General features: G+C 54.8%; 2 protein-coding genes across 2 annotated transcripts; both read left to right on the top strand.

Moving 5' to 3' along the window:
• Positions 1-19774: 19774 nt before the first annotated feature.
• Positions 19775-25468, top strand: SCRT1 (scratch family transcriptional repressor 1). Its single transcript, XM_058811615.1, has 2 exons — positions 19775-19886; positions 24708-25468. Exons 1-2 carry the CDS (start codon positions 19775-19777, stop codon positions 25466-25468), a joined length of 873 nt encoding a protein of 290 aa, XP_058667598.1.
• A 39830-nt stretch (positions 25469-65298) lies between these two features.
• DGAT1 (diacylglycerol O-acyltransferase 1) lies at positions 65299-122059 on the top strand. The gene is made up of 17 exons (XM_058824728.1): positions 65299-65471; positions 70024-70111; positions 72962-73002; positions 76537-76622; positions 79957-80009; positions 84075-84180; positions 84260-84412; positions 84508-84573; positions 96641-96744; positions 97404-97442; positions 99278-99319; positions 105417-105461; positions 107883-107995; positions 112949-113014; positions 113968-114055; positions 115992-116054; positions 120739-122059. Exons 1-17 carry the CDS (start codon positions 65299-65301, stop codon positions 120877-120879), a joined length of 1467 nt encoding a protein of 488 aa, XP_058680711.1. The 3' UTR covers positions 120880-122059.
• The last annotated feature ends 20714 nt before the right edge of the window (positions 122060-142773 follow it).

The raw sequence follows: 142773 nt of genomic DNA, 5'->3' as shown, positions 1-142773 counted from the left end.
TCATACCTGGGCACACCTGGGTGAGGTCACACCTGGGACACACCTGGACACACCTGGGGTCACACCTGGGGTCACACCTGGGACACTGGGACACACCTGGGACACACCTGGGCACACCTGGGCACACACCTGGGACACACCTGAGTGAGGTCCCACCTGGCTCAGGTGTCACACCTGGAGCTCTCCCCTCCCCCCAGGCCCTGAGCAAGTTCTGTCCCCACCTGCGGCACCTGGAGCTGCGGCGCTGCCAGGTGACACCAACGGGCACCTGCGGGGTCCTGGGGACACCTGGGCGGGTTTGGGGACACCTGGGGGGGTCCCGGGGACACCTGGGGGGGTCCTGGGCACACCTGGGCAGGTTTTGTTACCTGGGGGGGTCCCGGGGACACCTGGGCGGGTTTTGGTGACACCTGGGGGGGTCCTGGGGACACCTGAGGGGACACCTGGTGACACCTGGGACGTTTTGGGGACACTCGAGGGCACCTGGTGGGGGTCCCGGTCACACCTGGTGACATTTGGGGACACCTGGGGGACACCTGGAGACATTTGGTGACACCTGAGCAGGTCAGGGGACACCTGAGGACGTTTCGGAGGCACCTGGGGGGCTCCAGGTGGCACCTGTTGGGTTTTGGGGACGCCCTGGGGGGGATTTGGTGACACCTGGGCAGGTTTGGGGACACCTGGGGGACGCCTGGAGGGTTTTGGGGACACCTGGGGACACCTGGGGGGGGTTTGGTGACTCCTGAGGAGATTTGGGGACAACTGGAGGATCCCAGTGACACCTGGGCAGGTTTGGGGACACCTGAGGCCATTTTGGGGACACCTGTCGGGTTTTTGGGGACACCTGGTGACACCTGTGTTGGTTTTTGGGGTCCCTGGTGACACCTGAGGGACACCTGGGGGGTTTTGGTGACACCTGGGAGGTTTTGGTGACACCTGTCGGGTTTTGGTGACACCTGGGCAGGTTTGGAGACACCTGGGGGGTTTGGGTGACACCTGGGGGGTTTGGGTGACACCTGGACAGGTTTGGTGACACCTGTCAGGTTTGGGTGACACCTGTCGGGTTTTGGGGACACCTGGGCAGGTTTGGGTGACACCTGGACAGGTTTGGTGACACCTGTCAGGTTTGGGTGACACCTGTCGGGTTTGGGTGACACCTGGGCAGGTTTGGTGACACCTGTCAGGTTTGGGTGACACCTGTCGGGTTTGGGGACACCTGGGCAGGTTTGGGGACACCTGTCGGGTTTGGGTGACACCTGGGGGGTTTGGGTGACACCTGTCGGGGTTTTTGGGGTCCCCAGGTGGAGCCGTCGGCGCTGGGGGCGTTCCTGGCCGCCCCTCCCCCCCTGCAGCACCTGCACCTCACCTGTCCCCGCCTGCGGCCGGTGCTGCCCGCCCTGGCCGTGAGTGCCCGCGATGTCCCAAAATGTCCCAAAAACGTCCCAAAATGTCCCAGAAGTATCCCCTAAAATAACCCAAAAATACCGCCCGAAATACCCAAAATATCCCCCCAAAAATACCCACCAAAATATCCCAAAAATATCCCCAAAAAACACCCCAAAAATACCCCCCAAAATACCCAAAATATCCCAAAAATTACCCAAAATTACCCCAAAATATCCCAAAAATATCCACTAACATAACCCAAAAATACCCCCCAAAATACCCAAAAATATCCCAAAAAAACACCCCAAAAATACCCAAAATATCCCCAAAATAACCTAAAAATATCCCCTAAAATTACCCAAAAACACCCCCCAAAATACCCAAAATATCCCCGCAAAAATACCCCCAAAATATCCCAAAAATGTCCCAAAAAACACCCCAAAAGTTACCCAAAATTACCCAAAACTATCCCCTAAAATAACCCAAAAATACCCCCCAAAATACCCAAAATATCCCAAAAAACCACCCCAAAATATCCCAAAAATATCCCCCAAAATACCCAAAATATCCCCCAAAAATACCCCCCAAATACCCAAAAATATCCAAAAATTGACCCAAAATATCCCAAAAAACATCCCAAAAAATTACCCAAAATTACCCAAAAATATCCCAAAAATACTCCCTAAAATAACCCAAAAATACCCCTCAAAATACCCAAAATATCCCCCCAAAAATACCCCCCAAAATATCCCAAAAATATCCCCAAAAAACACCCCAAAAGTTACCCAAAATTACCCAAAACTATCCCCTAAAATAACCCAAAAATACCCCCCAAAATACCCAAAATATCCCAAAAAACCACCCCAAAATATCCCAAAAATACCCTCAAAAATAACCCCCAAAATACCCAAAAATATCCAAAAATTGACCCAAAGTATCCCAAAAAACACCCCAAAAATTACCCAAAATTACCCAAAATTACCCAAAAATATCCCCTAAAATATCCCAAAAATACCCCCAAAATACCCAAAATATCCCGAAACAACACCCCAAAATATCCTAAAAATATCCCCCAAAATATCCCTAAAATCATCCCCCAAAATATCCCAAAAATGACCCAAAATAGCCCAAAAATGACCCCAAATTAACCCAAAATGTGCCAAAGTGCCTCCCAAAAATCCCCCAAAAAATCCCTCAAAATTCCCCTAAATCCCCACCAAAAAACTCCAAATCCCCCAAAATCCCCAAAATCCCCCAAAATCCCCCAAAATCCCAAAAAAAGTCCCCAAAAAATCCCCAAGCGTGCAAAAAAAAGGCAAAAAAATCTCCAAAATGCTGCAATAAAACCCCTAAAATCCCAAAAAGAGTCCCCAAAATCCCCCCGAAATCTCCCTAAAATCTCCCCCAAATCCTCCCCAAAAAACCCCAAATCCCCAAAAATTCCCCCCAAAAATCCCACAAACTCCCACAATCCAAAAAATCCCCCAAAAATCCCCCAAAAATCCCAAATGCCCCAAAATCCCCCCGAAAAATCCCCCAAATCCCACCGAAATCCCCCAAAATTAAAAAACGCGCAAAAATCCCCCAAAATCTCCCAAATCCCCCCGAAAAATCCCCAAAAAATCCCCCTAAAATCCCTCAAAATCCCCCCAAAATCCCAAAAGTGCCCCCAAAAATCCCCCAAAAAATTCAAAAAAATCTCTAAATCTCCCCCAAAAAAACGAACCCCCCCAAAAATCCCCCAAATCCCCCTAAATCCCAACAAAATCCAAAAAAAACCTCAAAAAATCCCCCCAGATTCCTCCAAAATATCTCAAATCCCCCAAAAATCCCCTCCAAATCACCCTAAAATCCCCAAAAAATTCCTAAAAATCCAAAAATCCCCAAAAACTCCCCCCAAAAAATCCCCAAAAAATCCAAAAAAATGCCCAAAAAAAACCCCCAAAATCCTAAAACGCTCCCCAAACCCCCTAAAATGTTCGAAATCCCAAAAAATCCTCTCCAAAAAACCCCAAATCCCCCCAAAACCGCCCCAAATCCACCCCAAAAAAAATCCCCAAAAGTTCCCCAAAAATGGCAAAAAAAGTATAAAAAAAGTTTTAAAAATCCAAAAAAATCCCTAAAAAATCCCCAAAAAACCCTAAATGCCCCAAATGCCCCCAAAATCCCACAAATGTCCCCAAAAATCCCTCCAAATCCCCCCAAAATTCCCCCAAATCCTCCCAAAAAATCCCAAAAAAGTCCCCCCCAAAAAAGCCCAAAAATGCCAAAAAAATCACCAAAAAAAAAAAAAAGTCCTCAAAGAATCCCAAAAAACCCCCAAAATTCCCCTTGAACCCCAAAAACTCCCTGAACCCCAAAACTCCCCTGAACCCCAAAAACTCCCTGAACCCCAAAAATTCCCAAAAAAAACCCCAAAAATTCCCCTGAACCCCAAAACCCCTCTGAACCCCAAAACCCCCCCTGAACCCCAAAAATTCCCCCTGAACCCCAAACCCCCCCTGAACCCCAAACCGCCCCTGAACCCCCAAAATTCTCCCTGAACCCCAAACCCCCCCTGAACCCCAAAACTCCCCCTGAACCCCAAAAATTCCCCCTGAACCCCAAAACTCGCCCTGAACCCCAAAATTCCACCCTGAACCCTAAAATTCCCCCTGAACCCCAAAATTCCCCCTGAACCCCAAACCCCCCCTGAACCCCAAAACTCCCCTGAACCCCAAAAATTCCCCCTGAACCCCAAACCCCTCCCTGAACCCCAAACCGCCCCTGAACCCCAAAATTCTCCCTGAACCCCAAACCCCCCCTGAACCCCAAAACTCCCCCTGAACCCCAAAATTCCCCCTGAACCCCAAAAATTCCCCCCTGAACCCCAAAACTCCCCTGAACCCCAAAAATTCCCCCTGAACCCCAAACCCCCCCTGAACCCCAAAACTCCCCCTGAGCCCCAAAATTCCGCCTGAACCCCAAAACTCGCCCTGAACCCCAAAATTCCGCCCTGAACCCCAAAATTCCCCCTGAACCCCAAAATTCCCCCTGAACCCCAAACCCCCCCTGAACCCCAAAACTCCCCCTGAACCCCAAAATTCCCCCTGAACCCCAAAAATTCCCCCCTGAACCCCAAAACTCCCCTGAACCCCAAAAATTCCCCCTGAACCCCAAACCCCCCCTGAACCCCAAAACTCCCCCTGAACCCCAAACCCCTCCCTGAACCCCAAACCGCCCCTGAACCCCCAAAATTCTCCCTGAACCCCAAACCCCCCCTGAACCCCAAAACTCCCCCTGAACCCCAAAATTCCCCCTGAACCCCAAAAATTCCCCCCTGAACCCCAAAACTCCCCTGAACCCCAAAAATTCCCCCTGAACCCCAAACCCCCCCTGAACCCCAAAACTCCCCCTGAGCCCCAAAATTCCGCCTGAACCCCAAAACTCGCCCTGAACCCCAAAATTCCGCCTGAACCCCAAAATTCCCCCTGAACCCCAAACCCCCCCTGAACCCCAAAACTCCCCCTGAACCCCAAAATTCCCCCTGAACCCCAAAAATTCCCCCCTGAACCCCAAAACTCCCCTGAACCCCAAAAATTCCCCCTGAACCCCAAACCCCCCCTGAACCCCAAAACTCCCCCTGAACCCCAAACCCCTCCCTGAACCCCAAACCGCCCCTGAACCCCCAAAATTCTCCCTGAACCCCAAACCCCCCCTGAACCCCAAAACTCCCCCTGAACCCCAAAATTCCCCCTGAACCCCAAAAATTCCCCCCTGAACCCCAAAACTCCCCTGAACCCCAAAAATTCCCCCTGAACCCCAAACCCCCCCTGAACCCCAAAACTCCCCCTGAGCCCCAAAATTCCGCCTGAACCCCAAAACTCGCCCTGAACCCCAAAATTCCGCCTGAACCCCAAAATTCCCCCTGAACCCCAAACCCCCCCTGAACCCCAAAACTCCCCCTGAACCCCAAAATTCCCCCTGAACCCCAAAAATTCCCCCCTGAACCCCAAAACTCCCCTGAACCCCAAAAATTCCCCCTGAACCCCAAACCCCCCCTGAACCCCAAAACTCCCCCTGAGCCCCAAAATTCCGCCCTGAACCCCAAAAATTCCACCCTGAACCCCAAAATTCCCCCTGAACCCCAAAACTCCCCCTGAACCCCAAAACCCCCCTTGAACCCCAAACCCCTCCCTGAACCCCAAACCCCTCCCTGAACCCCAAACCGCCCCTGAACCCCCAAAACTCCCCTGAACCCCAGAAATTCCCCCTGAACCCCAAAACTCCCCCTGAACCCCAAAACCCCCCTTGAAACCCAAAACCCCCCTGAACCCCAAAAATTCCCCCTGAACCCCAAACCCCCCCTGAACCCCAAAACTCCCCCTGAACCCCAAAAATTCCGCCCTGAACCCCAAAAATTCTCCCCTGAACCCCAAACTCCCCGTCCAGGCCGGGCGCTGCCCGGGGCTGCGGCTGCTGGAGCTGGAGCAGAGCCCGGGGGGGCCGGGACCCCCAAATCCGCTGCCCCTGGAGCGGCTGCAGGCGGCGCTGCCCCTCCCCCGCCCTGCCCCGCGCCGCCCCTCCCCCCTCGTTCCCCCGGCTCCGCCAATTGGCGCTGGGGGCGGGGCCGGGGGCGGGGCCGGCGCAGGTGGGGGAGGGGCTCCTGCGGCGCCTCCTGCGCGGGACCCCCGGGCTGAGGGCCCTGAGCGTGGGGGGGGGGCACCAGGTGAGCCCCCGGGAGCTGCTGGAGCTGCCGTGCGCAGGTGAGGGGAGGGGACACACCTGGGGACATTGGGGACACACCTGGGACACACCTGGGGACACACCTGGGACATGGGGACACAGCTGGGACACACCTGGGGACACACCTGGGACACACCTGGGACACACCTGGGACATGGGGACACACCTGGGACACACCTGGGACACACCTGGGGACAGCTGGGGACATTGGGGACACCTGGGACACAGCTGGGACACACCTGGGACACTCCTGGGGACACCTGGGGACAGCTGGGGACATGGGGACACACCTGGGACATGGGGACACACCTGGGACACACCTGGGACACACCTGGGGACACACCTGGGGACACCTGGGGACACCTGGGGACATGGGGACACACCTGGGGACATTGGGGACACACTTGGCACATGGGGACGCACCTGGGACACACCTGGGGACATGGGGACACCTGGGGGGACGGGGGTGGCTCACGGGGGTGGCTCAGGTGTCGTGAGCTGTCGTGGCGTGTCCCCTGTGCTGCTGTCACCCCGTGTCACCCCGTGTGTGTCCCCTTGTCACCGTGTCGGTGGCGCTGTCACCCCCTGTGCCCTGTCCCCGCTGTCACTCTGGTGTCCCCTGTCCCTGTCGCTGCCCCCAGCGCTGGAGGTGCTGTCGCTGCCCGTGTCCCCGGGCTGTCCCCATTGTCACACACTGCCACTGTCACTGTCCCCATTGTCACACACTGCCACTGTCACTGTCCCCATTGTCACACACTGTCATTGTCCCCAGAGCTGGAGGTGCTGTCCCTGCCCCTGTCCCCGGGCTGTCGCTCAGTGTCACTGTCCCCATTGTCCCACACTGTCACTGTCACTGTCCCCACTGTCACTCTGTGTCCCCAGAGCTGGAGGTGCTGTCGCTGCCCGTGTCCCCGGGCTGTCCCCGGGCTGTCCCCATTGTCACTCTGTGTCACACACTGCCTGTGTCCCCAGCGCTGGAGGTGCTGTCCCTGCCTGTGTCCCCGGGCTGTCCCCATTGTCACACACTGCCATTGTCACTCTGTGTCACACACTGTCACTGTCACTGTCCCCATTGTCGCTCTGTGTCACACACTGTGTCACTGTCCCCACTGTCACTCTGTGTCACATGCTGTCACTGTCACTGTTCCCATTGTCACTCTGTGTCACACACTGTCACTGTCCCCACTGTCACTCTGTGTCACACGCTGTCACTGTCACTGTTCCCATTGTCACTCTGTGTCACACACTGTCACTGTCCCCACTGTCACTCTGTGTCACACACTGTCACTCTGTGTCCCCACTGTCACTCTGTGTCACACACTGTCACTGTCCCCACTGTCACTCTGTGTCACACACTGTCACTCTGTGTCACACACTGTCACTCTGTGTCCCCAGAGCTGGAGGTGCTGTCGCTGCCCGTGTCCCCGGGCTGTCCCCATTGTCACACACTGTGTCACTGTCTCCATTGTCACACACTGTCACTGTCACTGTCACTGTCCCCATTGTCACTCTGTGTCCCCAGCGCTGGAGGTGCTGTCGCTGCCCGTGTCCCCGGGCTGTCCCCATTGTCACACACTGTGTCACTGTCCCCATTGTCACTCTGTGTCCCACACTGTCACTGTCCCCATTGTCCCACACTGTCACTGTCCCCAGAGCTGGAGGTGCTGTCGCTGCCCGTGTCCCCGGGCTGTCCCTCGCTGTCCCCGCGCGCGGGGGGCGTGGCCTGGCCGCAGGTGACCCGCAGGTGGCACCGGACGCTGCTGGAGCTGGACCTGAGCGGGCGCCGCGACCCCGCCCTGGGGGCGGCCCTGGCCGAGTTCGGGCCCCGCGACCCCCTGAGGGTGCTGAGGGTGGCGGGGACAGCGGTGACAGCGCCGGAGCTCAGGTGGGGACACTGGGGACAGTGGGGACACTGGGGACATTGGGGACACTGGGGACACTGGGGACATTGGAGGGCATTGGGGACATTGGGGACATTGGAGGGCATTGGGGGGATTGGGGACACTGTGACCCCCTGAGGGTGCTGAGGGTGGCGGGGACAGCGGTGACAGCACGGGAGCTCAGGTGGGGACATTGGGGACACTAGGGACACTGGGGGCATTGGGGACATTGGGGACACTGGGGACATTGGGGACACTGGGGGGACAGTGGGGACACTGGGGGGACATTGGGGAGATTGGGAACACTGTGACCCCCTGAGGGTGCTGAGGGTGGCGGGGACAGCGGTGACAGCGCCGGAGCTCAGGTGTGGGACACTGAGGGGACACTGGGGACACTGGGAGGCATTGGGGACATTGGGGGGACATTGGGGACATCGGGGACATTGGGGACATTGGGGACACTGTGACCCCCTGAGGGCGCTGCGGGTGGCGGGGACAGCGGTGACAGCCCGGGACCTCAGGTGGGGACACTGGGGACACTGGGGACATTGGGGACATTGGGGGGCATTGGGGGGCATTGGGGGGATTGGGGACACTGGGGGGACATCGGGGACATTGGGGACATTGTGACCCCCTGAGGGCGCTGCAGGTGGCGGGGACAGTGGTGACAGCGCCGGAGCTCAGGTGGGGACACTGGGGACACTGAGGGGACACTGAGGGGACATTGAGGACATTGGGGACACTGTGACCCCCTGAGGGCACTGCGGGTGGCGGGGACAGCGGTGACAGCGCCAGAGCTCAGGTGGGGACACTGGGGACATTGGGGACACTGGGGGCATTGGGGGGCATTGGGGACATTGGGGACACTGGGGGGATTGGGGACATTGGGGGGACATTGGGGACATTGGGGACACTGTGACCCCCTGAGGGCACTGCGGGTGGCGGGGACAGCGGTGACAGCGCCAGAGCTCAGGTGGGGACACTGGGGACAGTGGGGACACTGAGGGGACAGTGGGGACACTGGGGGGACATTGGGGGGATTGGGGACATTGTGACCCCCTGAGGGTGCTGAGGGTGGCGGGGACAGCGGTGACAGCACGGGAGCTCAGGTGGGGACACTGAGGGGACACTGAGGGGACACTGAGGGGACACTGGGGGGACACTGGGGGCTCAGGTGGGGACACTGAGGGGACATTGGGGGGCATTGGGGACATTGTGACCCCCTGAGGGCGCTGCAGCTGGCAGGGACAGCGGTGACAGCGCCAGAGCTCAGGTTGGGGACACTGAGGGGACACTGAGGGGACCCTGGGGGGACACTGGGGACATTGGGGACACTGGGGACATTGTGACCCCCTGAGGGCGCTGCGGCTGGCAGGGACAGCGGTGACAGCGCGGGACCTCAGGTGTGGGGACAGCGGGGACAGCGGGGGGACATTGGGGACATTGGGGGTATTGGGGACATTGAGAGGATTAGGGGGATTGGGGACAGTGGGGACATTGGGGACACTGAGGGGACATTGGGGGGACATCGGGGGCATCGGGGACACTCTGGGGATCAGCGGACATTGAGGGGACACTGGGGGGGGGTGACAGGTGCCCCTCAGGTGTCCCCCCCCCCCTTGTCCCCGCGTCCCCGGGCCGCTGCTGCGCCGTCCCCACCTTGTCCCCGCGTTGCTGGGGGGGCCCAGGGGACCCTCGGGGTCACGCAGGTGGCGCTCGGTGACGCTCGCGCTCCGTGTCCCCAGGCCGCTGCTGCGCTGTCCCCACCTGTCGCACCTGGACGTGTCCTCGTGCCGCCGCCTGCCCCGCGGCACCAAGCGGCCGCACCGGGGCCGGGGGGCGGTGCTGGCGCTGCTGCGCGCGCTGGGGGCGGGGGGCGACACCCGGGGGGCGCCCCCGGAATTGGGGACACCCCCCGAGATGGGAACGCCCCCGGAAATGGGGGCACCCCCCAGTGTCACACCCCCGGAATTGGGGACACCCCCCGAGATGGGGACGCCCCCGGAAATGGGGGCACCCCCCAGTGTCACACCCCCGGAATTGGGGACACCCCCCGAGATGGGGACACCCCCGGAAATGGGGACACCCCCCGAGATGGGGACACCCCCGGAAATGGGGACACCCCCCAGTGTCACACCCCCGGAATTGGGGACACTCGCGGATGAGGGGAGACCCCCGGAATTGGGGACACCCCCCGAGATGGGGACACCCCCGGAAATGGGGACACCCCCCGAGATGGGGACACCCCCGGAAATGGGGACACCCCCCAGTGTCACACCCCCGGAATTGGGGACACCCCCCGAGATGGGGACACCCCCGGATGTGACACCCACCGAATTGGGGACACCCCCGGATGAGGGGAGACCCCCGGAGATGGGGAGACCCCCCAGTGTGACACCCCCGGAATTGGGGACACCCCCCAATGTGACACCCACCGAATTGGGGACACCCCCGGAATTGGGGACACCCCCGGATGAGGGGACACCCCCCGAATGGGGGAGACCCCCGGAATTGGGGACACCCCCCAATGTGACACCCCCCGAATTGGGGACACCCCCGGGACTGGGGACCCCCCAAAAGAGGAAAACCCCCCATGAGGAGCCCCCCCCCACAAAGAGGAGACGCCCCCCCAATGTGACACCCCCAAATCAGGGGACCCCCCCCCCAAAAGTGGAGATCCCCCCCCGAGGTGACCCCCCCCCAAATTCTGAGACCCCCCCAAATTCTGAGACCCCCCCCCAATTCTGAGACCCCCCCCAATTCTGAGACCCCCCCCAGTTATGAGACCCTCCACCCAATTCAGACCCCCCCCAAATTTGAGACCCCCCCCCAATTATTAGACCCCCCCCCAAATTTCAGACTCCCCCCAATTCTGAGAGCCCCCCAAATCCCCAGCCCCCCCCCCCCCAATTCTGAGACCCCTCCCCAAAATTCTGACACCCCCCCCCAATTCCGAGCCCCCCCAATTATGAGACCCCCCCCCCCCAAATCAAGGACCCTCCCTCAGCCAGGGACCCCCCAAACTTTAACGACCCCCCCGGATCCCCTCCCCCCCAGGCTTTTTGATGGCCCCTCCCCCTTTTTTATAGCCCCTCCCCCAATTTTTTTAAAAGCCCCGCCCCCAATTTTATAGCCCCTCCCCCAATTTTGTAGCCCCTCCCCTATTTTATAGCCCCAATTTTTTGTAGCCCCTCCCCCAAATTTTCTCCCCTTTTTTTTGTAGCCCCTCCCCCAATTCTGTAGCCCCTCCCCCAAATTTTCCCCCCTTTTTTTTTTACAGCCTCCCCCCCCTCCCCAATTTCGGACCCCTCCCCCAATTTTGTAAGCCCCTCCCCCAATTTTTGTAAACCCCCCCCAAAATTTGGACCCCGCCCCCAATTTTTGTGAACGCCCCCTCCCCCCCCCCTTTTTGGGGGTCTCGCACCCCCCAAAATAAAAGCGCTCTGCCCCACCCCCACCCCCCCCATCGGGGCTCGTCACGAACCTCATTTGCATATTAATGAGGTTTTAATGAGGCAACGGGAGGCCACGCCCACAGGCTGGGCACCTCAGAGCTCACCTGGGCACCCTCAGGGCTCACCTGGGCACCTCAGAGCTCACCTGGGCACTGCCAGAGCTCACCTGGGCACTGCCAGGGCTCACCTGGGCACCCTCAGGGCTCACCTGGGCACTGCCAGGGCTCACCTGGGCACTGCCAGAGCTCACCTGGGCACCTCAGGGCTCACCTGGGCACTGCCAGAGCTCACCTGGGCAACCTCAGAGCTCACCTGGGCACCTCAGAGCTCACCTGGGCACCCTCAGGGCTCACCTGGGCACCTCAGGGCTCACCTGGGCAGTGCCAGAGCTCACCTGGGCACCCTCAGGGCTCACCTGGGCAGTGCCAGAGCTCACCTGGGCACCTCAGGGCTCACCTGGGCACTGCCAGAGCTCACCTGGGCACCCTCAGGGCTCACCTGGGCACCTCAGAGCTCACCTGGGCAACCTCAGAGCTCACCTGGGCACCTCAGAGCTCACCTGGGCAACCTCAGAGCCCAACTGGGCACCTCAGCGTAATCTGGGCAACCCCAACTCCCACCTGGGCAACACCACAGTGTTACCTGGGCAACCCAGAGCCCACCTGGGCAACCCTAGGATCCACCTGGGCAACCCCAACTCCCACCTGGGCAATGCCAGCATTATCTGGGCAACCTCAGAACCCACCTGGGCAGTGCCAACATCCACCTGGGCATCCCCAGGATCCACCTGGGCAACCTCAGCATCACCTGGGCAACCTTAGAACCCCCTGGGCGACGTCACAACTCACCCGGGCAACCTTGGAACGCACCTGGGCAAGCTCAGAACCACCTGGGCAGTGCCAACATCCACCTGGGCAGTGCCAACATCCACCTGGGCACCTTCAGCACCACCTGGGCCACCTCAGCATCACCTGGGCAGCCTCAGCGCCACCTGGGCAGCCTCAGCACCACCTGGGCAATGCCAGCACCACCTGGGTAACTTCAGAACCTCCTGGGCAACCTCGGAACCTGCCTGGGCAACGTCACCTGGGCAACATCAGAAGCACCTGGGCAGCCTCAGCACCAGCCGGGCAGTGCCAACATCCACCTGGGCACCTTCAGCACCACCTGGGCACCTTCAGCACCACCTGGGCAGCCCCAGAGCACACCTGGGCACCTTCAGCACCACCTGGGCACCTTCAGCACCACCTGGGCAGCCCCAGAACACACCTGGGCACCTTCAGCACCACCTGGGCACCTTCAGCACCACCTGGGCAGCCCCAGAGCGCACCTGGGCACCTTCAGCACCACCTGGGCAGCCCCAGAACACACCTGGGCACCTTCAGCACCACCTGGGCAGCCTCAGAACACACCTGGGCAGCCGCAGAGCGCACCTGAGCCATGCCAGGGTCCACCAGGCGACCCTCAACTCCCACCTGGGCGATGTCGGCGACCGCCGGGCATCCTCAGCTCCCGCCCGGGCAACCCCAGCGCCACCTGGGCAACCTGAGGATCTACCTGGGCAACCTGAGCTCGCACCTGGGCAACCTCCGGACCAACCTGGGCAACCTCAACTTGCACCTGGACAACCCCAGGAGCCACCTGAGCGAGATCAGGGCCGACCTGGGCAACCTGGGCGCGCTGCTGGGCAACCTGAGCGCCCACCTGGACAACCTGAGCACCCTCCTGGACAACCTGAGCGCCCACCTGGGCAACCTGAGCGCCCACCTGGGCAGCATCAGGGCCAGCATGGGCGACGGCGGCGTGCCCTGGGCGGGCTCGGTGCCACCGGGGCAAGGGCAGCGCCCGCCTGGGCGGCCTGAGAGCCCACCTGGGCAAGCTGAGCGCCCGCCCGGGCAACGTCAGAACCCACCTGGGCATCTTCAGCGCCCACCTGGGCATCTTCAGGATCCACCCGGGCAACCGCAGAACCAACCTGGGCAACCCCAGCTCCTACCTGGGCATCCCCAGTACCCACCTGGGCAAGCCGAACACCCTGGGCAACCTCGGTACCCACCTGGGCATCCTCAGAACACACCTGGGCAAGCTCAGAGCCCACCTGGGCACACCCAGAACGCAGCTGGGCATCCTCAGATCGCACCTGGGCACCCTCAGAACGCACCTGGGCACACCCAGCGCCCACCTGGGCACCCCCAGAACGCACCTGGGCACCCCCAGAACGCACCTGGGCACCCCCAGCGCCCACCTGGGCACCCCCAGCGCCCACCTGGGCAAGCGGCGCCCCCTGGCGGCCCAGGCGGGCATGGCAGCCCCTCCTCCAGCAGCAACGAGCCGTTTAATTAAATGCTAATGAGATGGTAATTAGATGGTGATGCGATGTTAATGAGATGCAAATGAGCGTCCCTGATTGCCCGCAGACTGTCGGGGTGGGGGAGGGGAATTGAGCCCTTCCCCCGATTTACGATTGTTGGGATTTTACCCCCAAAAATTTGGGATTTTGGGCTATGAAAGTTCCGAGATTTTCCCCCCAAAAAATTTGGATTTTGTGCTCCCAAAATTCTGGGATTTTTCTGGATGTCTCCCCAAAAATTTGGGGGTTTGGGGCTTCCAAAATGTTGGGATTTTCCAGGATTTTCCCTAAAAATATTTGGGATTCTCCCCCCAAAAAATTGGGATTTTGGGCTCCCAAAATTCTGGGGTTTCTTCAGATTTCCCCTAAAAAAAAGTTGATATTTTGGGCTCCACAATTTCTGGGGATTCCGCCCCTCCAAAATTTGGGATTTTGGGCTCCCAAAATTCCGGGATTTCCCAGGATTTCCACCCAAAAATTTGGGGTTTTAGGCTTCCAAAATTCTGGAATTGTTCTGGATTTTCCCAAAAACAATTGGGATTTTGGGCTCCCCCAATTCCAGGATTTTCCTGGATCTGCCCCCCAAAAAATTGGGGTTTCAAGCTACCAAAATTCTGGGATTTTTCACTATTTCCCCTAAAAAACTTTGGGGTTTTGGGCTCCCCGATATTCTGGGATTTTCCCAGATTTCTGCTAAAAAAAATTTGGGATTTTTCTGCTTCCCAGAATTCTGGGATTTTTCTGGATATCCTCAAAAACAATTGGGATTTTGGTCTCCCCAAATTCCAGGATTTTCCTGGATTTCTCCCCCCCAAATTTGGGAATTTGGGCTCCCGAAATTCTGATTTTTTTTTTTTTTTTATGTTTTCCCCTAAAAAATTTGGGATTTTCTGGGGGTTTTGAGCCTCCCAAAATTCCGGGATTCCCCCAGATCCGAGCGTTGCCCAATTTCCCCCTGACCCCAAAATTTTGAGATTCCCCCTGAATTCTTTGTGTCCCCAACCCCAAAATTTTTGGATTTTCCCAGATCCCAGCGCTCCCCATTCCCATTTCCCCATTTTCCTCATTCCCATCCCCATTTATTCCAATCCCATTCCCCTTCTCATTATTCCCATTTTCCCCATTCCCATTTTCCCCATTTTTCCCATTTTCCCCATTCCCATTTTTCCATTTTCCCCATTTTCTCCATTACCATTTTCCCATTCTCATTATTCCCATTTTCCCATTTCCCCCAGTTTTCCCATTTTCTCCATTATAATTTTTCCCATTTTCCCATTTTCCCTATTATTTCCATTTCCCCCATTTCAAATCCCATTCCCGTTTTTCCAGTTGTCCCCAATCTCATTTTCCCCATCCCCATTATTCCCATTTTCCCCGTTAGCTTTTCCCATTTTCCTCACTTTTCCCATTATCCCATTTTCCCCATTTCCAATCCCAATCCCATTCTCATTATTTCCATTTTCCCCATTCCCATTTTTCCCATTTTCCCCCATTTTCCCCATTCCCAGTATTCCTATTCCTATTTTCTCCATTTTTCCCATTCTTCCAATTTTTCCCAATCCCATTTTCCCCATTCCCATTGTTACTATTTATCCTGTTATTCCCATTATTCCCCCATTATTCCCATTCCTATTTTCCCCATTTTCCCATTTCTCCCATCCCCATTATTCCCATCCCCATTATTCCCATTATTCCCATTTTCCCCATTCCCATTTTTCCCAATCCCATTCCCCCACAATTTTTCCAATTTTCCCATTTCCCCCATTTTCCCCTTTTTTTTTCATTCCCATTTTCCTCAGTCCCTTTTTTTCCCTTTTTTTCCCATTTTTTCCTTTTATCCCATTTCCCCCATTTCCCCCATTATTCACATTATCCCCATTCCCATTATTCCCATTTATCCCATTTATCCCATTCCCGTTTTTCCCATTTTTCCCATTTTTCTCGTTCCCATTTTCCCCATTCCCATTTCCTTTTTCCCCTGATTCCCATTTATCCCATTCCCATTTTTCCCATTTTTCCCATTATTCCCATTTTTCCCATTTTCCCCATTCCGATTTATCCCGTTCTCATTTTCCCCATTTCTCCCATTCCCATTTTTCCCATTATTCCCATCACTCCCACTTTTCCCATTTTCCCCATTCTCATTATTCCCATTGTTGTCATTATTTCCCATTATTCCGATTTCCCCATTCCCATTTATCCCATTTTCCCATTCCCATTCCCTATTTCCATTTTCTCATTTTTCCCATTTTCCCCATTTCCCCATTCCCAATCCCAATCCCATTTCCCCATTCCCATTATTCCCATTCCCCTTTTTCCCATTTTTCTCATTCCCATTTTCCTCATTCCTATTCCTGTTTCCATTTTTCAAATTATTCCCGTTTTTCCCATTCCCATTTTCCCCATTTTCCCATTCCCATTCCCATAATTCTCATTATTGCCATTTTTCCCTTTTTAACCCCAAATCTGGCTCTCCCTCCTCTCCCAAAGTTCCCAAATTCTCCCAAAATTCAGTTTTGGGATTCTCCCAGGTGCCAGATTTCCCAATTTCCGCAAAATTAAATTCTGATATTTACAATTTCCCAAATTTCCCCAAAATTAAATTTTAGGATTCCCCCAGGTCCCAGAGATCCCAATTCCCCCAAAATTCAGTTTTGGGATTCTCAATTTCCCAAATTCACAAATTCTCCCAAAATTCAGTTTTGGGATTCTCCCAGGTCCCAGATTTCCCAAATTTCCCCAAAATTCAGTTTTGGGATTCTCGCGGCTCCTAAATCTCCTCATTTTCCACCCCGGCCTCTCCGGATCCCAGCGCTCGCTCCTCCCTCAATTCCGGGATTCTCCGGGTCCTAAAGCTCCCAAATCCCCCAAATTCCACCCAAAATTCCGGGATTCTCCCGGGTCCTAAAGCTCCCAATTCCCCCAAATTCCACCCAAAATTTCGGGATTCTCCCGGGTCCTAAAACTCCTCTTTTCCCCAAAAAATTCCGGGATTCTCCTGGGTCCTAAAGTTCCCAATTCCCCCCAAATTCCGGGATTCTTCAGGGTCCTGAAGCTCCCAAATCCCCCAAATTCTACCCAAAATTTCGGGATTCTCCTGTGTCCTAAAGCTGCTCTTTTCCCCAAATTCCTCCCTCAATTCTGGGATTCTCCGGGTCCTAAATCTCCCAATTCACCCAAATTCCACCCAAAATTCCGGGATTCTCCTGGGTCCTAAAGCTCCTCTTTTCCCCAAATTCCACCCAAAATTTCGGGATTCTCCAGGGTCCCAATTCCCCCAAATTCCACCCCAAACTCCGGGACTGTCCCGGTTCCAATCGCTCCCCAAATCCCCCCAAATTCCGGGATTCTCACGGCTTCTAGAAGTTCCAATTCCCTCCCAAATTCCGGGATTGTCCTGGGTCCTAAAGCTCCCAAATCCCCCAAATTCCACCCAAAATTCCGGGATTCTCCCGGGTCCTAAAGCTCCTCTTTTCCCCAATTTCCACCCAAAATTCCGGGATTCTCCCGGGTCCTAAAGCTCCTCTTTTCCCCAATTTCCACCCAAAATTCCGGGATTCTCCCGGGTCCTAAAGCTCCCAATTCACCCAAATTCCACCCAAAATTTCGGGATTCTCCTGGGTCCTAAAGCTCCTTTTTCCCCCAAAAATTCCGGGATTCTGCCGGGTCCTGAAGCTCCCAAACCCCCCAAATTCCTCCCTCAATTCCGGGATTCTCCTGGGTCCTAAAGCTCCTCTTTTCCCCAAATTCCACCCAAAATTTCGGGATTCCCCTGGGTCCTAAAGCTCCCAAATCCCCCAAATTCCACCCAAAATTTCGGGATTCTCCGGGTCCTAAAGCTCCCAAATGCCCCAAATGCAACCCAAAATTCCGGGATTCTCCGGGTCCTAAAGCTCCCAATTCACCCAAATTCCACCCAAAAATTCGGGATTCTCCCGGGTCCTAAAGCTCCCAACTCCCGACCAAATTCCACCCAAAATTTCGGGATTCCCCTGGGTCCTAAAGCTCCTCTTTTCCCCAAAAAATTCCGGGATTCTGCCGGGTCCTAAAGTTCCCAATTCCCCCCAAATTCTACCCAAAATTTCGGGATTCTCCTGTGTCCTAAAGCTGCTCTTTTCCCCAAATTCCTCCCTCAATTCCGGGATTCTCCGGGTCCTAAATCTCCCAATTCACCCAAATTCCACCCAAAATTTCGGGATTCCCCTAGGTCCTAAAGCTCCCAATTCCCCCAAATTCCTCCCAAAATTTCGGGATTCTCCGGGTCCTGAAGCTCCCAATTCACCCAAATTCCTCCCTCAATTCCGGGATTCTCCTCGGTCCTAAAGCTCCCAAATCCCGCCCAAATTCCTCCCAAAATTTCGGGATTCTCCGGGTCCTAAAGCTCCCAAATCCCGCCCAAATTCCACCCAAAATTCCGGGATTCTCCTGGGTCCTAAAGCTCCCAATTCCCCAAATTCCACCCAAAATTCCGGGATTCCCCTGGGTCCTAAAGCTCCTCTTTTCCCCAAATTCCGGGATTCTGCCGGGTCCTGAAGCTCCCAAAATCCCCAAATTCCACACAAAATTTCGGGATTCTCCTGGGTCCTAAAGCTCCTCTTTTCCCCAAATTCCACCCAAAATTTCGGGATTCCCCTGGGTCCTAAAGTTCCCAATTCCCCCCAAATTCCGGGATTCTCCCGGGTCCTACCGCTCCCAATTCTCTCCAAATCCCGGGATTCTCCCGACTCCAATCCCTCCCAAAATCCCGGGATTCTCCGAGCTCCAATCCCTCCCCATTCCCCCAGCAAATCCCGGGATTCTCCCGGGCCCTGAATCTCCCTATTCCCCCAGCAAATCCCGGGATTCTCCCGGGTGCAATCGCTCCCCAAATCCCGGGATTCTCCCGGGTCCTAAATCTCCCCATTCCCCCAGCAAATCCCGGGATTCTCCCGGGTGCAATCGCTCCCCAAATCCCGGGATTCTCCCGGGTCCTAAATCTCCCCATTCCCCCAGCAAATCCCGGGATTCTCTCGGCTCCAATCGCTCCCCAAATCCCGGGATTCTCCCGGGCCCCAAATCTCCCCATTCCCCCAGCAAATCCCGGGATTCTCCTGGGTGCAATCGCTCCCCAAATCCCGGGATTCTCCCGGCTCCTACCGCTCCCAAATCCCGGGATTCTCCCGGGTCCTACGGCTCCCAAATCCCGGGATTCTCCCGGCTCCTGCCGCTCCCAAATCCCGGGATTCTCCCGGGCCCCAAATCTCCCCATTCCCCCAGCAAATCCCGGGATTCTCCCGGGTCCTACCGCCCTCCCTCCCTTCCCCATCCCCTCCCCCCCATGGTGGGCGGGGGTCTCCGTTCCCCCTCCCCCCTCCCCGCCCCGGGGGCGTTCCCCTCCCGCCCCCTCCCCCCCCGGTCCCGTCCCCCCCCCCCCCCCCCCCCCGCGCTCCGTTCCCCGCGCCCCCCCCGGCCCCGTTATAAGCGCGGGGCCGGTGCCGAGCGCGGCTCACACGCTCCGGGCCCCGCGCCCCCATCGCGCAGCCCCGCATCCATCCCTCCATCCTCCATCCTCCCTCCCTCCCTCCCTCCCTCCCTCCATCCATCCATCCCCGCTCCCGCCGCCGCCGCCGCCGCCGCTGTCCGCGGTGCTGAACGGGCGCCGCTCACCGTGCCGCACCGGGACCCCCCTCCCGCTTCCCGGAGGGGCTCCGCCGCCCCCCCGCGCCGGTGCCGACCCCGCCGGTCCATGCCCGATCGCGGGGGGGGTCCGGGAGCCGCCGGGCGCGGCCTCACCGACACCGACACGGCGGCGGCTGCGGCGGCGGCGGCGGCGGCGGCGGCTGCGGGCGGCCCCGGCCCGGAGCTGGGCGGCCGCGCCCGCCGCACAAAGCAGCCGTAGCTCCGTTCGGCGACCCCCGCCCGGCCGTGCCCCCCCCCCCCGCCGCCCCGGGGGGGGGCCCTTTGTGGCGGCGGGGCCGGGCCCGGTCCCCGGTGGAACCATGCCCAGGTCGTTCCTGGTGAAGAAGGTGAAGCTCGATGACTTCCCCGCCGGCCTCGACGCCCCGTACGGCCGCGCCCGGGCGGATTTCGGCTCCCGGTTGCACGAGAAGGGTAAATACCGAGAAATAACACCGGGAAATACCGAGCGCCGGGCCCCCCTCCCCTCTCCCCGCGGCCCGGCCGGGAACCGCCGCATTCCGCCGCGCTGCCGCCGCCGGGCACGGCGGGACCGGGCCGGAACGAGCGGGGCGGAACCGGGGCAGAACCGGAGCGCGGAGCGGGCGCTGCCGCTGCCCTTTGTCTGCGGGAGCCAAGTTCAAGGGCAGCGGCGGCCCCGCTGCTGTCCCCGTTGTTGTCCCCGCTGCTGTCCCCGCTGCTGTCCCCGTTGTTGTCCCCGCTGTTGTCGCCGCTGTTGTCGCCGTTGTCCCCGTGCTGCTGCCGGCGGCCTTTGTGCGGAGCGCGGCCCCGGCCGGGCCCGGTGCGGCGGCGGCGGCGGCGGCTGCGGCGCGTTGCGTAACCGGGAGCGGCGGAACCGCCGCAGCCGCCGCCGCACCGGGCCCGGCCCGGCCCCGCCGTGACCTTGAGCGGGGCCGGGGCAGCGGCGGCGGGCGGGGAATGCGGGAACGGAGCGGGACAGAGGGGACAGGGGAAGGGACAGCGGGGACAGCGGAAGGGAAGGGACAGCGACAGGGGACAGAGGGGACAAGGGAAGGGACACCGGGAATGCGGGAACCGGGGATGGCGGCGGGGCCGGGAATGCGGGAACGGAGCGGGACAGGGACCGCAAAGGAGGGAAGGGACAGCGGGGACAGCGACAAGGGACAGCGGGGACAGGGGAAGGGACAGAGGGGACAGGGGAAGGGACAGCGGGGACAGGGGAAGGGAAGGGACAGCGACAGGGGACAGAGGGGACAAGGGAAGGGACACCGGGAATGCGGGAACCGGGGGTGGCGGCGGGCGGGGAATGCGGGAACGGAGCGGGACAGCGGGGACAGGGGAAGGGACGGAGGGGACAGCGACAAGGGACAGCGGGGACAGCGACAAGGGACAGCGGGGACAGGGGAAGGGACAGCGGGGACAGGGGAAGGGACAGCGGGGACAGCGACAAGGGACAGCGGGGACAGGGGAAGGGACAGAGGAGTGAGGGCAGCGATGGGGACAGGGGACAGCGACAAGGGAAGGGACAGCGACAAGGGAAGGGACAGCCGGGTGAAGGCAGGGACACGGGGACAGGGGATGCCGGCAGCGACGGGGACAGAGGGGACAAGGGAAGGGACAGCGGGATGCGGGAGGCACGGACCGGGAATGCGGGAACGACGGCGACAAGGGAAGGGACAGAGCGACAGGGGACAGGGCAGGCTGGTGCAGGGTCGGGGACAGTGACAAGGGAAGGGACAGAGCGGTGGGGACAGGGACAGGGGACAGGGGAAGGGACAGAGGGCTGACGACAGGGACCAGGAATGCGGGAACGGAAGGGGACAGCGACAAGGGACAGGGGAGGCTGGCACAGGGACAAGGGAAGGAACAGAGCGGTGAGGACAGCGATGGGGACAGTGACAAGGGAAGGGACAGGGGAGGCTGGCACAGGGACAGCGACAAGGGAAGGGACACCGGGGTGAGGGCAGCGATGCGGGATGGAGGAAGGAGGGACGGGGACAGGGGACAGGGGACGGGGACAAGGGACAGAGCAGGGATGCGGGCAGCGATGGGGACAGGGACTGCGGGGACAGGGACAGTGGCCGGGACTGCAGGGACAGAGACTGCGGAGACGGGGACAGAGGACAGGGCAGGAGGATGCGGACAGGGACAAGGGACAAGGGACAGGGCACAAGGACAGGGACAGGGACAAGGGACAGGGCAAGGGACAGGAACTGCGGGGACAGGGACAGGGGACAGAGATGCGGCCATGGATGGGGACAGGAATGCGGGGACAGGGACAAGGGAAGGGACGAGAGCCAATGGCAGGGACAGGGACAGGGACAGGGGACAGTGTCAGGAGCCAACGGCAGCGACAATGGCAGGGACACACGGACAGGGATGGGGACAGGGGCTGCGGGAAGGGACAGGGGACAAGGACAGGGACAGGGACATGGGATGGGGACAGCGACAGGGACAGGGGACAGGGGACAGAGATGCGGGCAGTGATGGGGACAGGGACAGAGCCTGGGGTCGGGACTGCGGGGACAGGGATGGGGACAGTGTCAGGAGCAGGGGACAGGGACAGGAGCCAACGGCAGCGACAATGGCAGGGACACATGGCCAGGGATGGGGACAGGGGGCTGCGGGAAGGGACAGGGACAAGGGGTAAAGGGCAGGGATGGGGACAGGGGACAAGGGACAGGGGACAAGGGACACAGGACAGGGCACAGGGGACAGTGTCAGAAGCCAATGGCAGCGACAATGACAGGGACACGTGGCCAGGGATGGGGACAGGGGGCAGCGGGAAGGGACAGGGACATGGGACGTGGGGAAGGACGGGGACGAGGAGTAAAGGGCAGGGATGGGGACAGGGGACAAGGGACAGGGGCAAGGCAAGGGACAGGGAGCCAAGGATGGGGACAGGAATGCGGGGACAGGGACAGGGGACAGGGGACAGTGTCAGGAGCCAACGGCAGCGACAATGACAGGGACACACGGACAGGGATGGGGACAGGAACAGGGTTGGGGACATGGGAAGGGACAGGGACAAGGGGTTAAGGACAGGGTTGAGGACAGGAGACAGGGATGGAGAAGGGGACAGGGACGGGGACAAGGGACAAGGGGTTAAGGGCAGGGGACAGGGACAGGGACAGGGACAGGGAGCTGCAGGCAGGAAAAGGGGCGGGACAGGAGCGGGGGCAGCGCCAGAGGCTGCGGGAAGGGACAAGGCTGGGGACAGGGACAGGGGACAGGGGACAGAGTTGGGGACAGGGGACAGGGATGGGGACGGGGACAGGGGACAGAGTCAGAGTTGGGGACAGGGGACAGGGATGGGGACAGGGGACAGGGACAAGGGCAGGTCAGGAGTTGAACTGGGCACAGCCTGGCAGGGGGAAGGGCCGGGGGTCGGGAAGGGGGACAGACAGGGGGACAGTGTGACAGAGAGGGGACAGACAAGGGGACAGACAGGGGGACAGATAGGGGGACAGTGTGACAGAGAAGGGGACAGACAGAGGGACAGACAGGGGGACAGTGTGACAGAGAGGGGACAGACAAGGGGACAGACAGGGGGACAGATAGGGGGACAGTGTGACAGAGAAGGGGACAGACAGAGGGACAGACAGGGGGACAGTGTGACAGAGAGGGGACAGACAAGGGGACAGACAGGGGGACAGATAGGGGGACAGTGTGACAGACAAGGGGACAGACAGAGGGACAGACAGGGGGACAGTGTGACGGAGAAGGGGACAGACAGGGGGACAGACAGGAGGGACACACAGGGGACACAGAGGGGACACACATGGTCCAACCAAGGGGACACACAGGACACACAGGGGGACACAGGAGGGACAGACATGAGACAACCAGCAGGACACAGGAGGGACACAAAAGGGGACACGGGAGGGACAGACAGGGGGACACAGAAGGGACAGACAGGACACCCAGAGGCGACATGCACTGGACAGCCAGGGGGGACACACAGGGACACACAGGGACACAGGAGGGACACAGAGGGGGGGACAGAAGGGACACACAAGGGGACACAGAAGGGGGACACGCAAGGACAGACACGGGACACGCAGGGGGACACACGGGACAACCAGGGGGACACAGAAGGGACACGCAGGGGACACGCAGGGGACACGCAGGGGACACAGGGGGACATGCAGGGACGCAAACGGGACATACAAGGGACACACAGGGGGACAGACACGGGACAGACAGGGGGACACAGGAGACACACACGGGACAACCACGGGGACACGCAGCGCCACCATCACCTCCTCCCCGCCCCTCCAACCCCCCACGCGTGTCCCCTTCCCCTGAGCCCCCCTGACCGCTGTCCCCTGTGCTGTCCCCACGCGTGTCCCCACCCCCCGACCGCTGTCCCCGCACTGTCCCCACACCCCCACGCGTGTCCCCTGTGCTGTCCCAACCCCCTGACCGCTGTCCCCACCATCCCACGCGTGTCCCCACCTCCTGCCCACTGTCCCCACGCGTGTCCCCGCTCTGTCCCCACCACCGACCGCTGTCCCCACGCGTGTCCCCACCGCTGACCGCCGTCCCCGCACTATCCCCACACCCCCACGCTTGTCCCCGCTCTGTCCCCACCCCTGACCGCCGTCCCCACGCGTGTCCCATCCTCTGACCGCCGTCCCCACGCGTGTGCCCGCTGTGTCCCCACCCCTGCCCACTGTCCCCACGCGTGTCCCCCGCTCTGTCCCCACCACCGACCGCTGTCCCCGCGCTGTCCCTTGTGCTGTCCCCACCCCTGACCCCCGTCCCCACGCGTGTCCCATCCTCTGACCGCCGTCCCCACGCGTGTCCCAGCTCTGTCCCCACCCTGACCACTGTCCCCTGTGCTGTCCCCACGCGTGTCCCCCGCTCTGTCCCCACCCCGTGACCGCTGTCCCCACCATCCCACGCGTGTCCCCGCGCTGTCCCCACTCCTGCCCACTGTCCCCACGCGTGTCCCCGCGCTGTCCCCGCGCTGTCCCCGCGCTGACCGCCGTCCCCGTGCTGTCCCCACGCGTGTCCCCGCTCTGTCCCCACCCTGCCCACTGTCCCCACGCGTGTCCCCGCTCTGTCCCCGCGCTGACCGCCGTCCCCTGTGCCGTCCCCACGCGTGTCCCCACCTCCTGCCCACTGTCCCCGCGCGTGTCCCCGCTCTGTCCCCACCTCCTGCCCACTGTCCCCACGCGTGTCCCCGCTCTGTCCCCACCCCTGCCCACTGTCCCCACGCGTGTCCCCGCTGTGTCCCCGCGCTGACCGCCGTCCCCGCGCTGTCCCCAGGCTACATCGGCGACTACATGGCCCCCTCCGCCTTCGAGGCCGACCCCGAGGCCGCGCTCAAGGTCCCGTCCCCGGCCTCGCTGTACCCGGGCGGCCGCGGCGACTTCGGCGGCGGCGGCGGCGGCGGCGGCGGCGGCGGCGGGGACTCGGAGCCGCCGGACAGCCCGCACTCGGGCATGGCGGGCGGCTACATCAACGGCGACGCCGCCGTCAGCGAGGGCTACGCCGTGGACGCCTTCTTCATCACGGACGGCCGCTCCCGCCGCAAGGTGAGCGGCACCGGCGCCGGAGCCCGGAGCCTGCCCCGCCACACCTGCGGCGAGTGCGGCAAGAGCTACGCGACCTCGTCCAACCTGAGCCGCCACAAGCAGACCCACCGCAGCCTGGACAGCAAGATGGCCAAGAAATGCCCCACGTGCGGCAAGGTGTACGTCTCCATGCCGGCCATGGCCATGCACCTGCTGACGCACGACCTGAAGCACAAGTGCCAGGTGTGCGGCAAGGCCTTCAGCCGGCCCTGGCTGCTGCAGGGCCACATGCGCTCGCACACCGGCGAGAAGCCGTTCGGCTGCGCGCACTGCGGCAAAGCCTTCGCCGACCGCTCCAACCTGCGCGCCCACATGCAGACCCACTCGGCCTTCAAGCACTTCAAGTGCAAGCGCTGCAGCAAAACCTTCGCCCTCAAGTCCTATCTCAACAAGCACTACGAGTCCGCCTGCTTCAAGGGGGCGGCGGCGCCGCTCAGCCCGCTGCACCCCTGAGGAGGGGGATCCGAGAGCCCCGGCCCGCTCCTCCGCACGAAACTCGCCCCGTCGGGGATCCAGAGGGAGAGCTCACCCCGTCCGTGCGCCCCCGGTTCGGGCCCTCCCCAGGGCCGGTGCGGCGGGACCGAGGTTCCGTCGGGATCGGCGCCTCGGGACTGCGGCCCGCGGGAGTCGCCCTGCAGGATTCACCTCCCACATTTCACCTGTCAGGATTCACCTCCCAGATTTCACCTGTCGGGATTCGCCCTTCAAAATTCACCCGTCAGGATTCACCTCCCGAAATTCACCTGTCAGGATTCACCTCCCAAAATTCACCTGTCAGGATTCGCCCTTCATGATTCACCTCCCAAATTTCACCTGTCAGGATTCACCCTTCAAAATTCACCTGTCAGGATTCACCCTTCAAAATTCACCTGTCAGGATTCACCTTTCAGATTTCACCTGTCAGGATTCGCCCTTCAGGATTCACCTCCCAAAATTCACCTGTCGGGATTCACCTCCCAAAATTCACCTGTCAGGATTCGCCCTTCAAAATTCACCTGTCGGGATTCGCCCTTCAAAATTCACCTGTCGGGATTCACCTCTCAAATTTCACCTGTCAGGATTCACCTTCCGAAATTCACCTGTCAGGATTCACCCTTCAAAATTCACCTGTCAGGATTCACCTCCCAAAATTCACCTGTCGGGATTCACCTCCCAGATTTCACCTGTCAGGATTCACCCTTCAAAATTCACCTGTCAGGATTCAGCCTTGAAATTTCACCTGTCGGGATCCGCCCTTCAGGATTCGCCCTTCAAAATTCACCTGTCAGGATTCACCTCCCAAATTTCACCTGTCGGGATCCGCCCTTCAGATTTCACCTGTCAGGATTCACCTTTCAAAATCCACCCTTCAAATTTGACCCATCGGGACTGAGCCTTCAGGACTGGCCCTTCAAAATTCACCCTTCAAAATTCACCTGTCGGGATTCGCCTCTCAAAATCCACCTTTCAAATTTCACCTGTCGGGATTCGCCCTTGAGATTTCACCTCTCAAATTTCACCTGTCAGGATTCGCCCTTCAGGATTCACTCTTCAGGATTCACCTCTCAAATTTCACCTGTCGGGACTCAGCCTTGAAATCTCACCTGTCAGGATTCACCTCTCAAATTCCACCTTTCAAATTTCACCTGTCAGGAGTCACCTTTCAAAATTCACCCTTCAAATTTGACCTGAGCCCTCAGGACTGGCCCTTCAAAATTCACCTGTCGGGATTCGCCCTTCAGATTTCACTCTTCAGATTTCACCTGTCAGGATTCGCCCTTCAAAATTCATCCTTCAGATTTCACCTCCCAAATTTCACCTGTCAGGATTCACCTGTTGGGATTCGCCCTTCAAAATTCACCTGTCAGGATTCACCTCCCGAAATTCACCTGTCGGGATTCAGCCTTCAGGATTCACCTCCCGAAATTCACCTGTCAGGATTCACCTCCCGAAATTCACCTGTCGGGATTCGCCCTTCAGATTTCATCTGTCGGGTTTCACCTCCCAAATTTCACCTGTCAGGATTCACCCTTCAGATTTCACCTGTCAGGAATCAGCCTTGAAATTTCACCTGTCGGGATCCGCCCTTCAGGATTCACCTCTCAAATTTCACATTTCAAAATTCACCTGTCGGGATCCGCCCTTCAGGATTCTCCCTTGAGATTTCACCTTTCAGGATTCGCCCTTCAGGATTCACCCTTCGAAATTCATCCTTCAGATTTCACCTCTAAGTTTCACCTGTCGGGATTCACCTGTCGGGATTCACCTGTCGGGATTCAGCCTTGAAATTTCACCTGTCGGGATTCACCTCTCAAATTTCACTTGTCGGGATTCGCCCCTCAGGATCCACCTCTCAAAATTCGCCCTTCAGGATCCAGCCTTCAAAATTCACCTGTCGGGATTCACCTCTCAAAATTCACCCTTCAAAATTCACCTTCCAAAATTCACCCTTCAAATTTCACTCGTCAGGACTGACCCTTCCAAATTCACCCTTTGGAATTTGACCCGTTGGGACGGAGCCTTCGGGATTGACCCTTCAAAATTCGCCTGTGGGGATTCACCTTTCAAAATTCAAAATTCACCTTTCAAAATTCAAAATTCACCTTTCAAAATTCAAAATTCACCTTTCAAAATTCACCCTTCAAATTCCAGCCGTGAGGATTCATCCATAGGAATTCACCCCTTCAAAATTCACCCTTCAAAGTTCAGCCCAAGGAATTGACCCCAAAAATTCCGGCCGTGAGATTCAACCCTTGGGATTCACCCCAAAAATTCCGGCCATGAGATTCACCCCAAAAAATTCGTCCTTCGAAGCTGAGCCCCCAGATTTCAGCTCCAAAATTCAGGCTCCAAAATTCACCCTCCAAAACTGAGCCCCCAAAATTCACCCCACAAAATTCACCCCACAAAATTCACCCCAAAAAGTTCAGCCCCAGAAATTTCACCCCAAAAATTCCAGCCACGAAATTCACCCATCAAAGTTGAGCCCCCACCCCCAAATTTGAGTCCCGAAATTCAGCCCCAAAATTCACCCTTCAAAGTTGGGGCCTCCAAAATTCACCCCCAAAATTCAGGCTCCAAAATTCACCCGTCAGAGTTGGGCCCCCCAAAATTTGAGTCTCGATATTCAGCCCACAAAATTGGGGTCCCCCCAAAATTTGAGCCCCCCCCAAATTCAGTCCCAAAATTCACCCCACAGAATTCTCCCTTCAAAGTTGAGCCCCAAAAAAGCTCAGCCCTAGAAATTTCACCCCAAAAACTTCGGGCACAAAATTCACCCCTCAAAATTCACCCTTCGGTTCGAGACCCCAAACCTGAGCCCCCCAAAATCCAACCCCAAAATTAACGCCACAAAATTCACCCTTCAAAGCTGAGCCCCCAAAGTTCAGCTCCAAGAATTCACCCCAAAAATTCTGGCCGCGATGTTCACCCCAAAAAAATTCACCCGTCAAAGTTGAGCCCCGAAATTCAGCCCCAAAATTCACCCCACGAAATTCACCCCAAAAGGTTTAGCCCTAGAGATTTCACCCCAAAAATTCTGGCCACGAAATTCACCCCATGGAATTCACCCTTCAAAGCCGAGCCACCCAAAATTTGAGCCCCAAAATTCAGCCCCAAATTTTACCCCAGAAAATTGGGTCCCCCAAAATTCAGACCTCGAAATTCACCCTTCAAAGCTGGGCCCCTCAAAATTTGAGCCCCAAAACTCACCCCACAAAATTCACCCTTCAAAGTTGGGTCCCCCAAAATTCACCCCACAAAATTCACCCCACAAAATTCACCCTTCAAAGTTGGGTCCCCCAAAATTCAGCCCCAAAATTCACCCCACAAAATTCACCCTTCAAAGTTGGGTCCCCCAAAATTCAGCCCCAAGGTTTCACCCCACAAAATTCACCCCACAAAATTCACCCCTCAAAGTTGGGTCCCCCAAAATTCAGCCCCAAGGTTTAACCCCAAAATTCACCCCACGAAATTCACCCTTCAAAGTTGGGTCCCCCAAAATTCACCCCCAAAATTCAGGCTCCAAAATTCACCTTGTAGAGTTGAACCCCCCCCCTAATTTGAGCCCCGAAATTCACCCCATAAAATTGAGTCCCCCAAAATTCAACCCTTGAAATTCCCCCTTCAAAGTTGCTCCCCCCAAATTTGAGTCGCGAAATTCAGCCCCAAAATTCTCCCTTCAGAGCTGGGCCCCTCCCCAAAAAATTCAGCCCTCGAATTTCACCCCAAAAATTCTGGCCACAAAATTAACCCTTCGAAGTTGAGACCCCCAAAATTCAGCCCAAAAATTCACCCCACAAAATTCGCCCTTCGAAACTGAGCCCCCAAAAGTTCAGCGCCAGAAATTTCGCCCTAAAAATTCCGGCCAGGAGATTCAGCCTAAAAAATTCTCCCTTCAAAGTTGGGCCCCCCAAATTTGAGACCCCCAAAATTCAACCCCCCAAAATTCAACCCCACAAAATTCACCCCACGAAATTCAGCCCCAAAAAGTTCAGCCCCGGAAATTTCACCCCAAAAATTCTGGCCACAAAAATTCACCTTTCAAAGTTGAGTCCCCCCAAAATTCAACCCCAAAATTCAGGCTCCAAAATTCACCCTTCAGAGTTGGGCCCCCCGAATCTGAGCCCTCAAAATTCAGCCCCAAAATTCGCCCCACAAAATTGGGTCCCCCCTAAAATTCACCCCAAAAATTCGGGCTCCAAAATTCATCCTTCCAAATTGAGCCCCCCCCCCCAAATTCGAGCCCCAAAATTCAACGCCAAAATTAACTCCACAAATTTCGCCCTTCGAAGTTCAGCCCTAAGAATTCACCCCAAAACTTCCGGCCACAAAATTCACCCCGCAAAATTCGTCCTTCAAGGTTGAGCCCCCAAGTTTCAGCCCCAAAATTCACCCTCCAAAACTGAGCCCCCAAAACTCAACCCTCGAAATTCAGCCCCCAAAATTCAACCCCAAAATTCGCCCCACAAAATTCACCACTCAAAGTTGGGTCCCCCAAATTTGAGCCCCCAAAATGAACGGTTCAAAGTCGGGTACCCCAAAATCTGATCCCCGAAATTCAGCCCCAAAGTTCACCCTCCAAAACTGAGCCCCCAAAACTCAACCCTCGAAATTCAGCCCCCCAAAATTCAACCCCAAAATTCGCCCCACAAAATTCACCACTCAAAGTTGGGCCCCCCAAATTTGAGCCCCCAAAATTAACGGTTCAAAGTCGGGCACCCCAAAATCTGATCCCCGAAATTCAGCTCCAAAATTCACCCTTCAAAGTCGAACCCCCAAAATTCAACCCCAAAATTCACCTTTTGGAGTTGAACCCCCCCCCAAATTTGAGCCCCAAAATTCAGCCCACAAAATTTGGTCCCCCAAAATTCAGCCCCAAAATTCAGGCTCCAAAATTCACCCGTCAGAGTTGGGCCCCCCAAAATTTGAGTCTCGATATTCAGCCCGCAAAATTGGGGTCACCCCAAAATTTGAGCCCCCCCCAAATTCAGTCCCAAAATTCACCCCACAGAATTCTCCCTTCGAAGCTGAACCCCAAAAAATTCAACCCTAGGAATTTCACCCCAAAAGTTCTGGCCACGAAATTCACCCCACAAAATTCACCCATCAAAGTTGAGCCCCCCAAAATTTGAGCCCCGAAATTCAGCCCCAAATTTCACCCCACAAAATTCAGGCTCCAAAATTCTCCCTTCGGAGTCGAGCCCCCCAAATTTGAGTCCCGAAATTCAGCCCCGAAATTCAACCCCAAAATTCACCCCACAAAATTCGCCCTTCAAAGCTGAGCACCCCAAAATTCAACTCCAAAATTCACCCCAAAAATCACCTTTTAAAAATGGGCCCCCCAAAAAATTCAACCCTCGAAATTCAGCCCCAAAATTCAACCCCAAAATTTTCCCTTCAAAGTTGAACCCCCAAAATTCAGACCCCAAAATTCGCATTTCGAGGTTCAGCCCTAAAAAAAGAAAAGAAAAAAAAAAACCAACAAAAATCCCCCTGCCCCCAAAATTGACCCCCAAAAATCCAACCCCAAAAAACGCACCCCCAAAAATTCCAGTATTCAAATCCATCCCCCCAAAATTCGCCATCAAAATCCATCACCCCCAAAAAATCCATCACCCCAAAAAATCCATCACCCCAAAATGCATCACCCCAAAATGCATCACCCCAAAAATTCATCACCCCAAAATGCATCACCCCAAAAATGCATCAACCCAAAATGCATCACCCCAAAAATTCATCACCCCCAAAATTCATCACCCCAAAAATGCATCACCCAAAAAATTAATCACCCCAAAAATGCATCACCCCAAAAAATCCATCACCCCAAAATTCATCACCCCAAAAAATCCATCACCCCAAAATTCATCACCCCAAAAATTCATCACCCCAAAAATGCATCACCCCCAAAATCCATCACCCCAAAAATGCATCACCCCAAAATGCATCACCCCAAAATTCATCACCCCAAAAAGTCCATCACCCCAACATTTATCACCCCAAAATTCATCACCCCAAAAATGCATCACCCCAAAAATTCATCACCCCAAAAAAATTCATCAACCCCAAAAAATTTCATCAACCCCAAAAATCCATCACCCCAAAAACGCGACTCCCCCAAAATCCATCACCCCAAAAAATGCATCACCCCCAAAATTCATCACCCCAAAAATGCATCAACCCAAAATGCATCACCCCAAAAATTCATCACCCCAAAATCCATCACCCCAAAAATTCATCACCCAAAAAATTAATCACCCCAAAAATGCATCACCCCAAAAAATGCATCACCCCAAAATTTCATCACCCCAAAATCCATCACCCCAAAAATGCATCACCCCAAAATCCATCACCCCAAAAATGCATCACCCCAAAAATGCATCACCCCAAAAAATTCATCACCCCAAAATTTCATCACCCCAAAATCCATCACCCCAAAAATGCATCACCCCAAAAATGCATCACCCCAAAATCCATCACCCGAAAAATTCATCACCCCCAAAAATTCATCACCCCAAAAATCCATCACCCCAAAATTTCATCACCCCAAAAATGCATCAACCCCCAAATCTATCACCCCAAAAATGCATCACCCCAAAAATCCATCACCCCAAAAATTCATCACCCCAAAATTCATCACCCCAAAAAATTTCATCACCCCCAAAAATGCATCACCCCAAAAATCCATCACCCCAAAATCCATCACCCCAAAAACGCGACCCCCCCAAAATCCATCACCCCAAAACCCGACCCCCCAAAATCCCCTCTGGGATCCCCCAAATTCACTTGCATGACCCCCCGATCCCCCCCCGCTGCCTTGAAGGGGGGTCCAGGGCACCCCAAAATTTGGGGGGACCCCCCCCCCCATTCTCGCAGGGACGTCCCCCTCCCCAAATTCGGGGTCACCCCCGCTCTTCCATGGGCGCTGCGCCCCCCAAAATGGGGCGCGCCCCAAAATTGGGGTGACCCCCCCCCCTCCTCCCCCCACCCCCAAGGGGTGCCGCGACCCCCCCAAAATTGGGGTGAGCCCCCCAAAATATGGGTGAGCCCCCCAAAATTGGGGTGAGCCCCCCAAAATTGGGGAACCCCCCCGTGCCCCCCCTTTTTGCATGGGTGCCTCAGCCTTGTGCCATAGCCCAGCCCCCCCCCCCCAGCATGTGGGGGGACCCCCCAAAATCGGGGGGAACCCCCCCCCCCCAAAAAAAAAATCTGCATGGACGCCCCCGGTCCTGCTGGGGGGGGCACCCCCAAAATCGGGGGGACCCCTTCCTTCCCCCCCCCCCCAAAATCTGCATGGGCGCCCCCCCAGCTCTGGGGTCCCCCCCACCCCAAAAATTTGGGGGTGACCCCCCCCCCCCTCACTCCCCCCCCCCTTCAAACTTGGGGAGCCCCCCCAAAAAATTCGGGGGTGCGCCCCCTCCCCCACCCGCCCGCGCCATTCAGGGGCCCCTCCCCCACCCCCCCCCCACTCGCTGCACCCCAAAATTGGGGCGCCCCCCCCATCCCCCCCCCCCTTTGCATGGGTACCCCGTACCCCAAATCAGGTGAGCCCCCCCCCCAAAACGACCCCAATTTGGGGGTCCCCCCCCCCCCAAATTCCATGCATGGGTGCCCCCCCCCCCCCCGTGCCGTACCCCAAAACAGGGAGAGCCCCCCCGCCCCCCCCCACAATTCGGGGGCGCCCCTCCCCCCGCAATAAGCCCCTCCCCCCCCCGCACGGCACAGCTCACATGGGGGGCACCCCCAAAACCCGCCCCTCCCCCCTCCCCAATAATGGGGACCCCCCTGCATGGCCCCGCCCCCTCCCCCCAATAATTTCAGGGTACCCCTCCCCCACCCCCACCCCACAAAGGGACCCCCAAATTTGGGGGGGGTCCCCCCTTTCCCCTCCCCCACCCATATCCGTGCATGGCCCCTCCCCCACCCCCCCCATGGGCACCCCAATAATTTCTGGGTGCTCCTCCCCCCCAAATTAACCCCTCCCCCCCCCAAATCCCGGGGGTGTTCTTTGGGGGGGGGGGGGAACCCCCAAATATTTTCCCACCCCTCCCCCCCCCACGTGGGCTGCCCCCCCCCTCCCCCCTCATTTTGGGGGCGCCCCCGCCGAGAGCACAAACCCCTCCCCCCTATTTAAGCCCCGCCCCCTCCCCGGTTTTAGCCCCGCCCCCCGGGATTTCCGGCCCCTCCCCCCTCCGCGATGCCAAAGCCTGAAGGGAGGGGGGGGGAAGGGAGGGGGGGGGGAGGGGAGGGGGGAAAGGGCCCCTCCCCCCCCTTATCGCCCCTCCCCCTCCCCTTATCGCCCCTCCCCCTCCCCTTATCGCCCCTCCCCCCCTTATCGCCCCTCCCCCTCCCTCCGGGGGGGGTCTCTGCATGCAAGCCCCGCCCCCCGCCCCGCCCCCCCCCCCTTATCTCCATCTATGCCAACTTTTGATGCTTTTTTTGGGAAGTTTTCTTTTTTTATTTTTTAATTTTATCTCTTTTTAAATTTTTTTTTTTTTCCTTTTTTATTTGGTTTTTTTTTTCGGTTTTTGCGTTGCCAAACTGTAGAAACGCGGGCGCCGCCCGCTCTAGAGCAATAATTACTGACCGTTAACGAATTACCGTTAGTTAATTACCGACCGCATGGGCTCGAGCAATCAGGGACCCCCGAGCCAGCCCCTTAGAGCGACCGAAATCAGGGATGACGTCAGAGTAGCGCTAGGAAACCCCGCCCCCCGCTCCGGCCACGCCCCCCGAGCCTGCCGGGAGCCGGCGCGCCCAGGACACGCCCAGGACACGCCCAGGACACGCCCAGGACACGCCCAGGGGAAAATGGACGTGCCCAGGACACGCCCATGGACATCTGGACACGCCCAGGACACGCCCAGGGGGAAATGGACACGCCCAGGACACGCCCAGGACACGCCCAGGACATGCCCAGGACACGCCCAGGGGAAAGTGGACACGCCCAGGACACGCCCATGGACATCTGGACACGCCCAGGACACGCCCAGGACACGCCCAGGGGAAAATGGACACGCCCAGGACACGCCCATGGACATCTGGACACGCCCAGGACACGCCCAGGACACGCCCAGGACACGCCCACTGCAAAATGGACACGCCCAGGACACACCCATAGGACACCTGGACACGCCCATGGACACACCCAGGACGTGCCCAGGGTAAAATTGACACGCCCAGGACACACCCACGGACACCTGGACACGCCCACGGACACCTGGACACGCCCATGGACATGCCCAGGGCACACCCAGGACACGCCCCCCAAATGGGCACGCCCAGCACACACCCACGGACACCTGGGCACCCCCAGAAACGGCCAGGACACGCCCATGGACAACAGGACACGCCCATGGACAGCAGGACACGCCCATGGACAGCAGGACACGCCCACTGACAGCTGGACACGCCCACAGACACCTGGACATGCCCATGGACACACCCAGGACGCATCCAGGACGCGCCCAGGACACGCCCACAGACACCTGGACACGCCCAGAACACGCCCGTGGACACGCCCACAGACACCTGGACATGCCCAGGATATGTTGAGGTCACCTGGACACGCCCAGGACACGCCCCGGACGCCTGGACACGCCCATGGACAGTCGGACACGCCCCTGGACACGCCCAGAACATGCCGAGGTCACCTGGACACGCCCAGGACACGCCTATGGAGACCTGGACACGCCCACGGGCACCTGGACACGCCCCTGGACACCTGGACACGCCCAGGACACGCCCACGGAGACCTGGACACGCCCACGGGCACCTGGACACGCCCATGACACGCCCAGGACACGCCCAGGACACGCCCAGGACACGCGGGGGGCGGTGGGAGGGGGCGTGGGGGGTGGGGGTGGGCACCTGTGAGCACCTGGACACACCTGGACACACCTGTGCACACCTATGCACACACCTGTGCACACCTATAGACACACCTGTGCACACTTACAGACACATGTGTACACAGCTATAGACACGCCTGTGCACACCTGTACACACCTAAAGACACACCTGTACACAGCTATACACACACCTGTGCACACCTGTGTGCACCTGTACACACCCGTACACACCTGTGTGCACCTGTACATACCTCTACACAGCCATACACACACCTGTACACACCTGTGTGCACCTGAACACACCTGTACACACCTATAGACACACCTGTACACAGCCATGCTTGCACCTGTACACACCTCTGTGCACCTGTACACACCTGTGTACACCTGTACACACCTGTACACACCTATAGACACATATACACACACCTGTACACACCTGTGTGCACCTGTACACACCCGTACACACCTGTGTGCACCTGTACATACCTCTACACAGCCATACACACACCTGTACACACCTGTGTGCACCTCTACACACCTGTACACACCTATAGACACACCTATACACACCTGTGCGCACCTGAACACACCTGTGTACACCTGTACACACCTGTAGACACACCTGTACACACATATACACACACCTGTGCACACCTGTACACACCTATAGACACATATACACACACCTATACACACATATACACACACCTGTACACACCTGTGTGCACCTGTACACACCTGTAGACACTTCCACATGACTGTGCACACCTGTAGACACCTGCACACACCTGTGCACACTTATATACACATGCACACACCTGTACACACAGGTACGCTGCTGCACTAACATTGGCACACCTGTACAGACTTGTACTGACTTGCACACACCTGCACACACAGGTGCGCACCTGCACAAACATTACACACCTGTGCGCACCTGTGTGCACCTGCGTGTGCCTTTGCACACCTGCACACGCCTGCTCACACCTGCTCACAGCTCTACACACAGGTGCGCACCTGCACGCGCATTCACGCACCTGTGCACAACTTTATGCACCTGCACGTACCTGCGCACACCTGCACACACCCGTGCACACCTGCTCACACCTGTGCACACCTGTCCTCGCTGCAAACCCCTGCACAAGGCTCGTGCTGTATGCTCAGCTCACCTGCGCACACCTGCGCACACCTGTATGCACCTGTGCGCACCCACGCACACCCGCACACACCTGAACACACCTGAACACACCTGAACACACCTGTACTCACTGCACACACCTGAACACACCTGCACACACCTGAACACACCTGAACACGCTACGAACACACCACGAACCTGTCACATACAGTGCACACCTGTGCGCACCTGCACACACCTGCGCACACCTGCACACACCTGCACACACCACACCTGCACACACCTGTGCACACCTGCACACACCTGCACACACCTGTGCACACCTGCACACACCTGTGCGCACCTGCACTCACCTGCACACACCTGCACACACCTGTGCGCACCTGCACACACCTGCACACACCTGTACACTCCACTGACACCTGCACATACCTGTACACCTGTACACCTGTACACCCGTTACACACCTGCACACACCTGCACATACCTGTACCTCTGCACACACCTGTGCACTCAACACACCTGTACACCCGTCACACACCTGCAAACCTCACACACCTGTACGCACCTGACACACCTGCTCACACCTGCGCACACCTGAACACAATTGCACACACCTGAATGTACCCAACACACCTGCACACACCTGTAATCACTGCACACACCTGCACACACCTGCACACACCTGTACACACCTGCTCACACCTGTAATCACTGCACACACCTGCACACACCTGCACACACCTGTACACACCTGCTCACACCTGTAATCACTGCACACACCTGCACACACCTGCACACACCTGTACACACCTGCTCACACCTGACACACCTGTAATCACTGCACACACCTGCACACACCTACACACATCTGCTCACACCTGCACACACCTGTAATCACTGCACACACCTGACACACCCGCACACACCTGCACACACCTGTACACACCTGTAATCACTGCACACACCTGCACACACCTGTACACACCTGCATCCCCCCAGGTACCCCAGGTGCCACACCCACTGCCCCCACCCCTTTTAGCCCCCCAGGTGTGTCCCTAGGGGTCCCCAGGTGTGCCCAGGTGTGTCCCCAGGTGTCCCCAGGTGTGCCCAGGTGTGCCCAGGTGTGTCTCCAGGTGTGCCCAGGTGTGTCCCCCCCCTCACCTGGGCCGGGGTGGGCCCCTCCCCCAATTCAGGTACTGCAGGTCCGGGAGCTCCGCCCCCTTCTGGGCTCATGGGCGGGGCCTCACCTGGGACAGGCCACGCCCCCGGGCACACCTGGGCCAGGCCACGCCCACTTGGGGGACTCCTCCGGGTCAAGCCACGCCCACCGGGGCAGGCCCCGCCCTCCTGGGGCACACCTGGGACAAGCCACGCCCCCTTGGGACTCACCTGGGCCAGGCCACGCCCCCCTGGGACTCACCTGGGCCCGGCCCCGCCCCCCGGGGATTTTGGGGGCAATCCGAGGGATTTCAGGACAAGCACAAGCGGCCCCCGCGGCCCCCCCCGGCCCCGCGGCCAATAAAGGGACGAACCCGCGCCGGGCTCCGCCTCCGCTCCGCCCACCGGGACCCGCCCCCGGCTCCGCCCACCGGGACCCGCCCCCGGCTCCGCCCACAGGGACCCCCGGGACCCGCCCACCGGGACCCCCGGGACCCGCCCCCGGCTCCGCCTCCGCTCCGCCCACCGGGACCCGCCCCTGGTTCCGCCCCCCGGGACCCCCAGGACCCGCCCCCCGCTCCGCCTCCGCTCCGCCCCCCGGGAGCCCCCCGGGACCACCGGGACCCCCACGGGACCCCCGGGACCACCCCCCGGGACCACCGGGACCCCCAACGCGGGCCCACCCCGAGACCCCCCCACGGGATCCCCCCCCGGGACCACTCCCTGGGATCACCGAGGGACCACCGGGAACCCCCCGGGACCCCCCCGGGACCACCAGTGGGACCCCCATGGGATCACCCCTACAGCTGCCGGGACCCCCCCGGAACTACCCCCGGGACCCCCCCACGAGCCCAGGCCGGGACCCCCCCCGGGAAAGCCCCGCCATCACCGCGACCCTCCCCGGGACCCCCCCCCCGGCACCACTGAGACCCCCGGGACCCCCCGGGACCCCCTCGAGACCAGGAATCCCACCGGGACCCCCCCGGACCCCCCAGGGACCCCCCGGGGACCCCCCCGTGACCCCCCCCGGGACCACCGGGGCCCCCCACCGGTACCTGCCCACCCGGAATCATCCACGGAACACCCGGGACCACCGGGACCACCCCCAAGACCCCCGGGACCCACACCGGGACCCCCGAGCCGCGGAATCCCCGATCCCGGGACCCCCTCGTGGGACCCCCGAGCCGTGGAATCCCCCCGTTATCCCGGGACCACCGGGACCCCCCGAACCGCGGAATCCCCGATCCCGGGACCACCGGGACCCCCGAACCGCGGAATCCCCCGATCCCGGGACCACCGGGACCCCCGAGCCGTGGAATCCCCCCGTTATCCCGGGACCCCCGGGACCCCCGAGCCGTGGAATTCCCGATCTCGGGACCCCCCCCCCCCCATCCCGGGACCACCGGGACCCCCCGAACCGAGACATCCCCGGGATCCCCCACCCGAGGGACCCCAAATTGCGGCACCCCCAAACGGGCGGGACCCCCGGGACCCCCGCGACCCCCGGGGCCCCCCAACCCACGGGACCCCCAAAACCGCGAGATCCCCGGGATCCGCCACCCGAGGGACCCCCCATTCACGGGACCACCGGCACCCCCGAACCGTGGAATCCCCCCGTAATCCCGGGACCACCGGGACCCCCGAACCGTGGAATCCCCCGTTATCCCGGGACCACCGGGACCCCCGAACTGCGGCTCCCCCCGTAATCCCGGGACCACCGGGACCCCCGAACCGTGGAATCCCCCGTTATCCCGGGACCACCGGGACCCCCGAACTGCGAATCCCCCGTTATCCCGGGACCACCGGGACCCCCGAACCGTGGAATCCCCCCGTTATCCCGGGACCACCGGGACCCCCGAACCGTGGAATCCCCCCGTAATCCCGGGACCACCGGGACCCCCGAACCGTGGAATCCCCCCGTTATCCCGGGACCACCGGGACCCCCGAACATGTGGACACCCCCTGTGAGACCCTTGAGCCGCGGGACCCCCCCCGGTATCCGGTGTCCCCCCGGTGCTCCCCCGCCGCCCACCCTTGTCCCCCGTTGTCCCCTCACCATTGTCGCCCCGGTGTCCCCCCCGTGTCCCCCCCGTGTCCCCCCCGTTGTCCCCTCCCCCGTCCCCCCCCGGTGTCCCCCCGGTGTCCGGTGTCCCCCCTCGTCCCCCCGGTGTCCCCCCCGTGTCCGCACCCCCGGTTTCCCCCCCGGTTTCTCCCTCCCATGTCCATCCCGGTGTCCCCTCCCCATGTCCCCCCCCTTGCATTGTCGCCCCCCTCCCCGTGTCCCCCCGGTGTCCCCTCCCCGGTGTCCCCCCCTCGCCTCCCGGTGTCCCCTCCGTGTCCCCCCGGTGTCCCCCCCCGGTATCCGGTGTCCTCCCCGGTGTCCCCTCTGCGCCCCCCCCCATTGTCCCCCCCAATGTCCCCTCTGTGTCCCCCCCATTGTCCCCCCATTGTCCCCCCAATGTCCCCCCCGGTCCCCCCATTGTCCCCCCCAATGTCCCCTCTGTGTCCCCCCCATTGTCCCCCCATTGTCCCCCCAATGTCCCCCCCGTGTCCCCCCATTGTCCCCCCCAATGTCCCCCCAGTGTCCCCCCATTGTCCCCCCCGTGTCCCCCCATTGTCCCCCCCAATGTCCCCTCAGTGTCCCCCCCATTGTCCCCCCATTGTCCCCCCCATTGTCCCCCCCAATGTCCCCTCTGTGTCCCCCCCATTGTCCCCCCATTGTCCCCCCCCTCCCCAATGTCCCCCCCCCTCCAGGGCCGCCCCTCCCCCCTCCAGGGCCGGTCCCTGACCCCGCTGCCCCCCCCGCGCTATTTTTAGCTCCGGCGTCAGCGCCGGGCGCGGGAAGGGGGGGGCCGACCCCAAAACCGGGGGGAGGGACCCCCAAAACTGCCCCACACCCACCCCCCAAAACCGGGGAAACGACCCCAAAACCGGGGGGATGGACCCCCAAACTGCCCCACACAGACCCCCAAAACCGGGGGGATGGACCCCCAAACTGCCCCAAACCCACCCCCCCAAAACCGGAGAAACGACCCCAAAACCGACGGGATCGACCCCCAAAACCGCCCCACACCCACCCCCCCAACTCCGGGGAAACGACCCCAAAACCGGGGGCATGGACCCCCAAAACCGCCCCACACCCACCCCCCAACTCCGGGGAAACGACCCCAAAACCGGGGGGATGGACCCCCAAACTGCCCCACACCCACCCCCAAAACCGGGGGGATGGACCCCCAAAACTGCCCCACACAGACCCCCCAAAACCGGGGGGATGGACCCCCAAACCGGGAAACGACCCCAAAACCGGGGGATCGACCTCCAAAACCGGGGCCCAACCCCAAAACCGGGGAAACGACCCCAAAACCGACGGGATCGACCCCCAAACTGCCCCACACAGACCCCTAAAACCGGGGGACCGACCCCCAAATCGGGAGATCGATCCCAAAACCGGGAACCGACCCCAAAACCGGGGAAACGACCCCAAAACCGGGGAGATCGACACCAGAAACCGGGAAACCGAACCCCAAAACCGAGAGGATCGACCCCCAAAACCGGGGGGTTCGACCTCCAAACCGGGAAACGACCCCAAAACCGCGGAAACGACCCCAAAATCGGGGAAACGACCCCAAAATCGGGGAGCCGAACCCCAAAACTGCCCCACACCGACCCCAAAACCGGGGACCCCCCAAAACCGGGGAACCGACCCCAAAACCCGAGGGGACCGACCCCAAAATCCGGGGGACCGAACCCCAAAACCAGAGGGGACCAACCCCAAAAAACTGGAGCCGCGACCCCCAAAACCGAGCCCCAAACCGGTGGGGACCGACCCCAAAACCGGGGGGAGCCGGACCCCCAAAACCGGGGGAATCCTGACCCCCCAAACCGGGGAGGCGCGACCCCCAAATCCGAGGGGGGCGACCCCCAAAACCGGGAAGAATCGACCCCCAAAACCGGGGAGAATCGATCCCCAAACCGGGGAGATCGACCCCCAAAACCGGAGGGGACCGACCCCCAAAACTGCCCCAAACCGATCCCCAAAACCGGGGGAGTCCTGACCCCCCAAACCGGGGAGGCGCGACCCCCAAAACCGGGGAGAATCGACCCCCAAAATCGGAGGGGACCGACCCCCAAAACTGCCCCAAACCGGGCCCCAAAATCGGGGGGGACGAACCCTAAAACCGTGGGGGGCAGATCCCAAAATTGGGGGGCGCGACCCCCAAAACCGGGGGGATCCCGACCCCCAAAACCGGGGGATCCCGACCCCCAAATCCCCAAAACCCCGGAGCCGTCCCCAGCCCCACATTTGGGGGTGCCCCCCCCCACATTCCCGGGGGGTCCCCCCAGACCCCTCCCCACCCCCCACCTGGCCCCTCCTCCCCCGGCCCCTCCCACCGCGCGTGGCGGCCTTGGGGGGCCGATAAAGGGGGCGGGGGTCCCGCAGAGATAAGAGGGGGGCGGGAGAGATAAAAGGGGGGCGGTTTGGGGGTCCCCGTAGGGATAAAAGGGGGGCGGCCCCAATAAAAGGGGGGCGGGGGTCCCGGCAGTTTGGGGGTCCCGCAGCGATAAAAGGGGGGCAGTTTGGGGGTCCCATAGCTATAAAAGGGGGGCAGTTTGGGGGTCCCGGAGCGATAAAAGGGGGGCAGTTTGGGGGTCCCATAGCTATAAAAGGGGGGCAGTTTGGGGGTCCCACAGCGATAAAAGGGGGGCAGTTTGGGGGTCCCACAGCGATAAAAGAGGAGCAGTTTGGGGGTCCCGGAGCGATAAAAGGGGGGCAGTTTGGGGGTCCCGGAGCAATAAAAGGGGGGCAGTTTGGGGGTCCCAGAGCTATAAAAGGGGGGCAGTTTGGGGGTCCCATAGCTATAAAAGGGGGGCAGTTTGGGGGTCCCGGAGCAATAAAGGGGGGCAGTTTGGGGGTCCCGGAGCAATAAAGGGGGGCAGTTTGGGGGTCCCATAGCTATAAAAGGGGGGCAGTTTGGGGGTCCCGGAGCGATAAAGGGGGGCAGTTTGGGGGTCCCGGAGCGATAAAGGGGGGCAGTTTGGGGGTCCCATAGCTATAAAAGGGGGGCAGTTTGGGGGTCCCATAGCTATAAAAGGGGGGCAGTTTGGGGGTCCCGGAGCGATAAAGGGGGGCAGTTTGGGGGTCCCGCAGCCATGGGAACCCCGGGCTGGTTGTGGGGCCGGGGGGCGCGAAGGGCGCTGAGCTCGGGGGTCTCCCCAAATTTGGGGGTCTCCCCCAGCTCGGGGGTCTCCCCAGCCCCGGGGGTCTCCCCAAATTCGGGGGTCCCGCGCCCCTTCGAGGCGATGCCGCGCGCCGGCCGCAGCCGCTGGGTGACGCTGCTGAGCCTCTGGGGCCGGGGGGGCTTCCAGGACTTCCACCGCCGCATGGAGGGGGGCTTCCAGCGCCTCGGACCCGTCTACAGGTGCCGACCCCTCCCCAAATTCCTCTGGGCACCCCCAAACTGTCCGGGGGCTGGGGGGGCACCGGGGAGTGGGGGAAAAGGGGGGAAAGGGGGACCCCCAAATGATCCCGGGGGTGGGGGATATCGGGGAGTGGGGGAAAAGAGGGGGAAAGGGACCCCCGGGGGGGGCTTCCAGCGCCTCGGACCCGTCTACAGGTGCCGACCCCTCCCCAAATTCTCCTGGGGACCCCTCCCCAAATTCCTCTGGGCACCCCCAGATTGTCCCGGGGCTGGGGGATATCGGGGAGTGGGGGAAAAGGGGGGGAAAAGGGGACCCCGAAATGATCCCGGGGCTGGGGGATATCGGGGAGGGGGCACAGGGGACCCCCGGGGGGGCTTCCAGCGCCTCGGACCCGTCTACAGGTGCCGACCCCTCCCCAAATTCCTCTGGGCACCCCCAAACTGTCCGGGGGCTGGGGGATATCGGGGAGTGGGGGAAAAGGGGGGGAAAGGGACCCCCGGGGGGGCTTCCAGCGCCTCGGAGCCGTCTACAGGTGCGGACCCCTCCCCAAATTCCCCCGCGGACCCCTCCCCAAATTCTCCTCGGGACCCCTCCCCAAATTCTCCTGGGGACCCCTCCCCAAATTCCTCTGGGCACCCCCAGATTGTCCCGGGGCTGGGGGGGCACCGGGGAGTGGGGGAAAAGGGGGGAAAGGGGGACCCCCAAATGATCCCGGGGCTGGGGGATATCGGGGAGGGGGCACAGGGGACCCCCGGGGGGGCTTCAGGACCCGTCTACACGTGCGGACCCCTCCCCAAATTCCTCCTGGGGACCCCCAAACTGTCCTGGGGCTGGGGGGCACCGGGGAAGGGGGACAGGGGACCCCCAAACAGTCCTGGGGACCCCGAGGCTGAGGGGACACCGGGGAGGGGGCACAGGGGACCCCCGGGGGGGCTTCCAGGTGCGGACCCCTCCCCAAATTCCTCTGGGGACCCCCAAACTGTCCGGGGGCTGGGGGACACCGGGAAAGGGGGGACAGGGGACCCCCAAATGTTCCGGGGGCTGGCGGATATCGGGGAGGGGGCACAGGGGACCCCCAACCTGTCCTGGGAACCCTGGGTCTGGGGGCGTCCCGGTTTTGGGGTGCATTTTTGGGGTGCAGGGACCCTGATCCCGTGTCCCCCCGATTTTGGGGTCCCCGTTTTTGGGGTTCCCGATTTTGGGGTGCCTATTTTGGGGTGCCGATTTTGGGGTGCATTTTTGGGGCGCAGGGGCCGCGTGGGCTCCCTGGACTCTGTGAACGCCCCGATCCCGATTTTGGGGTGCCGATTTCGGGGTGCCGATTTTGGGGTGTCAATTTTTGGGGTGCCGATTTTGGGGTGTCATTTTTGGGGTGTCATTTTTGGGGCGCATTTTTGGGGCGCAGGGGCCGCGTGGGCTCCCTGGGCTCTGTGAACGCCCTGATCCCGATTTTGGGGTGCCGATTTTGGGGTGCCGATTTTGGGGTGTCAATTTTTGGGGTGCCGATTTTGGGGTGTCATTTTTGGGGTGCATTTTTGGGGCGCAGGGGCCGCGTGGGCTCCCTGGGCTCTGTGAACGCCCTGATCCCCCGTGTCCCCCCAATTTTGGGGTCCCCGTTTTTGGGGTGCCGGGACCAAAAGGGGTCTCTACATTTTGGGGTCCCGGTTTTGGGGTGCCATTGAGAGAGATCCCCGTTTTTGGGGCGCAGGGACCGCGTGAGTTCCCTGGACACTGACCCCGTGTCCCCCCGATTTTGGGGTGCGATTTTGGGGTGCCGACTTTGGGGTGCATTTTTGGGGTGCCGATTTTGGGGTGCGTTTTTGGGGTGCAGGGATCCAAAGGGGTCTCTACATTTGGGGGACCCGGCTTTGGGGTTTCAATGATGACGTCCCAGTTTTTGGGGTCCCAAAGGGTGTCCCACTGAGGGGGATCCCCATTTTTGGGGCGCAGGGGCCGCGTGGGCTCCCGGGACTGCGTGAACCCCCCGATCCCGTTTTTGGGGTACCATTGAGAGGGATATCCCCGTTTTTGGGGTGCCGTTTTTGGGGTGCAGGGACGGTGTGAACCCCTGACCCCGTGACCCCCTGGTTTTGGGGTCCCCGTTTTTGGGGTGCAGGGACCGCAAGGGGTCTCTACAGTTTGGGGTCGCGTTTTTGGGGTGCCAGTAAGGGGGATCCCCGTTTTTGGGGCGCAGGGACCGTGTGGGCTCCCTGAACTGCGTGAACCCCCCGATGCCATTTTTGGGGTTCATTTTTGGGGTGCAGGGACCGCGTGGGCTCCATGGACTGTGTGAACCCCCTAACCCCGTGTCCCCCCGATTTTGGGGTTCATTTTTGGGGCGCAGGGACCGCGTGGGCTCCATGGACTGCGTGAACCCCCTGATCCTGATTTTGGGGTACCATTGAGAGGGATATCCCCGATTTTGGGGTTCATTTTCGGGGCGCAGGGACCGCGTGGGCTCCCTGAACTGCGTGAACCCCCCGATGCCATTTTTGGGGTTCATTTTTGGGGTGCAGGGACCGCGTGGGCTCCATGGACTGTGTGAACCCCCTAACCCCGTGTCCCCCCGATTTTGGGGTTCATTTTTGGGGTGCAGGGACCGCGTGGGCTCCATGGACTGCGTGAACCCCCTGACCCCGATTTTTGGGGTGCCGATTTTGGGTGCCGATTTTGGGGTTCCCATTTTTGGGGCGCAGGGACCGCGTGGGCTCCATGGACTGCGTGAACCCCCTGATCCTGATTTTGGGGTACCATTGAGAGGGATATCCCCGATTTTGGGGTTCATTTTCGGGGCGCAGGGACCGCGTGGGCTCCATGGACTGCGTGAACCCCCTGATCCCGATTTTGGGGTTCCCATTTTTGGGGTGCAGGGACCGCGTGGGCTCCATGGACTGTGTGAACCCCCTGACCCCGTGTCCCCCCCGATTTTGGGGTTCCCATTTTTGGGGCGCAGGGACCGCGTGGGCTCCCTGGACTGCGTGAACCCCCTGATCCCGATTTTGGGGTTCGTTTTTGGGGTGCAGGGACCGTGTGGGCTCCATGGACTGCGTGAACCCCCTGACCCCGATTTTTGGGGTGCCGATTTTGGGGTGCCGATTTTGGGGTTCCCATTTTTGGGGTGCAGGGACCGCGTGGGCTCCATGGACTGTGTGAACCCCCTGACCCCGTGTCCCCCCGATTTTGGGGTTCCCATTTTCGGGGCGCAGGGACCGCGTGGGCTCCCTGGACTGCGTGAACCCCCTGATCCCGATTTTGGGGTTCGTTTTTGGGGCGCAGGGACCGTGTGGGCTCCATGGACTGCGTGAACCCCCTGACCCCGATTTTTGGGGTGCCGATTTTGGGGTGCCGATTTTGGGGTTCCCATTTTTGGGGCGCAGGGACCGCGTGGGCTCCATGGACTGTGTGAACCCCCTAACCCCGTGTCCCCCCGATTTTGGGGTTCATTTTCGGGGCGCAGGGACCGCGTGGGCTCCCTGGACTGCGTGAACCCCCTGATCCTGATTTTGGGGTACCATTGAGAGGGATATCCCCGATTTTGGGGTTCATTTTCGGGGCGCAGGGACCGCGTGGGCTCCATGGGCTGCGTGAACCCCCTGATCCCGATTTTGGGGTTCATTTTCGGGGTGCAGGGACCGCGTGGGCTCCCTGGACTGCGTGAACGTGCTCCTGCCCCGGGACGCGGCGCAGCTGCTGCGGGCAGAGGGGCCCTTCCCGCGCAGGATGGGCATCGCGGCCTGGAGCGCCCACCGCGCCCTGCGCGCCCACCGCTGCGGGCTCTTCCTGCTGTGAGACCCCGGCATGGGCACTGGGGAAACTGGGATGGGCACTGGGATAAACTGGGAGCACTGGGATGGGCACTGGGATGGGCACTGGGATGGGCATCGCGGCCTGGAGCGCCCACCGCGCCCTGCGTGCCCACCGCTGCGGGCTCTTCCTGCTGTGAGACCCCGGCATAGGCACTGGGGAAACTGGGAACACTGGGGTGGGCACTGGGATGGGCACTGGGCATGAGGGGAATGACGGGATGGGCACTGGGGAAACTGGGAGCACTGGGATGGGCACTGGGATGGGCACTGGGATGGGCATCGCGGCCTGGAGCGCCCACCGCGCCCTGCACGCCCACCGCTGCGGGCTCTTCCTGCTGTGAGACCCTGGGAACGGCACTGGGGAAACTGGGAACACTGGGGTGGGCACTGGGAACACTGGGGTGGGCACTGGGATGGGCACTGGGCATGAGGGGAATGACGGGATGGGCACTGGGGAAACTGGGAACACTGGGGTGGGCACTGGGATGGGCACTGGGATGGGCACTGGGCATGAGGGGAATGACGGGATGGGCACTGGGGAAACTGGGAACACTGGGATGGGCACTGGGATAAACTGGGAACACTGGGATGGGCACTGGGAGTGAGGGGAATGATGGGATGGGCACTGGGGAAACTGGGAGCACTGGGATGGGCACTGGGATGGGCACTGGGATGGGCACTGGGGTGGGCACTGGGAGTGAGGGGAATGATGGGATGGGCACTGGGATAAACTGGGAGCACTGGGATGGGCACTGGGAGTGAGGGGAATGACGGGATGGGCACTGGGGAAACTGGGAGCACTGGGATGGGCACTGGGGTGGGCATCGCGGCCTGGAGCGCCCACCGTGCCCTGTGCGCCCACCGCTGCGGGCTCTTCCTGCTGTGAGACCCTGGGAACGGCACTGGGGAAACTGGGATGGGCACTGGGAGCACTGGGAATGGCACTGGGATGGGCACTGGGGAAACTGGGAGTGAGAGGAATGACGGGATGGGCACTGGGATAAACTGGGAGCACTGGGATGGGCACTGGGGTGGGCACTGGGATGTTCCCAATGTCCCTGATGTCCCCAATGTCCCCAATGTCCCCAATGCCCCCAATCCCCCCGATGTCCCCAATCCCCCCGATGTCCCCAATGTCCCCAATGTCCCCACTGTCCCCAATGTCCCCGATGTCCCCAGTGTCCCCGTTCTGGCCCAGGAACGGCCCCGCGTGGCGCTCGGACCGCCTGGCCCTGAACCGCGCCGTGCTGTCCCCAATGTCCCCAATGTCCCCATTACCCCCACTGTCCCCACTGTCCCCAATCCCCCCAATCCCCCCAATGTCCCCCCCAATGTCCCCAATGTCCCCAATGTCCCCATTACCCCCCACTGTCCCCACTGTCCCCAATCCCCCCAATCCCCCCACTGTCCCCACTGTCCCCAATCCCCCCAATCCCCCCAGTGTCCCCAATGTCCCCAATGCCCCCAATGCCCCCAATGCCCCCGATGTCCCCGATGTCCCCAGTGTCCCCGTTCTGGCCCAGGAACGGCCCCGCGTGGCGCTCGGACCGCCTGGCCCTGAACCGCGCCGTGCTGTCCCCGCCGGGGGTCCGCAAGTTTCTGCCGCTCCTCGATTCCGTCGCTCGCGATTTCGCCGCGTCCCTGCGGGAGCGCGTGCGCGGGACCCCCGGGGGGGCGCTGACCATCGACCCCCACCCGCTGCTCTTCCGCTTCACCCTCGAGGGTGAGAGAGACCCCCGGGACCCCCAGCGGGACACCGGGACCCCCGGGACCCCCAGGGGATAGAGGGGGGTGACACTGGGACCCCCGGTTTGGGGGGCGGTGGGACACCCAGGACCCCCGGGGTATGGGGGTGACACTGGGACCCCCGGTTTGGGGGGCAGTGTGACACCCAGGACCCCCGGGGTATGGGGGTGACACTGGGACCCCCGGTTTGGGGGGCAGTGGGACACCCAGGACCCCCGGGGTATGGGGGTGACAATGGGACCCCCGGTTTGGGGGGCGGTGGGACACCCAGGACCCCCGGGGTATGGGGGTGACACTGGGACCCCCGGTTTGGGGGGCGGTGGGACCCCCGGTTTGGGGGGCGGTGTGACCCCCAGGGCATGGGGAGGGCATGGGGAGTGACAATGGGACCCCCGAGACCCCCGGGGTATGGGGGGGGGCAGTGGGACCCCCGGTTTGGGGGCGGTGGGACCCCCAGGGCATGGGGAGGGCATGGAGAGTGACATTGGGACCCCCGGGGAATGGGGGGCACTGGGACCCCCGTTTTGGGGGACGTTGGGACCCTCAGGAGATGGTGGGAGGTAAAACTGGGACCCCCAGGGGATGGTGACAATGGGACCCCCGAGACCCCCGGGGTATGGGGGTGACACTGGGACCCCCGGTTTGGGGGGCAGTGGGACCCCCGGGACCCCCGGGTTATGGGGGCTGACAATGGGACCCCCGGTTTGGGGGGCAATGGGACCCCCGAGACCTGCAGGGGATGGGGGTTGTGACAATGGGACCCCCGGTCTGGGGGACAATGGGACCCCCGGTTTGGGGGGCGGTGGGACCCCCAGGGCATGGGGAGGGCATGGGGAGTGACAATGGGACCCCCGAGACCCCCGGGGTATGGGGGCGACACTGGGACCCCCGGTTTGGGGGGCGGTGGGACCCCCGGGACCCCAAGGGGATGGAGAGTGTCTATAACAGGGGACCCTCACCCCAAATTTGGGGGTGCTGAGGGGGTGGAGACCCCGGAGATTGGGGGGGTTGGGACATTGGGACCCCCAGGGAATGGGGGGGGGGGGGGTCTATAACAGGATCCCCCACCCCGAATTTTCCCCCAATTTTCCCCCAAATTTTACCAAATTTTCCCCAATTTTTTTCTGAAATTTTCCCAATTTTCCCTCAATTTTCTCGAATTTTCCTCCAATTTATCCCAATTTTTCCCCTAATTTATCCCAAAATTTTTCCCCAATTTTCCGCGAATTTTCTCCGTTTTCCCCACAATTTCTCCCAATTTCCCCCCATTTCCCCCTCAATTTATCTCAATTTTTTCCCCAATTTATCCCAAATTTTTTCTCCGAATTTCCCCCATCTCCCCCCCAATTTTCCCCCCATTTTTCCCCCAGTAGTGTGGAAAATCGCGGTGCCACCCCCCACTCCCCCTCCCCAATTTCGGGGTGCTGATCCCCCCATTTTCCCCCAATTTTATTCCAATTTTTCTCCAATTTCCCCCCTTTTTTCCCAATTTTTTTCAGATTTTTTTTCAGTTTCCCCCATTTCTCACCCGTTTTCCCCCCATTTTTCTCCATTTTTCCCCAATTTCCCCCAATTTTTCCCCATTTTCCCCCCAATTTTCTTCCGATTTTTTCCCAATTTACCCCCCAATTTTTCTCCAATTTTCCCCATTTTCCCCCCAATTTCCCCCAATTTCCCCCCATTTTTTTCTGATTTTTTCCGAATTTTCCCCCAATTTCCCCCCATTTTTCCCATTTTCCCCCCCAATTTTCTGGAAATTTTCCCTTTTTCCCACAATTTCCCCAATTTTCCCCCATTTTCCCCCAATTTTCCCAATTTCCCCCCATTTTCCCCCATCTTTCCCCCCAATTTTCCCCCATTTTTTCCCAAATGTTTTCCCAATTTTCCCCCCCAATTTTCCCCAATTTCCCCAATTTTTCTCCATTTTTCCCCAATTTCCCCTATTTTCCCCCATTTTTCCCCAAATTTTCTGGAAATTTTCCCCATTTCCCCCCATTTTTCCCACAATTTCCCCCATTTTTCCTCAATTTTCCCCAATTTCCCCCCAATTTTTCTCCATTTTCCCCCCATCTTCCCCCCATCTTCCCCCCATTTTCCCCCCAATTTTCCCCCAATTTTCCCCATTTTCCCCCCCAATTTTTCCCCAATTTCCCCCCCATTTTTTCCCCCAGTAGTGCGGGAAATCGGGGTGTCCGCCCCCCACTCCCCCTCCCCAGTTTGGGGGCGCTGACCCCCCGTTGTTTCCCAGCCAGCAGCTTCGCGCTGTTCGGGGAGCGCCTGGGGCTGCTGGGGGGGTCGCGGCCCGCGGGGGGGGCGCAGGAGTTCCCCAATTTTCCCCCAATTTCCCCAATTTTCCCCTATTTTCCCCCAATTTCCCCCTATTTTTTCCCCAATTTTTCCCCAACTTCGCCCTATTTTTCCCCCAATTTTTCCCCAATTTTTCCCCAATTTTCCCCCATTTTCCCCCCAATTTTTCCAAATTTTCCCCCAATTTTCCCCCAATTTTCCCCCAATTTTCCCCCATTTTTTCCCCAATTTTTCCCCAACTTCCCCCTATTATTTCCCCAATTTTTTCCCCAATCTTCCCCCAATTTCCCCCCATTTTTTCCCCCATCTTTCCCCATTTTCCCCCCATCTTCCCCCCATTTCCCCCCATTTTTCCCCCCATCTTCCCCCAATTTTCCCCCATTTTTTTCCCATCTTTTCCCCATCTTTCCCCCATTTTTTCCCCATCTTCCCCCCATTTTCCCCCCATTTTCCCCCCATTTCCCCCCATTTTTCCCCCCATCTTCCCCCAATTTTCCCCATTTTTTCCCCTCAATTTTTCCCCAATTTCCCCCCCTATATTTTCCCCCCAGTAGTGCGGGAAATCGGGGTGTCCCCTCCCCGTTTTGGGGGCGCTGACCCCCCGTTGTTTCCCCCACCCCCATCGGCAGCCAGCAGCTTCGCGCTGTACGGGGAGCGCCTGGGGCTGCTGTGCGGCGCGCGGCCGGCGGGGGGCGCTGCGGAGTTCCTGGGGGCGCTGCAGGAGATGCTGAGCACGACGCTGCCGCTGCTCTTCCTGCCCGCGCCGCTGCTGCGCCTGCACCGCCCGCTCTGGCGGCGCCACCTGCGCGCCTGGGACACCATCTTCGGGCACGGTGAGACCCCCGGGCGGGACCCCCACCCACCGTGGGAATCCCCTATGGCACCCCCATCCCTGCTATGGGACCCCCATCCCTGCTATGGGACACCCATCCCTGCTATGGGACACCCATCCCCCTGGGACACCATCTTCGGGCACGGTGAGACCCCCGCGACCCCCGGGCGGGACCCCCACCCACCTCCTGGGACACCATCTTCGGGCACGGTGAGACCCCCGGGCGGGACCCCCGGGCGGGACCCCCACCCACCGTGGGAATCCCCTATGGCACCCCCATCCCTGCTATGAGACCCCCATCCCTGCTATGGGACACCATCTTCGGGCACGGTGAGACCCCCGCGACCCCCGGGCGGGACCCCCACCCACCTCCTGGGACACCATCTTCGGGCACGGTGAGACCCCCGCGGGACCCCCACCCACCCACCCATGGGACCCCCACCCACCCATGGGACACCTATGGGACACCCATCCCCCTGGGACACCATCTTCGGGCACGGTGAGACCCCCGGGCGGGACCCCCACCCACCCGTGGGACCCCCACCCACCCGTGGGACCCCCACCCTCCCCATGGGACACCCATCCTATAGGGACACCATCTTCGGGCACGGTGAGACCCCCGGGAGGGACCCCCACCCACCCACCCACCCATGGGACCCCCACCCTCCCCATGGGACACCTATGGGACCCCCACCCTATAGGGACACCATCTTCGGGCACGGTGAGACCCCCGCGGGACCCCCACCCACCCGTGGGACCCCCACCCACCCATGGGAATCCCCTATGGGACCCCCATCCCCCTGGGACACCATCTTCGGGCACGGTGAGACCCCCGCGACCCCCGGGCGGGACCCCCACCCACCTATGGGACCCCCACCCACCCCATGGGACACCTATGGGACACCCATCCCTGCTATGGGACCCCCACCCACCTATGGGACCCCCATCCCCCTGGGACACCATCTTCGGGCACGGTGAGACCCCCGGGACCCCCACCCACCTATGGGACCCCCACCCACCCATGGGACACCCACCCACCCCATGGGACCCCCACCCACCTATGGGACCCCCATCCCCCTGGGAGGCCATCTTCAGGCACCATGAGACCCGTGGGACCCCCACCCACCCCAATGGGACCCCCAACCCATAGGACCCCCCCCATGAGACCCCCACCCCCGTGGGACCCCCAAATCCATGGGACCCCCCCCCATGAGACCCCCACCCCCGTGGGACCCCCCCTCTCCATATGGGACCCCCTCAGTGAGACCCCTCCCCATAATTTGGGACTCTCCCCTGTGTGCGACCCCCACCCATGAGGGACCCCCGAGCTTGGGGGAGGGGTGGGGCTCAGGGTGGGGGTCCCGGTGCCCCCCAAACCCGGGGGTCCCGGTGCCCCCCAGCCCTGACCGCGCCCCCTCCCAGAACTGAGGGGTCTCAATTCAAGGCTGAGGGGGGCGTGAGGGGTGGGGGTCTCGGTGCCCCCCCCCGCCCCAAAATGGGGACACCCCGAGGGTTGGGGGTCCCGTTGCCCCCCCAAACCCGGGGGTCCCGTTAATCCCCAAACCCGGGGTCCCGTTAACCCTTCCCTTACCGTGTGCCCCCAATCCCGGGGGTCCCGTTAACCCCTCAATCCCGGGGGTCCCCGTTAAACTCCCATATCCCGGGGGTCCCGTTAATCCCCAATCCCGGGGGTCCCGTTAACCCCCCAAACCCGGGGGTCCCATTAACTCCTCAATCCCGGGGGTCCCGTTAACCCCCTCAATCCCGGGGGTCCCCGTTAAACCCCCAATCTCGGGGGTCCCGTTAACCCCTCAATCCCGGGGTCCCCATTAACTCCTCAATCCCGGGGGTCCCGTTAACCCCTCCGTCACCGTGTGCCCCCAATCCCGGGGGTCCCGTTAACCCCCTCAATCCCGGAGGTCCTGTTAACCCTTCCCTTACCGTGTGCCCCCAATTCTGGGGGTCCCCGTTAGTCCCCCAATCCCGGGGGTCCCGTTAACCCCTCAATCCCAGGGGTCCCCGTTAACCCCCCAAACCCAGGGGTCCCATTAACCCCTCAATCCCGGGGGTCCCGTTAACCCCTCCGTCACCGTGTGCTCCCATTCCTGCGGGTCCCCGTTAATCCCCCAATCCCGGGGGTCCCGTTAACCCCTCAGTCCCGGGGGTCCCGTTAACCCCTCCGTCACCGTGACGCCCTCCATCAGCAGCTGACCGCAGCATCCAGCGGCTGTACCGGGAGTTCTGCCGGGGGGTCCCGTTAATCCCCCAAACCCGGGGGTCCCGTTAACCCCTCAATCCCGGGGGTCCCGTTAAACTCCCATATCCCGGGGGTCCCGTTAATCCCCCAATCCCGGGGGTCCCGTTAACCCCCAAACCCGGGGGTCCCGTTAATCCCCCAATCCCGGGGGTCCTGTTAACCCCCTCAATCCTGGGGGTCCCGTTAACCCCCAAACCCGGGGGTCCCCGTTAATCCCCCAATCCCGGGGGTCCCCGTTGCCCCCCCAAACCCGGGGGTCCCGTTAACCCCTCCGTCACCGTGACGCCCTCCATCCGCAGCTGACCGCAGCATCCAGCGGCTGTACCGGGAGTTCTGCCGGGGAGGGGTCTCCGGGGCGGGGGTCCTGGCGGAGCTGCTGCTGCAGGGGCAGCTCCCGCTGCCCTCCATCAAAGCCAACGTCACCGAGTTCACCGCGGGCGGCGTGGACACCGTGAGACCCCCGGGCATTTGGGGGGGGGTCTGGGGTGTCTTGGGGGGATTTTGGGGGAGTTTTGGGGGGTCTGGGGGCGTTCGGGATGGGGGGGGGTCCCGGGGGTTTGGGGGTGCAGCTCCCGCTGCCCTCCATCAAAGCCAACGTCACCGAGTTCACCGCGGGCGGCGTGGGCACCGTGAGACCCCCGGGCATTTGGGGGGCATTTGGGGGGGGGGTCTGGGGGGATTTTGGGGGGGGGGGGTCTGGGGGGATTTTGGGGGAGTTTGGAGGGGATTTTGGTGGGCTTTGGAGGGGATTTTGAGGGATTTGTTGGAGATTTGGGGAGGATTTGGGGAGGGCACCGTGAGACCCCCGGGCTGGGGGGGTCTGGGGGTGTCTGGGGGGGATTTTGGGGGGGTTTGGAGGGGATTTTGGGGGGGTCTGGGGGAATTTTGAGGGATTTGTTGGAGATTTGGGGGCAATTTAGGGTGGGGGGCACATGGTGAGACCCCCGGGTTTGGGGGCACCGGAACCGGGGGGGGACACCGGGAGAACGAAGGGGGCCCCGGGGAGGCACCTGGGGGGGATTTTGGGGGGGATTTGGGGGTGATTTTGGGGGGTTTGGGGGGATTTGGGGGGTTTGGGGGGATTTGGGGAGATTTTGGGGATTTTTGGAGGGGATTTGGTGGGGAATTTAGGGTAGGGGGACACCGTGAGACCCCCGGGGTTGGGGGGACTTGGGGGGGGTCTGGGGGGATTTTGGGGGGTCTGGGGGTGTCTGGGGGGGTTGGGGGATTTTGGGGGATGGATTTGCTGGGGATTTGGGGGGATTTTGGGGATTTTTGGAGGGGATTTGGTGGGAATTCAGGGTAGGGGGACACCGTGAGACCCCCGGGGTTGGGGGGACTTGGGGGGGATCCAAAGAGGCACCAGAGGGGATTTGGGGGGGATTTTTGGGGGGTTGGGGGCACCCAAAAGGGGATTTAGAGGGATTTTGGGGGGATTTTGGGGGGAATTTGGGGTGGGGGCAACACCGTGAGACGCCGGGGGGACACCTGAAGGGGTTTTGGGGGGAATTTGGGGTGGGGGCACCTAGAATGGGTTTAGGGGGAATTTGGGGGGGATTTTGGGGTGGGGGCGGGTCAATATTTTGGTCATTTGGGGGGGGGTCTCAGAGTGGTCATTATGGGGGGGGAACATTTGGGGGTCTCTTTGGGGGGAAAACGGGGGGGTAATTTTGGGGAGGGGTCCCTTGGAGCTCAATTTAGGGGTCCCAAGGGGGGGGGTCTCAGGTGTGGCCCCCCCCCCCTTTCCCAGGCGGCGATCCCGCTGCTGAGGATATTTTGGGGAGGGGTCTCGGGGGGTTTATCGGGGATGTTAAAGTGGGGGGGCTCTGGGGGTCCCGGGGCTGTTTTGGGGGAATTTGAGGAGGGGTCTCAGCCGTGTCCCCCCCCTTTCCCAAACGGCGATCCCGCTGCTCCTCACGCTGGGGCTGTTTTGGGGGGGGGGGGGCGGTTCTGGGGTCCCGGGGCGGTTCTGGGGTTCCCGGGGGAATTTGAGGAGGGGTCTCAGGTGCCGCCCCCCCTCCCCAGACGGCGATCCCGCTGCTGCTCACGCTGGGGATGTTTTGGGGGGGTCTCGGGGGGTTTATTTGGGTTATCAAAGTGGGGGAGTCTCGGGGGGGTTCTGGGGGGGGGTTTGGGGGTCCCGGGGGAATTTGAGGAGGGGTCTCAGGTGTCGCCCCCTCCCCACAGACGGCGATCCCGCTGCTGCTCACGCTGTCCGAGCTGGGGCTGTTTTGGGGGGGGTCTCAGGAGATTTGGGGGATATTTGAGCCAGGGGGGTCCCGAGGGGGTTTGGGGGTCCCGGGGGAATTTGAGGAGGGGTCTCAGGTGCCGCCCCCTCCCCACAGACGGCGATCCCGCTGCTGTTCACGCTGTTCGAGCTGGGCCGGAACCCGGGGGTGCAGCGGGCGCTGCGGGAGGAGCTGCGCGCGGCCGGGGGGGTCCCGCCCGGTTCGGGGGTCTCCGGTTCGGGGGTCCCGCCCGGTTCGGGGGTCTCCGGTTCGGGGGTCTCCCCCGGTTCGGGGGTCCCGCCCGGTTCGGGGGTCCCTCGAGCCCTGCCCGAGCTGCTGGGGGCGCTGCCGCTGCTGAAAGCGGCCATCAAAGAGACCCTGAGGTGTGCGAGGGCAACTGGGGAAACTGGGGGGGACTGGGAGGGACTGGGATCAAACTGGGATTAACTGGGATGGACTGGGAGGGACTGGGGGGAACTGGGATCAAACTGGGATCAAAACTGGGATGGACTGGGAGGGACTGGGATTGACTGGGAGGGACTGGATCAAACTGGGATATACTGGGGGGGACTGGGATCAAACTGGGATATACTGGGAGGGACTGGGATCAAACTGGGATGGACTGGGAGGGACTGGGATTGACTGGGAGGGACTGGGATCAAACTGGGATATACTGGGGGGGACTGGGGGGGACTGGGATCAAACTGGGATATACTGGGAGGGACTGGGATCAAACTGGGATGGACTGGGAGGGACTGGGATTAACTGGGAGGGACTGGGGGATACTGGGATATACTGGGAGCACTGGGATAACTGGGGGGGCACTGGGAGGGGCACGGGGCAAACTGGGATAACTGGGGGGGGCACTGGGGGGGTCCCAGCAGGGTTAGGGGGCACCAGGGGGGGTGGAGCCGCCGTATTGGTCCATACGCGTCCATACTGGTTTGTACTGGTCCGTACTGGTCCATACTGTTCCACACCAGTCTATACCGGTCCCTACTGTTCCATAGTGTTCCGTACTGGTCCGTACTGGTTCATACTGGTCTATACTGGTCCGTACTGGTTCATACTGGTCCAGACCAGTCCATACTGGTCTATACTGGTCTGTACTGGTCTGTACCAGTCTGTACCCATCTGTACTTGTCTGTACGGATCCGTACTGGTTTATACTGGTTTACACCAATCCATACTGGTTTATACTGGTCTGTACCAGTCTGTACTGGCTTATACTGGTCCATACTGGTTTATACTGGTTTATACCAGTCCATACTGGTTTATACCAGTCTGTACCAGTCCTTACTGGTCCATACTGGTCCATACTGGTTTATACTGGTTTACATCAGTCCATACTGGTTTATACCGGTCTGTACCAGTCCTTACTGGTCCATACTGGTCCATACTGGTTTGTACTGGTTTGTACCGGTCCATACTGGTTTATACCGGTCTGTACCAGTCCTTACTGGTCCTTACTGGTCCATACTGGTCCATACTGGTTTGTACCGGTCCATACTGGTTTATACCGGTCTGTACCAGTCCTTACTGGTCCTTACTGGTCCATACTGGTTTGTACCGGTCCATACTGGTTTATACCGGTCTGTACCAGTCCTTACTGGTCCATACTGGTCCATACTGGTTTGTACTGGTTTGTACCGGTCCATACTGGTTTATACCGGTCTGTACCAGTCCTTACTGGTCCATACTGGTTTGTACCGGTCCATACCGGTCCATACTGGTTTATACTGGTCTGTCCCAGTCCTTACTGGTCCAATACTGGTTTGTACCGGTCCATACCGGTTTGTACTGGTTTATACCGGTCTGTCCCAGTCCTTACTGGTCCATACTGGTCCATACTGGTTTATACTGGTTTACATCAGTCCATACTGGTTTATACCGGTCTGTACCAGTCCTTACTGGTCCTTACTGGTCCATACTGGTCCATACTGGTTTGTACCGGTCCATACTGGTTTATACCGGTCTGTACCAGTCCTTACTGGTCCTTACTGGTCCATACTGGTCCATACTGGTTTGTACCGGTCCATACTGGTTTATACCGGTCTGTACCAGTCCTTACTGGTCCTTACTGGTCCATACTGGTTTATACTGGTTTACACCAGTCCATACTGGTTTATACCGGTCTGTACCAGTCCTTACTGGTCCATACTGGTCCATACTGGTTTGTACTGGTTTGTACCGGTCCATACTGGTTTATACCGGTCTGTACCAGTCCTTACTGGTCCATACTGGTCCATACTGGTTTATACTGGTTTGTACCGGTCCATACTGGTTTATACCGGTCTGTACCAGTCCTTACTGGTTTATACCGGTCCATACTGGTTTGTACTGGTTTGTACCGGTCCATACTGTTTTATACCGGTCTGTACCAGTCCTTACTGGTCCATACTGGTCCATACTGGTTTGTACTGGTTTGTACCGGTCCATACTGGTTTATAATGGTCTGTACCAGTCCTTACTGGTCCATACTGGTTTATACTGGTTTGTACCGGTCCATACTGGTTTATACTGGTCTGTACCAGTCCTTACTGGTCCATACTGGTTTATACTGGTTTGTACCGGTCCATACTGGTTTGTACCGGTCTGTCCCAGTCCTTACTGGTCCATACTGGTTTGTACCGGTCCATACCGGTCCATACTGGTTTATACCGGTCTGTCCCAGTCCTTACTGGTCCATACTGGTCCATACTGGTGCAGGCTGTACCCGGTGGGCATCACGGTGCAGCGCTACCCGGCCACCGACGTGGTGCTCAGCAACTTCCGCGTGCCGGCGGGGGTGAGCCACAGCCGGGCTCGGGGGGGCTGGGGGGTCCTGGGGAGGGTTTTGGGGGGTCCTGGGGGGTCCTGGGGGTGACCCAAAGTCTTGGCTTGGCCCAAAGACCTGACCTGACCCAACCATGGCTTGGCTTGACCCAACAAGGTCTTGACCCAAAATCTTGGCTTGACCCAACCATGCCTTGATTGGAGCCACCAAAGTCTTGGATTGACCCAAAGCCTTGGCTTGACCCATTGAGGTGTTGGATTGACCCAAAGCCATGAGTTAACCCATTGAGGGGTTGGATTGACCCAAAGCCATGAGTTAACCCATTGAGGGGTTGGATTGACCCAAAGCCATGAGTTAACCCATTGAGGGGTTGGATTGACCCAAAGCCATGAGTTAACCCATTGAGGGGTTGGATTGACCCAAGGTCATGAGTTAACCCATTGAGGGGTTGGATTGACCCAAAGCCATGAGTTAACCCATTGAGGGGTCGGCCTGGCCCAGCCGTGCCCTGGCCTGACCCCGAGTCCCTCCCGTGGCGCAGACGCTGTGCCAGGTGGCGCTGTACGCCATGGGGCGCTGCCCCGACGTGTTCCCGCACCCCGAGCGCTACGACCCGCGCCGCTGGCTCGGCAAGGACGACACCACCTTCAAGGCCTTGGCCTTCGGCTTCGGCGCGCGCCAGTGCATCGGCCGGCGCCTGGCCGAGGCCGAGATGATGCTGTTCCTGGCGCACGTGAGTGGGGCGCCCCGCAACGGCCCCGCCACCGGGGACGGGGGGGCTGGGACACCGTGGGGGGGTTGGGTTCGGCCAAAGAGGTCTTGGGTTGACCCAACGAGGTCTTGGTGTGACCCAACAAGGTCTTGGTGCGACCCAACCAAGGTCTTGGAAGAGCCAGTCTTGGGTTGACCCAATGAGGTCTTGGTGCGACCCAATGAGGTCTTGGTGTGACCCAATGAGGTCTTGGTGCGACCCAATGGCTTGGAGGGATTCAAGGGGAGGTTGGTTTGGCCAATGAGGTCTTGGTTTGACCCAACGAGGTCTTGACCAAAATCTGGACCCAACGAGGTCTTGGTTTGACCCAATGATACCTTGGCTTGACCAACGAAGTCTTGGGTTGACCCAACGAGGTCTTGGGTTGACCCAACGAGGTCCCGGTGTGACTCAATGGCTTGGGGGAATTCAAGGAGGGTTTGGTTCGACCCAACGAGGTCTTGGCTTGACCCAAGGAGGTTCTTGGTGTGACGCAGCGGCTCGGGGAGGATTCAGGGAGGGTCTGGTTTGACCCAATGAGGTCTTGACCCAAAATCTGGACCCAACAAGGTCTTGGCTTGACCCAAAATCCTGACACAACAAAATCTTGGCTTGACCCAACGAGGTCTTGGCTGGAGCCAAAGTCTCGGCTGGACCCAACGAGGTGTTGGCTTGACTCAACCATGGCTCGGTTTGACCCAACGAGGTCTTGGCTTGACCCAAAGTCATGACCCAACGAGGTGTTGGTTTGACCCAATGAGGTCTTAGTGTGACCCAAAACCTCCTTGTCTTGACTCAAAAGCATCGCAACTTGGCCCAAACCCTTGGCTTGACCCAAAACCTCCTTGTTTTGACCCAAAACCTCCTCATTTTGACCCAAACCCTTGGCTTGACCCAAACCCAGCTCATTTTGACCCAAACCCTTGGCTTGACCCAAAACCTCCTCGTTTTGCCCCAAACCCTTGGCTTGACCCAAACCCAGCTCATTTTGACCCAAACCCTTGGCTTGACCCAAAACCTCCTTGTTTTGACCCAAAACCTCCTCATTTTGACCCAAACCCTTGGCTTGACCCAAACCCAGCTCATTTTGACCCAAACCCTTGGCTTGACCCAAACCCAGCTCGTTTTGCCCCAAACCGTGGCCGTTCGCCCCCGCAGGTCCTGAGCAGCTTCAGCATCGAGGCCGTGTCCAGCGAGGACGTCCCGACCGTGTTCCGCTTCATCCTCATGCCCGAGAGAGCGCCCCTGCTGACCTTCCGCCTCCTGGAGTGACCAACGGCCGCTGACCGGCCACTCACGGTCACTGCGGTCACTCAGGGTCACTGGGGTCACTCAATGGTCAGTCACGGTCAGTCATGGTCACTGGGGTCACTGCGGTCACTCATGGTCACTGGGGTCACTCATGGTCACTCATGGTCACTGGGGTCACTGGGGTCACTCATGGTCACTGATGGCCACTGGGGTCACTCAGTGGTCACTCAATGGTCACTGGGGTCACTCAGTGGTCAGTGGGGTCACTGGGGTCACTCATTGGTCACTCATTGGTCACTGGGGTCATTCAGTGGTCACTCATAGTGGTCACTCAATGGTCACTCAGTGGTCACTCATGGTCACTGGGGTCACTCACTGGTCATTCAGTGGTCATTCAGTGGTCACTCATTGGTCACTCAGTGGTCACTCAATGGTCACTCACGGTCACTCAGTGGTCACTCATTGGTCACTCATTGGTCACTCACGGTCACTCAATGGTCACTCAGTGGTCACTCAATGGTCACTCATGGTCACTCATGGTCACTCACTGGTCACTCAGTGGTCACTGGGCTCACTCAGTGGTCACTCAATGGTCACTCATGGTCACTCAATGGTCAGTGGTCACTCATTGGTCACTCATTGGTCACTCAGTGGTCACTCACTGGTCACTCAATGGTCACTCACTGGTCACTCATTGGTCACTCATTGGTCACTCAGTGGTCACTCACTGGTCACTCATTGGTCACTCAGTGGTCACTCAGTGGTCACTCATTGGTCACTCATTGGTCACTCAGTGGTCACTCAGTGGTCACTCATGGTCACTCAATGGTCAGTGGTCACTCAGTGGTCACTCAGTGGTCACTCAGTGGTCACTCACTGGTCACTCAATTGTCACTCACTGGTCACTCACTGGTCACTCATTGGTCACTCATTGGTCACTCACGGTCACTCAATGGTCACTCAGTGGTCACTCAATGGTCACTCATGGTCACTCATGGTCACTCACTGGTCACTCAATGGTCACTCACTGGTCACTCATTGGTCACTCATTGGTCACTCAGTGGTCACTCATTGGTCACTCATTGGTCACTCATTGGTCACTCAGTGGTCACTCATGGTCACTCAATGGTCAGTGGTCACTCAGTGGTCACTCATTGGTCACTCAGTGGTCACTCACTGGTCACTCAATTGTCACTCACTGGTCACTCAGTGGTCACTCATTGGTCACTCAGTGGTCACTCAGTGGTCACTCAGTGGTCACTCATGGTCAGTGGTCACTGTGGTCACTCAGTGGAAAACCCGAGGGGTGGGGGTGGGGCAGGACCCCACCTCCCCCATCGCTGTTAGCTAGCCTATGTTATATAAATCATATGCAAATCCCATGCAAATCCCATGCAAATGAGCGGCCGCGAGCACCCCAATAAAGTCGCGTTGCAGGCACAGCACGGGCTCAGCTTGGGGACAGGGCGGGGGGAAATTGCCAAAAAAAGTCCCCAAATTCCCCCCAAGCCCCCCCAAAAATCACCCTAAAAATACCCAAAATCTCCCCCCAAAAACTCCCCCAAATACCCCCAAAAACACTCCCCAAAATACCCAAAAACTCCCCCAAATACCCCCCAAAAATACCCAAAAACTCCCCCGAATACCCCCCAAAACCCCCCCAAAAATACCCAAAATCTCCCCCCAAAAACTCCCCCAAATACCCCCCAAAATACCCCTAAAAATCTCCCCCCAAAATACCCCAAAACTCCCCCAAATACCCCCAAAAACTCCCCCCAAAAACTCCCCCAAATACCCCCAAAAATACCCCAAAACTCCCCAAATCCCCCCCAAAAATCACCCTAAAAATACCCAAAATCTCCCCCCAAAAACTCCCCCAAATACCCCCCAAAATACCCAAAAACTCCCCCAAATACCCCCAAAAATCCCCCCAAAAATCCCCCCCAAAAATACCCCAAAACTCCCCCAAATACCCCCCCAAAATACCCAAAATCTGCCCCCAAAACCTCCCCCAAATACCCCCAAAAATACCCCCAACAATACCCCTCAAAATACCCGAAATCTCCCCCCAAAAACTCCCCCAAAAACACCCCCCAAAATACCCAAAAACTCCCCCAAATACCCCCCAAAACCCCCCCAAAAATACCCAAAATCTCCCCCCAAAAACTCCCCCAAATACCCCCCAAAACCCCCCCAAAAATACCCGAAATCTCCCCCCAAAACCTCCCCCAAATACCCCAAAAATCCCCCCCAAAATACCCCCCAAAAATACCCCAAAACTCCCCCAAATACCCCCCCAAAATACCCAAAATCTGCCCCCAAATACCCCCCAAAAATACCCCAAAACTCCCCCAAAATCCCCAAAATCTCCCCCCCAAACCCTCCCCCAAATACCCCCAAAAATCCCCCCAAAATACCCAAAAACTCCCCCAAATACCCCCAAAAACTCCCCCAAAAATATCCAAAATCTCCCCCCAAAACCCCAAAAACCTCCCCCGAAAGTTCCCCAAATGCCCCCAAAATTTCCCCCCAAAATGCCCAAAATCTGCCCCCAAATTCCCTCAAATTCCCCCCGAATTTCCCCAATTTCTCCACATTTCTCGAAATCCTCCCCAAATCTTCCAGATTCCCCCCAAACTCCCCCAAAAATCCCAAAGACCCCCCCAAAATCCCCCCAAAATTCCCTAAAAACTCCCCCCAAAACCTCCCCAAATTTCCCCCCAAAGACCCCCCAATAACTCCCAAAAAAACCCCAAAAACTCCCCCAAAGACCCCAAAAATCTCCCCCCAAAATCCCAGAAACGCCCCCAAACCCTCCCCAAAAGTTCCCCCGGAAAATTCCCCAAAACCCCCAAAAACTTCCCCCAAAAATTCCCCAAAACCCCCCAAAAACTTCCCCCAAAAATTCCCCAAAAATTCCCCCAAAAACTTTCCCCAAAAATTCCCCAAAACCCCCAAAAACTTCCCCCCAAAATTCCCCAAAACCCCCAAAAACTCTCCCCAAAAATTCCCCAAAACTGCCCCAAAAACTCCCCCCAAAAAATTCCCCAAAAGGGCCCAAAAATTCTCCAAAACTCCCCAAAACTCCACCCAAAAATTCCACAAAAATTCCCCCACAGCGCCCCAAAAACTCCCCCCGAAAAACCCCAAAATCCCCCCAAACCCCTCAAAACCTCCCCAAAAATTCCCAACCTCCCCAAAATCCCCCCAAAATTACCCCTAAATCGCCCTGAAATCCCCCAAAATCCCCAAATCCCCCAAAATCCCCAAATCCCCCCCAAATCCCCCCAAATTCCCCCAAAATCTCCCCAAATTTCCCCAAACTTCCCCCAATTCCCCCCTAAATCCCCAAAATCCCCCCCAAGATCCCCCAAACTCCGCCCAAATTTCCCCAAATTCCCCTCAAACCCCTCCCTAAATTCCCCCAAATCCCCTCAAATTCTCCCAAATCCCCCCAAATTTCCCCAAATCCCCCCAAATTCCCCCAAATCCCCTCAAATTCTCCCAAATCCCCCCAAATTTCCCCAAATCCCCTCAAATTTCCCCAAATTCTCCCAAATTCCCCCAAATCCTCCCAAATCCCCTCAAATTCCCCCAAATCCCCCCAAATTCTCCCAAATCCCCTCAAATTCTCCCAAATTCCCCCAAATCCCCTCAAATTTCCCCAAATTCTCCCAAATCTCCTCAAATTTCCCCAAATCCCCCCAAATCTCCTCCAACTTCCCCCCAAATCCCCCAAATTTACCCCAAATTCCCGCAAATTCGCCAAATCTCCCCCAAATTCTCCCCCAATCCCCCTAAAGTCCCCCAAAATCCCGACAAAGTCTCCCAAAGTCCCCCAAGTGTCCCCAAATCCCCCCAAACTCCCCCAAATTCGCCCCAAATTTCCCCCAATCCCCCCCAAATTCCCCTCAAATCCCCCTAAATTCCCCCAAATCCCCCCAAATTTTACCTAATTCCCCCAAATCCCCTCAAACTCCCCCAAATCCCCCCAAATTCTCCTCAATTCCCCCAAATTCTCCCAAATTCTCCCAAATTTCCCCAAATTTCCCCAAATCCCACCGATCTTCAAGCCCCGCCCCCTTCCTTTCCCGCCCTCCCATTGGCCATCCTCTCCTCCCGCTTCCCCTTCTCATTGGCTCCCCTTTTTTTCCGCACTCCCTCCCCATTGGTCGCACCCCCCGCCCATCCGCTGTCTCCCCGCCCTGCCATTGGCGGCGGCGCGTGGGCGGGGCGTTGCCAGGTTACAAAGGGCGGGCGCGGCCGGGCCGGGCCCAGATGGGCGAGCGCGGGGGCAGCGCGGGGGCCGCGGCCCCGGGCGGCGACAGCGCCGGAGCGCCGAGCCCCGCCGGGGGCAATGGGGGCACCCGCAGGCGCCGGGGGGCACCCCAAAAACCCGAACCGTCTTCCGCACACGGAGACAGCGCCGATGACCTCGCCGGAGACTTCAGGTAACGGGGCCCGGAGCGGGAAATGGGATCCTGCCCTCAGGGCGGCAGCGGCAGCCGTGAGGGGCCGTGAGGGAGGCGCTCGCCCTCAGCGGGGGAGAGGACATTGGGGAGCCCCACTCGGTGTGGGGGCGGTCGGGACCCACCTCGGGTGGGCTTGGGACACTCGAGACCCTCAGGGACCCCCCTCAGGTGGCCCTGGGACCCTCCGGAACCCCCCCCCCCCCCTAGTTTGGGAAGGGACACTCGGGACCCTCCGGGACCCCCCTGAGATTCTGAGGGGACACTCGGGATCCTCAGGGACCCCCCCTCACGTTCTGAGGGGACACAAGGGACCCTCCGGAACCCCCCTGAGATTCTGAGGGGACACTCGGGATCCTCAGGGACCCCACCTCAGGTTCTGAGGGGACACTCGGGACTCTCCGGGACCCCCCTCAGGTTCTGAGGGGACACTCGGGACTCTCCGGGACCCCCCTCAGGTTCTGAGGGGACACTCGGGACTCTCCGGGACCCCCCTCAGGTTCTGAGGGGACACTCGAGACCCTCCGGGACCCCCCTCAGGTTCTGAGGGGACACTCGAGACCCTCCGGGACCCCCCTCACGTTCCGAAGGGACTCTCAGGACCCTCCGGGACCCCCCTCAGGTTCTGAGGGGACACTCGGGACCCTCCGGGACCCCCCTCAAGTTCTGAGGGGACACTCAGGACCCTCCGGGACCCCTCTGAGGTGGCCCTGGGACACTCCGGGACCCCCCTCAGGTGGGATTGGGGCACTTGGGACCCTCAGGGACCCCCTCAGATTCTGAGAGGACCCTCAGGGACCCCTCCTCAGGTGGCCCTGGGACCCTCAGGGATCCCCCTCACTTTCTGAGGGGACACCCGGGATCCTCTGGGAGCCCCCTCAGACAGGGAGGGACACTCGGGGCCCTCAGGGACCCCCCTCAGGTGTCCCTGGGACCCTCCGGGACCCCCTCAGGGTGGGAGGGGACACTCGGGACCCCCACTCAGGTTCTGAGGGGACACTCGGGACCCTCAGGGACCCCCCCTCAGGTGGGGTTGGGACCCTCAGGGTGGGACCGGTCACTCAGGACCCCCCCCTCAGGTGGCCCTGGGACCCTTAGGGACCCCCCCCCTCAGCTGGGACTGGTAATTTGGGACCCCCTCCCCTCACTTTGGGGACACTCGGGACACCCCCCCGGCTTTGGGGACACTCGGGACCCCTCCCCATGTGCTGGGAGCCCCCCAGGGACACTCAGAGACCCGTCCCCATATGTGGGGACCCCCCAGGACTCCCTATGGGGACACTCGGGAGCCCCCAGGGACACTCAGGCCCCCTCCCCATGTGCTGGGACCCCTCTGGCGACACCCCAGGGACATTCGAGACCCCTCCCCATATGTTGGGGACTTCTCTGGGGACACTGGGGACCCCCCCGGACCCCCTCTGGGGACACTGGGGACCCCCCCAGACCCACTGGGGACCCCCCCGGACCCCCTCTGGGGACACTGGGGACCCCACGGACCCCTGGCCCTGTTCCTCTGGTGTCCTGGGTGTCCCTCGGGGTGCCGGTGTCCCCTGTCCCCCCCCTTTCCTGAGTGTCCCTGTGCCCCCAGTGTGCCCCTGTCCCCCCTTATCCTGGGGGTCCCTGTCCCCCCCAGTGTCCCCCCCAGGGGTCCCGGTGTCCCCTGTCCCCCCTTTTCCTGCATGTCCCTGTCTCCCCAGTGTCACCCCAGCGTCCCTCGTACCCTCCTTTTCCTGGGTGTCGCAGTGTCCCCCCAGTGTCCCCCTGTCCCCCCCTTTTCTGGGTGTCCCTGTCGCCCCTTTCCCCCCCTTTGCCGTGCCCGTGTCCCTCCCCCGCTGTCCCCGCGGTGCCCCGTGTCCCTCGGCCCGGTGCCCCCTGTCCCGGTGCCCCCTCGGTGTCCCCGGGCCGATGTCCCAACCCTGCCCCGCCACTCCCGGTTGCGACACCGGCACCGCCGCCGGCAGCGTGCCGTGCCGTGCTGTGCTGTTCTGTGCCGTGCTGTGCCGTGCTGTGCTGTGCTGTGCTGTGCCGTGCTGTGCTGTGCTGTTCTGTGCCGTGCTGTGCCGTGCTGTGCCGTGCCGTGCCGTGCTGTGCTGTGCTGTGCCGTGCTGTGCCGTGCCGTGCCGTGCCGTGCTGTGCTGTGCCGTGCCGTGCTGTGCTGTGCTGTGCTGTGCTGTGCCGTGCCGTGCCGTGCTGTGCTGTGCTGTGCCGTGCCGTGCCGTGCTGTGCTGTGCTGTTCTGTGCCGTGCTGTGCTGTGCTGTGCTGTTCTGTGCCGTGCTGTGCTGTGCTGTGCTGTTCTGTGCCGTGCTGTGCTGTGCTGTGCTGTTCTGTTCTGTGCCGTGCTGTGCTGTGCTGTTCTGTGCCGTGCTGTGCTGTGCTGTGCTGTTCTGTGCCGTGCCGTGCCGTGCCACCCCCGTGTCCCATCTGTGTCCCTGTGACCCCCCCCGTGTCACCCCCGTGTCCCCCTACCAGGGGCTCCAGAGTCTTCCTCGGGGTTTGGGGGAGCCCTTTCGGGGGACCTGGGGGTCCCTCTGTCCCCTGTCCCTGCTTTGGGGTCCCTCTGTCACTTGTGGGGGGTTCCCATTGTCTCCTGTCCCTAATTTAGGGTCCCCAAAGGGGTTCCCAGTGTCCCCTGTCCCTGTTTGGGGTCCCCAAGGGGGTCCCATTGTCCTCTGTCCCTGGTTTGGGGTCCCTCTGTCACTTGGGGGGTCCCACTGTCCCCTGTCCCTGCTTTGGGGTCCCACTGTCACTTGTGGGGGGTTCCCACTGTCTCCTGTCCCTAATTTAGGGTCCCCAAAGGCGTCCCACTGTCCCCTGTCCCTGGTTTGGGGTCCCTCTGTCACTTGGGGGGGTCCCACTGTCCCTGTGCCCTTGTTTGGGGTCCCACTGTCCCCTCTCCCTGGTTTGGGGTCCCCAAGGGGGTCCCACTGTCCCCTCTCCCTTCTTTGGGGTCTCTCTGTCCCTTGTCCCTGATTTAGGGTCCCCAAGGGGGTTCCTCTGTCCCCTGTCCCTTATTTGGGGTCTCTCTGTCACTTGGGGGGTCCCAGTGTCCCTTGTCCCTGGTTTGGGGTCCCCAAGGGGGTCCCTGTGTCCCCTTTCCCTTCTTGGGGGTCCCCCTGGTCCCCAAAGGGATCACCCCCAAGTGGCCCAATCCAGGAACCCCAAAACCCCCTCAGGGTCACCCCAAAGCCCCTCAGGGTCACCCCAAAGCCATCAAGGGTCACCCCAAAGTCACTCAGAGCCACCCCAAAGCCATCAAGGGCCACCCCAAACCCCCTCAGGGCCACCCCAAACCCGCTCAGGGTCACCCCAAAGTCACTCAGAGCCACCCCAAAGCCATCAAGGGCCACCCCAAACCCATCAAGGGCCACCCCAAACCCGCTCAGGGTCACCCCAAAGTCACTCAGAGCCACCCCAAAGCCATCAAGGGTCCCCCCAAACCCATCAAGGGTCACCCCAAACCCCCTCAGGGCCACCCCAAACCCCCTCAGGGTCACCCCAAACCCATCAAGGGCCACCCCAAAGTCACTCAGAGCCACCCCAAACCCATCAAGGGCCACCCCAAACCCCCTCAGGGCCACCCCAAACCCACTCAGAGCCACCCCAAAGTCACTCAGAGCCACCCCAAACCCCCTCAGGGCCACCCCAAACCCGCTCAGGGTCACCCCAAACCCCCTCAGGGTCACCCCAAACCCACTCAGAGCCACCCCAAAGTCACTCAGAGCCACCCCAAACCCCCTCAGGATGACCCTGGTGCCACCCCTGCCCCACTGGGCTGTCCCTGACCCCTGTCCCCCCCCAGTCACCCTTAATTAGCGCTAATTAGCCCTGATCACCCCGTATCTTATCAAGGGGGGGGACTCTGGACCCGGAGGTGGCAGTGCCAGCGCCGTGTCACTTCCTGTGTCACCCCTGTCCCCTCCGGTGGCACCTCTGTCACCTCGTGGGGGTGTCCCCAGGGTTTGGGGTGTCCTCTCCCCACCCAGAGCCCCCCAAAAATCATCCCAGGGGTCCCTTTTGGGGGGTCCTGTCCCTTTGTGTCCCCCCCCATGTCACCCGTGTCACTTCTGTGTCACCCCTGTCACCCCCTGGGATGTCCCCAAGCTTTGGGGACCCCCCTGGGTGTCCCCCGCCCCTGGGACAGTTTGGGGGTGTCCCCACCATGTCCCCTCCTGTGCCACTCCTGTGTCCCCTCTGTCATCCCCGGGGATGTCCCCAAGCTTTGGGGTCCCCCCTGGGAGTCCCCCGCCCCTGGGACAGTTTGGGGGTGTCCCCTTGTGTCCCCACCATGTCCCCGTGTGTCCCCTCCTGTGTCCCCTCCTGTGCCACTCCTGTGTCCCCTCTGTCACCCCCAGGGATGTCCCCAAGCTTTGGGGTCCCCCCTGTGTGTCCCCTCCTGTGTCCCCTCTGTCACTCCTGTGTCGCTTCTGTGCCACCTCTGTCACCCCCGGGGATGTCCCCCCACCCCCGGGACGGTTTGGGGGTGTCCCCGTGTGTCCCCACCGTGTCCCCGATGTGTCCCCTCGGTGTCCCCAGGTGCCACAAGGTGCAGGAGTCGCTGCTCAGCTCGGCCAGCGGCTACAGCAACTACCGGGGGGTGCTCAACTGGTGCGTCGTGATGCTGGTGAGTCGCGACATCCCCCTCGTGTCGCGATATCCCCCTCGTGTCGCGACATCCCCCTCGTGTCGCGACATCCCCCTCATATCGCGACATCCCCCCCCCCCCGGTGTCACCGCCACGGCCCCGCTCAGGTCGCGGCGACTTCCGGGTGGATGGGCGTGGTCGCGGTGACGTCACGCGGTGGGCGGGCCCGAGCCCGGCCGTCGCGATGGCGGCGCTGATGTCGCGATAGTCGTGGGGGGGGTCGCGGGAAAGGGGGCGGGGACGTGGGTGGGGTGGCACTGAGGGACATTTGGGGGGACATTGGGGACACTGAGGGGACATTGCGGGGACACTGAGGGGACATTGGGGACACTGAGGGGACTTTGGGGACACTGAGGGGACTTTGGGGGGACATTGGGGACACTGAGGGGACATTGGGGACACTGAGGGGACTTTGGGGGGACATTGGGGACACTGAGGGGACATTGGGGACACTGAGGGGACTTTGGGGACAGTGATGTGACACTGAGGTGGCACTGGGGGACATTGAGGGGACACTGAGGTGGCACTGGGGGACATTGGGGTGGCACCAGGGGGACATCAGGGTCACTGTCCCTGTCCCCAGGGGGTGCAGAGTCCCCATGGTGACACTGGGGGACATTGGGGTGGCACTGGGGGACACTGGGGGACACTGAGGGGACATTGGGGACATTGCGGGGACACTGAGGGGACTCTGGGGACACTGAGGGGACTTTGGGGACAGTGACGTGACACTGAGGTGGCACTGAGGGACATTGGGGTGGCACTGGGGGACATTGGGGTGGCACTGGGGGACATCAGGGTCACTGTCCCTGTCCCCAAGGGAGGGCAGAGGTCACCACGGTAACACTGGGGGACATTGGGGTGGCACTGGGGGACACTGGGGTGACATTGGGGGGACATTGGGGTGACACTGAAGGACATTGGGGTCACTGTCCCTGTCCCCAAGGGGTGCAGAGTCCCCATGGTGGCACTTGGGGACATTGGGGTGACACTGGGGGACATTGGGGTGGCACTGGAGTGACACTGGGGGACACTGGGGTGACGTTGGGGTGGCACTGAGGGACATTGGGGTCACTGTCCCTGTCCCCAAGGGAGGAGAGATGTCACCAAGGTAGCACTGAGGTGGCACTGGGGTGACACTGAGAGACATTGGGGACCCCATTGCTGTCCCCAAGGGTGTCCAGAGCCCCCTGGTGACACTGGGGTGACACTGAGGGACATTGGGGTGGCACCAGGGGCACACTGGGGTCACTGTCCCTGTCCCCAGGGGGTGTCCACAGCCCCCTGGTGACACTGGGGTGACATTGATTGGGGTGACACTGGGGGACATTGGAGTGACACTGGGGTGACACTGGGGTGACACTGGGGGGACATTGGGGGACATTGGGGGACATTGGGGTGACATTGGGGTGACATTGAGGTGGCACTGGGGGACATTGGGGTGATGTTGAGGTGGCACTGGGATGACACTGGGGGACATTGGGGTGGCACCAAGGTGACACTGGGGGACATTGAGGACCCCATTGCTGTCCCCAAGGGTGTCCAGAGCCCCCTGGTGACACTGGGGTGACACTGGGGGACATTGGGGTGGCACCAGGGGGACATCGGGGTCACTGTCCCTGTCCCTAAGGGGTGCAGAGTCCCCATGGTGGCACTGGGGGATATTGGGGGACATTGGGGTGACACTGGGGGACACTGGGGTGACACTGGGGGACACTGGGGTCCCCATTGCTGTCCCCAAGGGATGTCCAGAGCCCCCAGGTGACACTGAGGTGGCATTGGCGTCCCCATCGCTGTCCCCAGGGCGTGTCTGGAGTCCCCGCGGTGGCACTGAGGTGGCCCCGGTGTCCCCGTGGCTGTCCCTGCAGTGTCACCGAGCTCCTTGTCCCCTCATGGTGGCCTTTGGAGCTCCTTGTCCCCTCATGGTGGCCTTTGTCACCTTTGTCACCGGTGACTCACGCGGTGCCACCACCCAGCGCCACCGCCCGGTGACACAACAGCCCCGGGGTGGCACCGAGCCCAGGGCTGGGGTGGCACTGGGGGGGTTGGTGACACCTGTGTCCCCTCAGTGTCCCCTCAGTGTCCCCTCAGTGTCCCCTCAGTGTCCCCAATGCCCCCTGGGTGTCCCCAATGTCCCCAGTGTCCCCCCAATGTCCCCAATCCCCTCAGTGTCCCCTCAGTGTCACCTCTGTGTCCCCAATGTCCCCAATCCCCTCAGTGTCCCCTCAGTGTCCCTAATGTCTGCAATGTCCCCAATGTCCCCCCAATCCCCCCCAGTGTCCCCAGTATCCCCTCAGTGTCCCCTCAATGTCCCCTCAATGTCCCCTCTGTCCCCCCACTGTCCCCACTGTCCCCAGTGTCCCCAAACCCCCCCAATGTCCCCACTGTCCTCAGTCCCCACTGTCCCCAGTGTCCCCTCTGTCCCCTCAGTGTCCCTCAGTGTCCCCCCACTGTCCCCACTGTCCCCTCAATGTCCCCTCAGTGTCCCTCAATGTCCCCTCAATGTCCCCCCAGTGTCCCCTCAATGTCCCCAATGTCCCCACTGTCCCCAGTGTCCCCAGTGTCCCCACTGTCCCCACTGTCCCCAGTGTCCCCAGTGTCCCTCAGTGTCCCCAGTGTCCCCACTGTCCCCTCTGTCCCCTCTGACCCCTCTGTCCCCTCTGTCCCCAGTGTCCCTCAGTGTCCCCAGTGTCCCCTCTGTCCCCACTGTCCCTCAGTGTCCCCAGTGTCCCTCAGTGTCCCCAGTGTCCCCTCTGTCCCCTCTGTCCCTCAGTGTCCCCAGTGTCCCTCAGTGTCCCCAGTGTCCCCTCTGTCCCCTCTGTCCCTCAGGTGCTCAGCAACGCTCGGCTCTTCCTGGAGAACCTCATCAAGTGAGAGGGGACAGGGACGGGGTGGCACTGTCACCATGGGGGGTGGCACTGTAACCGAGGGGGTGGCACTGTAACCGAGGGGGTGGCACTGTCCCCGTGAAGGGTGGCACTGTCACCGAGGGGGTTTGGGGTGGCATTGTCACCAGGGTGGTGGCACTGTCCCCATGGGGGGTGGCACTGTAACCGAGGGGGTGGCACTGTCCCCGTGGAGGGTGGCACTGTCACCGAGGGGGTTTGGGGTGGCATTGTCACCAGGGTGGTGGCACTGTCCCCAAGGGGGTGCCATTGTCCCCAAGGGGGTGGCCTTGTCACCGAGGGGGTGACATTGTCACCAAAGGGGAGGTGGCACTGTCCCCAGCAGGAGCGGTTTGGGGGTGGCACTGTCCCCAAGGCGGGGGTGGCACTGTCCCCAAGGGGGGATGGCACTGTCCCCAAGGAGGGGTGTGAGGGTGGCACTGTCCCCAAGGGGGGGTGGCACTGTCCCCAAGGGGGATGGCACTGTCCCCAAGGAGGGGTGTGAAGGTGGCACTGTCCCCAAGGGGGGGTGGCACTGTCCCCAAGGGGGGTGGCACTGTCCCCAAGGAGGGGTGTGAAGGTGGCACTGTCCCCAAGGGGGGGTGGCACTGTCCCCAAGGGGGGTGGCACTGTCCCCAGGGCAGGATTGGTTCTGGCTCTGTCCCCAGTGGGTTTTGGGGTGGCACTGTCACTGTCCCCAATGCGGGTATGGCACTGTCCCCAGGGCAGGATGTGGGGGTGGCACTGTCCCCAATGGAGTGGCACTGTCCCCAAGGGGAAGGTGGCACTGTCCTCGATGAGGGAGTTTGGGGGTGGCACTGTCCCCAAGGGGGGGTGGCACTGTCCCCAAGATGGGGTTTGGGGTGGCACTGTCCCCAACAGAGGAGGTGGCACTGTCCCCAGGGCAGGATTTGGGGTGGCACTGTCCCCACCATGGGGTTTGGGGTGGCACTGTCCCCATTATGGGATTTAGGGTGGCACTGTCCCCAAGGTAGGGGGTGGCACTGTCCCCGACATGGGATATGCGGTGGCACTGTCACCAACGCAGGGGTTTGGGGGTGGCACTGTCCCCAAAGGGGGTTTGTGGGTGGCACTGTCTCCAACAGAGGAGGTGGCACTGTCCCCAGGGCAGGATTGGGGGTGGCACTGTCCCCAAGGGGGGGTTTGTGGGTGCCACTGTCACCAGGACAGGATTTAGGGTGGCACTGTCCCCAAAGGGGGTTTGTGGGTGGCACTGTCTCCAACAGAGGAGGTGGCACTGTCCCCAGGGCAGGATTGGGGGTGGCACTGTCCCCAAGGGGGGGTTTGTGGGTGCCACTGTCACCAGGACAGGATTTAGGGTGGCACTGTCCCCAAAGGGGGTTTGTGGGTGGCACTGTCCCCAACAGAGGAGGTGGCACTGTCCCCAGGGCAGGATTGGGGGTGGCACTGTCCCCAAGAGGGGTTTGTGAGTGGCACTGTCCCCAATGTGGAGGTGGCACTGTCCCCAAGGGACGGGGCAGGTGGCACTGTCCCCAACAGAGGAGGTGCCACTGTCCCCAGGGCAGGATTTGGGGTGGCACTGTCCCCAAGATGGGGTTTGGGGTGGCACTGTCACCAGCGGGGGGTTGGGGTGATTTGGGGCAGTTTTGGGATGATTTGGGGCAGTTTTGGGGTGATTTGGGGCAGTTTTGGGGCGATTTGGGGCAGTTTTGGGGTGATTTGGGGCAGTTTTGGGGTGTCCCAGGGGCAGTTTTGGGGTGATTTGGGGCAGTTTTGGGGCGATTTGGGGCAGTTTTGGGGCGATTTGGGGCAGTTTTGGGGTGATTTGGGGCAGTTTTGGGGTGTCCCAGGGGCAGTTTTGGGGCGATTTGGGGCAGTTTTGGGGTGATTTGGGGCAGTTTTGGGATGATTTGGGGCAGTTTTGGGGTGATTTGGGGCAGTTTTGGGATGATTTGGGGCAGTTTTGGGGTGTCCCAGGGGCAGTTTTGGGGCGATTTGGGGCAGTTTTGGGGCGATTTGGGGCAGTTTTGGGGTGATTTGGGGCAGTTTTGGGATGATTTGGGGCAGTTTTGGGGTGATTTGGGGCAGTTTTGGGATGATTTGGGGCAGTTTTGGGGTGTCCCAGGGGCAGTTTTGGGGCGATTTGGGGCAGTTTTGGGGTGATTTGGGGCAGTTTTGGGGTGATTTGGGGCAGTTTTGGGGCGATTTGGGGCAGTTTTGGGGTGATTTGGGGCAATTTTGGGGTGATTTGGGGTATCCCGGGATTATTCTAGGTTATTTTTGGGGTTGTTTTTGGGGTGTCCCTGGGTTATTTTGGGGTTGTTTTTGGGGTACCCTGGGGTTGTTTTCAGGTTATTTTTGGGGTTATTTTGGGGTGTCCCAGGGGTATTTTTGGGGTTGTTTTTGGGGTGTCCCTGGGTTATTTTGGGGTTGTTTTTGGGGTGTCCCTGGGTTATTCTGAGTTGGTTTTGGGGTTATTTTTGGGGTGTCCCAGGGGTTGTTTTCAGGTTATTTTTGGGGTTACCTTTGGGACGTCTCGGGGGTGTTTGTGGGGTTGTTTTTGGGGTGCCCTGGGGTTATTCTGGGGTGGTTCTGGTGGGTTTTTTTGGGGTGTCACAGTGTTATTTTGGGGTTGGTTTTTGGGGTTCTCCGGGGTTATTCTGGGTTATTTTTGGGGTGTCACGGTGTTATTTTGGGGTTATTTTTGGGGTGCCCCGGGGTTATTCTGGGTTATTTTTGGGGGGTTTTGGGGTACCCCTGCTTTGTTTTTTTGGGGTGATTTGGGGGCTGTCACAGGGGGTGTTTTTGGGGTACCCCAGGGGTGATTTGGGGGTTGTTTTTGGGGTGCCCCAGGGCTATCACAGGTTGGTTTTGGGGTGTCCTGGGGGTGGTTTGGGGGGTGTTTTTGGGGTTGTTTTTGGGGTGTCCCTGGGTTATTTCAAGGGGTTTTTGGGGGGGGTTGGGATTATTTTTGGGGTGTCCCTGGGTTGTTTTGGGGTTATTTTTGGGGTATCCCAGGGTTATTTTTGAGGTTATTTTTGGGGGTATCTCGGGGATATTTTGGGGTTATTTTTGGGGTATCCAGGAATTATTTTTGGGGTTATTTTTGGGGTGTCCCAGGGTTATTTTTGAGGTTATTTTTGGGTGGTCTCAGGGATATTTTTGGGGCTATTTTTGGGTTATTTTTGGGGTGTCCCTGGAGTTATTTAGGGGTTATTTTTGGGGTATCCTTGGATTATTTTTGGGGTTATTTTTAGGGTGCCCCTGGAGCTTTTTTGGGGTTATTTTGGGGTGTTTTTGGGGTTGTTTTATGGGGTTATTTTAGGGGTATCTCAGGGATATTTTTGGAGTTATTTTTGGGATATCCCAGGGTTATTTTGGGTTTATTTTTGAGGTGTTCCTGGGTTATTTTTGGGGGTGTCTCTGGGAGTATTTCAGGGATATTTTGGGGTGTCCCTGGAGTTATTTTGGGGATATTTTGGGGTTATTTTGGGGTTATTTTGGGGGTGTTTTCACGCTGTCCCCCCCTTTCCCCAGGTACGGCATCCTGGTGGATCCCATCCAGGTGGTGTCGCTGTTCCTCAAGGACCCCTACAGCTGGCCTGCCCCCTGCCTGGTCATCGGTACTGCACCCCAAAAACCCCAAAAACCCCTCCCAAAATACCCAAAACCACCACAAACCCAGAGCCAAAAAAACCCCAAAAAAAACTCCCAAAATACCCCAAAAACCACCAAAAACCCAGAGCCAAAAACTCCTCCCAAAATACCCCAAAAACCACAAAAAACCCAAAGCCAAAAAACCCCAAAACCCCAAAAACCCCAAACCCACAAAACCCCCAAAAAGTCCCCAAAGCCCCAAAAACCCCAAAGTCCAACCCCCAAAAACCCCAAACCGCAAAAACCCCAAAAACCCAAACCCCCAAAAACCCCAAACCCCAAAAATCCCCAAAAACTCCAAAAATCCCTCAAAAACCCGCAAACCCCAAAAAACCCCCAAACCCCAAAAATCCCTGAAAAACCCCAAAAACCCCAAACAGCCCAAACCCCAAAAAACCCCAAACAACCCCAAAACCCCAAACCCCCCAAAAATCCCCAAACCCAAAAACCCCAAACCCCAAAAAACCCCAAACCCCCAAAAAACCCCAAACCCCAAACAAGCCCAAAAACCCCAAACCCCAAAAACCCCAAAACCCCAAACCCAAAAAAAACCCCAAACCCCAAAACCCCAAAACAACCCCAAAAACCCCAAAACCCAGAAAAAACCCCAAACCCCAAAGAACGCCCAAAGAACCCCAATCCCCAACAAACCCCAAACAGCCCCAAAACCCCAAACCTCTAAAAACCCCAAAAACCCAAAAAACCCCAAAAACCCCCAAAAACCCAAACCCCCAAAAAACCCCAAAAACCCCAAACCCCCAAAAAGCCCCAAACCCCAAAACCCCCAAACAACCCCAAAAACCCAAACCCCCAAAAACCCCCAAAACCCCAAAAACCCCAAAAAGCCCCAAAAACCCAAACCCCAAACAACCCTAAAAAGCCCCAAACCCCAAAAACCCCAAAAACCCCAAAAAGCCCAAAACCTCAAAAACCCCAAAAACCCCAAAAACCCCAAAAAGCCCAAAACCCCAAAAACCCCAAAAACCCCAAAACCCCAAAAACCCCAAAAACCCCAAAAACCCCAAAACCCCAAAAACCCCAAAAACCCCAAAAAGCCCAAAAAGCCCAAACACCCAAAAAGCCCAAAAAGCCCAAACACCCCAAAACCCCAAAAACCCCAAAAACCCCAAAAACCCCAAAACCCCAAAAACCCCAAAAACCCCAAAAACCCCAAAACCTCAAAAACCCCAAAAACCCCAAACACCCCAAACACCCCAAAACCCCAAAAACCCCAAAAAGCCCAAAAAGCCCAAACACCCAAAAAGCCCAAAAACCCCAAAAACCCCAAAAAGCCCAAAAAGCCCCAAAAACCCCAAAACCCCAAAAAGCCCAAAAACCCCAATAAGCCCAAACACCCCAAAACCCCAAAAACCCCAAAAACCCCAAAACCCCAAAAACCCCAAAAACCCCAAAAACCCCAAACACCCCAAAACCCCAAAAACCCCAAAAAGCCCAAAAACCCCAAAACCCCAAAAACCCCAAAAACCCCAAACACCCCAAAACCCCAAAAACCCCAAACACCCCAAAACCCCAAAAACCCCAAAAACCCCAAAAAGCCCAAACACCCAAAAAGCCCAAAAAGCCCAAAAACCCCAAAAACCCCAAAAACCCCAAAAAGCCCAAACACCCAAAAAGCCCAAAAAGCCCAAAAAGCCCAAACACCCCAAAACCCCAAAAACCCCAAAAACCCCAAAAAGCCCAAACACCCCAAAACCCCAAAAACCCCAAAACCCCAAAAACCCCAAAAAGCCCAAAAACCCCAAAAAGCCCAAAAAGCCCAAAACCCCAAAAACCCCAAAAAGCCCAAAAACCCCAAAAAGCCCAAACACCCCAAATCCCCAAAAACCCCAAAAAGCCCAAAAACCCCAAAACCCCCAAAACCCCAAAAACCCCAAAAACCCCAAACACCCCAAAACCCCAAAAACCCCAAAAAGCCCAAAAACCCCAAAACCCCAAAAACCCCAAAAACCCCAAAAAGCCCAAAAACCCCAAAACCCCAAAAACCCCAAAAAGCCCAAAACCCCAAAAACCCCAAAAACCCCAAAACCCCAAAAACCCCAAAACCCCAAAAAGCCCAAAAAGCCCAAAACCCCAAAAACCCCAAAACCCCAAAAACCCCAAAAACCCCAAAAACCCCAAAACCCCAAAAAGCCCAAAAAGCCCAAAACCCCAAAAAGCCCAAAAAGCCCAAAAACCCCAAAACCCCAAAAACCCCAAAACCCCAAAAACCCCAAAACCCCAAAAACCCCAAAAAGCCCAAAACCCCAAAAAGCCCAAAAACCCCAAAAAGCCCAAACACCCCAAAACCCCAAAAACCCCAAAAAGCCCAAAAAGCCCAAAACCCCCAAAACCCCAAAAACCCCAAAAACCCCAAAAAGCCCAAAAACCCCAAAACCCCAAAAACCCCGAAAAGCCCAAAACCCCAAAAACCCCAAAAACCCCAAAAACCCCAAAACCCCAAAAACCCCAAAAACCCCAAAAAGCCCAAACACCCCAAAACCCCAAAAACCCCAAAAACCCCAAAAAGCCCAAAAACCCCAAAACCCCAAAAACCCCGAAAAGCCCAAAACCCCAAAAACCCCAAAACCCCAAAAACCCCAAACACCCCAAAACCCCAAAAACCCCAAAAAGCCCAAAAAGCCCAAAAAGCCCAAAAAGCCAAAAAGCCCAAAAACCCCAAAAACCCCAAAAAGCCCAAAAAGCCCAAACACCCCAAAACCCCAAAAAGCCCAAAAACCCCAAAAAGCCCAAACACCCCAAAACCCCAAAAACCCCAAAAAGCCCAAAAAGCCCAAAACCCCCAAAACCCCAAAAACCCCAAAAACCCCAAAAAGCCCAAAAACCCCAAAACCCCAAAAACCCCAAAAAGCCCAAAAAGCCCAAAACCCCAAAAACCCCAAAACCCCAAAAACCCCAAAACCCCAAAAAGCCCAAAACCCCAAAAACCCCAAAAACCCCAAAAACCCCAAAAACCCCAAAACCCCAAAAACCCCAAAAACCCCAAAAAGCCCAAACACCCCAAAACCCCAAAAACCCCAAAAACCCCGAAAACCCCAAAACCCCAAAAACCCCAAAAAGCCCAAAACCCCAAAAACCCCAAAAACCCCAAAACCCCAAAAACCCCAAAACCCCAAAAAGCCCAAAAAGCCCAAAACCCCAAAAACCCCAAAACCCCAAAAACCCCAAAAACCCCAAAACCCCAAAAAGCCCAAAAAGCCCAAAACCCCAAAAAGCCCAAAACCCCAAAAACCCCAAAAAGCCCAAAACCCCAAAAACCTGAACTGTGAATTTCCCCCTCAGCCGCCAACGGCTTCGCTGTGGCACAGCTGGCGCTGGAGCGGGGCCTGGCACAGGTTGGGGTTTGGGGTTTTTGGGGTTTTTGGGGTTTTTGGGGTTTTTGGGGTTTTTGGGGGTTTGGGGTTTGGGTTTTGGGGTTTTTGGGGTTTTGGGGTATTTGGGGGTTTTGGGGTTTTGGGGTTTTGGGTTTTTGGGGTTTTTGGGTTTTTTTGAGGTTTGGGGTTTTGGGCTTTTTGGGGTTTGTTGGGGATTGGGGTTCTTTGGGGTTTTGGGCGTTTTTGGGGTTTTGGGGATTTGGGGTTTTGGGGTTTTTGGGGTTTTGGGCGTTTTTGGGGTTTTGGGGATTTGGGGGTTTGGGGTTTTGGGGGTTTTAGGGTTTTGGGGGTTTTGGGGTTTTTGGGGTTTTTGGGGATTTGGGGTTTTTGGGGATTTTGGGGATTTGGGGTTTTGAGGGTTTTGGGGTTTTGGGGGTTTTTGGGGGTTTGGGGTTTTGGGGTTGTTTGGGGATTTTGGGGTTTTGGGGTTTTGGGGTTGTTTGGGGATTTGGGGTTTTTGCGGTTTTGGGGTTTTTGGGGTTTGGGGTTTTTGGGGTTTTGGGGATTTTGGGGTTTTGGGGGTTTTTGGGGGTTTGGGGTTTTGGGGTTTTTGGGGATTTTGGGGTTTTGGGTTTTTGGGGTTGTTTGGGGTTTGGGGTTTTGGGGTTTTGGGGATTTGGGGTTTTTGGGGTTTTTGGGGTTTTTGGGGTTTTTGGGGGTTTGGGGTTTGGGTTTTGGGGTTTTTGGGGTTTTGGGGTTTTTGGGGTTTTGGGGTATTTGGGGGTTTTGGGGTTTTTGGGTTTTTGGGGTTTTTGGGTTTTTTTGAGGTTTGGGGTTTTGGGCTTTTTGGGGTTTGTTGGGGATTGGGGTTCTTTGGGGTTTTGGGCGTTTTTGGGGTTTTGGGGATTTGGGGTTTTGGGGTTTTGGGGGTTTTGGGCGTTTTTGGGGTTTTGGGGATTTGGGGGTTTGGGGTTTTGGGGGTTTTAGGGTTTTGGGGGTTTTGGGGTTTTTGGGGTTTTTGGGGTTTTTGGGGATTTGGGGTTTTTGGGGATTTTGGGGTTTTTGGGGATTTTGGGGTTTTTGGGGTTTTTGGGGATTTGGGGTTTTGAGGGTTTTGGGGTTTTGGGGGTTTTTGGGGGTTTGGGGTTTTGGGGTTTTTGGGGATTTTGGGGTTTTGGGGTTTTGGGGTTGTTTGGGGATTTGGGGTTTTTGCGGTTTTGGGGTTTTTGGGGATTTGGGGTTTTTGGGGTTTTGGGGTTTTTGGGGTTTGGGGTTTTTGGGGTTTTGGGGATTTTGGGGTTTTGGGGGTTTTTGGGGGTTTGGGGTTTTGGGGTTTTTGGGGATTTTGGGGTTTGGGGTATTTGGGGGTTTTGGGGTTTTTGGGGATTTGGGGTTTTTGGGGTTTTTTGGGATTTGGGGTTTTGGGGTTTTTGTTGATTTTGGGGTTTTGGGGTGATTTTAGGAGGGATTTTGGGGAATTCAGGGAGGGTTTGGGGCAGATTTTGGGGTTTTGGGTGATTTTAGGGGGGATTTTGGGATTTGGGGGTTCTCAGGCGAGTTTGGGATGGATTTAGGGGGATTTGGGGGTCATTTTAGGGGGTTTTGGGGGGATTTTGAAGTAGATTTTGGGGTTCTTTGGGGCTGTTTCAGGTGGGTTTGTGGGAGGTTTTGGGGTGCATTTTGGGGATAATTTGCAAGAATTTGGGGGTATTTTGGGGGTGTTTTGGAGTAGATTTTGGGGCCCATTTGGGAGCATTCCGTGGGTATTTTGGGGAGTAATTTGGGGGATTCTGGGGGGATTTCAGGGAATATTTTGGGTCGATTTTGGGAGGTGTTTTGGCAGGTGTTTTAGGGGTGTTTTGAGGGTATTTTGGGTATTTGGGGGTATTTTGAGGCTGTTTGGGATAATTTTGGTGAGTATTTTGGGGTATTTTGGGGGTATTTTGGGTATTTGGGGGAGAATTTTGGGGCTGTTTGGGGTTATTTTGGGGGTATTTTGGGGGTATTTTGGGGCTGTTTGGGGTTGGTTTCGGGTCATTTTGGGGAGTATTTTGGGCCAATTTTGGGCGCTATTTGAGGCATATTTGGGGTGTGTTTGGGGTGTATTTGGGGTGTATTTAGGGTGTATTTGGGGTGCATTTGGGGTGCATTTGGGGTGCATTTGGGGTGTATTTAGGGTGTATTTGGGGTGCATTTGGGGTGTATTTGGGGTGCATTTGGGGTGTATTTGGGGTGCATTTGGGGCTATTTTGGGGTGCATTTGCGGTGTGTTTGGGGTGTATTTAGGGTGTATTTGGGGTGCATTTGGGGTGCGTTTGGGGTGTATTTGGGGTGCATTTGGGGTGCATTTGGGGTGCATTTGGGGTGCATTTGGGGTGCATTTGGGGTGCGTTTGGGGTGTATTTGGGGTGTATTTGGGGTGCGTTTGGGGTGTATTTGGGGTGCATTTGGGGTGCATTTGGGGCACATTTGGGGTGCATTTGGGGTGTATTTGGGATGCATTTGGGGTGCATTTGGGGTGTGTTTGGGGTGCGTTTGGGGTGTGTTTGGGGTGCGTTTGGGGTGTGTTTGGGGTGTATTTGGGGTGCATTTGGGGTGTATTTGGGATGCATTTGGGGTGCATTTGGGGTGCATTTGGGGTGCATTTGGGGTGTGTTTGGGGTGCATTTGGGGTGCATTTGGGGTGCATTTGGGGTGCATTTGGGGTGCATTTGGGGTGCATTTGGGGTGTATTTGGGGTGCATTTGGGGTGTATTTGGGATGCATTTGGGGTGCATTTGGGGTGCATTTGGGGTGCATTTGGGGCACATTTGGGGTGCGTTTGGGGTGTATTTGGGGTGCATTTGGGGTGTATTTGGGGTGTATTTGGGGTGTATTTGGGGTGCATTTGGGGTGTATTTAGGGTGTATTTGGGGTGCATTTGGGGTGTATTTGGGGTGTATTTGGGGTGCATTTGGGTTGTATTTGGGGTGCATTTGGGGCACATTTGGGGTGCGTTTGGGGTGTATTTGGGGTGTATTTGGGATGCATTTGGGGTGTATTTGGGTTGTATTTGGGGTGCATTTGGGGTGTATTTGGGGTGCGTTTGGGGTGTCTTTGGGGTGCGTTTGGGGCTATTTTGGGGTGCATTTGCGGTGTGTTTGGGGTGTATTTGGGGTGTGTTTGGGGTGTATTTGGGGTGTATTTGGGGTGCATTTGGGGTGTATTTGGGGTGTATTTGGGGTGCATTTGGGGTGTATTTGGGGTGCATTTGGGGCTATTTTGGGGTGCATTTGCGGTGTGTTTGGGGTGTATTTAGGGTGTATTTGGGGTGCATTTGGGGTGTATTTGGGGTGCATTTGGGGTGCGTTTGGGGTGTATTTGGGGTGCATTTGGGGTGTATTTGGGGCACATTTGGGGTGCATTTGGGGTGTATTTGGGATGCATTTGGGGTGCATTTGGGGTGCATTTGGGGTGCATTTGGGGTGTGTTTGGGGTGCGTTTGGGGTGTATTTGGGGTGCATTTGGGGTGTATTTGGGGTGTGTTTGGGGTGTATTTGGGGTGCATTTGGGGTGTATTTGGGGTGTATTTGGGGTGTATTTGGGGTGCATTTGGGGTGTATTTGGGATGCATTTGGGGTGCATTTGGGGTGCATTTGGGGTGTGTTTGGGGTGCATTTGGGGTGCATTTGGGGTGCATTTGGGGCACATTTGGGGTGCGTTTGGGGTGTATTTGGGGTGCATTTGGGGTGTATTTGGGATGCATTTGGGGTGCATTTGGGGTGCATTTGGGGTGCATTTGGGGCACATTTGGGGTGTGTTTGGGGTGTATTTGGGGTGCATTTGGGGTGCATTTGGGGTGCATTTGGGGTGTATTTGGGGTGTATTTGGGGTGTGTTTGGGGTGTATTTGGGATGCATTTGGGGTGCATTTGGGTTGTATTTGGGGTGTATTTGGGGTGCATTTGGGATGCATTTGGGGTGCATTTGGGGTGCATTTGGGGTGCATTTGGGGCTATTTTGGGGTGCATTTGGGGCTATTTTGGGGCTATTTTGGGGTGCATTTGGGGCGCGTTTGGGGCTCCCCTGACCCGCGGTGCCTGCGCAGGGCTCGGTGTCGGAGCGGGCGGGCTCGGCGCTGCACGCCCTGAACCTGCTGAGCATCCTGTGCTTCCCGGCGGCCGTGGTGCTGCTGCTGCCCTCCGTCACCCCGGGTGAGCCTCGGGGGTCCCGGGCACCCCGGAGTCGGGGTTCGGCCCCGAGGACCCCCCGTGACGCCCCCCAATCGCGCAGTGGGCGCCGCCTTCGCCCTGGCCGTGCACACCGTGCTCTTCCTCAAGCTCTTCTCCTTCCACGACGTCAACAAATGGTGCCGCCGGCGCCGGGGGGGCGCCCCCGCAACGGCCCCCAAGGCGCCCCAAAAACAGCCCCAGGGGGAGGCTGCAGGTACTGGGGGGCCGGGGGAGGATCTGGGGGGGTTTGGGGGTTTTGGGGGTGTTTGGGACCCCCAGAATTGGGGGGGGTCACGGAGGTGTCTCCAGCCCGCAGAGCCAACGGGGATGTGGCGCACGGAGAGGTGACCTACCCTGAGAACCTGAGCTACCGCAGTGAGTCACAAAATCACCCCAAAATCACCCCAAAAATACCCCAAAATACCCCCCAGGAATACCCCCAAATCACCCCAGAAATGCCCCCAAATCACCCCAAAAATACCCCAAAATACCCCCCAGAAATACCCACAAATCACCCCCAAAATACCCCCAAATCCCCCCAAAAATACCCCAAAATACCCCCCGATATACCCCGAAATCACCCCAAAATACCCCAAAATACCCCCAGAAATGCCCCAAAATCCTCACAAAATCACCCTAAAATTCCAAAAAATCACCTCAAAATCCACCCCAAAATCCCCCTGAGGTGACCTACCCTGAGAACCTGAGCTACCACAGTGAGTCACAAAAACACCCCAAAAATACCCCAAAATACCCCCAGAAATACCCACAAATCACCCCCAAAATACCCCCAGAAATCACCCCAAATCACCCCCAAATACCCCCAAATCACCCCAAAAATACCCCAAAATACCCCCCAGAAATGCCCCCAAATCACCCCCAAAACACCCCAAAATACCACCCAGAAATACCTCAGAAATATCCCCCAAGTCCTCACAAAAAGACCCCAAAATACCCCCCAGAAATGCCCCAAAATCCTCACAAAAACACCCCAAAATTCCCAAAAATCACCTCAAAATCCACCCCAAAATCCCCCTGAGGTGACCTACCCTGAGAACCTGAGCTACCACAGTGAGTCACAAAATCACCCCAAAATCACCCAAAAATACACCAAAAATACCCCAAAATCCTCAGAAAATCCTCAGAAAAATACCTCTAAAATCCCCCCAAAATCCCCCTAAAAATACCCCAAAATATCCCCAGAAATGCCCCAAAATCCTCACAAAATCACCCCAAAATTCCCAAAATCCACCCCAAAATCCCCCAGAGGTCACCTACCCTGAGAACCTGAGCTACCGCAGTGAGTCACAAAATCACCCCAAAATCGCCCCAAAAATATCCCAAAATCCACCCCAAAAATACCCTAAAATCCACCCCAAAAATATCCCAAAATCCACCCCAAAAATACCCTAAAATCCACCCCAAAAATATCCCAAAATCCACCCCAAAATCCTCTCTGAAACACCCCAAAAATCCTCTCTAAACCACTCCAAAATTCCCCCAAATCCCCACCAAAATCCCCCCTGAAATCCCCAAAATCCACTCCAAAAATGCCAAAAAATCCCTTCAAAATCCCACCAAGATCTACCATGAAAATCCCCCAAAATCCCCCCAAAATCCCCCCAAACCCTGAATTCCCCCAAAATCCCCCAAAAAATCCCCCCAAACCCTGAATTCCCCCCAAAATCCCCCCTGAAATCCCCCAAATCCACCCCAAAAATGCCAAAAAATCCCCTCAAAATCCCCCCAAGATCTGCCACAAAAATCCCCCCAAAATCCCCCAAATCCCCCCAAAATCCCCCCCAAAATCCCCCCAAAACCCTGAATTCCCCCAAATCCCCCCAAAATCCCCCCAAAAATCCCCCCAAAACCCTGAATTCCCCCTAAATCCCCCCCAAAAAATCCCCCCAAAATCCCCCCAAACCCTGAATTCCCCCCAAATCCCCCCAAAATCCCCCAAACCCTGAATTCCCCCAAATCCCCCCCAAATCCCCCCAAAAAATCCCCCCAAACCCTGAATTCCCCCCAAATCCCCCCCAAAAAATCCCCCCAAAATCCCCCCCAAACCCTGAATTCCCCCCAAAAAATCCCCCCCAAATCCCCCCAAAAAATCCCCCCAAAACCCTGAATTTCCCCCAAATCCCCCCAAAATCCCCCCAAAATCCCCCCAAAACCCTGAATTCCCCCCAAAAAATCCCCCCCAAATCCCCCCAAAAAATCCCCCCAAAACCCTGAATTTCCCCCAAATCCCCCCAAAATCCCCCAAACCCTGAATTCCCCCCAAATCCCCCCAAATCCCCCCAAAAAATCCCCCCAAACCCTGAATTCCCCCAAAAAATCCCCCCCAAATCCCCCCAAAAAATCCCCCCAAAAAATCCCCCCAAAACCCTGAATTCCCCCCAAATCCCCCCAAAATCCCCCCAAACCCTGAATTCCCCCAAATCCCCCCAAAAAATCCCCCAAAACCCTGAATTCCCCCAAAAAATCCCCCCCAAATCCCCCCAAAAAATCCCCCCAAAACCCTGAATTCCCCCCAAATCCCCCCCAAATTCCCCCAAAAATCCCCCCAAACCCTGAATCCCCCCCAAATCCCCCCCAAATCCCCAAAACCCTGAATTCCCCCCAAATCTCCCCAAAATCCCCCCAAAAAATCCCCCAAAAATCCCCCAAAAAATCCCCCCAAAAATCCCCCCAAACCCTGAATTCCCCCAAATCCCCCCCAAATCCCCCCTGGCACCCCCAAATCCCCCCCCCAAATGCCAATTTTGGTTCTTTCCTGGGCTGTTTGGGGGTTCAGGGGCTGTTTTGGGGTGTTTGGGGTGTTTGGGCTGTTTGGGCTGTTTGGGCTGTTTGGGGGATTTCGGGGCAATTTGGAATTGTTTGGGGCGGCTTTGGGGCTTTTGGGGATGGGTTCTGGGTGTTTTTAGCCTGGTTTTGGGGCGGTTTTGGGGTGTTTTGGGCTGTTTCTGGGGGCTTTCACAGCTGTTTTCAGGGTGTTTTTAGCCTGGTTTTGGGGTGTTTTTGAGGTGTTTTTGGGGATGGGTTCTGGGTGTTTTTAGCCTGGTTTTGGGGTGTTTTGGGGTTTTTGGGGGGTTTTTAGGGGGTGTTTTGGGCTGTTTTGGGCTGTTTCTGGGGCCTTTCACAGCTGTTTTCAGGGTGTTTTTAGCCTGGTTTTGGGGTGGTTTGGGGTGTTTTTGGGGTGCTTTGGGGTGTTTTTGGGGATGGGTTCTGGGTGTTTTTAGCCTGGTTTTGGGTTTTTTGGGGTTTTTAGGGGCTGTTTTGGGGTTTTTTTGTGGTTTTTAGGGGCTGTTTTGGGGTGTTTCTGGGGCCTTTCACAGCTGTTTTCAGGGTGTTTCTAGCCTGGTTTTGGGGTGGTTTGGGGTGTTTTTGGGGGTTTTTAGGGGCTGTTTTGGGCTGTTTCTGGGGCCTTTCACAGCTGTTTTCAGGGTGTTTTTAGTCTGGTTTTGGGCTGTTTTGGGTTTTTTTGGGGTTTTTAGGGGCTGTTTTGGGGATTTTGGGGGGTTTGTAGGGGCTGTTTTGGGGTGTTTCTGGGGCCTTTCACGGCTGTTTTTAGGGTGTTTTTAGCCTGGTTTTGGGGCTGTTTTGGGGTGGTTTGGGGTGGTTTTGGGGGTGTTTTTGGGGATGGGTTCTGGGTGTTTTTAGCCTGGTTTTGGGGTTTCTGTGGTTTTTTGGGGGGTTTTAGGGGGTGTTTTGGGGTTTTTAGGGGGTGTTTGGGGTTTTTTTGGGGTTTTCACAGGGTGTTTTAGGTTTTTTTGGGGTTTTTAGGGGGTGTTTGGGGGTGTTTTTAGCCTGGTTTTGGGGCTGTTCTGGGCTGTTTTGGGGTGTTTCTGGGGGCTTTCACAGCTGTTTTCAGGGTGTTTTTAGCCTGTTTTTGGGGTGTTTTTGAGGTGTTTTTGGGGATGGGTTCTGGGTGTTTTTAGCCTGGTTTTGGGGTGTTTTGGGGTTTTTGGGGGGTTTTTAGGGGGTGTTTGGGTTTTTTTGGGGGTTTTTAGGGGGTGTTTTGGGGGTTTTTAGGGGGTTTTTAGGGGCTGTTTTGGGGTGTTTCTGGGGCCTTTCACAGCTGTTTTCAGGGTGTTTTTAGCCTGGTTTTGGGGTGTTTTTGAGGTGTTTTTGGGGATGGGTTCTGGGTGTTTTTAGCCTGGTTTTGGGGTGTTTTGGGGTTTTTGGGGGGTTTTTAGGGGGTGTTTTGGGCTGTTTTGGGCTGTTTCTGGGGCCTTTCACAGCTGTTTTCAGGGTGTTTTTAGCCTGATTTTGGGGCTGTTTTGGGGTGCTTTGGGGTGCTTTGGGGTGTTTTTGGGGATGGGTTCTGGGTGTTTTTAGCCTGGTTTTGGGGTTTTTGGGGTTTTTAGGGGCTGTTTTGGGGTTTTTTTGGGGTTTTTAGGGGCTGTTTTGGGGTGTTTCTGGGGCCTTTCACGGCTGCTTTTAGGGTGTTTTTAGCCTGGTTTTGGGGTGTTTTGGGGTGTTTTTAGGGTGTTTTTGGGGCTGTTTTTTGGTTGTTTTTGGGGGGATGTTTGGGTGTTTTTGGGGTGGTTTCAGGATGTTTTCAGGGTGTTTTTAACATGATTTTGGGGTGGTTTTGGGGGATTTTGGGGCTGTTTTCAGGCTGGTTTTTGGGTGTATTTAACATGATTCTGGGGTGGTTTTGGGGATGGTTCTAGGGGTGTTTTGGGGGTGTATTTGGGGGGTTGGGGCTGTTTTCAGGCTGGTTTTTGGGTGTATTTCACATGATTCTGGGGTGGTTTTAGGATGTTTTCAGGGTGTTTTTAACATGATTTTGGGGTGTTTTTAGGGTGTTTTTGGGGGATGGGTTCTGGGTGTTTTTAGCCTGGTTTTGGGGTGTTTTGGGGTTTTTTTGGGGTTTTTTTTGGGTTTTTAGGGGCTGTTTTGGGGGTTTTTTGGGGTTTGTAGGGGCTGTTTTGGGCTGTTTCTGGGGGCTTTCACAGCTGTTTTCAGGGTGTTTTTAGTCTGGTTTTGGGCTGTTTTGGGTTTTTTTTGGGGTTTTTAGGGGCTGTTTTGGGGTTTTTTGGGGGTTTTTAGGGGCTGTTTTGGGGTGTTTCTGGGGCCTTTCACAGCTGTTTTCAGGGTGTTTTTAGCCTGGTTTTGGGGTGGTTTGGGGTGTTTTTGGGGTGCTTTGGGGTGTTTTTGGGGATGGGTTCTGGGTGTTTTTAGCCTGGTTTTGGGTTTTTTGGGGTTTTTAGGGGCTGTTTTGGGGTTTTTTTGTGGTTTTTAGGGGCTGTTTTGGGGTGTTTCTGGGGCCTTTCACAGCTGTTTTCAGGGTGTTTCTAGCCTGGTTTTGGGGTGGTTTGGGGTGTTTTTGGGGGTTTTTAGGGGCTGTTTTGGGCTGTTTCTGGGGCCTTTCACAGCTGTTTTCAGGGTGTTTTTAGTCTGGTTTTGGGCTGTTTTGGGTTTTTTTGGGGTTTTTAGGGGCTGTTTTGGGGATTTTGGGGGGTTTGTAGGGGCTGTTTTGGGGTGTTTCTGGGGCCTTTCACAGCTGTTTTTAGGGTGTTTTTAGCCTGGTTTTGGGGCTGTTTTGGGGTGGTTTGGGGTGGTTTTGGGGGTGTTTTTGGGGATGGGTTCTGGGTGTTTTTAGCCTGGTTTTGGGGTTTTTGTGGTTTTTTGGGGGGTTTTAGGGGGTGTTTTGGGGTTTTTAGGGGGTGTTTGGGGTTTTTTTGGGGTTTTCACAGGGTGTTTTAGGTTTTTTTGGGGTTTTTAGGGGGTGTTTGGGGGTGTTTTTAGCCTGGTTTTGGGGCTGTTCTGGGCTGTTTTGGGCTGTTTCTGGGGGCTTTCACAGCTGTTTTCAGGGTGTTTTTAGCCTGGTTTTGGGGTGTTTTTGAGGTGTTTTTGGGGATGGGTTCTGGGTGTTTTTAGCCTGGTTTTGGGGTGTTTTGGGGTTTTTGGGGGGTTTTTAGGGGGTGTTTGGGTTTTTTTGGGGGTTTTTAGGGGGTGTTTTGGGGGTTTTTAGGGGGTTTTTAGGGGGTGTTTTGGGCTGTTTCTGGGGCCTTTCACAACTGTTTTCAGGGTGTTTTTAGCCTGGTTTTGGGGTGTTTTTGAGGTGTTTTTGGGGATGGGTTCTGGGTGTTTTTAGCCTGGTTTTGGGGTGTTTTGGGGTTTTTGGGGGGTTTTTAGGGGGTGTTTTGGGCTGTTTTGGGCTGTTTCTGGGGCCTTTCACAGCTGTTTTCAGGGTGTTTTTAGCCTGATTTTGGGGCTGTTTTGGGGTGCTTTGGGGTGCTTTGGGGTGTTTTTGGGGATGGGTTCTGGGTGTTTTTAGCCTGGTTTTGGGGTTTTTTGGGGTTTTTAGGGGCTGTTTTGGGGTTTTTTTTGGGGTTTTTAGGGGCTGTTTTGGGGTGTTTCTGGGGCCTTTCACGGCTGCTTTTAGGGTGTTTTTAGCCTGGTTTTGGGGTGGTTTGGGGTGTTTTTAGGGTGTTTTTGGGGGTGTTTTTTGGTTGTTTTTGGGGGGATGTTTGGGTGTTTTTGGGGTGGTTTCAGGATGTTTTCAGGGTGTTTTTAACATGATTTTGGGGTGGTTTTGGGGGATTTTGGGGCTGTTTTCAGGCTGGTTTTTGGGTGTATTTAACATGATTCTGGGGTGGTTTTGGGGATGGTTCTAGGGGTGTTTTGGGGGTGTATTTGGGGGGTTGGGGCTGTTTTCAGGCTGGTTTTTGGGTGTATTTCACATGATTCTGGGGTGGTTTTAGGATGTTTTCAGGGTGTTTTTAACATGATTTTGGGGTGTTTTTAGGGTGTTTTTGGGGGATGGGTTCTGGGTGTTTTTAGCCTGGTTTTGGGGTGTTTTGGGGTTTTTTTGGGGTTTTTAGGGGCTGTTTTGGGGTTTTTTTGGGGTTTTTAGGGGCTGTTTTGGGGTGTTTCTGGGGGCTTTCACAGCTGTTTTCAGGGTGTTTTTAGTCTGGTTTTGGGCTGTTTTGGGTTTTTTTTTGGGGTTTTTAGGGGCTGTTTTGGGGTTTTTTGGGGGTTTTTAGGGGCTGTTTTGGGGTGTTTCTGGGGCCTTTCACAGCTGTTTTCAGGGTGTTTTTAGCCTGGTTTTGGGGTGGTTTGGGGTGTTTTTGGGGTGCTTTGGGGTGTTTTTGGGGATGGGTTCTGGGTGTTTTTAGCCTGGTTTTGGGTTTTTTGGGGTTTTTAGGGGCTGTTTTGGGGTTTTTTTGTGGTTTTTAGGGGCTGTTTTGGGGTGTTTCTGGGGCCTTTCACAGCTGTTTTCAGGGTGTTTTTAGCCTGGTTTTGGGGCTGTTTTGGGGTGGTTTGGGGTGGTTTTGGGGGTGTTTTTGGGGATGGGTTCTGGGTGTTTTTAGCCTGGTTTTGGGGTTTTTGTGGTTTTTTGGGGGGTTTTAGGGGGTGTTTTGGGGTTTTTAGGGGGTGTTTGGGGTTTTTTTGGGGTTTTTAGGGGGTGTTTGGGGGTGTTTTTAGCCTGGTTTTGGGGCTGTTTTGGGCTGTTTTGGGGTGTTTCTGGGGGCTTTCACAGCTGTTTTCAGGGTGTTTTTAGCCTGTTTTTGGGGTGTTTTTGAGGTGTTTTTGGGGATGGGTTCTGGGTGTTTTTAGCCTGGTTTTGGGGTGTTTTGGGGTTTTTGGGGGGTTTTTAGGGGGTGTTTGGGTTTTTTTGGGGGTTTTTAGGGGGTGTTTTGGGGGTTTTTAGGGGGTTTTTAGGGGGTGTTTTGGGCTGTTTCTGGGGCCTTTCACAACTGTTTTCAGGGTGTTTTTAGCCTGGTTTTGGGTTGTTTTGGGGTTTTTTTGGGGGTTTTTAGGGGCTGTTTTGGGGGTTTTTGGGGGGTTTTTAGGGGCTGTTTTGGGGTGTTTCTGGGGCCTTTCACGGCTGCTTTTAGGGTGTTTTTAGCCTGGTTTTGGGGCTGGTTTGGGGTGTGTTTAGGGTGTTTTTGGGGGTGGTTTCAGGGTGTTTTTATTCTGGTTTTGGGGTGTTTTGGGGTGTTTTTAGGGTATTTTTGGGGGTGTTTTCTGGTTGTTTTTGGGGGGATGTTTGGGTGTTTTTGGGGTGGTTTCAGGATGTTTTCAGGGTGTTTTTAACATGATTTTGGGGTGTATTTGGGGGGTTGGGGCTGTTTTCAGGCTGGTTTTTGGGTGTATTTCACATGATTCTGGGGTGGTTTTAGGATGTTTTCAGGGTGTTTTTAACATGATTTTGGGGTGTTTTGGGGTGTTTTTGGGGTGTTTTTGGGGATGGGTTCTGGGTGCTTTTAGCCTGGTTTTGGGGTGTTTTGGGGTTTTTTGGGTGTTTTTAGGGGCTGTTTTGGGGTGTTTCTGGGGCCTTTCATGGCTGTTTTTAGGGTGTTTTTAGCCTGGTTTTGGGGTTTTTGGGGTGTTCTTAGGGTGTTTTTGGGGGTGTTTTCTGGTTGTTTTTGAGGGTGTTTTTTGGTTGTTTTTGGGGTGGTTTTGGGCTGTTTTCAGGGTTTTTTTAGGGTGTTTTTGGGGATGTTTTCTGGTTGTTTTTGGGGTGATGTTTGGGTGTTTTTGGGGTGGTTTCAGGATGTTTTCAGGGTGTTTTTAACATGATTTTGGGGTGGTTTTGGGGGATTTTCGGGCTGTTTTCAGGCTGGTTTTTGGGTGTATTTAACATGATTCTGGGGTGGTTTTGGGGATGGTTCTAGGGGTGTTTTGGGGGTGTATTTGGGGGGTTGGGGCTGTTTTCAGGCTGGTTTTTGGGTGTATTTCACATGATTCTGGGGTGGTTTTAGGATGTTTTCAGGGTGTTTTTAACATGATTTTGGGGTGTTTTTAGGGTGTTTTTGGGGGATGGGTTCTGGGTGTTTTTAGCCTGGTTTTGGGGTGTTTTGGGGTTTTTTTGGGGTTTTTAGGGGCTGTTTTGGGGGTTTTTTGGGGTTTTTAGGGGCTGTTTTGGGGTGTTTCTGGGGGCTTTCACAGCTGTTTTCAGGGTGTTTTTAGTCTGGTTTTGGGCTGTTTTGGGTTTTTTTGGGGTTTTTATGGGCTGTTTTGGGGATTTTGGGGGGTTTGTAGGGGCTGTTTTGGGGTGTTTCTGGGGCCTTTCACAGCTGTTTTTAGGGTGTTTTTAGCCTGGTTTTGGGGCTGTTTTGGGGTGGTTTGGGGTGGTTTTGGGGGTGTTTTTGGGGATGGGTTCTGGGTGTTTTTAGCCTGGTTTTGGGGTTTTTGTGGTTTTTTGGGGGGTTTTAGGGGGTGTTTTGGGGTTTTTAGGGGGTGTTTGGGGTTTTTTTGGGGTTTTCACAGGGTGTTTTAGGTTTTTTTGGGGTTTTTAGGGGGTGTTTGGGGGTGTTTTTAGCCTGGTTTTGGGGCTGTTTTGGGCTGTTTTGGGCTGTTTCTGGGGGCTTTCACAGCTGTTTTCAGGGTGTTTTTAGCCTGTTTTTGGGGTGTTTTTGAGGTGTTTTTGGGGATGGGTTCTGGGTGTTTTTAGCCTGGTTTTGGGGTGTTTTGGGGTTTTTGGGGGGTTTTTAGGGGGTGTTTGGGTTTTTTTGGGGGTTTTTAGGGGGTGTTTTGGGGGTTTTTAGGGGGTTTTTAGGGGGTGTTTTGGGCTGTTTCTGGGGCCTTTCACAACTGTTTTCAGGGTGTTTTTAGCCTGGTTTTGGGTTGTTTTGGGGTTTTTTGGGGGTTTTTAGGGGCTGTTTTGGGGTGTTTCTGGGGCCTTTCACGGCTGCTTTTAGGGTGTTTTTAGCCTGGTTTTGGGGCTGGTTTGGGGTGTGTTTAGGGTGTTTTTGGGGGTGGTTTCAGGGTGTTTTTATTCTGGTTTTGGGGTGTTTTGGGGTGTTTTTAGGGTATTTTTGGGGGTGTTTTCTGGTTGTTTTTGGGGGGATGTTTGGGTGTTTTTGGGGTGGTTTCAGGATGTTTTCAGGGTGTTTTTAACATGATTTTGGGGTGGTTTTGGGGGGGTTGGGGCTGTTTTCAGGCTGGTTTTTGGGTGTATTTCACATGATTCTGGGGTGGTTTTAGGATGTTTTCAGGGTGTTTTTAACATGATTTTGGGGTGTTTTGGGGTGTTTTTGGGGTGTTTTTGGGGATGGGTTCTGGGTGCTTTTAGCCTGGTTTTGGGGTGTTTTGGGGTTTTTTGGGTGTTTTTAGGGGCTGTTTTGGGGTGTTTCTGGGGCCTTTCATGGCTGTTTTTAGGGTGTTTTTAGCCTGGTTTTGGGGTTTTTGGGGTGTTCTTAGGGTGTTTTTGGGGGTGTTTTCTGGTTGTTTTTGAGGGTGTTTTTTGGTTGTTTTTGGGGTGGTTTTGGGCTGTTTTCAGGGTTTTTTTAGGGTGTTTTTGGGGATGTTTTCTGGTTGTTTTTGGGGTGATGTTTGGGTGTTTTTGGGGTGGTTTCAGGATGTTTTTCAGGGTGTTTTTAACATGATTTTGGGGTGGTTTTGGGGGATTTTCGGGCTGTTTTCAGGCTGGTTTTTGGGTGTATTTAACATGATTCTGGGGTGGTTTTGGGGATGGTTCTAGGGGTGTTTTGGGGGTGTATTTGGGGGGTTGGGGCTGTTTTCAGGCTGGTTTTTGGGTGTATTTCACATGATTCTGGGGTGGTTTTAGGATGTTTTCAGGGTGTTTTTAACATGATTTTGGGGTGTTTTTAGGGGTTTTTGGGGGATGGGTTCTGGGTGTTTTTAGCCTGGTTTTGGGGTGTTTTGGGGTTTTTTTGGGGTTTTAGGGGCTGTTTTGGGGGTTTTTTGGGGTTTTTAGGGGCTGTTTTGGGGTGTTTCTGGGGGCTTTCACTGCTGTTTTCAGGGTGTTTTTAGCCTGGTTTTGGGATGTTTTGGGGTGTTTTTAGGGTGTTTTTGGGGGTGGTTTCAGGGTGTTTTTATTCTGGTTTTGGGGTGTTTTGGGGTGTTTTTAGGGTATTTTTGGGGGTGTTTTCTGGTTGTTTTTGGGGGGATGTTTGGGTGTTTTTGGGGTGGTTTCAGGATGTTTTCAGGGTGTTTTTAACATGATTTTGGGGTGTATTTGGGGGGTTGGGGCTGTTTTCAGGCTGGTTTTTGGGTGTATTTCACATGATTCTGGGGTGGTTTTAGGGGTGTATTTGGGGTGTTTTTGGGGATGGTTTCTGGGTGTTTCTAGCCTGGTTTTGGGTTTTTTGGGGTTTTTTTGGGGTGTTTTTAGGGGCTGTTTTGGGGTGTTTCTGGGGCCTTTCACGGCTGTTTTCAGGGTGTTTTCAGGGTGTTTTTGGGGATGATTTCAGGCTGTTTTTTGGGGTGATTTTGGGCTGTTTTAGGGTGTTTTTGGGGGTGATTTCAGGCTGTTTTTTGGGGTATTTTTGGGCTGTTTTAGGGTGTTTTGGGGTGTTTTTGGGGATGATTTCAGGCTGTTTTTTGGGGTATTTTTGGGTTGTTTTAGGCTGTTTTGGGGGTGTTTTTGGGGATGATTTCAGGCTGGTTTTTGGGGTATTTTTCGCTGTTTTAGGGTATTTTTTGCCTGTTTTAGGGTGTTTTTGGTGGTGGTTTTGGGGATGATTTCAGGCTGTTTTTGGGGTGATTTTGGGCTGTTTTCAGGGTGTTTTTGGGGATGAATCCAGGCTGTTTTCGGGGTGGTTTTGGGCTGTTTTTGGGGGTATTCTCAGGGTGGGTTTGGGGTTTTCTTAGGATGTCTTGGGGTATTTTTGGGGGTGTTTTCAGGGTGTTTTCTGGTTGTTCTCAGCATGATTTTGGGAGTGTTTTGGGGTATTTTCAGGGTGGTTTTTGGGGGTGGTTTTGGGCTGTTTTCAGTGTGTTTTGGCAGTTTCCAGGCTGTTTTCAGGGTGTTTTTGAGGTGTTTCTGGGGGTGTTTCTGGGGTGTTTTGATGCGTTTTCAGGGTGATTTTGGGGTGTTCTCAGGGTGGTTTGGGGGTTTTTGTGGGGCTGTTTTAGGGGCTGTTTGCAGGGTGTTTTCAGGGTGTTTTTAGCCTGGGTTTTGGGCAGTTTTGGGTGGTTTTGGGGATGTTTGCAGGGTGTTTTGGGGCTCGGTTTTGGGGTATTTTCAGGGTGTTTTGGGCTATTTTTGAGGGTGTTTTCAGGGCGTTTTTAGCGTGGTTTGGGGCTGTTTTGGGGCTGTTTTCAGTGTGTCTGGGGGGTATTTTTGGGGATGTTTCCAGGATGTTTTTGGGGTGTTTTTGGTGAGTTTTTTGGGGTGTTTTCAGGGTATTTTGGGGGTGTTTTCAGCATGGTTTTGGGGCTGTTTTCAGGGGTGCTTTTGGGCTGTTTTCAGGCTGGTTTTGGCGGCTTTTTTGAGTCTTTCTGGGGGTGTTGTGGGGATATTTTCAGCTGGTTTTGGTGGGTGCTTTTGGGCTGATTTCGGGTTGTTTTGGGAGTCTTTTTGGGGATCTTTTGGGGCTGTTTTGGGCGCGGGTTTGGGCTGTTTTCAGTGTCTTTTGGGGGTATTTTTGGGGCTGTTTTCGGGCCGTTTTTGGCGGGTTTTTGGGGCTGTTTTGGGGCTGTTTTTGGGGGTCCCTGAGCCCCCCTTTGTGCCCCCCAGACCTGTACTATTTCCTGCTGGCGCCCACGCTGTGCTACGAGCTCAACTTCCCGCGCTCGCCGCGCCTCAGGAAGAGATTCCTGCTGCGCCGCCTCTGCGAGATGGTGACGGACCGGGCCCGGGGGATTCGGGGGGTCGGAGGAGATTTGGGGGGTCCCAGGCGGGATTTGGGGGGTTCGGAGGAGATTTGGGGGGGCCCAGGGGGGGATTTGGGGGTTCGGAGGAGATTTGGGGCATCCCAGGGGAGCTTTGAGGGGTCCCAGGGGGGATTTGAGGGGTTTGGAGGAGATTTGGGGGGTCCTGGGGGGGATTTGGGGGGTTCGGAGGAGATTTGGGGGGTCCCAGGCAGGATTTGGGGGGTTCAGAGGAGATTTGGGGAGTCCCAGGGGGGGATTTGGGGGGTTCGGAGCAGATTTGGGGGGTCCCAGGCAGGATTTGGGGGGCCCGGGGGGATTTGGGGGGTTCGGAGGAGATTTGGGGGGCCCTGGGGGGCTTTGAGGGGTCCCAGGGGGGATTTGAGGGGTTCCAGGGGGGATTTTGGGGGGTTCGGAGGAGATTTGGGGGGTCCAGGAAGGATTTGGGGGGTTTGGAGGAGATTTGGGGGGTCCCAGTTGTGGTTTGGGGGGATTTTGGGGGTCCCACGGGGATTTCAGGGACCCTGGGTGGATTGGGGGGTCCCCGGGGGGGTTCGGGGGGGGTTTTGTGCTCCCGGAATTTGGGGAGGGGTCTCTCAGCCTCGCTCTCTCTCCCCTCCCCCCCCCAGTTGTTTTTCACGCAGCTCCTGGTGGGGCTGATCCAGCAGGTGAGGGGGCGGGGCCACGGGAAAGGGGCGGGGCCAACGGGAGGGGGCGTGGCTATAGCCTAGAGGGGGCAATGGAAATGGGAGGGGCCAAGGGGAGAGGGCGGAGCCACGGGACGGGAGAGGGGCGGGGCCAAGAATAATGGAGGGGCCAAGAGAAATGGGAGGGTCCAAAGAAAAGGGGGCGGGGTCAATGGGCAGCAGAGGGGGTGGGGCCAAGAAATGGGAGGGGTCAATGGGAAGGGGCGGGGCCAGGGGAAAGGGGCGGCGCCAAGACAATGGAGGGGCCAAGGGAAGTGGGCGTGGCCAGGAGAAGTGGGCGGGGCCAAGGTATGAGGGAGCGGCCTTCGGGGGGATTTTTTGGGGGATTTTTTTGGGTTTTTTCAGCTTTTTCGGACATTTTTAGGGGGTTTTGGGTTTTTTCAGGTTTTAGAGGGGTTTTGGGGTTTTTATTGGGTGTTTCGGGGAGATTTTGGGGTTTTCTGGTGGAGCTTCGTGAGGGTTTTTAAGGATTTTTTGGAGGTTTAAGTGCCTTATTTTGGGGTTTTTTTGGGGCTTTTTTGGGAAATTTTTGAGGTTTTTTTCCGGGTTTTTTCAGGGGGTTTTGGCGTTAGGTTTTTTGGAAAATTTTTTTTTGTTTGTTTTTTGGGTTTTTTCAGGTTTGTGGGGGGTTTTTAATTGTGGGGGACTTTTGAGAGTTTTCTGAGGGCAATTGGGAGTTTTTGGGGGGTTTGGGGGCTTTTTTCTGGGTTTGGGGGATTTTTTGGGGTTTTTTTTTTTAGGATTTCGAGGAATTTTTTTGGGGTTTTTTTTGAGGGTGTTTTGGGTTTATTTGGGGAGATTTTTGAGGACGTCTTGGGGATTTTTGGAGTTTTCTTGGGATTTTTTTCTGGGCTTTTTCTCAAGTTTTTGGGATTTGTTTTGGGTTTTTTTGGGGGGTTTTGAGGGGGTTTCTGGGGCTTTTTTTAGGGGTTTTTTTTAGGATTTGGGGGGGATTTCTGGAGGTTTTTTGGGGGATTTTTGGAGTTTTTTTGGGGGGATTTTGGGGATTATTTGGGTTTTTTGGGAAATTGGGGGGGGTTCGTTTTTTTCTGGGTTTCTTTGGAAATTTTGGGGGCTTTTGGGGAAATTTTTGGGGTTTTTTGAGGAATTTTGGTTTTTTTTTAGATTTTGTAGGGCTTCTTTAGGTTTTGGGGGTATTTTGGGTTTTTTGGGGAGGCTCTTTGGGTCTTTTGAGATTTTTGGGGGAATATTTTGGTTTTTATTGGACTTTTTTGGTCTTTTTTGGGTTTTTTTGGGGCGGATTTTTGAGGTTTTTTGGGGCATTTTCTTTGAGGGTTTTTTTGTTGTTTTTTTGTGAGGTTTTTTGGGGGTTTTTTTGGTGTTTGGAATGTTTGGGGTTTTTTTGGGGGGGAGGGAATTTTTGGGAGGGTTTTGGAGATTTTTTAAGGGTCTTTTTGGGAGTTTTTTAGGGTTTTTTGGGGGGGGTTTATTTTGGGGATTTTTTTGGGCAGGGGTTTGGGTTCTTTGTGAGATTTTTTGGGGATTTTTGGGGGATTTTTTAGGGGTTTTTGGGGATTTTTTGGGGGATTTTTTGGGGATTTTTTGGGGGTTTTTTGGGGTTTTTTGGGGATTTTTTTTTGATTTTTTGGGGGTTTTTTGGGGGTTTTTTGGGGATTTTTTGGGATTTTTTGGGGATTTTTTGGGATTTTTTGGGGTTTTTTGGGGGATTTTTTTGGGGATTTTTTGGGGGGGTTTTTGGGGATTTTTTTTGGATTTTTTTTGGGTTTTTTTTCGGTTTTTTTTTGTGTTTCTGGAGCTGCTGTTCCCCTTTGCAGTGGATGGTTCCCACGATCCAGAACTCCATGAAACCTTTCCAGGTGAGGATGGGGGCGACCCCTCCCCAAATTCCCTCAAACCCTGAAAATTCCACCCCAAATTGCCCCAAAGTCTCCCCAAAATCCCCCCAAAAATTCCAATTTCCTGCCCATTCCCACCCAAAAGCCCCAAATAATCCTGAATTCCCCTAAAATCCCCCCCAAATTCCCTCAAACCCTGAAAATTCCCACCCAAAACCCCCAAAATTCACCAAAAACCTCCTGAAAAATCCCAACCCCCCCCAAAATCTTGAATTGATCCAAACCCCGCCCAAAGCCCCCAAAATTCACCAAAAATCCTCCCCAAATCCCAAATTTCCCCCAAATCTCCCTCCAAACTCCCTCCCAACCCTTCCCAAAATCCCAAATTCCCCCCAAAATCCCAAAACCTCCCCAAAATCCCTCAAAAATCGCCCCCAAAACCTCCCCAAATTCCACCCAAATTCCCCCAGAAACCCAAATTCCCTGAGAATTTCCAGGGAAAACCCCAAATTCCCCCAAAATCTCCCCAATTTCCACCCAAATCCCCCCAAAACCCCAAATTCTCTCACAATTCCCATCTAAAAACCCCAAATTTCCCCCTGAATTCCCCCAAAATCCCAAATTCCCCCAAAATCTCCCCAAATCCCCCCAAAACCCCAAATTCTCTGGCAATTCCCATCTAAAAACCCCAAATTCCCCAAATTTCCCCCTGAATTCCCCCAAAATCCCAAATTCCCCCAAATGATCCTGAATTCCCCCCAAAAATTCCCCCAAAATCCCAAATTCTGAGAATTTGCAGCCAAAACCCCCAAAATCCCCCAAATTGCCCCCAAAATCCAAAATTTCCGGAGAATTCCCCCCTAAAATCCTCAAATTTACCCCAAAATCCCCCAAATTATCCTGAATTCGCCCCAAATTCCCCGAAAATTCCCACCCAAAACCCCAAATTTCCCCCCAAATCCCAAATTCCCCAGAAACCCAAATTCCCTGAGAATTTCCAGGGAAAACCCCAAATTCCCCCAAAATCTCCCCGATTTCCCCCCAGATCCCCCCAAAACCCCAAATTCTCTGACAATTCCCATCTAAAAACCCCAAATTTCCCCCTGAATTCCCCCAAAATCCCAAATTCCCCCAAAAATCCCCCCAAAATCCCAAATTCTGAGAATTTGCAGCCAAAATCCCCCAAATTCCCCCCAAAACCCAAAATTTCCTGAGAATTCCCCCCTAAAATCCTCAAATTTACCCCAAAATCCCCCAAATTATCCTGAATTTGCCCCAAATTCCCCCAAACCCCAAATTCCCTGAAAATTCCCACCCAAAACCCCAAATTTCCCCCCAAATCCCAAATTCCCCCCAAAAATCCCAAGTTCTCTGACAATTCCCCCCCAAACCCCCCAAATTTACCCCAAATTCCCCCCAAAATAATCCTGAATTTGCCCAAATTCCCCCCAAATCCCAAATTCCCTGAGAATTCCCAGCTAAAAACACAAAATTCCCCCAAATCCTCCCCCAAACCCCCCAAAATCCCCCCAAAAACCCAATTGCCCCCCAAAAATCCCAACAAAATTCCCCTAAAACCCCAAAATCCCTCAAAAAAAAATCGAATTTTCCCCCAAATCCATCCTCCAAAATTCCCCCAAATCCTCCCCCAAAATCCCCTCAAAAATCCCCTCAAAAATCCCAATTTTCCCCCAAATCTCCCCCAAATCCCCAAATTTCCCAAAATCCCCCAAAATTCCCCAAATCCCTCCTGGGACCCCCTAAAATCCCTCCAAAAATGGAATTTTCCCCAATTCCCCCCTCGATTTCCCCCAAATTCCTCCTCAAGCCCCCCCAAATCCCCCAAAATTAAAAAATAAAAAATCCAGAATTTCTCCCAATTTCCCCCTACAATCCCCCAAAGCCCCAAATTCCTCCCAAATCCCCCTCAAAGCCCCAAAATCCCAACAAAATCCCCCTAAAACCCCAAATTCCCCCAAAATCCCAACAAAATCCAAATTTCCCCCAAAAATTTCCCCCAAAATCCCAATTTCCCCAAAAAATCCCAACAAAATCCCCCTAAAACCCCAAATTCCACCCAAAATCCCCCAAATTTCCCCCCAAAATCCCTCAAAAAAATCGAATTTTGCCCCAAATCCATCCCCAGAAATTCCCCCAAATCCTCCCCCAACCCCCCCAAAATCCCCTCAAAAATCCCAATTTCCCCCAAAATCCCAACAAAATTCCCCTAAAACCCGAAATTCCCCCCCAAATTCCCCCCAAAATCCCAATTTCCCCCCAAAATCCCTCAAAAAAAATCGAATTTTGCCCCAAATCCATCCCCAAAATTTTCCCCAAATCCTCCCCCAACCCCCCCAAAATCCCCTCAAAAATCCCAAATTTCCCCCAAATCCTCCCCAAAATCCCAATTTCCCCCCCAAATTCCCTCAAAAATCCCAATTTCCCCCAAAATCCCAACAAAATCCCCCTAAAACCCAAAATCCCCCCAAAATCCCAATTTCCCCCCAAAATCCCTTTCAAAAAATCGAATTTTGCCCCAAATCCATCCCCAGAAATTGCCCCAAGTCCTCCCCCAACCCCCCCAAAATCCCCTCAAAAATCCCAAACCCCCCAAATCCTCCCCCAAAATCCCAATTTCCCCCCAAGAATCCCAACAAAATCCCCCTAAAACCCCAAAATCCCTCAAAAAAAAAATCAAATTTTCCACCAAATCCATCCCCAAAAATTCCCCCAAATCCTCCCCCAACCCCCCAAAATCCCCTCAAAAATCCCAATTTCCCCCAAATCCTCCCCCAAAATCCCAATTTCCCCAAAAAATCCCAACAAAATCCCCCTAAAACCCCAAATTCCACCCAAAATCCCCCAAATTTCCCCCCAAAATCCCTCAAAAAAATCGAATTTTGCCCCAAATCCATCCCCAGAAATTCCCCCAAATCCTCCCCCAACCCCCCCAAAATCCCCTCAAAAATCCCAATTTCCCCCAAAATCCCAACAAAATTCCCCTAAAACCCGAAATTCCCCCCCAAATTCCCCCCAAAATCCCAATTTCCCCCCAAAATCCCTCAAAAAAAATCGAATTTTGCCCCAAATCCATCCCCAAAAATTTCCCCAAATCCTCCCCCAACCCCCCCAAAATCCCCTCAAAAATCCCAAATTTCCCCCAAATCCTCCCCAAAATCCCAATTTCCCCCCCAAATTCCCTCAAAAATCCCAATTTCCCCCAAAATCCCAACAAAATCCCCCTAAAACCCAAAATCCCCCCAAAATCCCAATTTCCCCCCAAAATCCCTTTCAAAAAATCGAATTTTCCCCCAAATCCATCCCCAGAAATTGCCCCAAACCCTCCCCCAACCCCCCAAAATCCCCTCAAAAATCCCAAACCCCCCAAATCCTCCCCCAAAATCCCAATTTCCCCCCAAGAATCCCAACAAAATCCCCCTAAAACCCCAAAATCCCTCAAAAAAAAATCAAATTTTCCACCAAATCCATCCCCAAAAATTCCCCCAAATCCTCCCCCAAAATCCCCTCAAAATCCCCTCAAAAATCCCAATTTCCCCAAAATTCCCTCAAAATCCCAATTCCCCCCCCCCAAATTCCCCCAAAAATCCCCCAAAATCCCAATTTCCCCCCAAAATCCCTTTCAAAAAATCGAATTTTGCCCCAAATCCATCCCCAGAAATTTCCCCCAAATCCTCCCCCAACCCCCCAAAATCCCCTCAAAAATCCCAAACCCCCCAAATCCTCCCCCAAAATCCCAATTTCCCCAAAAAATCCCAACAAAATCCCCCTAAAACCCCAAATTCCACCCAAAATCCCCCAAATTTCCCCCCAAAATCCCTCAAAAAAAAATCAAATTTTGCCCCAAATCCATCCCCAGAAATTCCCCCAAATCCTCCCCAACCCCCAAATTTCCCCCAAAATCCCCAAAATCCCCAATTAATTCCCATTTCCCAATTAATTCCCATTTTTCCCCCATTAATTCCCATTTTACCCCAATTAATTCCCATTAATTCCCATTTCCCTAATTAATTCCCATTCCCCAATTAATTCCCATTTCCCCAATTAATTCCCATTTTCCCCAATTAATTCCCATTCACCCAATTAATTCCCATTTTCCCAATTAATTCCCATTTCCCCATTAATTCCCATTTCCCCATTAATTCCCATTCCCCAATTAATTCCCATTTCCCCAATTAATTCCCATTTCCCAATTAATTCCCATTTTCCCAATTAATTCCCATTTCCCCCAATTAATTCCCATTTCCCCCAATTAATTCCCATTTTCCCCAATTAATTCCCATTTTCCCCCAATTAATTCCCATTTTCCCAATTAATTCCCATTTTCCCAATTAATTCCCATTTCCCAATTAATTCCCATTCCCCCAATTAATTCCCATTCCCCCAATTAATTCCCATTTCCCCAATTAATTCCCATTCCCCCAATTAATTCCTATTTCCCAATTAATTCCCATTTCCCCATTAATTCCCATTTCCCCAATTAATTCCCATTCCCCAATTAATTCCCATTCCCCCAATTAATTCCTATTTCCCAATTAATTCCCATTTTCCCCAATTAATTCCCATTTTTCCCCCAATTAATTCCCATTTCCCCAATTAATTTCCATTTCCCAATTAATTCCCATTCCCCAATTAATTCCCATTTTCCCAATTAATTCCCATTTCCCCCAATTAATTCCCATTTTCCCCAATTAATTCCCATTTTCCCAATTAATTCCCATTTCCCCAATTAATTCCCATTCCCCAATTAATTCCCATTCCCCCAATTAATTCCTATTTCCCAATTAATTCCCATTTCCCCCAATTAATTCCCATTTTCCCCCAATTAATTCCCATTTCCCCAATTAATTCCCATTTCCCCAATTAATTCCCATTTCCCCAATTAATTCCCATTCCCCAATTAATTCCCATTTCCCCAATTAATTCCCATTTCCCAATTAATTCCCATTTTCCCAATTAATTCCCATTTCCCCCAATTAATTCCCATTTTCCCCAATTAATTCCCATTTTCCCCCAATTAATTCCCATTTCCCCAATTAATTCCCATTTTCCCAATTAATTCCCATTTCCCCAATTAATTCCCATTCCCCAATTAATTCCCATTCCCCCAATTAATTCCTATTTCCCAATTAATTCCCATTTCCCCAATTAATTCCCATTCCCCAATTAATTCCCATTTCCCCAATTAATTCCCATTCCCCAATTAATTCCCATTCCCCCAATTAATTCCCATTTTCCCAATTAATTCCCATTTCCCAATTAATTCCCATTTCCCCATTAATTCCCATTTCCCCATTAATTCCCATTCCCCCAATTAATTCCTATTTCCCAATTAATTCCCATTTCCCAATTAATTCCCATTTTCCCCAATTAATTCCCATTTTCCCCCAATTAATTCCCATTTCCCCAATTAATTCCCATTTCCCCATTAATTCCCATTTCCCCAATTAATTCCCATTCCCCCAATTAATTCCTATTTCCCAATTAATTCCCATTTCCCCATTAATTCCCATTTCCCCATTAATTCCCATTTTCCCCCAATTAATTCCCATTAATTCCCATTTTCCCCAATTAATTCCCATTTCCCCATTAATTCCCATTTCCCCAATTAATTCCCATTAATTCCCATTTTCCCCATTAATTCCCATTTCCCCCAATTAATTCCCATTTCCCCAATTAATTCCCATTCCCCCAATTAATTCCCATTAATTCCCATTTTCCCCATTAATTCCCATTTCCCCCAATTAATTCCCATTTCCCCATTAATTCCCATTTCCCCAATTAATTCCCATTAATTCCCATTTTCCCCATTAATTCCCATTTCCCCAATTAATTCCCATTCCCCCAATTAATTCCCATTTCCCCATTAATTCCCATTTTCCCCCAATTAATTCCCATTAATTCCCATTTTCCCCAATTAATTCCCATTTTCCCCAATTAATTCCCATTTCCCCATTAATTCCCATTTCCCAATTAATTCCCATTAATTCCCATTTTCCCCATTAATTCCCATTTCCCCCAATTAGTTCCCATTTCCACCAATTAATTCCCATTTTCCCCAATTAATTCCCATTTCCCAATTAATTCCCATTAATTTCAGGACATGGATTATTCCCGGATCATCGAGCGCCTCCTGAAGCTGGCCGTGAGTCCGGACCGCAAATCCCCAAAATCCCCAAAATTCCCCAAAACTCCCCCAAATCACCCTGAAACCCCCAAAATCCCATTTGCCCCAAAATTTCAATTTTCCCCCCAAAAATTTCAATTTTCCCCCCAAAATTCCCATTTTTCCCCCCAAAAAATTCAATTTTTCCCCCTCCAAAAATTCCCATTTTTTCCCCAAAAAATTCCCATTTTCCCCCCAAAAAATTCAATTTTTTCCCCCAAAAATTTCAATTTTTCCCCCCAAAAATTCCCATTTTTTCCCCAAAAATTTCAATTTTCCCCCCCAAAAATTTTAATTTTTCCCCCAAAAGTTTCAATTTTTCCCCCCCAAAATTCCCATTTTTTCCCCAAAAAATTTCAATTTTTTCCCCCCAAAAAATTTCAATTTTTTCCCCCAAAAATTCCCATTTTCCCCTCTAAAAATCCCCTTTTTTCCTCCCCAATCCCCATTTCCTCCCCCCAAAAATTCCCAATATTTTCCTGAAAACTCCAATGTTTTTCTCTAAACCCCCCCAAAATCCCATTTTTTTCCTCCAAAAAGTCCCAATTTTTTCCCCAAAAAAATTCCTATTTTTTTTTGCCCAAAAATCACCCAAAAATCCAAATTCCAAATTTTCCCCCCAAATTTTCATTTTTTCCCTCAAAAATCCCTTTTTTTTCTGAAAAATGCCATTTTTTCCCCAAAAATTCCCTTTTTTCCCCCAAATTTCAAATTTTCCCCCCAAAAATTCCCACTTTTCCCTCTAAAAATCCCCTTTTTTCCTCCAAAATCCCCATTTCCTCCCCCAAAATCACCCAAAAATCCCAATTTTCCCCCAAAATTTTCATTTTTTTCCCTCAAAAATGCCATTTTCTCCCCAAAAATTCCCATTTTTCCCCCAAAATTTCAATTTTTCCCCCCAAAAATTCCCATTTTTCCCTCTAAAAATCCCCTTTTTTCCTCCCCCAAAATTTCCCAATTTTTCCCCAAAAATTCAGATTTCCCTGAAAAATCCAATGTTTTTCTCTAAACCCCCCAAAAATCCCATTTTTCCCCCCAAAAATCCCATTTTTTCCCCAAAATCACCCAAAAATCCCAATTTTCCCCCCAAATTTTCATTTTTCCCTCAAAAAAATCCCATTTTTTCCCTGAAAAATGCCTTTTTTCCCCAAAAATTTCAATTTTTCCCCCCAAAAATTCCCATTTTTCCCTCCCCCAAAAATTCCCAATTTTTTCCCCAAAAATTCAGATTTTCCTGAAAACTCCAATGTTTTTCTCTAAATCCCCCACAAAAATCCCATTTTTTTCCCCAAAAAAATTCCTTTTTTTTTTTGCCCCAAAATCACCCAAAAATCCCAATTTTCCCCCAAAATTTTCATTTTTCCCTCAAAAAAATCCCATTTTTTTCCCCAAAAATTCCCATTTTTTCACCAAAAATTTCAATTTTTCCCCCCAAATTTCAATTTCTCCCCCCAAAAATTCCCATTTTTTTCCCCCAAAATTTCAATTTTTCCCTCTAAAAATCCCCATTTTTCCTCCCCCAAAATTTCCCAATTTTTCCCCAAAAATTCAGATTTCCCTGAAAAATCCAATGTTTTTCTGTAAACCCCCCCAAAATCCCATTTTTTCCCCAAAATCACCCAAAAATCCCAATTTTCCCCCCAAATTTTCATTTTTCCCTCAAAAAAATCCCATTTTTTTCCCTGAAAAATGCCTTTTTTCCCCAAAAATTTCAATTTTTCCCCCCAAATTTCAATTTTTTTCCCAAAAATTCCCATTTTCCCCCCCAAAATTCCCATTTTTTCCCCAAAAATTTCAATTTTCCCCCCAAAAATCCCAATTTTTTTCTAAAAACTTGAATTTTTTCCCAAAATTTTGGTTTTTCTCCCCATTGCAGGTCCCGAACCCCCTGATCCGGCTGAGTTTTTTCCATTGGTTTTTCCACTCGTGCCCGAACCCCAAAATCCCCCAAAAATCCAATTTTCTCCCCAAAATCCCCCAGTTTTCCCTTTAAAAATCCCTTTCTTTTTCAATAAAAATTCCAATTTTTTTCCAAGAAAAATCCCAATTTTCCCCTTTAAAAATCCCTTTATTTTCCCCCCAAAATTCCAATTTTTTCCAAGAAAAATCCCAATTTTTCCCTCTAAAAATCCCAATTTTTCCCTATAAAAATCTCTTTATTTTTCAATAAAAATTCCAATTTTTTTCCAAGAAAAATCCCATTTTTCCCCCAAAAATCCCATTTTTTTTCCAAGAAAAATCCCAATTTTTCCCTCTAAAAATCCCTTTACTTTTTTAAAAAAAATCCAATTTTTTTCCAAGAAAAATCCCAATTTTCCCCTTTGAAAATCCCTTTCTTTTTCAATAAAAATCCCAATTTTTTCCTAAAAACTTTCATTTTTGCCTGAATTTGTGTTGCAGGTCCCGAACCACCTGATCTGGCTGATGTTCTTCTATTGCTTTTTCCACTCGTGCCTGAACGCGGTGGCCGAGCTGCTGCAGTTCGGGGACCGAGAGTTCTACCGAGACTGGTGGTCAGGGCCCGCGGAAAAAATGCAATTTTGGGAAAAAATGCAATTTTGGGGGCAAAAAAAATGGAATTTGGGGGGCAAAAATGGAATTTGGGGGGCAAAAATGGAATTTTGGGGGAAAAAAATGGAATTTTGGGGGAAAAAAATGGAATTTGGGGGGCAAAAATGGAATTTTGGGGGGAAAAATGGAATTTTGGGGGGAAAAAATGGAATTTTAGGGGAGAAAAATGGAATTTCAGGGGGGAAAAAATGGAATTAAGGGGGAAAATTGGGGGCAAAAATGGAATTTTAGGGGGAAAAATGGAATTTTAGGGGGAAAAATGGAATTTTGGGGGGAAAAAATGGAATTAAGGGGGAAAATTGGGGGCAAAAATGGAATTTTGGGGGGCAAAAATGGAATTTTAGGGGGAAAAATGGAATTTTAGGGGGAAAAATGGAATTTTAGGGGGAAAAATGGAATTTTGGGGGAAAAAAATGGAATTTTGGGGGGAAAATGGAATTAAGGGGGAAAATTGGGGGGAATAATGGAATTTTGGGGGGAAAAAAATGGAATTTTGGGGGGCAAAAATGGAATTTTAGGGGAAAAAATGGCATTTTGGGGGGAAAAATGGAATTTTGGGGGGAAAAAATGGAATTTTAGGGGAGAAAAATGGAATTTCAGGGGGGAAAAAATGGAATTAAGGGGGAAAATTGGGGGCAAAAATGGAATTTTGGGGGGGAAAAATGGAATTTTAGGGGGAAAAATGGAATTTTGGGGGGAAAAAATGGAATTTTGGGGGGAAAAATGGAATTTTAGGGGGGAAAAAAAATGGAATTTAGGGGGAAAATTGGGGGGAAAAAATGGAATTTTGGGGGCAAAAATGGAATTTTAGGGGAAAAAAGGCATTTTGGGGGGAAAAATGGAATTTTGGGGGAAAAAATGGAATTTTGGGGGAAAAATGGAATTTTAGGGGGGAAAAATGGAATTTTGGGGGAAAAAATGGAATTTTGGGGGAAAATTGGGGGCAAAAATGGAATTTTAGGGGGAAAAATGGAATTTTGGGGGAAAAAGTGGAATTTTTGGGGGAAAAAATGGAATTTTGGGGGGAAAATCAGAATTTTGGGGGAAAAAAATGGAATTTTGAGGGAAAAATGGAATTAAGGGGGAAAATTGGGGGGAAAAATGGAATTTGGGGGGAAAAAATGGAATTTTAGGGGGAAAAATCGGAATTTGGGGGGAAAAATGGAATTTTGGGGGGGAAAAAATGGAATTTTGGGGGAAAAATGGAATTTTGGGGGAAAAAATGGAATTTTGGGGGGAAAAAAGGGATTTGGGGGAAAAAATGGAATTTAGGGGGAAAATTGGGGAAAAAATGGAATTTTGGGGGAAAAATCGGAATTTGGGGGGAAAAAATGGAATTTTGGGGGGAAAAAATGGAATTTTGGGGGAAAAATCAGAATTTAGGGGGAAAAATCAGAATTTTGGGGGGAAAAAATGGAATTTTGGGGGGGAAAAAATGGAATTTTGGGGGGAAAAATGGAATTTTGGGGGGGAAAAAATGGAATTTTGGGGGAAAAATGGAATTTCAGGGGGGAAAAAATGGAATTAAGGGGGAAAATTGGGGGGAAAAATGGAATTTTGGGGGGGAAAAATGGAATTTTGGGGAAAAAAATGGAATTTTGGGGAAAAATGGAATTTTGGGGGGAAAAAAATGGAATTTCAGGGGGGAAAAAATGGAATTAAGGGGGAAAATTGGGGGGAAAAATGGAATTTTGGGGGAAAAATCAATTTTGGGGGAAAAAATGGAATTTTGGGGAAAAAATGGAATTTAGGGGGAAAATTGGGGGGAAAAAATGGAATTTTGTGGGGCAAAAATGGAATTTTGGGGGGAAAAATGGAATTTGGGGGGAAAAAATGGAATTTTGGGGGGCAAAAATGGAATTTTGGGGGAAAAATCAGAATTTTGGGGGAAAAAATGGAATTTTGGAGGGAAAAAATGGAATTTTGGGGGAAAAATCAGAATTTTGGGGGAAAAAATGGAATTTTGGGGGGAAAAAATGGAATTTTGGGGGAAAAAATGGAATTTGGGGGGAAAAATGGAATTTTGGGGGGAAAAAAAGGAATTTCAGGGGGGAAAAATGGAATTTTGGGGGGAAAATTGGGGGGAAAAATGGAATTTTTGGGGAAAAATGGAATTTTGGTGGGAAAAAATGGAATTTAGGGGGAAAATTGGGGGGAAAAAATGGAATTTTGGGGGCAAAAATGGCATTTTGGGGGGAAAAATGGAATTTTGGGGGAAAAAATGGAATTTTGGGGGGAAAAAATGGAATTTGGGGGGAAAAAATGGAATTTTGGGGGGAAAAAAATGGAATTTGGGGGGAAAAAATGGAATTTTGGGGGAAAAATCAGAATTTTGGGGGGAAAAAATGAAATTTTGGGGGGAAAAATGGAATTTGGGGGAAAAAATGGAATTTTGGGGGAAAAATGGAACTTTGGGGGGAAAAAAATGGAATTTGGGGGCATTCTGGGGCAGGAAATCGGAATTTGGGGGAGAAAATCCAAATTTTGGGGATGTTCTGGAGGGGTTTTGGGGAGGAAATTCAGAATTTAAGGGGGAATTTGGGGAGAAAATTCAGAATTTTGGGGGAGAAAATTCAGAATTTTCGGGCGATTTTTGGAGAAAATTCAGGATTTTGGGGAGAAAATTCAGAATTTGGGGAGAAAATTCAGGATTTTGGGGGAGAAAATTCAGGATTCTGGGGCAATTTGGGGAGAAAATTCAGGATTTTGGGGAGAAAATTCAGAATTTTCAGGGGATTTTGGGGAGAATTTTGGGAGAATATTGAGGATGTTTGGGAGGGATTTTGGGGGAAAAAATCCAAATTTTGGGGAGATTTTGGGGAGAAAATTCAGAATTTAAGGGGGAATTTGGGGAGAAAATTCAGGATTTGGGGAGATTTTTGGGGAAAAGTCCAAATTTTGGGAGGATTTTGGAGAGGAAATTCAGAATTTGGGGGGAATTTGGGGAAAAAATTCAGAATTTTCGGGCGATTTTTGGGAGAAAATTCAGGATTTTGGGGCAGAAAATTCAGAATTTTTGGGGGATTTTGGGGAGAATTTTGGGAGAATATTGAGGATGTTTGGGGGAAAAAAATCCAAATTTGGGGGGATTTTGGGAGGAAATTCTGAATTTTGAGGGGCATTTTGAGGAGAAAATTCAGAATTTGGGGGGAATTTGGGGAGAAAATTGAGAATTTTCGGGCAATTTTAGGGAGAAAATTCAGGATTTTGGGGCAATTTGGGGAGAAAATTCAGAATTTTCGGGGGATTTTGGGGAGAATTTTGGGAGAATGTTGAGGATGTTTGGGAGGGATTTTGGGGGAAAAAATCCAAATTTGGGGGCGATTTTGGGAGGAAATTCAGAATTTTGGGGAGATTTTTGGGGAGAAAATCGGAATTTCGGGGAAAAATCAGAATTTTGGGGCATTTTGGGGAGAAAATTGGAATTTCAGGGGATAAAAATCCAAATTTTGGGAGCATTTTGGGGAGAAAATCGGAATTTTGGGGGAGGATTTGGGGAGAAAATTGGAATTTTGGCGGAGAAAATTTGGGATTTTGGGGCCTTTGGGGGAAAGTTGAGGAGGAAATGTGAATTTTGGGGGAGATTTGGGGAAAAATTCCCAATTTTGGGGCAGGAAATTGGAATTTTGGGGGGAAATTCAAGAGTTCTACCGCGACTGGTGGCGAGAGGGGAAATCGGGATTAATTTGGGGGGAAAATTGGAATTTTGGGGAAAAAATCGGAATTTTGGCGATTTTGGGTTTATTTTTGGGGTGATTTTGGGCTGGTTTTGGGCTGTTTTCAGGGTTATTTTTTGGGTGATTTTGGGTTTATTTTTGGGGTGATTTTGGCGTGATTTTTGGGCTAATTTTAGGTGATTATTGGGTTATTTTGGGGTGATCTTTGGGTTATTTTGGGGTGATTTGGGGTGATTTTTTGGGTTATTTGGGGTGATTTTTGGGTTATTTTGGGGTTATTTTGGGGGATATTGGGGTGATTTTTGGGTTATTTTGGGGTGATTTTTGGGCTAATTTTGGGTGATTTTTTTGGTTATTTTGGGGGTGATTTTTTGGGTTATTTTGGGGGGATTTTTGGGCTAATTTGGGGTGATTTTTTGGGTTATTTTGGGGTGATTTGGGGTTTATTTTTGGGGTGATTTTTGGGTTATTTTTGGTGTGATTTTGGGGTTAATTTGGGGCTATTTTTGGGGTGATTTTGGGGGTTTTTTTGAGATATTTTTGAGGTGATTTTGGGATGATTTTGGGGTTACTTTTTGGGTATTTTGGGGGAGATTTTGGGGTGATTTTTGGGTTATTTTTGGAGATATTTTTGGGATGATTTTTGGAGGATTTTGGAGTGATTTTAGGGCTATTTTTGGCATGATTTTGGGGTTATTTTTGGATTGATTTTGGGGTGATTTTTGGGGTGGTTTTGGGGCTATTTTGGGGTGGTTTTTGGGTTATTTTGGGGTGATTTGGGGTTTATTTTTGGGGCGATTTTTGGGTTATTTTGGGGGGGGGATATTGGGGTTAATTTGGGGCTATTTTTTGGGTGATTTTGGGATGATTTTGGGGTTACTTTTTGGGTATTTTTGCGGTGATTTTGGGGAGATTTTGGGGTGATATTTGGGTTATTTTTGGAGATATTTTTGGGATGATTTTTGGAGTGATTTTTGGGGTGATTTTAGGGCTATTTTTGGCATGATTTTGGGGTGACTTTTGGGGTGATTTTGGGGAGATTTTGGGGTGATTTTTGGGTTATTTTTGGGATAATTTTTGGAGGATTTTGGAGTGATTTTGGGGGTGATTTTAGGGTTATTTTTGGCACGATTTTGGGGTGATTTTTGGGTTATTTTTGGGGTGATTTTGGGGTGATTTTGGTGAAGAATTTGGGGTCCCTGAGCCTTTGTTCCGCAGGAACTCGGAGTCGGTGACGTATTTCTGGCAGAACTGGAACATCCCCGTGCACAAGTGGTGCCTCAGGTGGGGATGGGGAAATTGGGGGAATTTGGGATTTTTGGGGGGATCTGGAGGGAAATTTGGGGCTTTTAGGGAGGGATTTTGGGGGGAAATTTGGGATTTTGGGGGGATTTCAGGGAATTTGGGGGTTTTAGGGAGGGATTTGGGGGGGAAATTTGGGATTTTTGGGGATCTGGAGGGAAATTTGGGGCTTTTAGGGAGGGATTTTGGGGGGATTTCAGGGAATTTGGGGCTTTTAGGGAGGGATTTTGGGGGGAAATTTGGAATTTTGGGGGATCTGGAGGGAAATTTGGGGCTTTTAGGGAGGGATTTTGGGGGGAAATTTGGGATTTTTGGGGATCTGGAGGGAAATTTGGGGGTTTTAAGGAGGGATTTTGGGGGGATTTCAGGGAATTTGGGGCTTTTAGGGAGGGATTTTGGGGGAAATTTGGGATTTTGGGGGGGTTTGGAGGGAAATTTGGGGGTTTTAGGGAGGGATTTTGGGGGAAATTTGGGATTTTGGGGGGATTTCAGGGAATTTGGGGGATTTAGGGAGGGATTTTGGGGGGAAATTTGGGATTTTGGGGGGATTTCAGGGAATTTGGGGCTTTTAGGGAGGGATTTTGGGGGAAATTTGGGATTTTGGGGGAATTTGGGGGGGATTTCAGGGAATTTGGGGTTTGGGGAGGAATTTGGGTGGAATTCAAGGGGAAATTTGGAGCTTTTGGGGGCTTTGAGGGGAGATTTTGGGGGAATTCCAGATTTTTGGGGGGATTTTGTGGGAGTTTGGGTATTTGGGGGGAAATTTGGGTTTTTTGGGGAGGAATTTGGGGGTTTTGGGGGCGACTTTTGGGGATAATTTGGGGGTTTTTTGGACGGGTTTTTTTTTGTGGTTGGGTCGTTTCGGGGTCGCCCCGTTTTTGGGGTGCCCCGTGTTGATTTTTGGGGTTCCCGGGGTGATTTTGGGGGGTCCCCAGGCATTTCTACAAGCCCATGCTGAGGAGAGGAGTCAACAAATGGACGGCGCAGGCGGCCGTGTTCCTGGCGTCCGCCTTCTTCCACGAGGTGGGAACCCCAAAACCCACCCGGGAACCCCAAAATTCCCACCGGGAACCCCGAAATTCCCATCAGGGACCCCGAAATATGGGGGGGACCCTGAAATTCCCACTAAAAACTCTCAAATTTTGACTGAAAACCCTCAAAATCCCCCAAAAAAGCCCCCAAAATTCCTGAGAAAAGGCCCCAAAATTCAGCCAGGAAGCCCCAAAATCCCATTCAGGGACCCCAAAATTCCCACCAGGAACCCCAAAATTCCCATCGGGAACCCCGAAATATGGGGGGGAAACCACAAAATTCCCCGCTTAGAGCACCCAAAATCCACCTGGGAACCCCAAAATTCCCACTGAGGACTCTCAAATTCCGGCCGGGAACCCCAAAAATTCCCTCTGGGAACCCCAAAATCTTGGGGGGCTCCTCCCAGATTCGTTCTCAGAACCCCAAAAATCCCCACTGGGACCCCCCAAAATTACCAGGAGGGCCCCCCCAATCCCTCCAGGAACCCCAAAATTCCCACTCAGAACCCCCAAAATTCCCACTCAGAACCCCAAAATTCCCTCTGGGGACCCCAAAATCCCACTCAGAACCCCCAAAATCTCGGGGGGGCTCCCCAAAACCCCACTTAGAGCGCCCAAAATCCACCTGGGAACCCCAAAAATCCCACTGAGGACTCTCAAATTCCACCTGGGAACCCCCAAATTCCCTCTGGGGACCCCCAAAATCCCTTCTGGGGACCCCAAAATCTTGGGGGGGCTCCTCCAGATTCGTTCTCAGAACCCTCAAAATCCCACCAGGAACCCCAAAAATCCCCACTGGGACCCCCCCAGTCCCTCCAGGAACCCCAAAATTCCTTCTGGGAACCCCAAAATTCCCTCTGGGGACCCCAAAATCTCGGGGGGGCTCCCCAAAACCCCGCTTAGAGCACCCAAAATCCCTTCTGGGAACCCCAAAAATCCCACTGAGGACTCTCAAATTCCGGCCGGGAACCCCCAAAATTCCCTCTGGGAACCCCCAAAATCTTGGGGGGCTCCTCCCGATTCCTTCTCAGAACCCTCAAAATCCTACCAGGAACCCCAAAAATCTCCACTGGGATCCCCCCAATCCCTCCAGGAACCCCAAAATTCCTTCTGGGAACCCCAAAATTCCTTCTGGGAACCCCAAAATTCCCTCTGGGGACCCCAAAATCTCGGGGGGGCTCCCCAAAACCCCGCTTAGAGCACCCAAAATCCCTTCTGGGAACCCCAAAAATCCCACTGAGGACTCTCAAATTCCGGCCGGGAACCCCCAAAATTCCCTCTGGGAACCCCCAAAATTCCCTCTCCGGACCCCAAAATCTTGGGGGGCTCCTCCCGATTCCTTCTCAGAACCCTCAAAATCCCACCAGGAACCCCAAAAATCTCCACTGGGACCCCCCCAATCCCTCCAGGAACCCCAAAATCCTGTTCGGAACCCCCAAAATTCCCACTTAGAACCCCAAAATTCCCTCTGGGGACCCCAAAATCCGCCCGGGAACCCCAAAATTCCCATCGGGAACCCCGAAATATGGGGGGGAAACCACAAAATTCCCCGCTTAGAGCACCCAAAATCCACCTGGGAACCCCAAAATTCCCACTGAGGACTCTCAAATTCCGGCCGGGAACCCCAAAAATTCCCTCTGGGACCCCCCAAAATTCCCTCTGGGGACCCCAAAATCCCTTCTGGGGACCCCCAAAATTCCCTCTGGGAACCCCAAAATCCTGGGGGGCTCCTCCCAGATTCGTTCTCAGAACCCCAAAAATCCCACTGAGGACTCTCAAATTCTGGCTGGGAACCCCCAAAATTCCCACTCAGAACCCCCAAAATCCCCTCTGGGACCCCCCAAAATTCCCTCTGGGCCCCCCCCCAGATGTCGGGGTGCGCCCCCCCCGGTTTTGGGGTGCCCCCAACGCCGTCCCTGTGCCCGCAGTACCTGGTGAGCGTCCCCCTGAGGATGTTCCGGCTCTGGGCCTTCATGGGCATGGCGGCGCAGGTGAGACACCCCGAAACATGAACCCCAACATCGGGGAACCCCAAAATCCGGGAACCCCAAAAACATGAACCCCAAAAATGGGAACCCCAACATCGGGGAACCCCAAAAACCTGAACCCCAAAAATATGAACCCCAAAAACCACGGGAACCCCAAAAACCTGAACCCCAAAATCGGGGAACCCCAAAAACCTGAACCCCAAAAATGGGAACCCCAACATCGGGGAACCCCAAAAACCTGAACCCCAAAAATATGAACCCCAAAATCGGGGAACCCCAAAAACCTGAACCCCAAAAACCACGGGAACCCCAAAAACCTGAACCTCAAAAACATGAACCCCAAAATCGGGGAACCCCAAAAACCTGAACCCCAAAATCAGGGAACCCAAAAAATATGATCCCCAAAATCGGGGAACCCCAAAATCGGGGGACCCCAAAAATATGAACCCCAAAATCGGGGAACCCCAAAAATCTGACCCCCAAAAACCTGAACCCCAAAAATATGAACCCCAAAAACCTGAACCCCAAAAATCGGGGAACCCCCAACATCAGGGATCCCCGAAAACCTGAACCCCAAAAACCTGAACCCCAACATCGGGGAACCCCGAAAACCTGAACCCCAAAAACCTGAACCCCAAAAATGGGAACCCCAAAATCGGGGAACCCCAAAACCCTGAACCCCAAAAACCTGAACCCCAAAATCGGGGAACCGCAAAAATCTGAACCCCTAAATCGGGGAACCCAAAAAATTATGAACCCCAAAATCGGGGACCCCAAAAATATGAACCCCAAAATCGGGGAACCCCAAAAATGGGAACCCCAAAATTGGGGGACCCCAAAAATATGAACCCCAAAATCGGGGAACCCAAAAAATTATGAACCCCATAATCGGGGAACCCCAAAATCGGGGGACCCCAAAAAATGGGAACCCCAAAATCGGGGAACCCCAAAAATCTGAACCCCAAAATCGGGGGACCCCAAAAATCTGAACCCCAAAATCGGGGAACCCCAAAAATCTGAACCCCAAAATTAGGGGACCCCCAAAAAACTGAACTTTAAAATCAGGGGACCCCAAAAATGGGAACCTCAAAAACCTGAACCCCAAAAGAACTGAACCTCAAAATCAGGGAACCCCAAAAAAACAGGAACCCCAAAAACCTGAACCCCAAAAATCACAGCATCCAAAAACCTGAACCCCAAAATCAGGGAATCCAAAACCAGGGGAACCCCAAAAATCACAGCACCCCAAAAACCTGAACCACAATAACCGGGAACCCCAAAAACCAGGGGAACCCCAAAAATGGGAACCCCAAAAACCTGAACCCCAAAAACGTGAACCTCTACATCAGGGGACCCCAAAATCAGGGGAACCCCAAAAACCTGAACCCCAAAATGAGGGGAACCCCCAAAAATCACAGCACCCCAAAAACCTGAACCACAATAACTGGGAACGCAAAATCAGGGGACCCCCAAGAAAGCAGGGGACCCCCAAAAACCAGGGGAACCCCAAAACCCAGGGAACAAAAAAAAAACCCCAGGGGACCCAAAAAAACGGGAACCCCAAAAACCAGGGAACCCCAAAAATGGGAACCCCAAAAACCACGGGAACCCCAAAAACCTGAACCCAAAAAATGGGAACCCCAAAAAGCTGAACCCCAAAAACGTGAACCTCAACATCAGGGGACCCCAAAATCAGGGGAACCCCAAAAACCGGAACCCCAAAATCGGGGAACCCCAAAAAAACCGTGGGAACCCCAAAATCAGGGGAACCCCAAAAATCACAGCACCCCAAAAACCTGAACCACAATAACCGGGAACCCAAAATCAGGGGACCCCCAAAAACCAGGGGACCCCCAAAAACCAGGGAACAAAAAAAAAAAACCCCAGGGGACCCAAAAAACGGGAACCCCAAAAACCAGGGGAACCCCAAAAACCTGAACCCCAAAATCGGGGAACCCCAAAAAACTGAACCCCCAAAATCAGGGGAACCCCAAAAAACTGAACCCCCAAATCGGGGGAACCCCAAAAAACTGAACCCCAAAAATGGGGTCCTGTCCCCGTGTCCCTGTCCCTGTGTCCCTGTCCCATTGTCCCTATTCCGCTGTCCCCATGTCCCTGTGTCCCTGTCCCTGCCATTGTCACCGTCCTTGTCCCCTGTCCTCCTGTCCCGTGTCCTGCTGTCCCTGTGTCCCTGTCTCCGTTCTCCTGTCATTGTCACTGTCCCCATGTCCCCATGTCCCTGTCCCTGTCCCTGTGTCCCTGTCCCTGTCCCTGTCCCTGTCCCTGTGTCCCTGTCCCCGTCCCTGTCCCTGTGTCCCTGTCCCTGTGTCCCTGTCCCTGTGTCCCTGTCTCCGTTCTCCTGTCATTGTCACTGTCCCCATGTCCCCATGTCCCCATGTCCCCATGTCCCCATGTCCCTGTCTCCTCATGTCCATGTCCCTGTCCCTGTGTCCCTGTCTCTGTCCCAGTGTCCCCCTGTCCCTGTCCCCTGTCCCCATCCCTGTCCCATTGTCCCCGTGTCCCTGTCTCTGTGTCCCTGTGTCCCTGTCTCTGTGTCCCTGTGTCCCTGTCCCTGTGTCCCTGTCTCTGTCCCAGTGTCCCCCTGTCCCTGTCCCAGTGTCCCCATCCCTGTCCCATTGTCCCCGTGTCCCTGTCTCTGTGTCCCTGTGTCCCTGTCCCTGTGTCTGTGTCATTGTCGCTGTCCCTCTGTCCCCCTGTCCCTGTCCCAATGTCCCCCTGTCCCCTGTCATTGTCACTGTCCCTGTCCCTTTGTCCCTGCCTCTTTGTCCCCATCCCTGTCCCCCTGTCACCTGTCTTTGTCCCTGTGTCCCTGTGTCCCCATGTCCCTGTGTCCCCATGTCCCTGTGTCCCTGTCCCTGTCCCTGTGTCCCCATTCCCGTGTCCCTGTCCCTGTCCCCTGTCCTTGTGTCCCCCTGTCCTGTCCCCATTGTCCCTGTCCCTGTCCCCTGTCCTTGTGTCCCCCTGTCCTGTCCCCATTGTCCCTGTCACTGTCCTGTCCCTGTGTCCCTGTCCCTGTGTCCCCATTCCCGTGTCCCTGTCCCTGTCCCTCTCTCCCTGTCCCCTGTCCTTGTGTCCCCCTGTCCTGTCCCTGTGTCCCTGTCCTGTCCCTGTGTCCCTGTCCTGTCCCTGTGTCCCTGTCCTGTCCCTGTGTCCCCATTCCCGTGTCCCTGTCCCTGTCCCCTGTCCTTGTGTCCCCCTGTCCTGTCCCCATTGTCCCTGTCACTGTCCTGTCCCTGTGTCCCTGTCCCTGTGTCCCCATTCCCGTGTCCCTGTCCCTGTCCCTCTCTCCCTGTCCCCTGTCCTTGTGTCCCCCTGTCCTGTCCCTGTCCCTGTCCCTGTCCCTGTGTCCCTGTCCTGTCCCTGTGTCCCCATTCCCGTGTCCCTGTCCCTGTCCCCTGTCCTTGTGTCCCCCTGTCCTGTCCCCATTGTCCCTGTCCCTGTCCCCAGACCCCGCTGGCCTGGCTGCTGTCACAGGGCAGGGGGATGGCAGGAGGTGACAATGAGGTGACACTGAGGTGACACTGAGGTGACAGATGACACTGATTGTCCCCATCGTTGTCCCCAGACCCCGCTGTGTCGCGGGGCAGGGGGTGACAGGGGGGATGGCAGGAGGTGACAATGAGGTGACAATGGGGTGACAGGTGACACCAGGTGACACTGACTGTCCCTGTCCCTGTCCCCAGATCCCCCTGGCCTGGCTGCTGCCACAGGGCAGGAGGTGACAGGGGGTGACACTGAGGTGACATTGAGGTGACAGTGCCATCCCTGTCCCCATATCCCTCTGGCCTGGCTGGTGTCACAGGGCAGGAGGTGACATTGAGGTGACAGATGACACCAGGGTGACACTCGGGTGACACCAGGTGACACTCCTGTCCCTGTCCCCGTTGTCCCCAGATCCCGCTGGCCTGGCTGGTGTCGCGGGGCAGGAAGTTGATAGGGGATGGCAGGAGATGGCACTGAGGTGACACCAGGTGACATCAGGTGACACTCCTGTCCCCATTGTCCCCATCCCTGTCCCCAGACCCCGCTGGCCTGGCTGCTGTCACAGGGCATGGGGTTGATAGGAGATGGCAGGAGGCGACAGTGAGGTGACAGTGAGGTGGCACTGAGGTGACAGGTGGCACTGAGGTGGCACTGAGGTGGCACTGAGGTGACAGTGACACTCATGTCCCTGTCATTGTCCCTGTCCCCAGATCCCACTGGCCTGGCTGGTGTCGTGGGGCAGGGGCTGTCAGGGGGATGGCAGGAGGTGACACTGAGGTGACACTGAGGTGACACTGAGGTGACACCAGGTGACACCAGGTGACACTCGTGTCGCTGTCCCCAGATCCCGCTGGCCTGGCTGGTGTCGCGGGGCAGGGGCTGTCAGGGGGATGGCAGGAGGTGGCACTGAGGTGACACCAGGTGACACTCGTGTCCCTGTCCCTGTCATTGTCCCCAGATCCCGCTGGCCTGGCTGGTGTCACAGGGCAGGGGATGGCAGGGGCTGTCGGGGGGATGGCAGGAGGTGGCACAGAGGTGACACCAGGTGACACTCGTGTCCCTGTCATTGTCCCCAGATCCCGCTGGCCTGGCTGGTGTCGCGGGGCAGGGGCTGTCGGGGGTGACACTGAGGTGGCACAGAGGTGACACCAGGTGACACTCGTGTCCCTGTCATTGTCCCCAGATCCCGCTGGCCTGGCTGGTGTCGCGGTTCCTGCGCGGGCACTACGGCAACGCGGCCGTGTGGATGTCGCTGATCCTGGGCCAGCCCATCGCCGTGCTCATGTACGTGCACGACTACTACGTGCTCAACTGCGAGGGATGACTGACCCGGGAGAGACCTGGGATAACCCGGGATAGACCTGGGATAAACCTGGGATAAACCCGGGATAGACCTGGATAAACCCGGGATAACCCCCAAAGCCCCCCAGAGCCCCCAGCCCATCGCCGTGCTCATGTACGTGCATGACTGCTACGTGCTCAACTGCGAGGGATGACCCGGGATAAACCTGGGATAACCTGGGATAACCCGGGATAAACCCGGGATAGACCTGGATGAAGCCGGGATAACCCGGGATAACCCCCAGAGCCCCCCAGAGCCCCCAGCCCACGGCCGTGCTCGTGTACATGCACGACTGCCACGTGCTCAACTGCCAGGGATGACTGACCCGGGATAAACCTGGGATAACCTGGGACAGACCTGGGATAACCCGGGATAAACCTGGATAAACCCAGGATAACCTGGGATATCCCGGGATATCCCTCAAAGCCCCCCAGAGCCCCCAGCCCATGGCCGTGCTCGTGTGCGTGCACGACTGCCACGTGCTCAACTGCCAGGGATGACTGACCCGGGAGAGACCTGGGATAGACCTGGGATAACCCGGGATAAACCTGGATAAACCCAGGATAGCCCCCAGAGCCCCCCAGAGCCCCCAGCCCACGGCCGTGCTCGTGTGCGTGCACGACTGCCACGTGCTCAACTGTGAGGGATGACCCGGGATAAACCTGGGATAACCTGGGATAGACCTGGATAAACCTGGGATATCCCGGGATAACCTGGGATAACCTGGGATAACCCTGGGATAGACCCGGGATAAACCTGGGTTAACCCGGGATAACGTGGGATAACCCGGGATAACCCGGGATAAACCTGGATAAACCCGGGATAGCCCCCAGAGCCCCCCAGAGCCCCCAGCCCACGGCCGTGCTCGTGTGCGTGCACGACTGCCACGTGCTCAGCTGTGAGGGATGACTGACCCGGGATAACCGACCCGGGATAACTGACCCGGGATAACTGACCCGGGGTAACCCGGGATAACCTCCCAGGGCACCCCCAAACCCACCGAGGCGCCCCAAAAACCAGCCAGGGCTCCTGGGGGTCCTGAGATCCCCAAATCCCAGCAAAAAATCCACCCAGGACAGTTTGGGGACAAACCGGGACAGACCCGGGATAACCCAGGACAGACCCGGGATAACCCAGGATAACCCGGGATAACCCAGGACAGACCCGGGATAACCCAGGATAACCCGGGATAACCCAGCATAAACCCAGGACAGACCCAGGATAACCCGGGATAACCCAGGATAACCCAGGACAGACCCAGGACAGACCCAGGATAACCCAGGATAACCCGGGACAGACCCGGGATAACCCAGCATAAACCCAGGACAGACCCAGGACAGACCCAGGATAACCTGGGATAACCCAGGACAGACCCGGGATAACGCAGGATAACCCGGGACAGACCCGGGATAACCCAGGATAACCTGGGATAACCCAGGACAGACCCGGGATAACCCAGGATAACCCGGGATAACCTCCCAGGGGCACCCCCAGAAATGCCGGGGTCCCCCAGAAGCTCTGCAGGGCTCTGGGGTGCCCGGATCCCCCCAGGACAGAGCCGAGATAACCCGGGACAGACCCGGGATAAACCCGGGACAAGCCCTCGGAGCAGCCCCCGATCCACCGGGGCGCCCCAAAAACCAACCAGGGCTCCTGGGGGTCCCCGAATCCCACCAGAAAATCCACCCGGGACACTCTGGGGACAAACCGGGACAGACCCGGGACAAATGTGGAATAAACCAGGAGAAACTGGCACAGCCCCCCTGGGCACCCCCAAACCCACCAGGGCACCCCAAAACATCCCAGGGGTCCCAGGGCCCCCAAAATCCCCCTGGAACCTCCAAATCCCCCCAGGAACCCCCCAAATTCCTCTGGGACCCCCCAACCCCTCCCAAGATCCTCCTGGGGACCCCCAAATCCCCCCCAGGATCCCCAAATCTCTCTGGGGACCCCCCAAGGACTCCCCAAATCCCTCTGAGACCCCTCAGATCCTCCTGGGACCCCCCCAAATCCCACCCAGGACCCCCAGATCTCCCTGGGGACCCCCAAAATCCCACCCAGGATCCCCCAGATTCCTTTGGGGACCCCCCCAAATCCATCTGGGGACCAACAAACGCCCCTGGGGGATCCCCAAAATCTCCCCCAAATCCCCCCCGGGACCCCCCAAATCCCCCCTGGCTTCCCCCCAACCCAGGGACCTCAAACCCCCCATGGGACCCCCAAAACCCCCCCAGGACCCCTCAAATTCCTCTGGGGACCCCGAAAATCTCTCTGGGACCCCCCTGGGTAGCCCCAAACCCCGCCTAGGGACCCCCCCAAACCCCTCCTGGGGACCCCCAAATCCCTCTGGGGACCCCCAAATCCCTCTGGGGACCCCAAAAACCCCCCCTGGGGACCCTCATATCCCACCCAGGACCCCCAAAATCCCCCCCAGGACCCCCCAGATCTCCCTGGGGACCCCCCAAATCCCACCCAGAACCCCCCAGATCTCCCTGGGGACCCCCAAATCTCTCTGGGACCCCCCTGGGACCCCCAACCCCCCCCCAGCGGGTGACTGTCGGATCAATGCAATTCCGGGGGGCTCTGGGGGGGTTTTGGGGTCCCCCCCGGGCTCGGCGCTGTCGGCACTTTATGGACTGACCCCTGACCTCTGACCCCTGACCCTGACCCTGAACCTGCCAGGACCTTCCAGAACATTCCCATGGCCCTGCCAGGACCTGCTGGGACCGGTCCCTGTTTACGGCCCTGCCAGGACCTGGGGCCGCTCTCTATGGCCCTGCCAGGACCTTGCTGGGACTCGTCCCTGTCCATGGCCCTGCCGGGACCTGGGGCCGCTCTCTATGGCCCTGCCAGGACCTGGGAATGTTTATGGCCCTGCCAGGACCTGCTGGGACTTGTCCCTGTCCATGGCCCTGCCAGGACCTTCCAGAACATTCCCATGGCCCTGCCAGGATCTGCTGGGACTCGTCCCTGTCCATGGCCCTGCCAGGACCTGGGGCCGCTCTCTATGGCCCTGCCAGGACCTGGGAATGTTTATGTACCTGCCAGGACCTGCTGGGACTCGTCCCTGTCCATAGCCCTGCCAGGACCTGGGGCTGCTCTCTATGGCCCTGCCAGGACCTGCTGGGGCCCGTCCCTGTCCATGGCCCTGCCAGGACCTTCCAGAACATTCCCGTGGCCCTGCCAGGACCTGGGAATGTTTATGGCCCTGCCAGGACCTGCTGGGACTCATCCCTGTCCATGGCCCTGCCAGGACCTTCCAGAACATTCCCATGGCCCTGCCAGGATCTGGCCATGGTCCCCTGCCAGGACCTGGGAGTGTTCATGGCCCTGCCAGGACCTGTGGGTGCTGCTCTCTATGGCCCTGCCAGGACCTGGGGCTGCTCTCTATGGCCCTGCCAGGACCTTCCAGAACCTTCCATGACCTGTGGGTGCTGCTCTCCATGGCCCTGCCAGGACCTGGCCCTGTCCTATGGCCCTGCCAGGACCTTCCAGGACATTTCCACCACCCTGCCAGGACCTGTGGGTGCTGCTCTCTATGGCCCTGCCAGGACCTTCCAGAACCTTCCCATGGCCCTGCCAGGACCTGCCCCTCCCCCCCCCCCCCCCCCTCCCCCCCAGTGATTAAAATTCTCCAATTTCGGATTTTTCTCAATTTTTTTTTTGTCACTTTTTTTTCTCCCAGTCCAGGGGAGGGAAAAGGGAAAACCAGTTTGGGACTGGGAGGGAACTGGGAGCAAACTGGGATAAACTGGGATAAACTGGGAATGGATTGGAGGGACTGGGAATGAACTGGGATAAACTGGGATGGACTGGGACAGACTGGGATGGACTGGGATTAACTGGGACAAACTGGGATAAACTGGGATATACTGGGAATGGACTGGGAGCAAACTGGGATATACTGGGAATGGACTGGGATATACTGGGAATGAACTGGGATAAACTGGGATGGACTGGGATTAACTGGGATGGACTGGGAGGGACTGGGACAAACTGGGATATACTGGGAATGAACTGGGAGGAACTGGGATGGACTGGGACAGACTGGGACCAAACTGGGAGGGACTGGGACAAACTGGGATATACTGGGAATGGACTGGGAGCAAACTGGGATATACTGGGAATGGACTGGGAGAGACTGGGAATGAACTGGGAGGAACTGGGATGGACTGGGACAGACTGGGAGGGAACTGGGATGGACTGGAACAAACTGGGAGGGACTGGGGGATACTGGGATAAACTGGGAATGGATTGGAGAGACTGGGACCAAACTGGGATGGACTGGGATATACTGGGACAGAGTAGGACCAAACTGGGAGGGACTGGGATAAACTGGGATGTTACAGTGACCTGAGTGGGGCGCTGAGGGTGAGAGAAGGACGAGAATCGTTTCCTGATCAGAAGGCTGGATTTATTGATCTGTGATCTATAATACATTATCACTATATATGATCTATAATACATTAGAACTGTGATATATAATACAACTATATATGATATATAATACAATATAACTATATATGATCTATAATACATTATGACTATATATTATATATAATACATTATGGCTATACATGATCTATATTACATTATAACTATATATGATATATAATACATTATAACTATATATTATATATAACACATTATAACTATATATGATATATAATACATTATAACTATGATATATAATACATTATAACTATATATGATATATAATACATTATGACTATATACGATATATAATGCATTATGGCTATACATGATCTATATTACATTATAACTATATATGATATACAATACATTATACCTATATATGATATATAATACATTATAACTATGATATATAATACATTATATCTATATATGATATATAATACATTATGACTATATATGATACATAATACATTATAACTATGATATATAATACATTATAACTATGATATATAATACATTATAACTATATATGATATATAATACATTATGACTATATATGATCTAGAATACATTATGACTATATATGATATAGAACACATTATAACTATATATGATCTATAATACATTATAACTATATACGATATACAATACATTATAACTATATATGATATATAATACATTATAACTATATATGATCTATAATACATTATGACTATATATTATATATAATACATTATGGCTATATATTATATAGAACACATTATAACTATATATGATATATAATACATTATAACTATATATGATATATAATACATAATGACTATATATGATCTAGAATACATTATGACTATATATGATATATAATACATTATAACTATGATATATAATACATTATAACTATATATTATATATAATACATTATGACTATATATGATATATAATACATTATAACTATGATATATAATACATTATAACTATATATGATACATAATACATTATAACTATGATATATAATACATTATAACTATGATATATAATACATTATAACTATATATGATACATAATACATTATAACTATGATATATAATACATTATAACTATATATTATCTAGAATACGTTATGAATCTATAATACATTATAACTATATATGATATATAATACATTATGACTATATATGATCTAGAATACATTATGACTATATATGATATAGAACACATTATAACTATATATGATCTATAATACATTATAACTATATACGATATAAAATACATTATAACTATATATGATATATAATACATTATAATTATGATATATAATACATTATAACTATATATGATCTATAATACATTATGAATCTATAATACATTATAACTATATATGATATATAATACATTATGACTATGATATACAACATATTATAACTATATATGATATATAATACATTATAACTATATATGATATAGAACACATTATAACTATATGTGATATATAATACATTATAACTATGATATATAATACATTATAACTATATATGATATATAATATATTATGACTATATATGATATATAATACATTATAACTATATATGATCTATAATACATTATGACTATATATGATCTAGAATACATTATGACTATATATGATATAGAACACATTATAACTATGATATATAATACATTACAACTATATATGATATATAATACATTACGACTATATATGATATATAATACATTATAACTATATATGATCTATAACACATTATAACTATATATGATATATAATACGTTATAACTACATATTATATATAATACATTATGAATCTATAATACATTATAACTATATATGATCTATAATACATTATGACTATATATTATATATAATACATTATAACTATATATGATCTATAACACATAACTATATATGATATATAATACGTTATAACTATATATTATATATAATACATTATGAATCTATAATACATTATAACTATATATGATCTATAATACATTATGACTATATATTATATATAATACATTATAACTATATATGATCTATAACACATAACTATATATGATATATAATACGTTATAACTATATATTATATATAATACATTATGAATCTATAATACATTATAACTATATATGATCTATAATACATTATGACTATATATTATATATAATACATTATAACTATATATGATCTATAACACATAACTATATATGATATATAATACGTTATAACTATATATTATATATAATACATTATGAATCTATAATACATTATAACTATATATGATCTATAATACATTATGACTATATATTATATATAATACATTATAACTATATATGATCTATAATACATTATGACTATACTAAATAGAATAAAGAGAGAGGTTTGCAGATGCTGCTAAGCTAAGAATAGAAAGAATCCATAACAAAGTTGTGTCCAGGGACTCTGTCCCCAGCTTGCTCCTGTGATTGGCCCTTAATTACAGACATGGGAACATGAGCCAATCAAGGTGCATCCCACTGCATTCCACAGCAGCTGATAACAATTGTTTACATTCTCTTTCTGGGGCCCTCAGCTTCCCAGAAAATGGACAACCCCAAAGAAAGGATTTCTGTGGAAAAGTGTCTGCGACATCTCACCTTTCTAAATTGTATAAATTAAAAAGAAAAATGCTGATGTGGAATGAACAGGAAATTTCTTCAGCTGTAAAATACACAATACTAACAAATCACTAAAACAATCCTACAATATAAGAAAATGCAAAAACCAATGCAAAGAGAATTCAAGTCCAAGCAGCTGAGTTTCAGGAACAGTGCATGAGCTGAAGTTGTTCCCTTGGAATATCTGAGAATCCTTTTTGGTGCTGAAACAGACTTCTGCAAAAGAGTCCCATCAATAGTTATCACAAACCATTGACAGTCTTACAACAATTTTAAACAATTTCAAACAATTTGAACAACTTTGGAATGTCCTTTTCTGGCCCTTCAGTGCTTCAGTGCTTCAGAGCTGCTGCCCGCTATTTTCAATCTTTTTTATTTAATTTTAATTTTTTTTTTCTTTTTTTTTGACTGAAAAGCAAAAGAGCATCAACCGAGCAGAGCAGTGCCAGAGAAGGAAAGGCCCTGGAGGCCCTGGTCCATGCTGGACCAGGAACCCCAAAACTGGCCCACAAAGGGGGACCAGGACCAGTAGGAGAAAAACCAGAATTCCCAGAAACACCAGGATATTACCGCGCCTGAGTGGGCGCAGCTGGTGAGAGAGAGACGGTGAATCTTGTTTCTTGAATCAGAAGGCTGAATTTATTAATATATGATAGAATACATTATAGTTATAAGAATAAGGAGAGAGGTTTGCAGAGCAGCTAGGCTAGCTAGGAAGAGATAGAGAAGAATCCACAACAAAGCTGTGGCCGAGGACTCGGTCCCCTGGCTTGCACTGGTGATTGGCCCTTAATTATAAACATAAAACATGAACCAATCACCAATCAAAATAGGTGCCCCTGTTGCATTCCCCAGCAGCTGATAATAATTGTTTACCTTCTCTTCGGAGGCCTTTGCCCTCCAGAAGGCGCAGAAATCTGGAAGAAAGGATTTCTGTGGAGAAATGTCTGCGACACCAGGAGGCCTCGCAGTGGGCCCGGCCCAGGAACTCCCTGAGCCCGACGGCCCAGGCCAAACCCATGAGGCAGGCTCTGCATTCCCGCAGGCTGCACCCTGCTGCCGGCGCAATGGCAGCACGGGTGGTGACGCGCTTCCTTTCCCCAAAACCACTGAGGCATGCCAGCAGTGAGGAGATAGAAACCTTCCCCAGCAATCCCACCTGGGGTCTGGAGATGTTCGTTCCCCACAGCAAACCAGCCACGGTCTCCTCCAGCTGTGCCTGTTGCAGACGTTTCTTCACAGAAATCCTTTCTTTCGGATTTCTGCGTCTTTTGGAGGGCAGAGGCCTCCGAAGAGAAGGTAAACAATTGTTATCAGCTGCTGTGGAATGCAACAGGGGTTTCTTGATTGGCTCATGCTTCTTGTTTATAATTAAGGGCCAATCACAAAGTGCGAGCCGGGGCACCGAGTCCTTGGGCACAGCTTTGTTGTGGATTCTTTCTATCTGTTCTAGCCTGGCCTAGCAGCTCTGCAAACCTCTCTCCTGTATTCTATTTAGCACAGTCTTAATGTATTGTATATGATATCTCAATAAATCAGCTTCTGATCACGAAACAAGATTCAGCGTCTCTCTCTCACCACCAGCGACCCACTCAGGCGCCGCAACATCTGGTGACCCCGACGTGATTCGAACACGCAGCCTTCTGATAATAACTGTTTACCTTCTGAAGCCCCAAAACGGATAGCCTTCAAGAAATAATGAGTTCAAACATAGAATGTGAGGCATTTGAAGAAGGTATAGTATTAGGAAACACATGGAGCAATAAATCAGCTAAAGCATGGAACACAATGACAGGAAAGAGATAGGGATAGGGGGAAATGATGGGCTAAGCATGTTCAGAAGCTACAATGTCAAACCGACCCTAAGAGCTTTGCCAAGCCATAGAGACCAAGCCAAGTACACCGGGAATTGACCAAATTAGGGAAGAAGTTCAAAAGTTTAAAGAGGAAGACTCATCAGGAGACCCCAGCCCATGATGAAGGCAACCGGAACGACCACCAAGATGATCCTCAAAAGAAATGTCCACGCCCACACTCCGCCTAAGCCACGCCTCATATGAATATTCATGCAAAGATGTGATTACGTATATGATCCGATGTAATCCCGTATTCAAAACTGTATAAAAGAGCTTTTGGTACGGGAAACTCGGAAATCCACTTTGTGATTTCCCTGACGCGTCGTCACAATAAAATACCTCCTGCTTATCTGACTTAAGCTGAGTCTCTCAGGCAGTTACTCTCGCCTTTTGGGGCAAAATTCGGCATCACTTCTCTTCGGAGGCCTTTGTCCTCCAGAAGACGCAGAAATCCGAAAGAAAGGATTTCTGTGAAGAAACGTCTGCGACACGTGCCGCCTGCCCCTCCAACGCAAACGCAGCAGGTGAATCTTCCACCCGCCCCGTGGCATCGCCCCCTCCGCGCTGGGGAGCAGGGGCACGGCTCTCGGGATGCCCCTGCCCCCCGATGCCACCAGGATGCAGGAGAGGCGGCGGAGATGCGAGCGTCCCCGATAAACCACCCCCGATAAACCACCCCCCTGTCCCCGATAAACCACCCCCCGAGCCAGCTTCCCAGAAGATGCACAAATCCCAAAGAAAGGATTTCTGTGAAAAAAAATGTCTGCGACATACAGGGCTGATTTTTTTGGGGTCATTTTTGTAGGGTTGTTTCTGTGGGGTTTGGGGTTTGTGGGGTTTTGTGGGGCTGATTTTTGTAGGGCTGATTTTTGTAGGCTTGATTTCTGCAGGGTTTGTTTTTACGGTGCCATTTTTGTAGGGTTGTTTCTGTGGGTTTTGGGGTTTTGTGGGGCTGTTTTATGGGGCTGATTTTTGTAGGCTTGATTTCTGCAGGGTTTGTTTTTATGGGGTCATTTTTGTAGGGTTGTTTCTGTGGGGTTTGGGGTTTTGTGGGGCTGTTTTATGGGGCTGATTTTTGTAGGGCTGACTTTTGTAGGCTTGATTTCTGCAGGGTTTGTTTTTATGGTGTCATTTTTGTAGGGCTGCTTTATGGGGTTGATTTTTAATGGGGCTGATTTTTACAGGGTTGATTTCTACAGGGTTGGCTTTTATAGGGTTGATTTTTGTAGGGTTTTTTTCTATAGGGTTTGCTTCTATGGGGTTTTGTAGGGTTGCTTTATGGGGTTCGTTTCTGTTGGTTTGTTTTATGGGGTTTGGTGTTTTAGGGCTGTTTCTATAGGGTTTGGTTTCATGGGGTTTTGTAGGGCTGTTTTATGGAGTTGATTTTCGTAGGGTTGTTTTTTGCAGGGTTAATTTCTACGGGGTTTGTTTTTATGGGGTTTTGTAGGGTTGATTTTTGTAGGGTTGATTTTACAGGGCTGTTTTATAGTGTTCGTTTTTATAGGGTTTTTTCTATAGGGTTTGGTCTTATAGGGTTAATTTTTAAGGGTTTGGTAGTATGGGGTTAATTTTCTGGGTTCGTTTCTATAGGGTTTGGTGTTATAGGGTTAATTGCACGGGTTCGTTTCTGTAGGGTTTGGCTTTATGGGGTTAATTTTTATAGGGCTGGTTTTATAGGGTGAATTTTGCGGGTTCGTTTCTATAGGGTTTGGTATTATAGGGTTACTTTTATGGGTTTTGGTTTTATGGGGTTAATTTTCATAGGGTTTGCTTTTATGGGGTTAATTTTTATGGGTTTGGTATTATAGGGTTAATTTTACTGGGCTTGTTTTTATGGGTTTTTTTAGGGTTGTTTCTCTAGGGTTTGGTTTTATGGGGTTAATTTTTATAGGGGTTTGTTTTTATAGGGTTAATTTTTAGAGGCTTTGGTGTTATAGGGTTAAATTTCTGGGTTTATTTCTATAGGTTTTGGTATTATAGGGTTAATTTTACGGGTTCGTTTCTGTAGGGTTTGGTATTATGGGGTTAATTTTTATAGGGTTTGGTATTATGGGGTTAATTTCTATAGGGTTTGGTTTTATGGGTTTTTTGTAGGGTTGTTTTTATTGGATTTGGTATTATAGGGTTAATTTTACGGGTTCGGTTCTATAGGGTTTGGTCTTACAGGGTTAATTTCTATAGGGTTTGGTTTTATGGGGTTAATTTTTATGGGTTTTGGTTTTATGGGGTTAATTTTATGGGTTCGTTTCTATAGGGTTTGGTCTTATAGGGTTAATTTTTATGGGTTTGGTGTTATAGGCTTAATTTTTGTAGGTTTTGGTTTTATGGGGTTAATTTTTATCGGTTTTGGTTTTATAGGGTTAATTTTACGGGTTCGTTTCTGTAGGGTTTGATTTTATGGGGTGAATTTTTATGGCTTTGGTATTATAGGGTTAATTTCTATCGGGTTTGTTTTTATGGGTTTTTTTGGGGTTGTTTCTCTAGGGTTTGGTATTATAGGGTTATTTTATGGGTTCGTTTCTACAGGGTTTGGTTTTATGGGGTTAATTTTTATGGGTTTGTTTTTATGGGTTTTTTTAGGGCTGTTTCTATAGGGTTTCGTATTATAGGGTTAATTTTAGGGGTTCGTTTCTATAGGGTTTGTTTTTATGGGGTTAATTTTTATGGGTTTGGTATTATGGAGTTAATTTTTATAGGGTTTGGTTTTATGGGGTTAATTTTTATGGGTTTGGTATTATAGGGTTAAATTTACGGGTTTGTTTCTATAGGGTTTGGTATTATGGGGTTAATTTTTATGGGTTTGGTTTTATGGGTTGTTTTACTGTTGTTTCTATAGGGCTTGGTTTTATGGGGTTAATTTTTATAGGTTTGGGTCTTATAGGGTTAATTTTTATGGGTTTGGTGTTATAGGCTTAATTTTTGTAGGTTTTGGTTTTATGGGGTTAATTTTTATGGGCTTTGGTATTATAGGGTTAATTTTACGGGTTTGTTTCTATAGGGTTTGGTTTTATGGGGTTAATTTCTATAGGGTTTGGTTTTATGGGTTTTTTTGGGGTTGTTTTTATAGGGTTTGGTATTATAGGGTTAATTTCTATAGGGTTTGGTATTATGGGGTTAATTTCTATACGGTTTGGTTTTATGGTTTTTTTACGATTGTTTCTATAGGGTTTGTTTTTGTAGGGTTAATTTTTATGGGTTTGGTATTATGGAGTTAATTTTTATAGGGTTTGGTTTTATGGGGTTAATTTTTATAGGGTTTGCTTTTATGGGGTTAATTTTCTGGGTTTGTTTCTATAGGGTTTGGTCGTAAGGGGTTAATTTTTATGGGTTTGGTATTATAGGGTTCATTTCTATAGGGTTTGGTTTTATGGGTTTTTTTACGGTTGTTTCTCTAGGGTTTGTTTTTGCAGGGTTAATTGTTATAGGTTTTGGTTTTATGGGGTTAATTTCTATAGGTTTTGGTTTTATAGGGTTAATTTTTATAGGTTTTGATTTCATGGGGTTAATTTTATGGGTTCGTTTCTATAGGGTTTGGTCGTATGGGGTTAATTTCTATAGGGTTTGGTTTTATGTTTTTTTTTACGGTTGTTTCTATAGGGTTTGTTTTTGTAGGGTTAATTTCTATAGGTTTTGGTTTTATAGGGTTAATTTTTATAGGTTTTGGTTTCATGGGGTTGATTTTACGTGTTCGTTTCTGTCGGGTTCGGTTTTGTGGGGTGAATTTCTATGGGTTCGGTGTTCCAGGGTTCATTTCCTGGGCTCCTTTCTGCAGGGGCGGTGCCGGCGGCGCCGCAGACGGACAGACGGACAAAGGACAGAGGGACAGAGGGGAGGGCACAGAGGGACAGACGGACAAAGGACAGAGGGACAGAGGGACAGAGGGCACAGAGGGCACAGAGGGACAGAGGGACAAAGGACAGAGGGACAGACGGACAAAGGACAGAGGGCACAGAGGGACAGACGGACAGAGGGACAGAGAGACAGACGGACAAAGGACAGAGGGCACAGAGGGCACAGAGGGACAGAGGGACAGAGGGACAAAGGACAGAGGGACAGAGGGACAGAAGGACAGACGGACAAAGGACAGAGGGACAGAGGGACAGAGGGACAGAGGGACAGAGGGCACAGAGGGCACAGAGGGACAGACGGACAAAGGACAGAGGGACAGGGACAAAGGACAGAGGGCACAGAGGGACAGACGGACAGAGGGACAGAGGGACAGAGGGACAGAGAGACAGACGGACAAAGGACAGAGGGACAGAGGGCACAGAGGGACAGAGGGACAGACGGACAGAGGGACAGAGGGACAGACGGACAAAGGACAGAGGGCACAGAGGGACAGACGGACAGAGGGACAGAGGGACAGAGAGACAGACGGACAAAGGACAGAGGGCACAGAGGGCACAGAGGGACAGAGGGACAAAGGACAGAGGGACAGACGGACAAAGGACAGAGGGACAGACGGACAGAGGGCACAGAGCTGCTTTGTGCCCGCGGGGACGGGGGGGACACGGGGGCACACGTGACACCGGTGGGGGAGGGGCCAGGTGACACCGAACAGGGATTGGGGGTCTCAGTGTCCCTTGGGCTCACATTTGGGGTCTCCCCCTGACCCTGGGCTCACATTTAGGGTCTCCGTTGTCCCCTCAGCTCAGATTCGGGGTCACCCCCTGATCCAGAACTGAGATTTTTGGGGTGTCCCAGTAACCCTGGCCTCAGATTTGGGGTCTATCCCTGACCCTGGTTGGGATTTGGGGTGTCCCAGTGACCCTGGGTTGGCGTTTGGGGTCTCCCCTTAACCCTCGGCTCAGATTTGGGGTCTCCAGGTGACCCCAGGCTCAGATTTGGGGTCTCCCCATGTCCCCAGCACTGGCATTTGGGGTCTCCAGTGACCCCTCAGCTCAGATTTGGGGTGTCCCTCTGACCCCGGGTTGGGATTTGGGGTCTGCCCTTAACCCCGGGCTCCGATTTGGGGTCCCCGGGTTGAGATTTGGGCTGTCCGGGTGACCCTGGGTTGGGATTTGGGGTCCCCATGTGATACCTCGTTGGGATTTGGGGTCTGCCCTTAACCCCGGGCTCCGATTTGGGGTCCCCGGGTTGACATTTGGGGTGTCCGGGTGACCCAGGGTTGGGATTTGGGGTCCCCAGTGACCCCAGACTGGCATTTGGGGTCCCCCCCATGACCCCGGGCTCAGATTTGGGGTCTCCAGTGTCCCTTGGGCTCAGATTTGGGGTCCCCGGGTTGAGATTTGGGGTCTCCCCCTGACCCTGGGTTGGGATTTGGGGTCTCCAGTGACCCCAGACTGGGATTTGGGGTCTCCCCTGACCCCAGGTTGGGATTTGGGGTCTGCCCTTAACCCTGGGCCAGATTTGGGGTCCCCGGGTTGAGATTTGGGGTGTCCGGGTGACCCCGGGTTGGGATTTGGGGTCCCCACTGACCCAGGGTTGGGATTTGGGGTCTCCAGTGACCCCAGACTGGGGTTTGGGGTCTCCCCCTGACCCCGGGCTCAGATTTGGGGTCCCCAGTGTCCCTTGGGATCACATTTGGGGTCTCCGGTGACCTCGGCCTTGGGATTTGGGGTCTCCTCCTAATCCTGGGTTGGGGTTTTGGGGTGTCCCACTGACCCCAGCACTGGGATTGGGGGTCTCTCCCTGACCCCAGCACTGGGATTTGGGGGTCTCTCCCTGACCCCAGCACTGGGATTTGGGGTGTCCAGTGACCCTGGGCTCAGATTTGGGGTCTCCAGTGTCCCCTGGGATCAGATTTGGGGTCCCCAGGTTGACATTTGGGGTGTCCGGGTGACCCAGGGTTGGGATTTGGGGTCCCCAGTGACACCAGACTGGCATTTGGGGTCCCCCCCATGACCCCGGGCTCAGATTTGGGGTCTCCAGTGTCCCTTGGGCTCAGATTTGGGGTCCCTGGGTTGGGATTTGGGGTCTCCAGTGTCCCTTGGGCTCAGATTTGGGGTCCCTGGGTTGGGATTTGGGGTCTCCCCCTGACCCCGGGCTCAGATTTGGGGTCCCCCCCATGACCCAGGGTTGGCATTTGGGGTCTCCCCGTGACCCCCCCCCGACCCCAAAGCGGCCCCGCCCCTCCCCCATCCCGAGCGGCGCCGCCCCTCCCCCACGCGCACAAAGCGGCTTTGATGGCATCAAAGGGACCCTTGTGCGACACCGGCACCGCCGCCCCTCCCCCACCCGGTACCGGCACCCCCGCCCCGCCCCCACCCCGGCAGGGCCCGCCCCGCCCCCACCCGGGACCGGCACCCCCGCCCCGCCCCCACCCGGGACCGGCAGCCCCGGGGCACCGGGACGGGAACCACAAACGGAGCCCAAAAGGGGAAAAACCGCACCCAAAAAAGGGGAAAATCCGCGCCCGGAAAGTTAAAAGTTGAACGCCAGAAGTGAAAATTTACACCCGAAAAGCGAAAATCCGCACCTAAAAATGCCAGATCTGCACCCAAAAATGCCAAATCTGCACCCAAAAAGCGAAAATCTGCACCCAAAAATGCCAAATCTGCACCCAAAACCCGAAAATTTGCACCTGAAAACCCCAAAATCTGCACCCAAAAAGGGAAAAGTTGCACCCAAAAAGGGGAAATCTGCACCTAAAAATGCCAAATCTGCACCTAAAAATGCCAAATCTGCACCCAAAAAGGGAAAATATGCACCCAAAAATGCCAAATCTGCACCCAAAAACCGAAAATTTGCACCTGAAAACCCCAAAATCTGCACCCAAAAAGGGAAAATCTGCACCTAAAAATGCCAAATCTGCACCCAAAAAGGGAAAATCTGCACCTAAAAATGCCAAATCTGCACCCAAAAAGCGAAAATTTGTACCCAGACACCCCAAATCTGCATCCAAAAATCACAAATTCGTACATGGGAACCCCAAATCTGCACCCAAAAAAAGCAAAAATTTGCATCCAAAACCCCCAAATCTGCACCCAAAAAGCGAAAATTTGCACCTGAAAACCCCAAATCTGAAACCAAACCCAGCAGATTCGTACATGGAAACCCCAAATCCGCACCTGGAACCCAAAATTTGCAACCAAAAACCAAAAATCCGCACCCAAAAACCCCAAATCTGCACCCAAAAAAGGGAAAATTTGCACCTGAAAACCCCAAATCCGCACATGGAAACCCCAAATCCGCACATGGAAACCCCAAATCTGCACCCAAAACCCCAAATCTGCACCCAAAAATCCCAAATTTCACACCTGGAAACCCCAAATCCGCACCTGAAAAAACCCAAAATCTACACCTGAACCCCAAATTTACACTTGGAAACCCAAAAATCCGCACCCAAAAAGGGAAAATCCGCACCCAAAAAGGGAAAATCCGCACCCAAAAACCCCAAATCCGCACCTGGAAACCCCAAATCCGCACCCAGGAACCCCAAAACCCGCACCCAAAAAGGGAAAATTTGCACCTGGAAACCCCAAATCCGCACATGGAAACCCCAAATCTGCACCCAAAAATCCCAAATTTCACACCTGGAAACCCCAAATCCGCACCTGAAAAAACCCGAAATCTACACCTGAACCCCAAATTTACACTTGGAAACCCAAAAATCCGCACCCAAAAAGGGAAAATCCGCACCCAAAACCCCCAAATCCGCACCAAAAAAACCCAAATCCGCACCCAAAACCCCCAAATTTCACACCTGGAAACCTCCAAATCCGCATCCAAAAACCCCAAATCCGCACCCAGGAACCCCAAAACCCGCACCCAAAAAGGGAAAATTTGCACCTGGAAACCCCAAATCCGCTCATGCAAACCCCAAATTCGTACATGGAAACCCCAAATCTGCACCCAAAAACCCCAAATCTGCACCAGAAACCCCAAATCTGCACCCAAAAAGGGCAAATTTACACCTGGAAACCCCAAATCCGCAACCAAAAACCCCAAATCTGCACCCAAAAAGGGAAAATTTGCACCTGAAAACCCCAAATCCGCACCTCGAAACCCCAAATCTGCACCCAAAAACCCCAAATTTCACACCTGGAAACCCCAAATCTGCACCTGGAAACCCCAAATCTGCACCCAAAATTCGAAAATTTGCACCTGAAAACCCCAAATCCGCACCCGGAAATCCTAAATCCGCACCCAAAACCCCCCAAATTTGTACCCAAACCCCCAAATTTCCCACCTGGAAACCCCAAATCCTCACCCGGAAATCCCAAATCCGCACCCAGACCCCCAAATTTGCGCCCCAAAACCCCAAATTTGTACCCAAACCCCCCCAAATCCGCACCCAAAACTCCCCCAATCCCAGCCCAGGGTCCCAGTGGGGTCCGGGGGTCCCCAAAATGGGGTGGGGTCCCCCGAAATGGAGCTGGGAATGGGGAACCCCAAAATGGGGCTGGGGTCCCCCGAAATGGAGCTGGGAATGGGGAACCCCAAAATGGGGCTGGGGTCCCCCGAAATGGAGCTGGGTTTGGTTTTGGGGTGCCCAGAGCGGAGCTGGGGGGTCTCGGGAACGGAGCTGGGAATGGGAGGGACCCCAAAATGGGTCTGGGGGCCTGGAGGGCCCCCAAAATGGGTCTGGGGGTCCCAGGAACGGAGCTGGGAATGGGGGACCCCAAAATGGGGCTGGGGGCCTGGAGGGACCCCAAAATGGGTCTGGGGGTCCCAGGAACGGAGCTGGGAATGGGGGGGACCCCAAAATGGGGCTGGGGTCTCCCCAAAATGGGTCTGGGGGTGCCGGGAATGGAGCTGGGAATGGGGGGGACCCCAAAATGGGGCTGGGGTCTCCCCAAAATGGGTCTGGGGGTGCCGGGAACGGAGCTGGGAATGGGGGACCCCAAAATGGGTCTGGGGTCTCCGGTCGTGTCCCTGATGGTGTCACTGTGGGGTCTCCACACCGGGACAGAACCGGGACAGAGCCGGGACCGAACCGGGACAGAACCGGGACAGAAACCGGGACAGAGCCGGGAAAGAAACGGGGACAGAGCCGGGACAGAGCCGGGACAGAACCGGGACAGAAACCGGGACAGAACCGGGACAGAACCGGGACAGAAACCGGGACAGAACCGGGACAGAACCGGGAAAGAACCGGGACAGAACCGGGAAAGAACCGGGACAGAACCGGCTCCGCCAGCTGCGGGGGGGTCCCGGTTTGAGGGTCCCGGTTTGTGGGGGGGCGGTCCCGGTCCTGGTGCCGCAGTCCCGGTGCTTGGCCCGGTGCCCGGTGCCGGCTCCCGGTGCCGGTTCTGTCCCACTGCGGTCCCGGTGCCGCAGTCGGTCCCGGTCCGGTCCCGGTGCGGTTTCAGTGCGGTCCCGGTCCGGTTCGGGTTCCCGCAGCGCCGGTGCGGTCCCGGTTCCGTCCCAATTCTATCTCGGTGCGGTCCCGGTTCTGTCCCGGTTCCATCCCGGTGCGGTTTCAGTGCGGTTCCGGTCCGGTTCGGGTTCCGCAGTGCCGGCGCGGTCCCGGTGCCGGTGCCGCCGTTGGCGCCGCTCCCGGTGCCGCAGTGACCCCGCTGCGGTCCCGGCCCGGTGCCAGCTCCGGTACCCGCGGTCCCGCTGCGGTTCCGGTGCCGGTGCGGGTTTAACGCGGTCCCGCTGCGGTCCCGGTGCGGTTTCACTGCGGTCCCGGTGCGGTCCCGGTGCAGTTTCACTGCGGTCCCGGTGCGGTCCCGGTGCGGGTTTAATGCGGTCCCGGTGCGGTCCCGGCGGCTCCATCCCGGTCCTGTCCCGGTTCCGTGCCAGTCCGATGCGGTTCCGGTGCGGACCCGGCCCGGTTCCGGTGCAGTCCCGGTGCGGCTTCAATACAGCCCCGGTGCAGCCCCGGCTCCGTCCCGGTCCGGTGCCGGTTCCGGTGCGGGTTTAATGCAGTCCCGCTGCGGTCCCGCTTCCATCCCGCTTCCATCCTGGTCCGGTCCCGGTTCCGGTGCGGTCCCGGTGCGGTTCCGGTGCGGTTCTGGTGCAGTTTAATGCAGTCCCGCTGCGGTCCCGCTGGGGTCCCGGTTCCATCCCCGTCCGGTGCGGTTCCGGTTCCGGTTCCGGTGCAGTTTAATGCGGTCCCGGTGCGGTCCCGGTCCCGCTGCGGTTCTGGTGCAGTTTAATGCGGTCCCGGTGCGGGTTTAATGCAGTCCCGGTTCCATCCCGGTTCCATCCCAGTTCCATCCCGGTTCCGGTGCGGGTTTAATGCAGTCCCGGTGCGGTCCCGGTCCCGGTGCGGTTCTGGTGCAGTTTAATGCGGTCCCGCTGCGGTTTTAATGCAGTCCCGGTGCGGTCCCGGTTCTATCCCGGTTCTATCCCGTTGCGGTTCCGGTGCCGGTGCCAGTCCCGGTGTCCCGGTGCCGGTCCCGGTGCCGGTTCGGGCGGTTCCGGGCCGGGATTGGCTGGCCCCGCGCCACCGGCCCCTCCCCGGCCCCGCCGCTAAAACGGCCCCGGGCGGGCCCGGCCCCGACAGCGACAGCGGGGACAGCGACAGAGGGACAGCGACAGAGGGACAGCGGGGACAGCGACAGCGGGGACAGCGGGGACAGCGACAGCGACAGAGGGACAGCGACAGAGGGACAGCGACAGAGGGACAGCGGGGACAGCGACAGCGACAGAGGGACAGCGACAGCGGGGACAGCGGGGACAGCGGGACAGGAGGGACAGCGGCGACAGCCATGGGACCGACAGCGCCGTGAGACACCGGGGACAGAACCGGGACACCGGGGCGACACCGGGGACAGACAGCGAGGGGACACCGCGGACAGTGGGGGACACCGGGGATGGAGGGGACAGTGGGGGACAGCAGAGGGGGACAGAGGGGATGGAGGGGACAGTGAGGGGACACCGGGGACAGAGGGGACAGTGAGGGGACACCGGGGATATGGAGGGGACAGGGGGGACAGCACCGGGGACAGCGGAGGGGACACAGGGGACGGAGGGGACAGAGGGGACAGTGGGCGGGACACGGAGGGGACACGGGACAGAGTGGGGACAGTGGGGGGGACAGAGGGGACAGCACAGGGGACACAGGGAATGGAGGGGACAGAGGGGGGACAGTGGAGGGGACAGCGGGGGGACACAGGGGACAGAGTGGGACAGGGGGGACGGAGGGGACAGCACAGGGGACACTGGAAGGGACAGAGGGGACAGCACAGGGGACAGCGGGGGGGACACAGGGGATGGCGGGGGACAGAGGGGACAGCGCGGGGACACCCGGGACAGAGGGGACACTGGAGGGGACGGAGGGGACAGCAGAGGGGACAGCGCGGACAGCACCGGGGGGACAGCGGGGGACAACGAGGGGACAGCAGAGGGGACAGGGAGGACAAAAGCGGGGACAGCGGGGGGACACCCGGGACAGTGGGGGGACACAGGGGATGGAGGGGACACCAGGGGACAGCAGGGGACAGCAGGGACAGTGGGGGGACACAGGGGATGGAGGGGACACCAGGGGACAGCAGGGGACAGCAGGGACAGTGGGGGGACAGCGGGAACGGAGGGGACAGTGGGGGGGACGCGGGACAGCAGAGGGGACAACGGAGGGGACAGCGGGGACAGCAGCGGGGGACAGCAGGGACAGTGGCGGGACAGGGGACAGCAGAGGGGACAGCGGGGGGGACACGGGGGGATGGAGGGGACACCGGGGACAGCAGAGGGGACAGAGAGGGGACACCGGGGACAGCACCGGGGGACAGAGCGGGTGGAGGGGACAGCACAGGGGACAGCGAGGGGGACAGAGGGGGGACAGAGGGGACAGTGGGGGGGGGGGGGGGGGACAGCAGAGGGGACACAGGGGGGACACTGGGAATGGGGGCGATGGAGGGGACAGTTGGGGACAGTGGGGACAGTTGGGGACAGTGGGGACAATGGGGACAGTGGGGACAATGGGGGACACCCGGGACAGTGGGGACAGAGGGGACACGGAGGGGACACGGAGGGGACAGAGGGGACAGAGGGGACACCCGGGGTCCCAGCACGGGGTCCTGGGGGGGTCTCTGGGTGTCCCGCCAGTGGCACTTGGGGACAGGGGGTGGCACAGGGGGTGACAATGGTAGTGAATGGCACTTGGGGACAGGGGGTGGCACTTGGGGACAGGGGGTGGCACAGGGGGTGACAATGGTAGTGAATGGCACTTGGGGACAGGGGGTGGCACAGGGGGTGACAGTCCCCGCGGGTGTCACTGAGGTGGCTCTGGGGGCGGGAGGTGACAATGTGACGGTGCCGCCGGTGTCCCCAAGCCCCCGTGTCCCCGCAGGCTCGCGGCGCTCGCCGTTGTCACCGCTCTGCTGGCGGCCACCGCCACGGCGCGAGGTGAGTGTCACCGTCCTGTCACCGTCCTGTCACCTCCGTGCCACCATTCTGTCACCCTTGGCGTCACCCTGGTGTCACCTCGATGTCACCCTTGGTCTCACTCTGGTGTCACCCTCGGTGTCACCCAGTGTCACCCTTGGTGTCACCTCAATGTCACTTTGGTGTCACCTCGATGTCACCCTTGGTGTTATCCCCAATGTCACCTCGGTGTCACCTCGATGCCACCCTGGTGTCACCCTGGTGTCACTCTCCATGTCACCATTTTGTCACCCTGGTGCCACCTTGGTGTCACCCCGGTGTCACCTCGATGTCACCCTGGTGTAACTCAGTGCCACCCTCGGTGCCACCCTGGTGCCACCCTTGGTGCTACTCTGGTGTCACCCTTGATGTCACCTCAGTGTCACCCTGGTGTCACCTCGGTGTCACCATTTTGTCACCCTCAGTGTCACCTCGATGTCACCCTTGGTCTCACCCTGGTGTCACCCTCGGTGTCACCCAGTGTCACTTTGGTGTCACTTTGGTATCATCTTGGTGTCACCGTTTTGTCACCCCCAGTGTCACGCTCGGTGTCACCCTCCATGTCACCCTGGTGTCCCCTCGATGTCACCTCAATGCCACCCTCGGTGTCACGTTGGTCTCACCCTGGTGTCACCC

The sequence above is a fragment of the Ammospiza caudacuta genome, chromosome 1 (assembly GCF_027887145.1).
Source record: "Ammospiza caudacuta isolate bAmmCau1 chromosome 1, bAmmCau1.pri, whole genome shotgun sequence".
Taxonomy (NCBI): domain Eukaryota; kingdom Metazoa; phylum Chordata; class Aves; order Passeriformes; family Passerellidae; genus Ammospiza; species Ammospiza caudacuta.
Note: the sequence above shows the minus strand (reverse complement) of the source record. Positions and strands in the feature narration are given on the sequence as shown.

Excerpts from the sequence above, each read along its gene's own strand:
- SCRT1 (XM_058811615.1), top strand. The coding sequence starts at position 19,775 with ATGCCCAGGTCGTTCCTGGTGAAGAAGGTGAAGCTCGATGACTTCCCC. Across the intron at positions 19,887-24,707 it reads CTCCCGGTTGCACGAGAAGG|GCTACATCGGCGACTACATG; the intron begins GTAAATACCGAG and ends CGCTGTCCCCAG.
- DGAT1 (XM_058824728.1), top strand. The coding sequence starts at position 65,299 with ATGGGCGAGCGCGGGGGCAGCGCGGGGGCCGCGGCCCCGGGCGGCGAC. Across the intron at positions 99,320-105,416 it reads ACTCCATGAAACCTTTCCAG|GACATGGATTATTCCCGGAT; the intron begins GTGAGGATGGGG and ends CATTAATTTCAG. Across the intron at positions 114,056-115,991 it reads CGTCCGCCTTCTTCCACGAG|TACCTGGTGAGCGTCCCCCT; the intron begins GTGGGAACCCCA and ends CTGTGCCCGCAG.